At 39.3% G+C, this 121,896-nt stretch overlaps 1 protein-coding gene across 1 annotated transcript; it reads right to left on the bottom strand.

Moving 5' to 3' along the window:
* Positions 1-540: 540 nt before the first annotated feature.
* On the bottom strand, positions 541-62,443 carry cul3b (cullin 3b). Its single transcript, XM_060834858.1, is given in 16 exon segments — positions 541-2,521; positions 3,687-3,832; positions 5,132-5,318; positions 6,438-6,572; positions 8,705-8,801; positions 10,597-10,721; positions 11,816-11,923; positions 13,015-13,185; positions 19,758-19,934; positions 22,683-22,828; positions 27,487-27,715; positions 27,868-27,982; positions 31,095-31,255; positions 39,129-39,242; positions 39,559-39,756; positions 62,357-62,443. Coding segments are annotated over 16 exon segments (2,328 nt in total). The 3' UTR covers positions 541-2,389.
* Between the last annotated feature and the right edge of the window lie 59,453 nt (positions 62,444-121,896).

Genomic DNA, 121,896 nt, shown 5'->3' with positions numbered 1-121,896 from the left:
TCATATTAAATGTTTTGACAATATGTATTAGCAGGCATAGAGTATTTCTAGCCAACTGGGATGATCTTATATGAAAAAGGATTTATAAGCGATCTTTTCTAAAATATGAAGTAAAAACATTAAGTGTCTCAAATCACCATCCCAGGAAACAACAAGCTTATTTTAAAAACCCATTGAAAGCTACTGCAACAGTCCTTCAAAAGCAACAGCCTTCAAAAATGTAGGAAATGAGAATGAACACAGAAAAGTTTGGCTTTTGAACTAAATTCATTTGCATTTTCTCAACACTGAAATTTACTACTTCCAGGTTTGTTTTCAAGTTAATGAGAACAAAATCTATTCGGAACATCTTTTGTAAAGAAGTGAACATGTACTTTAAAGCAGAATGGCTTAATTAAAATATGAACTGCAGAAAATAGAAGGTTGACACATCTAAATAGGTGGAATTTATATAAATATTTACTCCAGTCAGTGATTTTATTGTAAATGGTCTTCATTTCCTTGCAGTATTGTCCTAGAAGGTATATCAAAACATTCAACTTTGTACTTTGTGTAGAACCTTTAATGTGTATTCCATTGGGCGGCACCATAACAAAGACCTTGGCTGAACTGGATTGATCGTAATATGCCCTTTAAAAGCAGTACAGCAAACAATCTGACATTTACCTATAATAACAAACCTCATAACTTAAAAAGAAATCAACCCATTAAGATCAACCTTTTAAACATAAATTATTGTAGGTATACATATATTAAGTGTCCCCAAAATTTTACTAAACTTTTTATTTAAAAAATTAATCCCAGAAGGGATCACTTCCATCCATTCTCGCTCCACTATAGCACTGGATAGGGCTTTAAGAGAACAACTCCAACTTAATTCTGGATACACTGAACAGCCATAATATAAACAGAGAAACTACTGATTATTGAGGTAGCACTTCAGAATATTTCAGTACAGTACCCAGGAAACATATTTCGCTATTTTGTTCGTATACATTAACAGCACACTAAAATTCACTGAGTAAGAACACCTCAAAGAATCTTCTACCAAATAATTATATAAATAATTTTCTGGATATATTTCTGATAAACTAGTTTGTGAAATTGGTTGGAACATTTATAGATATGGATGGATATCCCTCAGATATGTATGGTGTTTAATGCTTTAAAGAGGAAATAAACCATATCAGCCTTGAGAATCCTTCCTAAATGGATATGTAATTTTACAAAACGAAAAACCACCCACTCCCAGCTGAGAAGGTAAACTTGCAATTTTGAGGCAGTCTTGCTTAATTTTATGCAAACGTATCTCAAAAATAAATTACATGCAAGCTTTCAGTTCATCCACAGTTGAAACTAAACAGGAGTTGTTCTTTAAAGGCTCCATCATAAAAACTGATCTATTTCATGCATTTGTCACATCTATCTTCAATTCATTTCAGATGAATACTAAGATAGGCTGATCATCCCAAGAGATATTATGACTGTATACATCTTGTGTACAATGTGGATTTTCTCTAGTTTACTAATTATTTTATTTTGAATTCTTCTGTCTACATGTAATGTGATGAAAACAATGCCCTGTACAAGCTACCATCAGCAGTGAGTACAACAGCAAAAACATATTATACATTTTATACACACTGAAATAAAACTTCAACTTTAGAAGTAACTGGGTATGAACTGCACTTGCCACCAACAAAATCAAAAACAATTTTTAATACAATATGGGCAGTTTACAAGCACCCTATCAATGGATTTTTACTGAAATAACTCCAGTAGTTACTAATATCCAATGATAAAATATAGCAAGATCAAAAAAGCACATTCTTGACATTTGAAAAATGTGCATATCTGGGAGATCCCAGTAAAGGCTTTTATCAGCAGAATATTGCAAAAAGCAGGGCAAAAAAAAAGTAAGGCAGCTGCAGTTCATTTAACCAGCTCTATATACCCAATCCTTACAAGCACAGAGGTGCCAAACACTTTAAATAAAATGCCATTACATCAACATTGAGAATCGGGGAAGAAGAAATTCGAACAGTTACTTTATTTTTATTGATGGTATTTCATGTTTTCTAGATTTTATTCTTTTTTTACAGTACTGAAAACAAAATGAAAACACATTCACGTTTCCCCGAGGAACTGTTAAAGATGATCTCTACATGGGTAAAACGGTGAGCAACCAGACGTTGGGTCCATTTTTGTTCAAAATTATCACAGGGAATGAGGGCTTGATCTGATAATCTAGTACACTTACTGCAATTTATTTGGAGAAGGTCTTCTTAATAATTTTAAAATGAACCTCCCAGTTCATGCGATTATACAGTCCAGAACAGATAAACCTGTTGAATGCATTTTAAAAACAGATAAACCTGTTGAATGCATCTTACGCTACATAAGTGTATACTTTGCGATCCTCAGGTGTTCGTGCCAAATATTCTCTCTCAATAAGTCCCTCGATTCTTTTTTTAATTACCACGGGGCTTGGTAAGAAGCGAGCCTTCAGTTGCTGAGTCACCTTATGATGAAAAGGGATGCAAAAACGTTAACTATTAAGTACAATAAATCTCAAACTGTTGAAAATTCATTGATTTCTGTAACTAAAAGTGAGATTCTGGGTTTTGACAATATTGAGGAGGACAAGGTTCTGGGATTTGACAGGACAACAGTGAGGGCCTTGCAGTATTACAGAACTTGAAAAGCAGTGTGGAGGAAGATTCTGGTTTCAGAAGATACAATAAACTGCAGACTGGGAATGCAGGACTTGATTCACAGGAAAGGGTGGGGAAAGTAAGGGAAGAGGGTGGCACAATGGCTCAGTGGTTAGCACTGCTGCCTCTCAGCATCAGGGACCCAGGTTCGATTCTGGTCTCGAGCAACTGTCTGTGTGGAGTCTGCACATTCTTCCAGTGTCTGCGTGGGTTTTCTCTGGGTGCTCTGTTTCCTCCCACAATCCAAAGATGTGCAGGTCAGGTGAATTGGTCATGCTAAATAGCCCATAGTGATAGGATTATTAGTCAGTGATAAATGTAGGGTCTGGGTGGGTTACTCTTCAGAGGGTTGGTGTGGACTTGTTGGGCCGAAGGGCCTGTTTCCATACTGCAGCTAATCTAATCTAATTAGGGGACGAAGCAGAGTTCTTGGTAACATGGAGTGCCAATTTGCAAGCAGCTGTGGCAGCATTAGGTAGGAGGTCAGTAAAACCCAACATCATTGTGGAGGCACCTGGGGTTTGGCAACATGGGAAGTACAAGCATAACAGCGATCGATTCAACGGGATGGGTCAGAGGGAAAAGTCCAGATAAATAATTTCTCACATCACATGACCGTAAAATATCTTTGTATATTCATTAATACCTATACTGACATGGCAGAAAGAGAGAGACAGGAAAGGGGATACTGAAGAATAATTTATAGGATATATTTATAGGATATATAATTTATAGAATATGAAAGGGCCCATATTATAAATGTGGATTGGTTATTTATAATATAATTCCAAAGGGATGATTTTAAGTTATTAAACAATTGTCAGAAAATTGACTAAATTAATTGTGCTTACTATTTCAATCATTCTTGGACTTTAGCAGTAGAAAAACTTACTAAAATGAACTATATGCAAATGAACCTGTTTTATTATTAGGTATTTCACAAGTATGTTTTGATGAAATAAATTTTTTTACCTCTGCTACCAGAACATTATGCTGCATCTTCTTCCTTGATTTCATGATGCGGACAATTGCAGCTTCAATTTCATGCTTTCGGTCATCATCTACTTTCTGGCGTGTTTCTTTTCGTTCTGGGTCAGACTCTCCTTGTTTGGCAGCAACTGTAAATTCAATCCAATATTTAATTTAAATGGTTACAAATGAAATAATATCAATTTCTAAATTTCTGACATTTCAACTTCTGCTAAATCAGGCTTTCCTTTGATGAAACTGGAAGCAATTAATTAATTTCAAGCAGAGCCACAGCATTTAGTACAACACAGTAAACTAATATGAACTTGGGTCATGGTGTTACAATATTTAAATTTCAGTGAACCAAAAGAACAGCAATGATACATGCTTCTGCAAAATGCCAAAAATCTCCTTCCTGTTCAGTACTTGGAGTATTTCAATCACGTGAGCACTTCACTAAACTACCTGAACAGATGGCTTTAGCAAAAGTGTAATATATTGTAATGGTGTACAATTAAGTAGAAACAGTTAAGACTCAATGTTTTAATTTAGGTCATAGATGTCAGATCTCAGGTCATGAAGACACAAATGTATTTGCTGTTTTCAACAAAGTCTGAGCTTCTACAAACATTATTCCATTTACAGGATAAAAGAAAGAAGAAATATAAGGATAACAAGAAACACCACTTCATTTCTGGTTGGACTTTGGTATTAAAGTTCTTTCATAATAGCAATGATCTCCTTCAACATTTTTACCTTCAGTTTATTAATCAAAAATGCTCTGAAATTACAAATATTTTGATGTTTTCCACAAAAAATAATTTCCTTTCAAAATATACTGACCTCAACACTTCCATGATTGTTTCTTCTAATAAAACTGGGAAGGTATGGGAATTTGATATGGTATGTTGCAACTCCTAGTAACAAAGTATGATTGCCCAGACAATGAAAGATATAAGGCAGCAAGATGCTGAGGGGAAGATAAAGTGGCTGTCATTCTAAGTATGAGCTTGGAGATGGACCTCAGGTTAGCAAGAATCAATACAGAAGATTGAAGAAGAAGAAAAAAAACAATATAAGCGGAGGAGTCATTGTGAATTACAACTATAGAATCCCTACAGTGCAAATAGAGACCATTTGGCCTATCAAGTCTACAATATCTAACCCAATTAGCCTACTTTGTTCTACATTTTTGGATTTCTCTCCACAATGAGAAGTTTCAAGGTTCATCCACTTTGACAAAATATTAGGTGATTTTGCATAGTCTCATCTTTTTATTTTTGCTTAATACTCATTTTCCTTGAGTATATTTGTTAAGGACTTTGAAAAATATTGTTAAGTTATTCACTCTTAATTGAACTAGTCAAACATTTGTATGTGGTTACATCTATCTATAGAAAAGATATTAATCTAAGTCTAATGAGTTTCTTTTACTTTTAAAAACAAACCTGTTTGAATCTTGACTCTGTGCAACTTTGATGTGAACTGATCATTCACTATAAAAACGTGACCAGGCTCAATTTCTTTTGATTTGGGCTCTTTGCTAAGGACTCGTTGCGTTGGTTTTCCACATGCTAATGACTGAAGTGCTCTGATCAATTCTCGTTCGGGAATATCTGTTTCCTGCTGAATTTCCTGTAAAGAAGTTACAGCACTTCAGAAAGAGTATATATACAATCATACCTCATTTTCACATGCATTTTGTTCAGCATTAGGCAAGTGGTTGGGCTTTTAGGAAAAGTGGAAATAATTAAATAGAACAATTCTAATTCTGACTCAGTCTACATTGTTGCAAGGTCAAAACGCTTAATGGAAAAGCCTATTATAGAAGAGAAAACATTGTGATGAAGAGATGTATCACAAACATTCTCAGATAAAACCATCTTTGGTAGTGTTGTTTGCAGTCTATGCACTAACAAATAGGAAAATTGAAACACCAACATCTCTCCTATAAACACATTTTTGCATAACTTGCCAGTATCAGTACAGAAAAACAAAATCAAAATACTGCTGATGCTGAAATGCCAAAGAAAGCATTAAAATTCTAGTTTCCTGGTTTTCACCAGAACAAGCGAAAACTAATGTAACCAAGTTTACACCTCATATAGGCTATCTCTTGTTTCTTCGCTTGTTCTCTACCAGCCCCTTTTGCCTTGCACCGTCCCTTCTGTTATCCAAGCTCTCCTGTTTTGCATCCCATACTGATCTCCCCATTGAATCTCCTCTCATTTCCTTAAAACCTATTACTTTCCAACTCTTTTTCAGTTCTTAGATAAACTATTTTTTCCTCTCCAGAGATGCTGCCTGGATTGAGCACATTATTTATGTATGTCACTACAAGGTGCACTGTTATAAACTTAAATAGCAATGCAACTCTCAAGATCATTTTCCTTAATCTTTTACATTAAAAAAACTGAAGTACAAACTGATCTGAAATCAACCAGCCTGTTTATCGACTCAGGTTTTCACAAAATTTAGCTTCTCACTGATCAGTAATGCAATTTTCTGTTAATAATAATGTATAACTTTATCAGTCCGTACTGAAGCACATTTAATAAAAATTACAAAAATAACCTACTTCACACCAGCGTTTAAACAGTCATTGGCTCTTTACATGCAATTATCTTGTGGTTAAATAGGCATGAAACAATTTAGTAGGAAGCCAAGTTCATGTCCTGTGAAGCTACTTCAGCAAAAATTTATTTTCCCTAATATAACAGACTTTGACATGTATCGGATTGATGTCATTCTCACCTCAAATGTGTATTTTTCTCTATTGTTAAACAGCATTAATATAGTCATTTGGAAAGTAGATACTTGTAATATGTGCTTTCTGGTATTCGAGCCAGTTACTTGAGCTCCACCTACTCCAACCTCAGAACCATCTTCCTATTAAGACAAAATGTATAAGTGACCACATGGAACATATTTCAAAATGATTGCAACATTAGCATGTAAAATATGATTTCACTGTCTTGGAATGATTAATAAACACACGTTCACCAGTTTAAAAATGGCACAAGCTTGACTGCATTTTAGCTTAACTGACTAAAATCCACGGGCCCCAGGTTGTGAAACTTGAAAGGTTTCAGAAAAGATTTACAAGGACGTTACCAGGGTTAGAGGGTTTGAGCTGTAAGGAGAGGCTGAACAGACTGGGGCTATTTTCCCTGGAGAATCAGAGGCTGAGGGGTGACTTACAGGTTTTATAAAATCATGAGAGGCATGAATAGGATAAATAGACAAGGTCTTTTCCCTGGGGTGGGGGAGTCCAGAACTAAAAGGACATAAGTTTAGGGTGAGAGGGTAAAGATATAAAAAGGACCTAAGGGGCAACTATCTCATGCACAGGGTGGTGCATGTATGGAATGAGCTGCCAGAGGAAGCTGTGGAGGCTGGTACAATTACAACATTTAAAAGGGACCTGAGTGGTATATGAATAGGAAGGATTTAGAGGGATATGGGCCAACTGCTGGCAAATGGGTCTAGACTAGGTTAGGATATCTGGTCAGCATGATGAGTTGGACCGAAGGATCTGTTTCCGTGCTATGCGTCTCTATGACTGAGTGCTTTGTTGTAAAAGTAAATTACGTAAAACTAGGTGATTTCTTTTTACATTAACAGACCTGAGAAGAAAATCTGCATATGGTTTTACATCAAGAATAAGGAGTTGACCGTTTTTCAAATTTCCTTTCAAGCACAAGACAAACAGAATGCTACAACTGAATTTTTGATGGTCTCCAAAACAGCAGTTAATTGAGACTAAATTTCAATTTATGATGCAAATATAATTTCTTCCTACCACCCATTCAAAATGATTAGTGAGCAGTCAGTTACTCAACCTATCAGAAAATTATTATACGCTTAACAAATGCTTCATTTATCAGCACACATATAAATGCAAATTTTAAACAAACTCCATAGTAAACTGAAAGCAACTCTAAATTGCTTTACTTTCTAAAATCTTGAGTTTTACTATGCTTTTTAAGAATATAAACACTCAGAAGATATTTAATTCTTGCATAAAGAGAAAAAAGGCATGACTACATTTTTGAAGTACTTTTATCAAGGCTTGGATTGTTTAACCATTTGGAGTTTAAACTCTAACTCTTCTATTCAGAAAAATGCTGCAGATGCTGGAACTCTAAAATAAAAATAAAACAATGCTGGAAGCATCACAAGCAAGTAGGACCTAGGAGAAAACGTTAAAGTTCTCCCAACTGGAACTGGTCACTGGAATCACCAACGCTGAAATGTTCTCTTTACTTTCCTGTCTCCATTGATGCAGCTTGACCTGAATGTCACCAACCTTAACCTCCACATTGATGAATTTAGAATTGCTACTTACAATTTTTCTGTACAGCATTAGCATTAGTTCAAGATTTTGCCCAAAAGCTTTACAATTGACTGCCTTTTTGTACAATGTCATAAAGGCATTTTAGCTCAGGTAGATGCAATTAAATTTGATTACTTTTTCTTAAAAGACATTAATACAATTTCTTGTAATCAGCACACGATGCAAACATCTATTCAACTGACTGGGAAGTTCTCATGCACTTAACCCAAATATTTAATGCTGAATGAATGAAAATAATGCAAATGGTTTCTTCTGTAAAGCTATTTTTTTGGGCTCAATATATGCAAAATGGACCGATGCTGAAATAAACAGTTCCAACGATTAAATTTTAGGTAAATTTTGAATTCTTATTTCCATTCTTTGTAAAACTTAATTTGTAATTAAATTTGTGTAAATTAGTGCTTTTACCCTTTCAAAATATAATGTACTGTACAGACCACAATATCCTCTTTGAAGTGTTTCATAGTTCAATTTAAGGCGAAGAAAAAACCCTAAATGTACACACAACTTTTGCCGAATAGAACCATACTCAATCAAGATTGCCAGCAAGGTGAGAACAGCTCCCTTTATTTCCAGTTTATTTTAACAATTAGTGCATTTTCCTTCTCTTGCGTTTAACCAATTTGTAACAGTTTCTAGGTGTTTATTTCATTAAGGCACTTGCCTTTTTCACAGGTCCATAAAAAGTGGCATTTAAATCTGCTGAACCCATGTGGTGTTGAAGTGTGAGCTGTCGACCACTGTGCTTTGCCAAGTAGAATCTGCAATTAAAACAAAAATTAGCATTTCCAAGCATGTCTATAAAAATCTCTACCCTAAAATGCAAGACAAATACAACATCACTTAATGGTTTGTATCGATCCTTAGTTGTTTTTGAACAGCGTTATAAATGTGGGTCTTTACAAGACTGTGTTAAAAGGTGTCCTTTAATTTAAGCCAAAACAGTGAGCTGCATTTTCCCAAAGTTTGGCCAAGTGTGAACTTTAGGAGAGTTTCTTGAGAATGGTTTCTCAGTTTTACACTGCTCACCTCTAATTATTCACAGCATCGCTGCTGCAGTCACCACAAGTGCTTGCTGCTGCTGGGACTTAAAAGGTTTCCAGTCACTGACACCAAAATTAAAGTTAAAAATCACACAAAATCAGGTTATAGTCCAACAGGTTTAACTGGAAGCACGAGCTTTTGGAGCCCTGCTCCTTCATCAGGTCGTTGTGTCAATGAAGGAGTGGTGCTCCGAAAGCTAGTGCTTCCAATTGAACCTGTTGGACTACAACCTGGTGTTGTGAGATTTTTAACTTTGTTCACCCCAGTCCAATACCGGCATCTCCAAATCATGACCAAAATTAAAGCCCAGCTACACACCAGTTCAAATGCTACAAGCTAGGAAACGTCTTTCACTGTTTCAGCAAGAAAAGGCTTGCACGGGAGATGGTGAACAGAGGTAAGTTGGCACCTGCTTTGCAGACAAGGATCAGGAGGTCCAGGACTGAATGGAGATTCAGATGGCTTAGCATAGTCAGAGGAGATCACAGCACCACACTTTCCCAGACTGGTTTGAAGTTGTCACCCTGAATAGTCTTGATTCCACATCCAGAGGAATGACTAGCAATGCTGTAGAACAGTTAATGAACTTCTAGGCTCCACAAAGGTAACTGCTATCCTCCTCTCTCTGTGATCTCACATTCTCCAACTCTGCCACTGCAGACACCTCCCACCAAGGCTCACTGTCTACTTTCCCATTCTTGTGTGCTGCATCTTCATTCAATTGCTATCACCCGCCTTATTCATTCAAATGATTAGCCACTGCACTTCCTACTCACTCATGGCACCTCACCACCATTCTCTCACCTGCACCAACACTAACAGCTTAGCAATCACTTTCATGCAAATCAATCCCTGCCCCTTTTCTCATTTTGATAGAAACACACAACAGGGCAAAGGGGGTCAAGTTGCATGGACCAGTGATCAAGACTCAACTGTTCACACCCAATGAATACAGAATTCTTGTCTTAGCAGCAGTGGACCGTGTCTACCACCTCTGTTTCGGCAACCAAGTACAGTTCATTGGTAAATGTTGTGCTGCTCTCCCATAACCACCACAGAATATTCTTAACATGTCCAAGTTTCTACTCCTTTTTGGCAACTCATCCCCACTTTTGTATTATGCAGGCATAAGCAACACCCAAACAGACTCTGCCCTAAGGAAACCAGCCTGTCCAGACATCAGTGCCTCCTCTTCAGTGGAAAGCAACATAGATCTCTAGGAAGCAGTGACAAGACTGTGTCCTACACTTTCGACAGCTCAGGTACTGACATCTCAGTGGACTAGATCAGACTTGGGAGCACTGCAGTCAGCACATTACTGGCATGTCTCCACAGCTGGCCAACAAAGAAACACCCCAAGTCACTTGCAATCAGGGTTACCAGAGAACAGCACTTGCTCAGCACCAAGCTCATAGGGTGGAACCAATATGAAATTATAAGCAGTAGAAAAAAGTCAAAATGATTTGATGATCAAATACTCTTAAAATAAAATTGCTTTTTTGGAAGCTTTACCTTCGAAAGACTTCAAAGGCATGTCGCGGTGCCGGGGGGATGTTACATTTTGGTGTAGCAGACTGAGTAGGCCAATACCCTGTAGTCAAAACTCTTACAGTTAGGTCGACACCTCCTAGAGAAACCTGAAGTGAAAAAAGGAACCAAGTTCATTTTATATATTTCTATATTTATAAGAGGCATTGCACTTAGTAAAATATAATGGTTTAGGTTCTACTGTGATTGGCAAATGATGCTATTTCCAGCTAACCTAAAAGAAAGGTGTCCAAATGATCTTGATGACATTGATTTAATCTTTGATGACATTAGTTTGATCAGACAGGATTCATATACCAGCTATTATCATTAAGCAAATTAAGTAGCCAATCACTTGGAAGAATTTTCAGAGGCAGTAAAACCCTAAAGTAAAATTTCCTGCTTATCTTTCACTTCACTACATAGGAAAACATGGTACAGATAGAAACATGGAAAAAACTTTTTTAAAAAAAAAAGAAACCTATTTAATTTAAGGAATGTTAAAATGTGATGTTCCACAAAGATATGTTTATAGAGCGAAGAGAATTGCTCAGGAGTCCTTACAGATTTTTAATAGTGTGCAAGATCCAAATTACTGCTGACTCAACAAGGTGGAATATTACACCACAAAAGGGGAAGCCTCTGCCAAATGAAGTGATTTCTGAAGACTATTATTGCATGGATATCCGACAGTACACCTCACGGAGGAGCAGGGAATGCTCCTCTGAATTTTCTGTTTAACTGCGTTTAGTGCAGGTGGTCATGGTTCCTATTGGTTTCACAGTTATGATCACTATGGATATTAGTGCTTTTGCCATTAATACAGTTGTAAAATCTGGCTGTTGTCCATTGTACACAAAAATTTAGTTTGTTGGTGATATCAAAAAATGGATTCAGTCATTATAAATCTTAAATTATTAAAGAGTACAAAACTTTTGGTGACCCTATGCTTACGTTTTGAGACAAAACCAGTTCCATTGGCGATGATGTTTTGCCAGTGGATGGCTGGATAAAAGAAAAACTTATTGAATAAGGAAAATCTACACTCCTAATAATACAATCCCTATCAATCCTAGTCTACAAACTAAAAACATTTAACAATTAATAGATGATAGTCCAGTGTCAGAAACTTAGATTTTCAAATCACTTAGAATGTTCCATACCCTGTATGATAATAATCATTTTAATGGAAACATCATCTCACCCCAGTAGTTTGTAAGTGTTGTCGAAACTCATCCATCGTTGTATTTGAGATACTCATGTCCCTGAACATTCCTTCCAGTTTAGATGTGAACTGGCAGCCACACTCCGTCTAAAGAAAAAGAAACATTTAACATAATGATTCAAGTCAACAGATGTAATCTTAATGTATGGACAATAATCCAAGTCCCAAAAATATTGCTTCAAAAAGGGAAGCAACTTTGCTGACTGAATGATACTTATATTTTGCCTATAGCCTCTGAATTCAAAGGATTAAATTGAAACTAAAACACTATTTGGGCTACATAAGAGGCCTTGGTGAAAATTAAATTAAATAAGTAACTAGAGGTAAATTAACTTCAGAGCTGAAAATGTGTTGCTGGAAGAGCTCAGCAGGTCAGGTAGCATCCAAAGCGTAGGAGAATCGACGTTTCGGGCATGAGCCCTCCTGAAGAAGGGCTCATGTCCGAAACATCGATACTCCTGCTCCTTGGATGCTGCCTGACCTGCTGCGCTTTTCCAGCAACACATTTTCAGCTCTGATCTCCAGCATCTGCAGTCCTCACTTTCTCCTCGTAAATTAATTTCACCCAATTATACTCCAATTGCCCAAACAACATACATTTGTGGACCACAACAGATTGCCTGCTTCCCTTAAAACTATAGAAATAGATATTTTGCTAGTTCAATATAAAATTATGTGAAACTGAAACAATGATCACACAATTTTCACACAGCTTGAAAGCCAATTTGCATAGCTATTTTTACCAGAAGAAGTCATATTAAAGTTTCAAGCTTCATTCTACTTCTGAATCAGTGCTACCAAGCTTTATAGCAACCTGGAGTGCTAAACGTTTTTGGTAAAAAGGCAAGTATAAACATTTAGGTTAATCAGTGTGAAAACTTAGATAACACATCACATTCCACTTGTGAAGATATCTTATTTTTAAAAATTTATTTTGAACCTCCTTATCCCCCAAAATTAGTATGGCATTTATAATTCACTGCATAATTTTTTCATGCTGTATCTTCTACTTCTCTCATGCCACTTCCTCTAAGCAGTACATAAACAGTTAATTACAATTGCACTTTTGCAGTGCAAGATTAGAGTAATAAGATATTCACCATTATGAATGTAAATGCGATTAGAATGCTTTTTCTTTTAAAATACCGGACTACCACAACTTAAGATTTACATTTTACCTTAAGTTTCGAGATCATATTTTTCTCTGAGTCATCAGATACACTTTTGTTAGTGAGAAGCCTTCTGGCCAGATGCTGCTTGTAGTATCGCTCAAACACATCTTTCTCTTGCATAAATCGGAACAGTACCATGGCCTTGTCCAAGATTGTCTCAACTTCTTGTTCTGTCAACTTAATAGAAAAAGAAAACTCACCTTCTAATAGGACACGTACAGCTTATGTTTAAAGTAGCATTTAATCTAAGTTCAATTTCAACACAGGACATTTATTTCAGAACTGTAAACATGATTAGAGTACAAATCTTAACTACAGTTCACCGTATGTCTTTCCATAGTTAAGAATTCAATCCAAAAGTAATTTAAAATCATTTATTTGACCAAATGAATTATTTTCTCTATCTATTCTTCACAACACATATATATTAAAAAAAGTTACTGAAATTTCTGCAAAATTTTCATCAAATAAAACAATAAATGGTATGGAAGCAAATGTAATATGGTGCTGATAGTATGTGAAACATTAGTTCTGGTGACAGACATTTTGTGGTGGAGAACTTTGAATTTGCATAAAGATCCATCACATGAAGGATCGAGCGCTCGCAAAATTATCCATGCCCATGGACAGAATGCCTAGTTTCAGATGACTGCAATACTTTAGAGTGTTCACTGGCACCCATGGTCATGCGAAAGTAGTGTCATGTCACTTGTACTCATAGTCGCTCATATCTAAAATCTGATCCAGGTTCAATTTTCCTGCAACCACATTCTGCATTCAGCTATCAGCAGTGAAACAACTGACCACAAGTCCATCAGGAAGTGGTCAGCATGTTGCATCCTTGAGACCTTGCAGTAAAAGAGAGGGTGGATCCTGTCGCATGGTCCCTTTAGCAGACTGTCAAAATCATTTGGCAGAATGCCTCATCACCAGAACTCTTTAACAGCACCAAGACCTCGCTTGGCTAGTGGTGAAGAGTATTACCTGCGAGATCCTTCTTGCCTGCCTGTTAAGTCTGCGCCACCACATTCTGCCCTCAAAGCAGCTGCAGGGACGTTGAAACAGTCACACATCTCCTTTTGGATTGTGTCTTTTGAAATGAAATCTGGAGAAAGATACAATATCTTTTGTCGAGGCTCATACTGAGCAGTTCTGTGATGCAGGATTCTGCTCTACAGTCTATTACCCAGGATGCATACCAAGACAAATATCAACTGTGCCTGAAGGACCATCAACTTGGTGAAAGATGCTCTTTGGTCTTCCCAAAACTTGCCAGTCTTCCAGAATAGGGAGTTGACCTCAACCAAGTGTTGCACACTGGCACATTCCAAGATCCAGGACTACATGCTGAAGGACACACTAAAATTTGGGGTAGCTGCTGTCAAGGTGCAGTGGGGAAATACCACTGTCTGGCATCTTCCTGCTGAAGCACAATGGGAGTCCATTCAATTATCAGACACTCTTAGTGCCTCAAAAAAATGTAAAAATAGTTTGGTTCAAGAAAGATAGATGTGTCTTTGGATTGTTTGATAGAGTCAAACTCCAACATTTTGCATGTTTGTTTCCTTCATACGTTACTATACAGAACCAAACTGTGTTTGTGAAACGTATTATGAATAAAATGTGTTTTGAAATTAAAAAAAAACAGGGCTCACTGCTGACTTCAAACTTCTATCAGAAAGGTCTAACAAATCTCTATAGCAGAGGTTTCCCTTTACCAAGATTAATTTGAGTTTGTTGTCAAGTCAAGGGTATATCCAAGAGTCCAGCAACAGCAATGATATTAAGCAAGGTAAGCAGCCATACAAATTTAAAAATTCTCAAACAGCAAAACAGGAAGTAAAATACTCTGAACTTGTTAATTTTCATTCAACATTTTAGAAAGTGAAAGAAATTATTAGGACACATACATGAAATTAAGTTAGGTGAATTATCAAATGTAAATAAAATTTAAATGTAGGAACTTGACATTTGACAAACGTAGAATGAGCTTTTCAGGACAACAGCAATTATTAACTTAGTAATCCACAATCAACAAAATGCAGCCCATAGAGGCAAGGTTTCCCACAGCGATTCTGTGCCAGAAGGGACCTCCCAAAGGGTGGCTGCTGCTGTGGCTGCAGTAGGCCCTGGACCGCTGTCACTCAGGAATTAAATGAGATCAAGGTTCACTGCACTCAGACAGTCCCAGCACAAGGGTTTTTTTTTAAGTGGGTAGCTGCTGCTCAGTGTGGTGTGGGTGGGGCCGCCATGAGTAAGTGTTCCTAATCGAGACACCAATAACCATAATCCCAACCATACTATTCGCAAGAAGGAAGCCAAAGCAGCTTCTGCAGGTAAAGTTCCCACCGATCACTTGTAAAATACTGACAATAAGAAGAGACACATGTAGCCACTAATCAGTCACTAATTGACTTAATTAGTCAAAGGGCAGGCAGGTCATTTACCAGGCCACTAACTGAACACCAGAAAAGGAGACAGGACATTTAACTTATTTTATGTTTCCCTACCTCCCAGCCTGCAAGTTGGGAAATCTAGAAATCTGGCCACAGGATCACTGACAACAACTTCTGTATTTCCATGCTCAACTGCACACCTGCAGACTTCAAAAACTGCAGTCAGTTTCAGGGAAGTGATAAGTGAATGCGACGGTTTCACTATAATTAAGATCTCAAAATCTTGGTCAATTACATTCAATTTAGGTTTGATTAGTTTAAGTTCAATTACATAAAATCAGTACACAATTCCATATGTTTTCAATTGCTGGTCACACTATCTAATCAAAGCCAACAACTGAAGTCAGTTAACCAATTAAAACCGACCAAGAGCATTAAAACAGCCAAATAAAAAATGTCAGTTTTCAGACCATCTGACACAGAAACATTTCTGTGTTTCAATCACAAACTAAAGACTTTTTGATTTTATTGGGTGATTGCATTGTTGAATTTATCCTTAAGTTATTGTGGAAACCTGGTTTTAATGTCACCTCAGCAAATATGCACACTGCGATGATTGATAGATTTTTTTGAGAGGTAGGAGAAGACTTTGATATTTGAAGGATTAAAAATACACAGTTAAGAACATGAATTCAGCAAAGACAAAATTAGCAGCTTAACTGTGGAAAATATCAAAGACTTAATAGAATTGTGAAATCCAACACAAATGTACCAACTTTATGAAGGATTGAAATGTCAGAGTGCAGCAACCTTAGGATACAGTAGAACAGCCAGAAAGTCATTGAGAATCTTGGAAATTATCTAACCAGTTGCATCAGCAGAAAATAAAGATACTATTGCTTAAGTTCAGCAGTTTCATTACAGTTCTTAAGTATGCAAAATGCTGGCATATGTTTAGGAAAGATTGGAGCATACAATATGTAACTTAAACAGCATCAGCAAAACATCTGGTAGAATGGCTGTCAAAATGAAACAACAGACAATTGACAATAGGTGCAGAAGTAGGCCTTCCTACCCTTCAAGCCTGCACCATTCAATATGATCATGGCTGATCATCCTCAATCAGTATCCTGTTCCTGCCTTACCTCCATAACCTTTGATTCCACTATCCTTGAGAGGTCTATCCAACTCTTTCTTAAACGAATCTAGAGACTAGGCCTCCACTGCCTTCTGGGGCAGAGCATTCCACACACCCACCACTCTCTGGGTGAAGAGGTTTCTCCTTATCTCTGTCCTAAATGGCCTACCCCTTATTGTTAAGCTGTGTCCTCTGGTTCGGCATTCGCCCATCAGCGGAAACATGTCTCCTGCCTCCAGAGTGTCCAATCCTTTCATAATCTTATGTCTCAATCAGATTCCCTCTCAATCTTCTAAACTCAAGGGTATACAAGCGCAGTCGCTCCAATCTTTCAACATAAGATAGCCCCGCTATTCCAGGAATTGACCTCGTGAACCTATGTTACACTCCCTCAATAGCCAGAATGTCTTTCCTCAAATTTGGAGACCAGAACTGCACACAATATTCCAGGTGCGGTCTCACCAGGGCACTGTACAGCTGCAGAAGAACCTCTTTGTTTCTATACTCAATCCCTCTTGTTATGAAGGCCAGCATGCTATTAGCCTTCTTCACTATCTGCTGTACCTGCATGCTTGCCTTCATTGACTGGTGTACAAGAACACCCAGATCTCTTTGTACTGCCCCTTTACCTAACTTGACTCCATTTAGGCAGTAATCTGCCTTCCTGTTCTTGCCACCAAAGTGGATAATCATACATTTACCCACATTAAACTGCATCTGCCACGCATCTGTCCACTCACTTAACCTGTCCAGGTCACCCTGTAATCTCCTAACATCCTCCTCACATTTCACCCTGCCACCCAGCTTTGTATCATCAGCAAATTTGCTAATGTTACTATTAACACCATCTTCTATATCAATAATATATATTGTAAAAAGCAGCGGTCCCTGCAGTACCCCACTGGTCACTGCCTGCCATTCCGAAATGGAGCCGTTTATCACTACTCTTTATTTCCTGTCAGCCAACCAACTTTCAATCCAAGTTAGTACTTTGCCCCCAATACCATGCGCCCTAATTTTGCTCACTAACTTCCTATGTGGGACTTTATCAAAAGCTTTCTGAAAGTCCAGGTACACTGCATCCACTGGATCTCCCTCGTCCATCTTCAGAGTTAATTCCCCAAAAAATTCCAAAAGATTAATCAAGCATGATTTCCCCTTCATAAATCTATGTTGACTCTGTCCTATCCTGTTACTGCTATCCAGATGTGTCGTAATTTCATCCTTTATAATTAACTCCAGCATCTTTCCCACCATTGAGGTCTATAATTTCCTGTTTTCTCTCTCCCACCTTTCTTAAAAAGTGGTACATTAGCTACCCTCCAATCCGCAGGAACTGATCCTGAATCTATCTTAACAAAAGTTAAGATTTGGACTGAGAGTTGGAGAAAAGCATCAGCGTGATGTTTGAGAATTCAAAGTTTTCTGTGGTTTACATCTAAGATTCAGGTTGAATAACTCAAATCCCACAATCTGAAAATCAATAGTTTCCTGAATCAGGCATTTTTCTATTCTAATCTTCTAGTCATCAACATGAGTTAAATTAAACAAAAAAAAAACCCTATTTAAACAATTCGGTTAGGTGCTACATTGATAGTGTGGCACTCAACAAGTTATCAACCTTTCTGTTTTGAGTTCCAAATGACCCTTTGACCCCAGCCAACCTGGCATGACCTGAATGTCCATAGTCCAATCTGTTCAACTTCAACTCCAGAAACATCCAATTTCAGGCAAGGGCTCAGTCATAAAGGTGCCAATTTTGAAGTACTTCACTTAGTAAAATGTTACATAAAAAGCCAGTATTTAAAAATACAAAACAAGACATTCATCCATCCAAAGATTCTGCATGTAAACTGCAGATACTTTACTGGGGTTCATACAGTAATGTGTTGTGAAGTTTAAGAGATCATAGAGCAATTACTTTTGGTGAATGTATCAAAACATTTGAAATTATCTCATTTAACAATGTACAAAAATGTGCATTGCTCAAATATTCCTCACCTTCAAGTGACATGAGCAAGTTAAAAATCTAGTATGAAGTACCATGTTCACAAAGTCTGCAATTTAGAGGTCACTCCAAACAAAACAAAAACTGTGTACAACACTTAAACAAACCTCCACAGTTCTTTCCCCAGTTGATGTTGAGTTAGTGAAACAAATCCCAAATCTCCCAATTCCTTTGGTTACTAAAACTTACCTGCAGCACCTTATTTCCCTGCTTGCACAGTTTATATCATTTACAAATCTATTCCATGCTCTCACTGCATCAAACTTAACGAAAAACCTTTTGCTTGCAAATTACTTTTTCTGTCTGGTTCACCCTAACTCTTAAATAATCCCCACGCTATTTTTCACTTCTGTACCCTTTACTATTCCTATATCAGTTTTCCATGTATCCCACCTATTTAACCCAAATGCTGGTGACTGCCTCAGCTTGCCTCTGAGGAATCCACCCCAGATAGCTCAGTTTCTTTAAGAGCCTGGCACTGATGTTTTCATCAAGTCATTTAAACATCTTTTCCTATTGCCTTAACATTCCAATCCTCTTCCTAAAACGGTAGAATGAGAATTAGGAAATTTGTTCTGTTGTGTGTCTGGATCAGCACTCTGACAGAGCTAGTTCCACTCCTGTACCCTTTTCCCACTGTCCTGCAAACTTCCCCCTTCAAATATTTATTCAATCTTTTTTCGAAACCTTTACTGATTATAATATACAGCAATATGAAACTGGGAAATATAATAAAGTGCATGGAACATACAAACTACTGTGACCACGCTATTAATTCCATCAGCATTTCTACTCTAAGGGGCAAGTGACGGTCCGGTCATTACTGCACTTTTACAATAATGGGCCAATCAATTCTTTCTATGCTACAACGGATCTATAATGAAATCAGAGTTATTGACTGCTATGCTATACTTCTAAAGGTCAGCAGGTGGAAACAGTCAACCATTATTATTCAAATAGCATTTGAACATTCTTGAGGCACAGTAGTAGTATCCCTTACTCTGTGCCAGGAGGCCCTGGTTCAAGTTGCACCTGCTCCCTAGGTGTGCAATAACATCTCTGATTAGAACATATCAACATAGCCTCTGAATAAGGGTTAAACGTTAAAAATACTGAGGGAAAATTCAGAAAGATCTTAAATTCCACAGTACTTTATTAGTGTATTCAAAAAAGGAACAAAAGCTGAAAAATTGCAAGAAATACTTACGCCTTTTACTCCTTTTTTAAGTTTGTCATCTATAAATAATGACAAATACTCTGGGGATCTGGAGTTGAGGTTAAGAAAGTATTCAAAATCACCAGCTATGGTCTGTTTAAAAAGACGATCATTGTTGAATGAATCCTGAAGGAAACGATCAAATCTGCCTTTCAGATCAAGGAGACCCTGTTTGAAGAAAAACATGCATGTTTAGTCTCCAATCCCATTCACTGCAGTGGATTCTGGCTTTAAAAACCTGTGATAAATCCTCATATTACACTTCAACTAATTATTTCCAATTTACATCTATTCTAGAATAATTTAAACAATTGTTAGAATATTTTCTTTTTCTGACAGTTTAGTCATTCAAAACTGGGTCACTTATCTCCACAGTAAAATCACATCCAATGCTGAATGGATCAGCAATTGTACTGTTGTGGTAATGGAACCAGCAACCACCAATTACAAACATCATTCTTAAGCAGTCTCTCAGGATTGAAAATGACTTTCTTCTACTCAACAACAGTGACTAAATACTTCAATGTTTGAACTGCATACACTGCCACAGTTAGGGGTAAGTACGATTCAAAGAGACAACTGGGTTTTTGTATAGTCCTTCCAATGTTTGCATCTGACCTACGTCTGGGTCTTTGAAGATGCTCGGAATGGTCTGTGTCTTCACAGATGCTCTTTCTGTAACTTAAAAAAAAATCTTTTGCTTTCAAATCCCTTCGTCTATCTGGTTCACCCTAACTCCGTAATAATCCCCACGCTGTTGTTCATTTCTATACTCTTTAACATTCCTATATTATTCTTCCACATATCCCACCTATTTTACCAGAATACTGGTGGCTCCCTCAGTTTGCCTCTGAGGAACTCGCCCCAGGGTTTCATGGTCCTGAGTTAATGATGCCCAAGAACTGGAGGAGGGGAGAAAAATTTCAGAGAAGCTTTGAGGATATTCTTGAAGTTTTTTCTTGACCTCCTGGTCACCACTTAAAGTTCAAAGTAGAAAGCTTAATTTAAAATTGTGTTAGATGTGCAGATCATGTGGCCTCATGCGATTCTGTATGACCAATCATTATACAACTTAGGAATGTTGACTTGAAATAGGACATGAATACTAGTGCACTTATCCTGCCAGTGGACTTGCAGGATTTTGCAGAAGCATCGCTGATGTTATTACTCAAGGGATGTAAAGGTGCTCGCTATACCTGGTCTAAGTGTCTGAAGCATACAGGTGAATTGTTAATACAGCTGCCGTATAGGCCATAAGCTTAATATCAGGCTTGATGTCTTTGTTATCACTCTGTTCCTCAGATAGCCAAAAGCTGTACTGGCATGCTAAAGGCATTGCTGAATTACAGTTTTGAAGGTATGACAATTGATTCACATGGTCAGGAAACATAGGATAATCAGAGGCAGTGCTGCATGGCAGGAGAAGGTGGTAGAGTCCTTTGTTTTCCAGATGTTTGGTCTAAGGCCTGTTCTTTCATGCGTCTCTGTGAATACATCAAGATAGTTTGCAACACAGATCAAGTTTCCTGTCCTTCCTGTAGGTTAACTCCATACAACGGGAAGTTTCAAACATATGGAGTGGACAGTCATAATAAGGAAGATGGAGTTGAGTATTGGTCCAGAGAGTCTCATTTGATCCCAGTTTGCACATACATTCGGTTTGTGGTGCATCCTTTGCTGAGGATCACTGCTTGTATGCCATTGTGCAACATGCAGAGGATGATGCCAAATTTCTGCAGGCAACTAAATTTGAGGAGAACATTCTATAGTTATTGCTAGTTTACAGGATCAAGGCTTCTGAGTAGTCAAAAAAGCAATGTGGAGAGGTTTTTCTTACTCTATCATATTGACAGATAAAATCTTCAGTGAGACTCTGGTAGGAACACATCAACCACTGTAAGGAGACTATGAAGAATTTTTGCAAGAGCCTCCCTACAACAAAGAGCAAAATAACCCTCCGTAGATACATACTTCTCCTTTTCTGAAGCTGGCCACAATTACAGTCTTACAAATCTGTAGATATGCTCTCCTCGTTCCAAATGAGGGAGAGGAAGTAGTGTACACAAGCCAAGAGTGCTGCATTATTATTTTTATTAATTTGTGAAAACATACACACACACACACACACCCACCCAACTCTCTGTTTCATGCAGATGTGTTTTAGAAGAAATAATTGGGCTGCTTCTTTCTCCCACTAAAATGCATGGCTTCATATCTATGTTTAAAATCTAACACTTAGTAACAAATTTGGAGAATTGATATTTATCATCTTGAATTTTGCAACTTTTCCTTTGCATTAACTATCAATGCAGTAATTAATACACATGTAAATTTACAGAGACCAGTCATAAAATCTCTTTCAACCACACAAATCTAAATTTATACTCAATGTATTTGTCATCTTATTCAAATGTATCAATTATTCTGATCAGATATATTTTAAGATATTTAATTCAATCTAACCTGCGAAGTTGTATATGAGGTCAGTGCAAAATGAAAGCATGTCCAACATGCCACCCACAAGTACAAATAAAACTAATAGTCATTTGGTAACATAGAATTTGAGCACTAAAGATAAGACACATTTTGTCATGCATTCATAGACACAATTTGCAGGAAACACTAAAAGGGAAAGGAACATTTATACTGCATGAAAGGAGAGTGCTAACTGGTGACAAGTGGGCTTGATATTTTTTGCAAATTATTTTGAGGAGTGCAAGATGAAAAGCTTCAATTAGAATATTTTTTTCAGTAATACTAAAGTAGATTTGGTAACAGTACAGATTGATGAACTAGTAAGTGCAAGATTTAAAAAACACACTGCAATCCAATTCACTTGCAAATTTTGATTCCAGTTACAAATTTGTTTCTAGTTAAAACAAATGGAGTCAAAGAACAGAATTAGTCTATGCTGACCTGAATGTAGTCCACTGGATTCTTGCCTTCGCCTTCCTCAGAAACTAGTGCCTTGCCCTGTTCCCTCAGGTAGGAACTCATACATTCGCACATGGTTTTCAGACCATTTGGCACACGACTGAAGAGCTTGTACATGCATGCTAAGTCTGAAATAGGATATGAAGGAAATTTTTGTACTAGCTTGATTGTGCACTACAAAATGGCTCTACAGTGTTAAATTTTCAAAATATGTAGAAACATTAAAAGTTAACAATGTTAAAAGTTGTCTCTCAAGAGCATGTTTTACCCTTGTAGCACAATCAATCTTATAGAAAAGAACAACGCAGCTTTAAAAAAATCAATGAGATTCAGATATTAGCTTCAGTTAATTTTCCATTCAATATTTTCAGATGGCTCTCAAGAATTTGATCACTACTCGATATATAAGTAGATTCATCAAGCAATTATTTGTTTCAATAATCAAGGAGAAACTCAACATACTAAATAATGGGCAAATACTTTATTTAAATACAAATGAGTCCGCAAGGGCTTGATTCTTACCCTATTAATGGATTCTAATAAGAATAAATGTCTGCGCACAGCAGCTTTTCAGAAGAATAACAAAACATCTATGACTGAAATAATCATGCAGAGACTGCCTTATCTTAACAAGAAATGCACTGACACATCTGACCATTTACTCAAAACAGGTTGGCTTGGCAAAAATTTAAAGGAGCGTATTGATAAGAATATACAATAGATTTGAGAACTAAGTATAGCCAATTCTATTCTGATTCATGGATGATTCCAGGTATAAGTGGTAACTGGAACTGTGTAGTGAAACATCTCCATTTACAACATTAGATGAAATCCCACAGCAAACTGTCTGTCATCTTGCAGGTCTTCCAAGTTGTTCTGCTGAATATAAATACAAGATTTTCAGATAGCCATCTGTTAAGCATAGAAAACATGGCTTCCATTCAAATAGTACATAAAACTTGGTCCATCCTAACTCAAGGAGCTACTGTGAATTTCTGTCTTTACTCGTTCTGCTCAACACACCGCAGCACTTGTGCTAGTAAAATAAACCGAACGCGGTTTCTGAACAGTACAGAAGGCATATTCTGCCACATTTAGTCTTTTGCCATCCCTGCAAAATTGGCAGAGTTGTTCAATGCTCTGTTTTTAAATTCACAAGAACACCAGTCTCTTGAGCTTGTTTTACCATTTAATAGAATCAAAGCTGATCATTGGCTTGACAACCATGTTCCCATTTGTTCTCCATATTCCTTCAATCCCTAAATGCCTAAAAGTGAAGAAGCACCCACAGGCCCCAAGAATAGAAATATCCGAAAGTTAACCACCTTGTTTCCACTCAGTCCTATGTGACTGATCCCTTATTCTTAGACCATAACCTGTGACGGGAAGCAATCCTTTCACAGCCCTTCAGTCTTGCATCCTGAATGAGATCGTGTTTTATCTTCTAAACTCCAGAGAGCACAGGTTCAAGTTACTACACTTTTCATCACAGAATGCCCCTCTCAATCCAGTCAACTTTTACGATACTGCCTCCAAAGTATATCCATTTTTTAAGTACGGCAACAAAAAAAAATTGCAGTGTGCAAGTGCAGTCTCAAAGCTCTGCACGATTATAGTAAGATTTCCTTCATTTTGAACTTCAATTCACGCCATTTTGCTAATTGCTGTGTGTACTTGCATGCTAACTTATTATGATTTTGTCACACCCAAGCCGGATAAAGACCGAATGTCTAACACTGGAATTGTAACAATTGCCAAGAAATCAATAACTTTATTAACCGGGAGGTGCCAGCAATCGTTGCTTGGGACCACAGCCTTGAAATTCTCAATGGCTTGCATTCAGAAACATATAGAAACTGGCCAAAAATATGGACAACATCAATTAAAATCATAGAATCATAGAGATGTGCAGCATGGAAACAGACTCTTCGGTCCAACCTGTCCATGCCGACCAGATATCCCAACCCAATCTAGTCCCACCTGCTAGATTAAAAGGCATAACACATCCAATCAATACAGCGTATTAACAATAAAGCCAGCAGAATATTTAATACTACAATTAAGCCAGAGAGCTCAAGTCATATTCAAACACTGCAGTGTTTGTCAGATTATACCAAAGCACTATGTTCATCAATGAGAGAGACATTCAATCCATAAAGACAAAGTTGGAATTAGTGTTAGGAGTTTAAGAATAAACTTTTAAGCTTTTTGTTTCTCCAGATAAATTTTCTGAAGCTTATGAACTGGATGATGATTTTCATTCATGACTATCTTGCAACACAAAAACAGAAGAGTCTGCATGCAAAATATGATCGATGGACTTTTGTACTAAGATTAGAAAAGCATTAAGGCAATGGATGCCTCTTATAAAGTCCTGAACTTCCCAAGACAATAAAATGTGTCTTCCTATTACGAAATAAATTGTGAACAACAATGGAAAAAAAATAGAAAAGAGAAAAATCCTTAAACCCCTATAACTAATCTAAAAATCCTGTCGAATCATGTTAGTTGGAATCCCTGCCTAGAGGTTGGTGGTGCAGTAGATTTCCACTAGCCTTCACCCTTGGTTTAAATCCAGCTTAATAATGGGACAAAAAGGGTATAATGGCCATGAAGATTCCAAGTAAATTTCTTTCAACCTATTTCTAAATGGGCATTAATTATAGACCAGACTCAAAGCCAGAAAATAACTGTTAGAAAGATAGAAGAATATCACAATAATGCAGGTGGGACATCCAAAAAACTGAGGTAAAAGAAACACTGACAGGACAGTTTAGAGCTGGTTCTGTTGCTCTGAGCTATGAGTCGTCATTGTTGGCACTCGGTTCTCAAAATGTCAACCTGATCAACGCAAAACAAACTGTACCCAGTTTATTGCAAGACATAGGAGGCACACACATTAAAAGAAATGTTAATGGAAATATTACAATCGAAAATTAGAAGTTTGTATACATTAAATTGATGTGTTGGAGTGTGTTCAAGGCTGCCAAAGCGCTTGGACAATATTTGTAAATAGCTTTTACCATATCAACTTCCATCGTACCCTCACTGCACAGGGAAAATTCACGTGTTACAATCTTGTGTCAATGCCAAGCCTCTATTACATACAATGTAATTTATTTAAATGATACATAAAACTTCAAAAAGTCACTGGCAGTAAGATAATTACAGCCTTTAACTCACTCTCTAATAATCTACATTAAAAATTAAAAATAACTTCTGTTTCTTACTATTCTTGGGATTGTTCCAGTGTGTCCGTACTGTGACAAAAGGATATTTTGTGGTTTCTACACAAAGGAGGCCAATAATGTATGTGTTGAAGTTTTGGGTAAAATCATGTCTTATATTAAGATGTATGTTTAATTGAAAAGAATATTTGAGATCATGGCAACAAACAATAATTGGGTACTCAAAATATACCATATTCAGCACAATAATTAGCACCTGGAGCTATTTTGCCACATCCTTTAAAAGGTATCTTATTGTCCTAACTAAAGCAATTTGTAAAATACTAATTAGGCCATATTACTGAAAGTGGTTCGGACTACTGTATTGGAGCATGATAGCAATTTACTTGATATTTGTAAAGGAAAATTCTAGTGTACGACAAAATAAATGGTGACTGAAAGATAGTAACACCTGAAAGTTTAAAAGACATGAGACCATGCATTTATTAGAAAATTATATATAATCATCTAAATCCGAAGAGTCTGTTATAAGCATTGAACACAGTCCAAAATAGCAAGAAGTGTCGATCAGATCAACAATTTCCAGTTCACTGCACAATCAATGAGTTTGTCAGATACTTGGGTTATCTCAAGCTGTTAAATCACTCAGATTTTCCAAACTTCAACTAGCTAGGAAAGGCCAGGGCAAACTATAAACCTTAGTCTTCCATTCTTGAAAAGAAATCCCACCAATGTATCAATTTTAAGCAAAATTGTTAAGTGATTTCAAGTTATCAGTCTCTGACTAAGTCCAAAAAGGGAAAATAGAGAAAGCACAGCAAAAGGATCAAGAATATAGTGTCTGCGCATGTTAAACATAAATCATGTGTCTCAGCTTAGATATATGCGAGAAAGATAAAACTAAAACACAAGAAATAGAAATGGTGGAAATAGAAAGATTGAGGAAATGAAAATATGGAAATGGCCTTAGAAAAGCAGCTGAAGTGTTAAAGAAAATTAATCCATCCTGGGAGCACTGAATTTCCTGGAGCTGCTAATATTTGAAAGGTTTACATGACATTCGGTAACATTTACATTTTTCTGGACACTTAGTGTTTGGAGATTCACCAAGAGATTACATTTTCCAATATCAAAAGACATAGGTTGTTTTGATGCAGTTTCACAACATTTGCAAAGTATTGGGATACTTTACAACACACAGCTAACTTTAAAAAAAAATACACCTAATAAAAACTTTGCTGTACTTTCTCCAAGGAAGTGTTCATAGATATACAATTTTACTTAACAGACAAATTTTCACTTGCACCCTCAAATAGAAAATGGTATGTCATTTCACTCAAAAGGTTCATAAAACGTAGCACCCGAATTCACATTAAAGCCTAAACAAAACATAAAATTAATTATCCCTGAACTAGAATAACTTTAAAGATGTTCACTGTACCTTAATAAATGCTTCAAATAATAGCAATTATAAACTCAGCACAAATTAATTTAAACATATATAAATTTGAACTCTGATAATATATATCCCCAAAAATGAAGTGTACAAACTGAGCAGTAGAAGTCACTTGAGAAAAAAAATGCCCTTTTGAATTCACCTTCTGTTTTTCCATTTTTTAACATATGGACTAGGCCAGAGTTTTCCATTTCTACAATAGTCTTCATGTGTTTAGAAATTAGTTCCCTTTCCACCACCTTCACAATTGGTTCTTCTGTGGATTTATCAAGACAGTGCATGACTCGTTCAATTTCTTCATTAATCCGTGCTTCCACTTTCTTAATGTATACAGATGCACTATTCTCTGCTAAGAACTTCTGACTTTCCATCTACGTAAAGAGAAATATTTGACCATTTTAAAGTCAGAAATAGATTTGCTTTACATAACTGTTCTTAATACTTTAAATTTACTAATAACTATTGAAAGTAAATCACAATTAAAAACAATTAGCCTTGAAATAAACTACAAAATTAAAGATACCTGGAAAAATTCAGCAGACATTTCTAAAAACGGAGCCTCAAAATCTTCCTCATATACTGATCGACCTTCTAAGCCGAGAATCATTAGCATCTGACAGGCATTCCGAATTGCACCTCTAGTCAAACAAAGAAAATATAAGAACAGGTTACTTACGAAGATTGTTTTGGAGTGTATCAGAAAAAAAGGCCAATACTGAGCAGATCAGAACATACAACATAACAGTATTAAAATTTAAAACTGTGGCAGAATATTACGTTTAAAAAGTGCATTCTCAGAGCAAGCTTGAATTTGTCAAGGCTCCCTAAGTATAATGTAATCTACAATCTTTTAAGTGGAAAATTCAATCTGATCGACAGTAAAATATCTGGTCCTTCAAAGAGCCTTCTCCTCCACAAGCTAGCAAAAATAGTACTGTTATACTCAATATTAATATTGTATAAGTAAATCTCTACCATTAATGGCTGCTAAAGTATTTGTATCACATTAGGAAACTCTTTGAAGACTAAACACTGAAAACATCGTGCAATGATGAAACAAACACACTGTAGAGATTCTTTTCTAAGATAACCACACCAATTTCTGGATTTGTATTACTTCTTTTCTAAAAAGCCAGATTGCACCAAGTGGAGCAATAATCACACAAATAATCCATGCCACGAGGTATTTACAAATTAACAGTTCATAATGAATATACTTTATACAGCCACCAATTTGAGGATTAAAACTGAAAAACATTTGTACAACTGCACAGCTTTGTGCTCAACAGTTAGCCTACTGATTCGTTTTAATTAGGACTGCAAGAGTTTATTACCATTGGCAAAGGAACTATCAAACTGAATTTGATTGGAAGTATTGATTGAAAGTGTCAGAATTCTAGCATTTTAACAAAACCTAAATTGGCCTCCTCTTAACTCCTCCACAGCAGTTCAATGCAACAGTTCATAAAAAGATGCATAAATGTTCAAAGCTTCGTTATTAAATATGCATTGCAAAATCTAAGCAATGCAGAATTTGTTTAAAACAAAATTTTACCTGTCATCAATATATGTAGCTTTTGTCAACAAATATGTTGGCTGTAGATTCGCAGAACTGATGTCTGAAATACTCAAAAACTGTAAAACGTGGTAATAAATTTCAATAGCTCCAGTTTAACTAATGAATACATGAAAACACCTAACTGAAACTCTTGTGAAGATATTTACGGTTCTGTTCTACTTTATTATTTTTTTTCCAGAGGTTGTGCAGAAAATTTAGACCTCCAGAATAATGCAGATTTGAATGGCAAAAACCACACGTTGAGGTAATAGGCTTCAAGGATTGTGATTTACATAATGCAATGCCTGAGCACCTGAAAGAACAGTTGCTAACTGGAGCAAGAAAAGGGAAAAACATGCAAGTCCTCAGTCAGAGGGACAGACATTTTAAGGGATTGTGCAGATTCATATATCTAAAGTGGCGCTACACAACAAAAAGATTTAAGTGTTGATACTTGGCCATTGTTAATTATAAAACATGCACCATACAAGTAAATTGTATATTGTTACATTATTGTTCAATTCCAAACATATGAACAATCCACAAAAAGTTCCAGGTGAGTGTACATAGTGTGCAGCCCAAATCGTCTACTACAAATGGTACTGTATTCCTTTGCTGCATTTCTAATACCTCTAAAGCCCTAACAGTCAACAAATATCTGGATATTTCCTTCTTGAAGACCATGACCTTTTGATCTAGCACTCTTGCTAGCAATTTCTTTCATATACATTTAAAATTCATTTGAAAGAAAAATGTTTCTCCTGTATTCCCTATTCTTTTATCCATAAACTTAAAATAGAACATAGCAATTACTGTGCTGCTTATAGCAAAAAACACCAAGATACAAAACTGTCCAGGCTTTTCATAAGTTGAAATGAGTTACAAAAGTAATTCTGACATTCTCTTTTGAAGTGAAAGATAAATCTGGGATAATGAGTTTTTTCTCATGTGGTATTCATTTGTCAGTGAACTGCTACTTGAAAGATTTTCCTAAACTCCATAGGAGTCACCTTCTTGGACCTAATCAAATTAATAATTAGCATAACTGTCAAGAAATGAAACTGTGAAGATTATGTCTACAAAAATGTCAACATTTCAAAAATCATTCTGTTCTAATTTAATTTTGAAATGTTACTTAAAGTTTTTGCAATGTTATAAATCTCCTCAAGTTAAGACAAAATGGACCAATGAAGAGAGTCACATGTCTATTATGTTCCACTAGACAACAAGTCTGATGTTTGGTTATTATGGAATCTGGGGCCCATTTGGAAACTTACTGGGAAAAAGGTATAAAATGTTCACAATGGAAGACAAAGGCAAGAGCAGTTAGGCTAATTGCAGACAGACTGTCAGTCCTCACGTTTTTGCAACAGAATGACAGGTTGAGAGAGAGAGATAAAAGGTTACAGTACTGACAAAAGGTGGCTACAAATTCTTTGGATGCTCTTAGAAAAGACTTTTGTCAAAGAGACACTATAAAGATTGGAAAGATTTCCCTTGCAAAAGGTGAGAGGAAAAGTCACCTTTGTGGATCTTCCACCTGACAGCAGATTTAGAAATTCCCCAAAAGCTGAGGAACATCCCTTTTAAAGGTCACTCAGCATTACAACTCACTGACACAGGGTGATGACAATTCATTGTAAACTTGCAGAGGCTGCAGTCAGTTTCCTTGAAAGACTGTCTGAAAGTGGCATGGACGTATCAGAACTGTTAAGGAACTAATAAGACTAACATTTCTGTTACTTACAGCATTCATTGCATGCTAGGAATTATTTGCTAATTTTGCACAGTTGCTTTATTAAAAGTAAGTTTTAAAACTTGATTTCTTGGTGTGCAACTCCTTTAAGTCGATGGTAGGAATTTAGTTTTTAAAATAATTCATTCTGGGGAAGTGGGCACTACTGATTATGCCAACATTTATTGTCCATCCCTAAATACCCTGGAGTTTAAAGGCATCAATGTCTATGGGGCTTATGACAGTTCAGCACAGCTCTGTAATTAACAAATGAATTTGACCATATACCTCAAAAAGGACAATACAAATTCACAAAAATGTAAAAAAACATTTTAGTTTAATAAGTTTAGCCAGTTTAATAAACTTCATAAAACAAGAGGAAATGGATTAATATGTACAGTGATATAACACGCAACTTAGAATTGGAACCAACTAATGAGTGACTGACTAAATTTACCTGTCTACTACCTCTCCTTTCCTCTCTCTTGCAATCATATCCAGAAGAGTCTGGCGTAAGTGGTCTCGAATGCAACCATAGCGCACTACCTGATCTCTGAAAATGATCAACCCCAAGTTGTAAACATTTTCTACGTTATTCTGTTGTACATACACGCGATCCTGCAATGAGAACAAAAATGAAAATGATAGTTGTTTGGCCAAAGTTCCACACAGTATCTTTACAATTTTTAAAATAAACCTCAGAATTTATATTCCTTACATATAATGGAGGCCTCAAGCAAATCCTTCTGTTCAGCTTTTAATAAATGACAGCATAATTTGTGGAACTTTAAAATGTGTACTAAGTGCTATAATACTAAAGATTCAATATATCCTTATCCAATGTGAAATGAAAGGCATATCATCAAGATAAGGCATGGCTGCAAAGCAGAAGCTGGATTTATAAAAACACAGAGGAACCTCGATTATCCAGCATCCAGTTATCCGCATTTCGGATTATCTGGCAAGATCACGAGGTCCCAATACTTGGCTAAACTTTGTTATCCGGCATTCGATTATCGAACATTCAATTATCCGACAAAATATTCCCCGCTTGTGTCGTCTGGATAATCGAAATTCCTCAGTAAATGAAAGACCAGAATCTTTTCTCACAGCAAGATCAACAGTTTAAATTTCTTATTACATGGAAAATAACCAACTCTCAAGGTGGAAGCCCATTTTCAAGCTGTTACTACAAACTTAAATGGGTCATTTTTCTGTTACAAAAAGAAGTCTTTGCAGACTGTATTTCAGCCCGAAAATAAAGGGGGAAGAGAGAAAGAAAAAAAGGGGAAAAAGGTAGGAAGCAAGAGATAGAGTAGTTACAAATTGGACGTACAACTGTGGAGAAAGACATTTTCTATTGTTATAATTTAGAATAGAACACCATGTTTGTTGAGTCTAAGGTGCTCAAATTTTAAAATTGACTGATCTCAACCCTGGCCCTCGCCACTGTTTCAAAAGAGACAAAATAAATAGCTTTTTGATGCTATTAATTTAGGTGTTTCTTGGCCATTTTTCCATCAGCACAAGAGAAGTGTTGGGGATTACGCACCAGGATCTTGTTAATAATATTTCATATTAAAAATTACAACCTGCTTGCTAGTTTGAAAAGAGTCAAATGCTTAATCAACATTATAAAAAAATTCACAAAATTCAACGCGAGACTTAATGGCTTCAACGAATATTTAAATTCATCTTGATGCAATTAAGTCAAAACATATACAACAAAAACTAAATTGAAGTGTTCCAAGTCACCAGTATTTAAAATTCTGAGAACGGAATAGATTAACCATTTAAGTTATTGGATGTAGATTTGCTCGCTGAGCTGGGAGGTTAGTTTTCATCTGAAAATGAGCAAGCAAACCTCCATCCAGAAACTCAACCTGAGCTACAAATCTTCTCAAAACTCACTATTTGAGGTATAAACAATGAAAACAACTATTAATATTTGATAAAAGGGTTGACAAAATTAGATAACAAAAAACATTCCTTTGGTGCAAGGGCCCAGAAGAAAAGCGGTATTGCCTTAAAAGTTGAATGCCACATTGCATGGATCATATTAGAACATAGTTTTTCACATTGAATAACCCCACCAAAATTATGTGAAACCTATACAAACTCAGATTTTGAAACTTTAGAATGGTAAATGTTTGTTAAGCAGTAGTATCAAGGGGACATGGAGCAAAGATGGAGGCTGGGGAAAAGGGTTGTGTGGGAGGGAATGGAGTTAAAATACCAGTCATTAAATATAATTTTGGAAGAAGCCAAATGGTCTACTCATGTTCTTATGCAAGTCATGATACTTTATGGATGGACAGACAAAAAAAATGTGGTATTTTAAACCCAAAACACAACTAAATTTTAATGTGGACATTCATTTTCATTTGAAAATGAGCAAGGAAACCTACATCCAGAAACTCAACCTGATCTACAAATCTTCTCAAAACTTGCTATTTGAGATATAAACAATGAAAAAAAACTATTAAATTTTTTTCAACACCGATTAATCAAAAATGCCGATATTAGACATGTGAATCATCTTAGATGCAGAGAGATGCTTTCATTTGATTGAGAATCCAAAACGAGTAAATAAAAATAAAGGCATAAGAATAAATTCAATATGGAACTTGAGAGATTTCTTTCATCCAGATATAAGAACGTGGAGCTTGCCATCATTTTGAGTGGCTGAGGCAAACAGTCAACTTATATACAAGGGGAAATTAGACAGTCACTTGAGGGAGAAAGAAACAGAAGAAAATGCTGATAAAGGTGACAAACTGCAGATTGGGAACAGACTCATGTGAAGCATAAATTCCAGCACAAATCAACTAGGCCAAATGGTTGGCATCTGTTCTGAAAAGTCTATGGAATATTTAGAGTTTTTAAATACCTATTTGGGCTAGCCACAGCTAAGACTAAATGGATACATGCCGGATTTCTTCCAGCAACCTAACGCAATAACCAACAATTTAAATCTATATACAACTAATGAGCAAAAACAGTAGATGCTAAGGTGGAAAACTCATTGGTATTTATTAATACATAAATGGGAGGAACAAATATGTAAGAGCAATCTGCAGAGTGAAACTAAATGGAAGTGAACTGCACTGGAAAACAGGTGGACAAGTATTGAATGGTCAAGAAACTGGAGAGGAGAAGCACTAGAAATAGAGCGTCATGTTCAGGCAATTATGCTGCCTCCCCAATTTTGACCAAAGTCTGTCCAGTACCATGAGAAAAGATGAACCTATACTTCAGAGCACTGAACAAGGACAGGTGAAAGCGCTAATGCAAGGCAACTTACACTGTTTCATTAATTAGTTCCTAATATGAATAATACCAACTGCGATATTAAAACTAAGATATCCCACACTGATGGCAATTGTTTACTTTAGACATACAGGATAGAGTTAAAGAAAAAAATTCCAGTGCAACCAATTAGCCGTCACTTTCAGGAACATGTATTCCTTGAAAAGGGCCTCAACCTCTGATTATGGTTCTATAGTAGTACGAACATTGCAGCAAAGATTGGAGGTCAACATTAGAGGCACAAACTAATTTTCTGCCAAACTAACTGGCATTAAATTCTGAGCATCTTTACAATGGACAGTATCTTTTGATATCTCTTCAAGGACATCCTTTTTTAATTAACTCATTTGGTAAAACTGTTACAGTTTAATAGCATGACATAACTGAGAGCCTAGAAATGTTCTCAATTTTCTTAAAAGTGTACTCTTCCACGGGATGTGTTGTCCTTGACAAGGACAGCATTTATTGTGCATCATTAATTGCCTTTGAGAAGGAGCTATAATCTTGAACTACTGCAGTCCTTGTGGTGAAGTTACACTCAGTAGTATCAGGAAGAGAATTATAGAACTCTGACCCAGCAACAGCAAAGTAACAGTAATTTAGTTCCAAATCAGAATATTGAGATGCTTGGAGAGGAACTTGCAGCTGGTGGTGTTCTCATGCATCTGCTCCCTTGGCCTTCCACATGGTCAAGGTGGCAGGTTTGGAAAGTACTGTTGAACACGCCTTGAATGAGTTGCTCCAGTGCACCTTGTAGATGGCATATATTAGATGACCATATAATATAGGAGCAGGATTATGCCATTCTGCTAGGTATGACTCCAACCAGATGACTACATAATTGCTAATAACTAATTTGGTTGGGTGCGTTTCTATGGGTAGCCCTTACAGTTTTACAGGACAAACTAAAATAATTTAAGAGCCTAGTCTCAGGAATTTTATTGGTTGGTGAGAGAAACAGATGAAATATTGAGCAAGTTCTGCCAGGCAAAGAACATCAATTGAGACAAAAATAGAATTGTACAAAGTATATGTAAATAAGAGGGACACATGATCAACTGAGTGACCCTCATATCAGAGATGTGTTACTCTTCTGCTACACTTCTCATGGAAGGTTCCTCTGCTGGAACCATCGTTAACACCTCATGTATATCTTTTATTTCTGCATGTTTCTGATTCATTTTGACTGGCACTACTGATTTTGTCATATAAAATCTTCTGCTCTCTAGTCCATTACAAGACCTCTCCCTTTTAGCCTGATCATGTCCTTTTTTACCTTGCTCTTTACTTGTTGAATAGCTGCTTACTGTTCAGAGTGTCACTAATTCGGATGAGGAATCTAGGACAAGCTTCTTTATCCAGATAGTAGTTAGAGTGAAAAAGCTACCAAAAATAGTAGTTGAAGTGAATAGCATTTGTGTAATTTAAAGAGAGACAAATAAACAGTTAGAGTAGATTATGCATTATCACTGACCAGTTGAACATACAGCACCATCCATTCTACAGACTTCCATACGATATCATCCAATTCTGATGAATGATTATCAACCTGAAAGGGTATTAACTGTTTTTCTCTCTCCACAGATGCTGTGCAATGCAAGTGTTTCCAGCAATTACTGAAAACAATCTACAAAAAATCATCACATGGAAGATAGAACCCCCAAAAGGAACAAACTATGAGTAGAGAATAGCACGTTACTGCAAGAAACATAAGAAATTGGCAGAAACATCGTTCAGTGCTTGTAAAAGAGAAATTTGAAAGAAATTGATTAATGAAAGAATGAGATATATTCAAAAACAACAAAGGATAATTTAATTAAGCTGAAAGGAGACAATATATTGGAATACTTTCCAGCATCCCAAGTGAAATCAAGCAAAAATTGTGGAATGGATAGAAACTGCATTGATGTTTTCATTGAGAACGAAAGGCTGTAGAGGTTATAGACGCAGTTGTTGATCAAATATTATTTTCAGAGAAGTAAAGAGATTTAAATTAGGAAATTGCAGTTCAGTTAATAGAATTGGTGTGTTTAGAGAAATATTTGGCATATGTGAAATGTTAAAATATCTTGTCTTACTTAAATACATAATTCATGAAAGATTATATCAATAAATACACACATAAAATGGGTTAGAATTATAAAAGCCTTCAATTTTCAAAGACTAGGCCCACCCATCTGTTCACCTTTCAAGTTTGAATTGATCATGAGAAATGCACCATGGAAGTCGTCATCTCTGTAAACCAATATCAGGAGTGCACCGTAAACAGACAGAAAATGAGTGGGATTCTTTGTTTCATTTACTCAAGAAAAAGGAGAGAATGAATCATGACCAATGTAATTTATGCATCTTTCTAATGAAATTATGATATCTTGTGCTTCAAAATTCTGTTTTGGAAGATTATGAGATTTTTTCCAGGGTTACTTTTGACTTTAAGGAAGTAACTTTCTGATTTTCAGTGGCTCATTTCTCATTCTCACTAATTTATTAGATGATGCAGTCAAGATATAACAGGACCTTCTGTATTTGTACTGATGTGTATGCTATTTGAACTTGCACAGAAGCAGAAAGAGATTCATCAACGTCATCAATAATTACCAAACCTCTTTAAAGCTAAAACCACATTAACAAACATGGAAAACGTTAATTTTTTTGGATAACACAGTATTTAAAATTGGAAACAGGCATTTGTCAGAAGTTCTTTCAAACTAATACCTTTATATACACATACACACAAATTATTCTGAGCACATCTACCTACAACTAACTAACATATTTCCTTCACATTTGCACAAGGCTAGAACATTTTAACCAGGCGGTTACTACACTACATCACATTCTTGCACCACATGGGAACACGATTCAAGCAACCTAAAGCAAGAGATTCTGCATCTATTTGCGAGGAATTAGTAAAAGCAAATTACTGCGGTTGCTGGAATCTGAAACCAAAAGAGAAAATGCTGGAAAATCTCAGCAGGCCTGGCAGCATCTGTAAGGAGAGAAAAGAGCTGACATTTCAAGTCTAACTGACCCTTTGTCAAAGGGGCAGTTAGACACGAAACGTCAGCTCTTTTCTCTCCTTACAGATGCTGGCCGAACTGTTGAGATTTTCCATCATTTTCTCTTTTAGGTGCAAGGAATTAGTTACTTCAGTGATTTCGTGCCTTCCTGGTTGTCAACTGATAATTCCACTTGTCTTCTCATCCGTGGCCACTTTTGTTGTCCACCATCTCCCACTATTCTCCAGCCTCAGCCTCTACCCAACAACCCTGGCAAATCTCTCACCAAAAAGTACTTACTTTGGATGTAGATTTGCTCACTGAGCTGGAAGGTTAGTTTTCAGATGTTTCGTCACCACACTAGGTATCATCATCAGAAAGCCTCTGGATGAAGCACTGGTGGCATGGCCCGCTTTCTATTTGTGTGTTTAGGTATCCTTGGGTTGGTGATGTCATTTCCTATTCTTTTTAGCAGGAGGTGGTAAATGGGATCCAAGTCAATGTATTTGTTGATACAGTTCTGGTTGGAATGCCATGCTTCTAGGAATTTTCATGCATGTCTCTGTTTGGCTTGTCCTGGGATGGATGTATTGTCCCAGTCAAAGTGGTGTCCTTCCTCATCTTTATGTAAGATACTAGTGAGTGGTTCATTTCATTTTGTGGCTAGTTGCTGTTCATGTATCCTGGTGTTTAGTTTTCTGCCGTCTTTCACATTTCTTGCAAGGTATTTTGTAAATGAAATTAGTTTGCTTGTCTGTACAGGGTCTTTCAAGTTCATTAGCTGCTGTTTTAGTGTGTTGGTGGGTTTGTGGGCTACCATGATACCAAGAGGTCTGAGTAGTCTGGCAGTCATTTCTGAGATGTCTTTGATGTAGGGGAGTGTGGCTAGGGTTGCTGGACATGTTTTGTCTGCTAGTGTGGGTTTGTTGCTGAGAAAATCGGCAGACTGTGTTTATTGGATACCCGTTCTTTGCACCTGTACAGCGTATTCAAAAAGAATGGCATCCAAAAAACACACAGTCTGCCGATTTCTCAGGAACAAACCCCAACAAGCAGACAAAACACGTCCAGAAACCCTAGCCACTCTCCCTTAAATCAAAGACATTTCGGAACTGACTGTCAGACTATTCAGACCCCTTGGCATCATGGGAGCCCACAAACCCACCAACACACTAAAACAGCAGCTAATGAACTTGAAAGACCCTATACAGACAACAAGCAAAACTAATGTTATTTATAAGATACCTTAAAAAGAACTGTAGCAAACACTACATTGAACAAACAGGCAGAAAACTAACCACCAGGATACAGGAACATCAACTAGCCACAAAAAGACATGACCCACTCTCACTAGTATCCTTACATACAGATGAGGACTGACACCACTTTGACTGGGACAAAAGAATCCATCCTAGGACAAGCCAAACAGAGATATGCACGAGAATTCCTAGAAGCATGGCATTCCAACCAGAACTCTCTCAACAAACACATTGACTTCAACCCCATTTACCTCTCTTCCCCCCCCCCCAAAAAAAAATGATATCACCAACCCAAGGAAACACAAACACAAACAGAAAGCAGCCACACCACTAGTGCTTCATCCGGAGGCTCACTGATGATGTTACCTCTTATGGTGATGAAACGTCTAAAAATGAACCTTCCAGTTCAGCAAGCAAACCTACATCGAGAATCTCAACCTGAGCTACAAATCTTCTGTAAACTCGCTAGGAGTTACATTGTGAAACTTCTTATTGCTGTCCTATCACAGGTTGTTTTATTTCCATATTCCCCACTGACAAGTTCATTAATGAACCTATGAGCAGCAAGCTTGAGACAGAAACAGTCTTTGAACAGATGAGCGGCTTCTCACTGTCAAGTGCATGTGTAAATTGTAGAGGTAGCATGAATGTGACAGCAATGCCTCACAGACTGTTCAACAAAATATATTATAGATCATAAACAGATTATCAAAATGGCTAATTAAATGGCTAAATCAAACAAGTGTTGTAATTTTAAACAGGAACAATCAAATGAGTTCTACTGTCAAAATAATTTCATTAGATCCTTCATTCACTGATTGCTTCCCAAAAATCACCTTTCCTTACCAACATTAAAGTGAGTTAAATACAGTGGAAGAATGTACAACAGTATTGGTTTAAGTGACATTTATCAAGCCTACCTACCATATACATGAGTATGTCTCTTATCATCACCATTGCAGTCTGATGGTCATTCCATGCTTGATTTAAGGTCTGTAGAAAGTTATTATTTAATGAGTTTAACACATCTTCCCGTACCTGAAAAAGAAATATGCAACTAGTTTTTATGGGTAATGTTTTGATGAGCATCCGTAAGTAAAACTATTGATAACCAACAGTAATACGGCAGACAGACACTGGGCCAAAACCAATCTCCTTTTACCTTCCAGTATTTACCAATAAAGGGAAATGGTTGTAAACACTTATTCCTCCAAACAGAAATATTCAGTGATTAAGCAAAATTTTATTTGTTTACATAATCTATTCACTATGAAGTCATGGCAAACTTAAATTCCACTTCTAAAACATCCCACACATATACTTGAAGAAAATCCTGTTTCTCAAGGGCACATACCTTATTGATCAGATGTTCAGTTACAACTTCTCTCAGTCCAGTATATAGTTTCTCACCATGTTTATGTAATACCATTGTATATGCATTTCTGTAGAGTTCCTCAAAGCTGAGCCCACTATTATTTTTGCGCTGAATCTCTTGGATGGCATTCTTTAGTAAATCCCAGATACTATTTACATACTTCTCATCCATAGTCATCTGCAAGCGAAAATATACAAATTTAACATTTTGTCAAATCAGGTTGTCAGTTTTGAAACTTTGAATAATAATTAGCTACAAGCTATGAAAAACATTTTTAAGATCAGAACTTATTCTGATCTTAGCTATGGTAACAAAGGTTATGTTAACACTTCATTTGCTGCAAAAGTATAATGAGCCAGTGGAAGAAGGGGGTGCTTAGGACAGGCAGGATAATTATTATTAGCCCTTGCAGCTCTTATATACCTGTAGCAGCCAGCTCCTAATTCATCACCCAAGTGATCACTCGTGTTATGCAAAGTTATCCATCTCAAAAACTAAAAGATTGTCATTTTCCAAAGTACTGAATGTGCTATAAGCAAGATGTACAAAGATCCATAAGCCCAAATTGCTGGGGTAACAATGCTCATCCAAACATACTAGTGCCATTAGATCAATTCTTTGCTTACCATAGCTATTCGGTTTCTATTTTCTGAAACGAGATAACTGGTGATAAAAGTTGCATTATATTAAAAGGTTAAGAAATTTCAAAGAAATGTTATCATACAGTAGTGTACGCCACATAAAATGATCGTAAGAAAAGGTAACTAGAAGCTTGGTCAGAGTCAAGTTTTAAAACATATCCTGGAGAGGTAGAAGCAGAGGGGTTTGGGCGGAGAACACAAGAGTTTAAAGCCTAAGCATCTGAAGATACAATTCTATATTGTTTCACAACGAAAATTAAATCCGTACAGGAAGCCAGATTGGATTGCAGAAATCAAGTGCTGAAGGATATTAAGAGTCAGTGAGGTGCTCAGCTATGAAGGGATGAGAAGTTTAAAAATCAAATTGCTGCCAAAAAGGAGATGAGTAAGTGAGACTTAATGCAAGCTTCGGTTATGATTAGATTACTTACAGTGTGGAAACAGGCCCTTCGGCCCAACAAGTCCACACCGACCCGCCGAAGCGCAACCCACCCAAACCCCTACATTTACCCCTTACCTAACACTACGGGCAATTTAGCATGGCCAATTCACCTGACCCGCACATCTTTGGACTGTGGGAGGAAACCGGAGCACCCGGAGGAAACCCACGCAGACACGGGGAGAACGTGTAAACTCCACACAGTCGGGAATTGAACCCAGGTCTCAGGTGCTGTGAGGCAGCAGTGCTAACCACTGTGCCACCGTGCCGCCCATATGTTTGAATGTATAAAAAAAACACAAGGAGGTGGTCAGCCAGGAGGGCATTAGAAAAAGTGATACAACTGATTTTTTTTCAGTTCTTTTGCTGAATATGGGTATCACTATATAGTCCAGCATTTATATCCCATCCCTATTTCTTAATCACCCTCGAGCAGATGATGGTGGTGAGCTGATTTCTTGAACTGCTGCAGTCCATGTGGTATAGATCCACCAACAATGCTGTAGGAAGAAAGGGTGCTCTAATTCTAGAACTTTGGCTCAGCAGCAGTGGAAAAAAATAGCAGTATAGTCGTAAGTCAGTATGGCGCATGACTTGGAAAGATACCTGAAGGTACAGGCATTCTCATGCAACTGCTGCCCTTTTCCTTCTGATCTTTGAGGTCACAGGTTGGAAGGCACTTTTGAAGGAACCCTCTGAAGTGCATCTTGAAGATAGTTTCACACGACTGCATTGAAAATGGTGTGCAATCAAGTAGGTTGCTTTGTAGATGGTATAAAACTAGAGTATCACTGGAGCTGCACTCATCCAGGCAACTGAACTGCTGACTTGTGCCTTGTACTTGATTTTGAGAAGTCAAAACACGAGTTACTTGCTGCAAACTTCCCAGCCTCTAATCTCCTAATTTAGCCATAATATTTATGTGGTTAGTTCATGATAACTAACTCAGGATTTGGATACTGAGTGATTCAGCAATGGTTATGCTGAAATGGAGATGCTGTTATTCTCTTGATTGAGATGTTCATTGTCTGGCACTTGTGGAGTACAAATGTCACTTGGCATTTATCAGCCCAAGCCTAATGTACAGTAGTACATATGGACAAAATTTGCTTAATTATCTGAAAATTCACAACAGATGATGAACATTGTGCAACTTTCAGTGAACATTCCCATTTCGAATTTAGGATTGAGGGAAGATAGGATCTCCTGCAGCAATACTCTGGAAGTGAGATGATTGACCTGCAACAACCAAAAGTATCTCCTTTTGTCGATATAGGACACCAACCATTGAGGAGTTCCCACCCCAAGTGCTTCTTAATGTCAGTCAACCAAAATTGCCTCAATGTCAGGTTTACAGCAATAACTCATGTTTTGGCTTCTCAAAGCATCACTCTCACCTCAACTCTCTTCAGGTCTGCTCATCAGTTCTGATGAAGAGTCATCAGACTCGAAATATTAACTCTGCTTTCTCTCCACAGATGCTGCCTGACCTGCTGAGTTTCTCACTTCAACTCTGTTCAGCTCTTATGTCTGTTTAGATCAAGGTTCTGAGATCAGGAACAGATTGGTCTTAGATGAACACAACTGAGCATCAGTAAGCAGATTACTGCTGAGTAATGGTACTTGATAGAATTGTTGACAATCCTTCCGTCAGTGTTGACAGAGCATACAGGGGGAAGATGTATTAATTTATCCTTGCTGTTGGTGGATGAATACAGTTGGGCAATTTTCTACATTGCTGCAAAGATGTCAATTTCAGAATTGTATTAGAATAGCTTGGTTAGGGTCTAGACTTGTTGCAGAACACATCTCTTTAATATCAAATTAGGGGTGGCTCAGTGGTTAGCACTGCTGCCTCACAGCTCCAGGGACCCAGGTTTGATTCCTGCCTTGGGCGACTGTGTGTTTCCTCCGGGTGGTCCGATTTCCTCCCACAACCCAAAGATGTGCAGGTCAGGTGAATTGGCCATGTTAAATTACCCGTAATGTTAGGTGCATTAGGCATGGATAAATATAGGGTAGGGGAATGGGTTACTCTTTGGAGGGTGTGCACTTGTTGGGCCGAAAGGCCTGTTTTCATACTGTAGGGAATCTAATCTAATCATTGCTAATTCCATAGCCTTTGTAGCATCCAGTGCCTTCGGCTATTTCTTAATATCACATGGAATTAATCAAATAGGCTATCCATTGAAGTGTTAACTGCAAACTTGAACTGTCTATGCCTTCATTCAACTCTCAAAGAATGACACTGAGGGCTCTCTATAGGTCCCTAAGACACCATTTGTCACAGTCTGTCAATCAGAATAGATTTGCTTTACCTCAAAACTACATGTACTCAAAACAGCTTTCAATTCACGTTTATGATTGAATCCAAATCAGTAAACTTAAAAGTTTGCTATTTTTTTTTGAGTTGACCTTACTAAATGTCTTCTGGTAGCTTATAATATACAATTCTTTATCCTTAAATGACCTCAAAATGTTAATTAGATATGACTAAACTTACACCGACTCCACAATCCACAGACTGATCAGTCATCTCACACAGATACAAACCCTTTGATCCTACTTGTCCAGGCTGACCAAGTTTCTTCAACTAAACTTGTCCTATTTGCCAGTGTTTGTCCTCTAAACTTTTCCTATGCATGTACCTGTCTAAATGTATTTTAAATATTGTGATTTTGCCTGCGTCTACAACTTCCTCAGGCCACATACAAACCACCTTCTATGAGAAAAATGATCTCACTGAATCTGCTACTCTTTTGTCCATCTAGTAGAAATCATTTACTTCTGTGCTATCAGCAAATGTTGATATTGGGTTTGTAAAAATTCCAAATAAATAATGAATGTAGGGAACAAAAGCTGATTCAATACTCCTTCTGGAGATGTGACACTTCAATTCTGTTTCCAATTTGTGTTACATCCAGAGTCACCTGCCATTAAAAAGTTAAGGAAACTTCTGCTAAATACTCCTCTTAATACAGATGCTGCTGCACCTGCGTTTTTCCAAGTTTCTGTTTTTAATTTAGATTTGCAGCATCCACAGTATATTTTGTTTTTATTTTATGCATCTAATTCTGTTTCCCCTTACATAGTGGATCTGACTTTTTTTTTAAATGGCAGGCTCATGAGATATCTTACTGATGGTTTCTGATAAATCTTGTACACTTCACCACTACACTACTACTCCCCTTAATGTCATTGGAATACTAATCCAGACCATCAGGGTAATGTTCTGTGGACAGGAATATGAATTCAACTATGACAGATATCAAAATTTGAATTCAACAGAAAGCTGGTCTGATGGCAGCCATGTAAACATTGTTCATTGTCATATAAATGAGGGAAGGAAATCAGTCATCCCTCCCTGATCTGGCCTATATATGACAGGTAATTGAAATGTGGTTGACTCTTAACTGCCCTCTGAAATGCAGTTCAGAAAACAACTCAATTCAAAGGCAATTAGATATGTGCAAAAATGCTGACCCAGTAAGTGATGCCTACGTCACATGAATGAATTTAAATAAAAATATTTTTTGAAGAGGTGGCCAGACACTTAGAGGAGGTCAAGGTGTTTGATGCAGTCTTCATGGATTTCAGCAAGGCTTTGATAAGATTCAGCATGGAAGACATATATCAAAGGTAAAAGCCCAGGGGATCCAAGGAAATTTGACAAATGTGTTGAGTGGCAAAAAGCAGGGGCAGTAGTTGTGAGCATTTCTCTGAACAGATGTGTGTTCCAGTGGGGTGCCACAGGGGTTAGTTTTGGGGCCCTTGCTGTTTGTCCTTCATATAAATGACTTAGACCGGAGGGTTGGTCAGTAAGTTCATAAACTATACAAAACAATCAGTGGGGTGGTAAATAATCAGGAGGATAGCTTGGATTACAGCAGTCAGTCCCAATCATTTTGCCCTCAGCACAGACTGCAGTAACTTACCCACAACTAATTTAGGATTGATAGGTCTGCAGTTAACTGTTTTCTCTCTCTTGCCTGCTTTAAATCAAGGAGTCAATGTGCAATTTTCTGAAGTGTTTCTGAAATCATGCATATTTTAAAAATTTGTTTAAACACTGTGCAAAAATAGGAACTGCATACTACGTGGAAGAATGCTAAACATTAATAATGTACTGAAGTGTAAGCTGGTAGTCCATTAAAGTTTGAATGTTTAACTACTGTTAAATATGCAATGTTGGGTTTTACAGATCAATCACGATGAGGGTATTTTGTCTCCAGTCATGTGCATCTATAATTTGTTTTTGTCTAACTTCACATTGATTTCAATGGTGTAAAAAAAAAAGTGCAAATGTGACAGTTGAAATGTGGGTACCTAAATGGGGAGACAGTAGCATAGTTGTAATGTCACTGAACTCGTATTCCAAAATCTGACACTCTGACGATATGGATTAAAGCCCCACCACAGCAGCTGGTAAAGTCCAAATTCAATTAATAAAATGTGGAATATAGAGCTCATGGCTGTAATCAAAACTATGACAAATATTGTCAACAGGCGTGAAGCTGGAAAAGGAGAGCAGGTCAGACCAGTTGAGAAGGGGTCTCAGCTCCCCTCTGTTTTAACGCGCTACCCCCAAGATTGGAACATTTACATTTTCCTTTTTCTTAAGGCATCTCATTTCAATTAAACTTAGAGCAAATTCCAAGATTTTCTTGACAGTTACAACGAAGTTTTAGTGCCTACTAGCTTGAATTTTATTTTTAAAAACTGTGACAAGAATGTTAAAAATGAGGGACCGGTTAACTCAGCTGCTGCACAACTGGTTTGTGATGCACAGTGACATCAAAAGCTGGTTCAATTCTCATACCGGTTGACATTATCAGGAAGGGCCTGCCTTCTCAACTTTGCCACTCACCTGAGGTGTGGTGACCCTCAGATTAAATTTACCATCAGTTGTCTCTGACTAAAGAGAGAGCAGCCCTATGGTCTTCTGGAACTACGGCAACTTGATTATTCGGCTTCTAATGAATCTTTAGTAGCAATAAAAACTGTTTAGGTAAGGAAAGTAGCGTATATATGTTAAGGAACAGCAAAGAATGTTGGGGTGGAAAGAAAATTACCTTCAGTGCTCAAAATCCAAATGATTTAAATGGAAATTATAAAGAGAGATCATAATCTCATTACTTTGCTGTGTTTTTTTTATTTCCACAAGACGAAAACCAATTCTAGTAGTAATGACAATTGATTTCCAGATTTTATGCAGAATTTTCAAAAACATAATTTAAAATTGAGAACAGGTCACACTAAACTTAATGATGAACAACAAATCAGAATTAATATTCTGACATATTATTGAACTTGGAGCGGGTTTGAGATTCTCCCTTCTTGAAATTGAAGTTGTTAACTTCAAAAAGCAAACAAAAGGAATAAGAAATAAATTGATCACAGTTAACTGAACTAAACTACTAACGATAAATCTACAGACAAAAATGTGTGAAGCATTAATTATTTTTGGTATATTACAAGAACGATACATACGCCTAAACACTAAAGTGCCACTTCAGTAGCTAAGCAACCATAGTCATTACATACAATAAGAGTTCATAACTAATTGAATAGCTTTAGACAACAAAAAGTGGAAATCCAACACTGGTATTTGGTTAAAGATAGCCAAAATTAACAAAAGTATAATATCTTTTGCGAAGTTTTACAAAATGTAAAGTTGTATCAGAAGAACAGTTGAGGGAACAGTTGTAACTTTTCAAAATGGGTGCAGATAATATGATAACAGATTTCAAGAACATGCAAATTCGGGTCTTTATTTTGATTTTACAAAGAAGGAAGACAAAATAATAATGATCTCTTCTCTACAATTTAGAAGGTTAAGGGATGACCTGATCAAAGTCTTCAAAATATCAACAGGAACAGACAATAGATAAAGATAAACCATTTCCACTGACTGGGGACTCTAGAACCACTGGGCATAGTCTAAACATTAGCGCTAGACAGTTCAGGAGAGACACTAGGAAGCACTTCTACACGGAAAGGGTTGTAGGAGTTTCGAACTCTCTTCCACAAATTGCAGTTAATTCTAAATCAGTTGTTACTTTTCAATGTGAGATAGATAAATGTTTGTTCAAAGGTATTAAAGAATATGGGCCATAGACAGGTATATGAAGTTAGGCCACAAATCAGCCATGATCTCAGTTAATGGCAGAACAGGCTTGAGGGGCCAAATAGCCTTTTACTGCTCCCACATACAACAGAATTTAAAACTAAAGAGGGAAAATAGAATTTTTCATAATTTCTCAATGTCTTCTACATTCAGGAATTATGTCATTGAAGTTTAATGTTCAATTTTCCTATCCAATGTTTAAAAAGCACAGCAGGTTTGTAGTTGTTTGGATCCTGGGTAGCGTAGTAGAAAAGAGAGACAAGGGGTTCAGGTGCATAATTCTTTGGTAATAGAAGGCATTTAGCACGCTTGAATTCATTGCTCAGACCTTTGAGTATACAAGTTGGGGTGGTACAGAATGTTGGTGTGGTCTCTTCTGCAGTACTGTGTGCAGATCTGGTCACCCTGTTGTAGGAAAGATATTTTTAAACTGGAGAGGGTTCAGAAAATATTTACCAGGATGTTCCCAGGAACACAGGCTTTGAATTATAAAATTGGCTGAATCGGCTGGGACATTTTTCACTGGTGCATACGAGGTTGAGGGGTGACCTTATAGAGGTTTAAAATAATCATGCATAGATAAGTGAATAGCAAAGGTATTTTCCCTAAGGTGGGGGAATTTAAACTAGGGGCATATTTTTAAAGTGAGAGGAGAAAGACTTAAAAGGACACGAGGGGCAACATTTTATTTTACACAGAGAGTGGTTAGTGTGTGGAATGAACTTCCAGAAGAAGTGGATGCCGGTAAAGTTATGTTTAAAAGATATTTGCATGACTACATAAAGAGGAAAGGTTTGGAGGGATATGGGCCAAATACAGGTAGGTGGGACTAGTTCAGTTTGGGAACAAAGTCACCATGGACTAGTTGGACCAAAAGGTCTGTTTTCAATTTGGTTGGCTCTATGACATTTTAACACCAATTATGGGGATTGGTAAAATGGCTGTCACTAAACATTTGGATAATTATCAGTTAATCAATGAGTCACATAGATGTATGACTGGTATGTCGTGTTTGATTAATCTAGCTGGAAGTTTGCTTTTGTAACATGGTACCATTAGCAATAGGGAGCATCAGTGTAAGTTGTTGACAGATGTTCACAAAGCTTTTAATAAGGTTTTGTGTAAAAGATTATGAATGAAAACAACAATATGTCATTGGAGGTAACCTTAGTTGGGTTGGAAACTGATTGATCAAAAACAGAAGGCTCATTCATACAACAAGAGGTACATCACAGATTTGTACTTTCTCCGCAGTTTTTAACTATATTAGTGATATTGTTGAAAGAATAAACTTGTATTTCAAAGACTGCCGATGATGTCAAGTTAAAACGCACAGATTTCATGGGTCAAGAGAGTGTGGTGCTGGAAAAACATCAGTTATTCCTGATGAAAAGGGCTTATGCCTGAAACGTCGTTTCGCCCTCTCCTCGGATGCTGCCTGACCTGCTGTGCTTTTCCAGCAACACATTCTCGATGCTGATCTCCAGCATCTACAGTCCTCATTTTCTCCTAACAGATTTGCTGGGGACAGGCCCGGGACCTGACAAAGGACAGAGAGAAAGTGCATGGAGAATGCTACATTAGATGGAATTCAATACAGGGAAGCAAAATATTATCAACCTTTAATCCATAAAAGACAAATCAGAACATCTAACACGGGAGTGAAAGCAGTCAAAGAACAGTACAACACTGGAAAAGAACCTTTAGTCCACCAAGCTGTGCTGACACGTGACACATTTTGCCTCTACATAGTCCATATCGTTCTATTCATGTGTCCACAAAGATGCCTCTTAACATTGCTATTGTACTGCTTCTATCACTTCATCTGGCAGTGCATTCCAGGCACTCAATACCATCTGTGTAAAAAAACCTGCCCAATATCTCCTTTAAACATTCCCCTTTCTAGGTGACATCTTCAGTGCTTGGGAGCCTCCTGTGAAGCGCTTCTGTGCTGATTCCTCCGGCATTTATACTGGTTTGAATCTTCTGCTTCCGGTTGTCAGTCGCTGTCCGCTGCAGTGGTCGGTATATAGGGTCTAGTTCTATTCTATCAATTCTATCAACAGACACATCAAACTAGACCCTATATACCGACCACTGCAGCGGGCAGCAACTGACAACCGGAAGCGGCAGATTCAAACCAGTATAAATGCCGGAGGAATCAGCACAGAAGCGCTTCACAGGAGGCTCCCAAGCACTGAAGATGCCACCTAGAAAAGGGACGAAGCGTTTGCAACAAAAACTCCCAGCTCGGCGAACAGAACCACAACAACGAGCACCTGAGCTACAAATCTTCTCACAAACTTTAAACATTCCGCTCTTACCTTAAAAGGTATATCCCTTCGTAATTAGTTTGAGCAGCAAAAGGATTTAGCTGCCCACGTATGAAAATCATTAAAAACATGAGAACAGATAGAGAAAGTAGTCATTAAAAAATGGATTGCTGGCCTGCATCAAAAAGAATTGAGATCAAACACTTGGAGGAAAAGTTAGAGTTTTCATGTTCACCATCTATTATTCTATTTATTTCAGAAAAACTATCCTCTTGAATACCTTAATTGACCCTGCCTCCACATTTCTAAGCAGTGCATCTCAGACTTGAAACACTTGCTGAGAAACTTTCTAATACATTTAGTAATTCAGCAAATCACTTTAAAATCAGTTACCTATGACCCTGACTGTCCCTTCCCTGTTCTCAACTGCTTTGCAATGACAATGACGGACGTCAAGTAAAATATTAGAATACAGCCTGTGCCCACCATTTCACAAACTTTATTTCTTATGATTCTTTTACAATTACGAACAGTTTCTCAGTTTCTTTTTAAATCCAAGCGTTTATGATTTAGGAAACTAACAAATATTTGCTTTCTTTTCACTCCAAAGATAATGGTCCCAACTTCTTTGTACTTGAGATTTTTTTATGCCTGAAACTACTCTCAGATACTACTTCTGCATTCTCTCCAGCGTGTTTACATCCTTCCTAAAGTACGGCAGTCAGAACTTTACACAATACTGTAGCTGACAGCAAACTATTGTCTTACAGAAGTTCAGCACAACCTCTTTATTCTTGTACTCTTATGCAACCAATAATTGAGCTTAGAATGCTGTATGCTTTACCAACTGTTCTCTCCACCAGTCCTGGGCACACATATACAGCCCAGGTCTGTCTTAAACACTTTTTGCAGAAATATCCTTTATTGTGTACCACTTCACCATGTTCTTCCTAACAAAATGTACCACTTTGCACTTCTCCAAATTGAGCTTGATTCGCCAATTATCGACCTGCTCCACAAACTTGTCAATGGCCTTTTGAAGGTCTACAATGTCTTCTGCACAGCTTACCATGCTTCCAAGTTATCTATCATCCACAAACTTCAACATTGACCTTTGCATTTCAAAATCTAGATCATTAATGTAAATCTCACACCAGGAATCTCCACAACAAAAACTTCATCCACTCTAATAAACATCCTTTAAACATTACTGTTTCCCATTACTGAACCAATTCTGTGTCCACTTCGACACTGTCAACTGACTTTATATTCCACAAACTGTGAGTTAAACCCCACCCCCGCCCCTCAAACTTTAGCCTGCAACATTAGTACAATGTCATTTCCACTACATAATCATCTCGTGTATAAAAGTTCTTGAAATATTGCATCTCATTGAGTGAGGTGTGATAGGATTTTCAAATAACATGCTAAAAGCTAATATTTAGTGTTTTCTTTCCCCTCTTGATTTTCTGTCCATTTTTTTCAAAGTGATTGACCACTAATCCTGATGACATCATTGATTCTGTGTGCCTATAGGTTTCTTAGACTTGGCCACAGATTTAAGCAAACATTGAGAAAGGCACCTGTAGCAAAGGGATCACAAAATCTTTGACAGAAGCTTCTTATAGCTGAATTGCAAGCATTATGTTGTCACTTACTGCATAGTCCAGGACACTGAAATAGATGCACTGGATTGAAACATAGTAAGGTAAAGGCTATATTCTATCCTCCAATACAAATTTTAAATTGCTGACTGTTAGTGGTTATACAAGGCAGCAACATGTTTAATTCATTTCCAGCAAACTCAAATATGACAACAGCATATGTTCTCAGATGTCAAGTGTTTGGGCAGTCACCCAGAAACTAAACATTTGGGCTGTTGCTAGCTGCAAACATACAGTATATACATGAATATATAAAATTAAAGTTCCAATATCCATTTATTGACAGTCGAGGCAGTAATTCCAGCACACCTTCTAATTGAAAATGAATATTCAAGACTCTCCCTATGTCCACAATCTGCACCTTATTCTCACCTCACATCTGTCTCCAGTTCAGCTGCATAATTTTCAAGTATTTCACAGTAAACATTTTTAACACATATCTCTGAAAATATCTCCCATAATTGCAAACTCCATCTCTCCACTCATTACAAATTTGGTCAATCTTTCACTAGTTACTAACACAGATCTTTACTGGACATTGCCAAGCCTTTATTTTAATGGAAAAAGCCAAAAATTGGTCAAGGACTTTCTTCAAAATTATAATCTCTAATTTTAATCTTAGACTGTAAAAGCAAATTTACTTTCTCAGTACTCCCTTATTGTTTTTCTAAATGAGGTGCCTACAACTGCACTGAAAACTTCATTCAATGTCTTGAAGAAATTCTATGTATTATATTCCATGCTTCCCATATGATTCAAGAGTTTTCAAGCATTCTAACATGTTAAAACCTACAGTTCTACAGCAATATCTCACTGTTCTAATGTTAAGCATCTTGGCATCTGTGGCATTAGATTAGATTAGTTTCCCTACAGTATGGAAACAGGCCCTTCGGCCCAACAAGTTCGCACTGACCCTCCATATAGTAACATCACAAACCCATTCCCCTACCCTATATTTACCCTGACTAATGATATACCGCCCATTCACCTAACCTGCATATCGTTGGATTGTAGGAGGAAATCGGAGAACCCGGAGGAAACCCAGACAGATGCAAGGAGAATGTGCAAACTCCACAGAGACAGTCGCCCGAAACGGGAATCAAACCCAGGTCCCTGGTACTGCGAGACAGCAGTGCTAACCACTGAGCCATCGTGCCACCCCATATTTTCTTCCACTTTTTTACTCCCACAACATACATATCTTCACCTCAGAGGACATGTACATTTTTTTTCAGGTTGATTAATTGGTGTCCCTCTTTCACCACAAGTGGCAAACTCATTTTCAAAAAACTCTACAGGAAGGTTGATGGGAAAAATATCAGAAGTTAAGATTCAAGTCTTGCTTGCTAACTAATATGGGAAGCATTCCACCACCCAGTAAATTGCTTTGGCTTGATAAGCATTAAATAACAAGAAAAGCACTTTTCCATTGAATGTATACAAATGGTGGTAAACAGCAGTACTGATACAAAAATAATTCCTTGGACATATCCCTTTTAATGGATGGAAGGAGCACGGAAAGACATGATGATCAGAACTGGTAATCATCCAGACAACAGTAGAATGGATGTCTGTGGAGAAAATTGAAATTTCTGATGTGACTACGTAAATTTTTTTTACTGTTGACACTCTCCTAGTAATTGTCAAAATTCTTTGATATCATCATTTAATTTTAACTCCAGTACAACAATTCCTAAGACCCAACTACTCTTCAAAAACAAGTTGATACAACAATAGACTATTGACTTCAAAAATTATCACAGGCATCCACTAAAAATGGAAATGTAAATAATCAAGAAGATTATATGATTCAAATACTGAACGTTTTCAACTTAATAGCAAATTTACGGAATATCCCTGCCTTTGAGGATTAATGGCAACAGTTAACGTTAATTTTCCTCAAAGTTATAAATAGAGGGGTATCTGTACTTTCTACAGATACACAAATATAGCAGAAAATACAAAGAAACTTTCCTTAAGTGTATCTAAGCTATGACAACGGACACCCGGCTCACCTGTTCGTAATTTAAAAATCAGATTGTGGTACAGGATTCAGTATTGACGTGCAAAAATACTTTGCCACCAAGTAGCAAAATATGGGTCGAAAACATGATTTTTCTTTTGACAAATTAATAATCTCTGCCACATTATTCTGCATTCCACTGCAATTAAGTAAAACAAAAGCAAATCTGTCCAAACTATATTTGTGCATAGCAACACTCCAGGGAATAGCATTTACAAACAGGCCCTTGCTCAAGCAACGAAGGACACACAGCAAGGAAAGTCTATTTTAAAACTGAAACATGAATTTAAAAGTAATATTTTGTAGCATTCCCAAACTTACAACATAAATCCAAAGATAAGTTCAACTTGAACTAACCAAGAACTAGTCCACAGGTTAAGGGGCTAAACTGGGGCAGGGCCAATTTTGGACCACTAGGCAGAATTGAGCATCGGTCGATCGGGTGAGTCTATTCAAAGGAAAAGGGACAATTAACAAATGGGAGGTCTTTAAAATTGTGATAGCAAGAGTTCGGGGACAGGGATATTGAGGCTCTGGTCAGGAAAAAGCGGCAGTATACATTGGGTTTAAGCTACAGGATTCAAGTGAATTCCTAGATGACTATAAAAAGTGGAGGAGCACACTTAAGAGGGAAATCAGAAGTGCAAAAATAGGGTAGGAGATGGTTCTGGCAGATAAGGTTAAAGATAATCTCAAGAGGTTATATAGCAATATTAAAAGGGTAGCTAAGGAGAGAATTGGTCCCCTTCAAGGTCAGCATGGCCATCTATGTGTGGAGCCACAGGAGATGGGAGATTTTTAATGATTATTTCTCCTCAGAGTTTACGAAGAGGAGAATCATGGATGCTAAGGAAATAAGGGAAACAAGTAGGGATGTTTTGGACCGCATTCATAAGAGAGGTGATGTTTGCAGCCTTAGAGCGCATTAAGATGGATAAATCTCCTGGTCCTGATGAGGTCCATTCTCGGATGTTTTGAGAGGTTCAGAAAGAAATTGCAGATGCCCTTGCAAAGATTTTTGCTTCATCTTTAGCTATAAAGGCAAGCCAGGGAACTACAGGCCAGTGAGCCTGGTATCAGTGGTGGGCAAGCTGTTGGAGAGGATACAGAGGGACAGGATCAATCAACATTTGAATAATCAAGGTCTGATTAGAGATAGTTAGCATGGACTTGTTTTTGGGAAGTCATGCCTGACAAATCTGAGTTTTTCAAAGAGGAAACCAAGAGAATAGATGAGGATAGGGTAGTGGATGTTGTCTCTATGAACTTTAGTAAGGCCTTTGACAAGGTTCCAGATGGCAGGCTAGTCATGAAGGTTAGGTTGCATGGAATCCAGGGAGAGCTAACTAGATTCAAAATTGGCTCAATGGGAGGACGTAGAGGGTGATGGCTGAAGGTTGTTTCTCAGACTAAAGACCCCATAACTAGTGGTGTGCCACAGGGATTCAGTGCTGGGACCTTAGTTACATAAATGATCTGGATGTGAATGTACAAGGCATGATTACTAAGTTTGTGGATTATACAAAATTAGGAGGTATTGTTGATAGTGAGGAAGGTTATCAAAAATTACAGAGGGATCTTGATCAGGTGGGGGAAGTGGGCTGAGGATTGGCACATGCAATTCAATATATTTAAGTGTGAGGTGTTTCACTTTGTAATGTCAAACCAAGGTAGGATTTATATACTAAATGGTAATGTCCTGAGGAGTGCTGTGGAACAATGAGACCTAGAAGTATGAATACACAGTTCTTTGAAAGCAGCATCACAGGTAGACAGGGTGGTGAAGAAGGCATTTAGCATGCTGGCCTTCATCAGTCAAGGCACTGAGTATAGTAGTTGGGATGTTATATTATATTTGTATAAGTCATTAGTGAGGCCAGAGTGTACTGTGCACAGTTTTGGTCACCCTGTTATAGGAAAGACAGTTAAATTAGCAAAGAAGATTTGAGGATGTTGCCAAGACTAAAGGCCTGAGTTATAGGGAGAGATTGGCTAGCATTGGACTTTCTTCCTTGGAACATAGGAGAATGAGGGGTGACCTTACAGAGGTGTATAAAATCATGAAGGGCAAAGGTAGAATGAATGCATATAGTCTTTTCCCCAGGTATGGGGAACTAAAAACTAGCAGGCATAGGTTTAAAGTGAGGGGGCAACATTGAAGGAGGAGGACCCGAGAGGCAACTTTTTCATGCAGAGAGTGGTGCATATATGGAATGGGCTGCCAGAGAAAGTGGTTGAGGCAGCTACAATAGCAACATTTAAAAAACACTTGGATAGGTAGCTAGATGAGAAGGGTTTAGAGGGATATGGACCAAATACAGGCAATTGGAACTAGCTGAGTGGCACCATGGGGAGTATTGAGCAGTGTGGGCCGAAGGACCTGTTTCCGTGCTGTGACTCTATGTGGCAAGTATCATGAATGAAGCTTATGTTCTTTACTAGGAGCAAATGCCGAGGGAGCATAATTCAGAACGGCATCAAGCAACACCTAAAAAATTGATTATCACAAAACTTATTACTGCCTGTTGATTATTCTTTTCCTGAACACTTAAAACTTTACCTTGAAATTAGTTTGTGCTTATCTGGTGTCGAACAATTGCCTTTACTCCATAAACATTTAGATTAGAAACTGTTTGCAGAGTTCCACTCTAAGCAGGAAAATTGCTGTTCTTATTAGACAGCTTAAAAGTAGATACCTAATCTTTACTGCCTGCCTTGTACACACTAGGCTACCAGTCACTCTCAATGCAGCCAGAAAGGCATCAAAACCTATTTCGCTTCAAGTCTAGGAGACTTATTAAAACAGATCACAAGTGTAACAGTACATGGGGAGTCAGATGATGAGCATACTTCTGGCAAAGACCCAAAAGTATGTCTTACATTGTTTGGAATTCTGTGATGCTATGGGACTGTAAAAGAAGAGACTGATCCCCCTTTCTTGAATTTGGATTTTCTGTATCACCTTAACCTATGGGTGGCTCAGTGGAACATAGAGTTGGTGACCACATTCTAGCACGAGATGGGCATAAGCTTTGAACTAACTAAAGAAAATTCTGAATTTGATTCTCTGCACTTTTCCAGACATAGCTAATTATAGCATTACATACAATCAGCTGACGAATACAAATTCTACATTAAAAGTTGACCATTGAGCTAGAAAAAAAATCAGAATGCAGAATGAACTAACAGTCAAGAGATTACAAACATACTTTGACTACTGATCTAGCAAAGCTGAATTGAAAATATTGATGTAATTGCTTATAATGCTAAATGCTGGCTCAAAGCATTACGAGAAATTATGGCTAAAAGAAATGCCTGTCCTACCCAAGGCTCTTTATATAATTAAACATGTATAAACATTCAGTACCTTGAAGAAAAACAGAAATAGCAACTCAGGTTTGGACATATAAAACTTGATCTAGCTATGAGTGTTTTATTTAGCTAGCTTTACCTCACTTCCTCTCTCAGCTACACAGACTATTTTCCAACACTGGGAACTGCGGTAGAACCAGGCTTCTCTCAATCTTGATGTCATAACTGAAGTCGAGATCAATTTCCAGCTATATATTTAAGGGGTGCTTGTAACGCAGTGGTACTTTCCCTATTCTTGAGCCAGAAGGTCTGGGTTCAAGTCCCACCTGCTCCAAAGGTATGTTTTAGAACACAGATATAAAGATACCAAACCACACACTTGTGCAATTTACAAGACCACCTATTTTCGTTTCTGAAGATCACCTGACTTTGCTCTTGCCTCAGCTCATCTGCGTTATTGTTATCTCTAGATTGGATCATTTCAATGTACCTCCAGCTGACATTTGACCCTCTATCAGATGCTGGAGATTTGTCAGCTAATAGTCCCTCAAGGTTCTCCAATGCCTTTTCCTCCACTAATAAAGAAATTCCTTACTCTTGAGCACCCACTGATTAATCTCATCTCTCCAACCGCCTTTCTGGTAGGTAATGAGACATAAATGGAGTATCCCTTATTTTGAAATTGTCTGTTAGTTCTCAATTTCTTTCATAAATGAAAAACATCCCCTCAGCATGTACCTGTCAAACCCCCTCAGAATTATAAATATTTCAAATAAAAAATCACTTTCATTCTTCTGAATTCCAAAATTACCTGCCCAACCTTCTCAACCTTTCCCAAGGCAGCCCATTCATCTCATGAATCAGTCTAGTGAATTTCTCTGAACAGCTTTCAATGCAAATACGCCTCCTCGGGTAAAGAGACCAAACTGCAGTATTCCAGGTACAATCTCACCAATGCCCTGTAGAGTTGCAGTAAAACTTCACTTTTACACTGTACCTCTTTGCGGTAAAAGGCCAACATTTCATTTGTCTTCCTAATTATTTGCTGCAATTGCATGCTAACCTTTTGTAGTTCATGTACAACACAAGGGCATGCAGCTCTGTACTGCAGTATTTATAGTCTCTCTCTACTTGAATAATATTCTACTTTTCTATTATTCCTAAAGTGATAATCTCATTTTCCCATTATACGTCATCTGCCAGACCTTTTGGCCACTCACTTAACCTTTCCGTATCCTTTTGCAGTTTGTTTATACCCTACTCAATCTTTTTATCAATAATGCTGGTTATAATGCATCAGTCCTTTCAGCTAAGTCATTTTGAATCACAGCGTTGTATAGCACGGAAACAGATCTTTCGGTCCAACTTGTCCATACCAACTAGGTATCTTCAATTATTCTAGTCCCATTTCTAGTATGTGGCTCATATCTCTCTAAACCCTTCATATTCGTGTACCCATCCAGGTGCCTTTTAAATGTTGTAATTGTAACAGCTTCCACCACTTCCTCTGGCAGCCCATTCCACACACACACACACACACACACACACACCACCCTCTTTATGAAAAAGTTGCTCCTTAGATACCTTTTATATCTCCCCACTCTCACGTTAACCTTATGCCCTCTAGTTTTGGACTCTTTTACCCTGGGAAAGAGATCTTGGTAATTCACCCTACCCATGCCCTTCATGATTTTATAAACTTCTATAAAGGTCACTCCTCAGGCCCAAAACTCCAGGGAAAATAGCTCCACCTATCCCAGCAACATCCTTGGAATTCCTTTTTGCACGTTTTCAATGTTAACATCTTTCCTATAGCAGAGAGACCAGAATTGAACACAATATTCCAAAGGTGGCCTAATCTCCAATGTCCTGTACAGCTGCATATGACATCCCAAAGCTACATTTGACATCCTGAACTACATTCAATGCACTGACCAACAAAGGCAAGTATACCAAATGCCTTCTTCACTACTCTGAATGCTTGTGGCTCCACCTTCATTGAACTATGAACCTGCACTTCAAGGTCACTTTGTGCAGCACCATTGTCCAGAATCCTACCATTAAGCGTATAAGTCCTGCCCTGATTTGGCTTGCCAAAATGCACTCTCACATTTACTTAAATTAAACTCCATCTACCAATCCTCAGCCTGCCTGATCAAGGTCCTGTTGTACTCAGAAATAACCTTCTTCACTGTCACCAATTTTGGTGTTATCTGCAAACTTACTAACCACTCCTCCAATATTCACATCCAAATCATTTATATAAATGATAAAAAGCAATGGACCAAACACCGATCTTTGCTGGACACTGGGCTCCAGTCTGAAAAACAACCCTCCACCACAACCATCTTCTGTCTCCTACGTCCAAGCCAATTTTGTATCCAAATGACTAGCTTTCCCTGGTTTCCACGTGATATAATCTTGCTAACCAGACAACCATGTAGAACCTTGTTGAACGCCTTGCTGAAGTTCACATAGACAACGTCCACCACTTTGCCTTAATATTGTTTATAAGTAATTGAGACACCAACATTGTTTATAAATAATTGAGTCACTTTTCCCAACCAAAATAAAACAAAAGAACTGCACATACTGGAGACGCGAAACAAAAAAAATCGTAGAAACCCAGGAGCTTTGGAAGAATGCAAAGAGATAAATAGACTAAGAATTTCAAGTCGTGTCCTTTCACCATTGTTTTTGAACTTTTCCCAACTATTTGTTCTGCTCATTAGCCAGTTCTTGATTCAAAGGTATTATGCCAACACCATGAGCTCTTGATTTGTACAGTAATATTGGATTTTCTTCAAAAATCCAGCTACCAGTTCCCAGTTATATACCCTAATACTGAAGATAAAATACATCATTTAACAATTCAGATTCACTGAAACTCAAACTTTCTACTTTTAGAACATTGAACAATACAGCACAGAACAGGCCCTTCGGTCCATGATGTTGTGCCGAACATTTGTCCTAGCTTAAGCACCTATCCATGTACCTATCCAATTGCAGCTTAAAGGTCACCAATGATTCTGACTCTGCCACTCCCAAAAGCAACGCATTCCATGCCCCCACCACTCTGGGTAAAGAACCTACACGTGACATCCCCCCTATACCTTCCACCCTTCACCTTAAATGTATGTCCCCTTGTAACACTCTCTTGTAGCCAGGGAAAAAGTCTCTCACTGTCTACTCTATTTATTCCCCATATCATCTTATAAACCTCTATCAAGTCACCCCTCATCCTTCACCGTTCCAATGAGAAAAGGCCTAGCACTCTCAACCTATCCTCATACGGCCTACTCTCCATTCCAGGCAACATACTGGTAAATCTCCTCTGCACCCTCTCCAAAGCTTTCACATCTTTCCTAAAATGTGGCGACCAGAACTGCACACAGTACTCCAAATGTGGCCTTACCAAGGTCCTGTACAGCTGTAACATCACCTCACGACTCTTGAATTCAATCCCTCTGCTAGTGAATGCTAATACACCATAGGTTTTCTTACAAGCTCTATCCACCTGAATGGCAACTTTCAAAGAGCTATGAACAGAGACCCCAAGATGCCTCTGCTCCTCCACTTTATTAAGAACCCTACTGTTAACACGGTATTCCCCATTCTTATTTGTCCTTCCCAAATGGACAACCTCACACTTGACAGTTGACAATTTTGATGATAGTTTTTAAACTATGTATTCAGATATTCTGTTCATGCTTACAGGTTTACAGGAATGTAGTCTGTTGCTAAACAGGACTTGATGCATATCAAAATTACATTCCCCTACTTTGAATCTTTTTACCTATCTGCACAGTGTCTATCATGCTGGTCAATGTTGATTAAAAAAAAATGAAGTGTTCTTAGTAATTTTAGGTAACTGCTAATAAGGCTAACCTTGTTTTCAGCTAATCTTTCTGGAACCAATTTAAAAATCAACAAACTCGCGCTCTAACTGAATCATCTTGGTAATGCTGCAAATACAATTTCCTGAATTTCACTTTAAAGTCAATTTTACAAATGGATCTATGCAACCAAACAATATAGATTTTTTCACACATTAAAATACCAATCATGTGCAAATTGGTTAACATATTAACCAACAACTGTTTCATTACAAGAATGTAAATTTTCTGCAGAAGGCCTTTTATTCTGGTATATAGCGGGCATTAAATTCGGTCAATGTGATTTTGCAAATTAGATAGCACAACAGTAGTATATTCAGAAAAAGCAGTTGAATCAGTAAAGCAATAACTATATAATTGCAATAACATTGTTTAGCCATTTCAATATAATCACTAACATAGCATAATTTCCTGTATTTACTTCCATACATTTGTGATATTGAAACTGAATTTTTGTTTTTAAAAAAATATCCTGATAGTACAAAGATGGTAATTCAACACAGAACTCAAAGTGGTAACATTCAAGTTAGCATCACCAATTCACAGAGGATCTTAATCATAGTTGTAAGAAATTGGACAATGTAGACAACACTAAATACCTGCTATTACCCTAAAACACTGGGAGAAGCCATAAGCATGCTAACTAATGATCATCAACTGAAGAGAAAATGAACAATGTGGGAGCAGGCATTTTGTTTATACATATGGAAGTTATCAAAGGCCAAGCAAGAAAAAAAAAGCTTTTGCATTTCTGCTTTTCATATTTTGAAATCCAATCTTTCAGTTGTGCTTTGATTAAACACAGCTGATTAGCTTTTGGACATCTTGAACTACTTTGGAAAGGATGCCTTTGGGAAGCACCTACTGGTAGGTGTACAGAGCTAACAGAGTAGCTTCCCGTCCAATATCTCTACTGTCACAAACACATCAGATAAATATCAATCTTAGCTTTACTGTGCAATGTTGTACTCAGTTACCCTTGAACACATGACAGAGAAGTAACAGAATTTACACTGGCAATACACCACATAATTCTATACTTTTAATTTTCCAAATTATGATCAGTGATCTTTTACACTATTTAAGACAAAGTTTCAGTTAGCTAAGGAGAATTTCTTGAGGAAAATCCAATGTTTGGATAGTATTGTTTAATTCCACTTTGTTTGGTCATTTAAAAAGTTAATGTCTGAGCAAAAATCCCAAAGAATATCCATAAAATAACATACCAACTTCAGAGATTGTATGTTAATTGGTGGTGTCAAAACATTATTGAAGTTGTGCAAAGACTGTATGGCTAAAACTTGGCACAAATTATTTTAAACAAACATGTTCCACTGGTAAACTTGTCTCTAAAACTGTCAGTGAATGAACTTTCATAGTAATGTCTACATAGGGACTGATCCTTGTTCTACTTATATATAGGTTGTTTGCATGTTGAATATGTCATTTTTCCAGGGAGAAGGCAATCGCTGCATGATTTCAAATTCATTTAAGAGGGAATAAAAAGCTTGCTATCTAGTTTGTCCTGCTTTAAATACATGAACACTTAATCTTTGCAAAATATTTTCAGTTTAGTGCTGTTTTGAACAGTTTCAAACTTCCATCAGTAACTATAAAAATGCATTTGAACTGACTAAATATGTATTTCATATGATACAAAACAAAGTTGCTGTAAACGATTTGAGCATATCTTTCGAGGTTTTCAGCTTACTAACGTTAATTCCAAAGGAGACACATTCTTCTCACCTTTCAACTCATGCATATTGCAAAAGATAGAGAACCAAATATTCCAACGGGAGTTGGGGCACGAGCTCTGGTCACAAAGCTCTTAACAATTAAATTTTCAGACCATGAGCCAAGTTCATTAGTATGACAGCAAGTTGCGAACCAGTATAGACTACCTAAACAGCCTAACTACTCGACTGGAAACACAGTAAATACTTAGCACTCCACAATACCATTCCATCACTTTCAAAAGAAAATCGAAAATATTCGAAGTTGTAAAACTGTTTCAGAAAATGAAAGCCGCACCTCACAACTTATTGCCTTGTGTTTCAGTATGTCAGAACCAACAGTATTCTACTGATTTTTTTTTGGGGGGGGGGGGAAGGCGAAAGAAAGATGGAGGAAGTGAATTAAAGAATGACAAAACAAACACAGCGCTTCGTGTTCCTGAATGGGGGAGGGCATCGCAGCAAACAGTCAAGGATTAAAACAGACTCTCTGTTTGGCTTTCACTGAGCACCATGAATATTAATCAAACGATAAAGGGGCCTGCTCCTGTGTTGACATCCGTCGAAGCCCGGGCCCTCGATTTGAAGCATTCGCAGCCTCTCTGTCAGTGTGCGGCGCGTTTCCTTTCGCTTACTCTGTTAAATTGCGGCTACCGTGTCCTTACTTACGGGAAACGCTCGTATCCTCATCTTGGTGTCTTTCTTCGTCCCAGCTTTGCCCAGGTTTGACATGTTGGCGGATGGTTTCTTTCACATAGGAATCACTTACAGGGGAGGAGAGAAAAAGAAAAGGGGGGGGGGGGGAGTGGAAGTTCCGATTAAAGATCGAGCTACAATTAAACCTCTCAATCAGATCGGATCCACGGCCAGTGATTCGGGTCGATCTGACCCCTTCAAGCGAGAGGCGACAGGACCTTCGACCATGAAACTGTTTTTAATATTAAAAAAAATCTGTTGGAAAATACCAGCCCCGGCTCTATGGCCGCCGAAACCCTCAGTGCGCAGGTCACTCTGCAGGCCGATATCGCGAGAGCTCGGCCCAGTCTTCGCAAGGAGAACATGAGATTGACGTCCCCAGCAGCGCCGCGCTCAGACTCGCTCAATCCCCTGCAGCTGTCAATCACTCTGCAGTTGTCAATCAACTTGGGAGCTGTCAATCACTCTGCAGCTGTCAGTTTGGGAGCTGTCAATTACTCTGCAGCTGTAAATCAACTTGAGAGCTGTCAATCATTCTGCAGTTGTCAATCAACTTGGGAGCTGTCAATCATTCTGCATTTGTCAATCAATCTGGGAGCTGTCAATCATCCTGCATTTGTGAATCAATCTGGGAGCTGTCAATCACTCTGCAGCTGTCAATCAAACTGGGAGCTGTCCATCACTCCGTCAATCAACATGGGAGCTGTCAATCAACCTTGATTGCCAATCACTCTGCAGCTGTCTATCAAGCCAGGAGCTGTCGATCAACTTGGGAGCTGTCAATAATTCCGCAGCTGTCTCTCAAACCGGGAGTTGTCAATCATCCCTGGAACTGCCAATCAATCTGGAAGCTGCCAATCAAGCCAGGAGTTGTCAATCAGTCCAAGAGCTGCCAATTACCCCTGGAGCTGTCAATAAACTCCCAAGCTGTCAATAATTCACCGAGCTGTCAATCACTGCACAATCTTTCAATCACACTGGGAGTTGTTAGTCATCTGTGAGCCGTCAATCATCGAAGGAGCTGTCAAACACCAGAAGATGTCAACTACACTGGCAACGGCTGATCACTGTAGGAACTGTCAATTACCCAAGTGCTGCCAATCACTCCGTGAGTTGTTAATCATCCAGGAACTTGCAATTAATCTGGTAGCTGTCAAGTCACCTCATGAGTCGTCACTCATTCAGGAACTGTCAATAACTGTGGAATTGGTCATTTGGCCTGGGAGCTGTCAATCACCTGACAGCTGCCAGATCAATTGACAGATTCGACAGTTATTGACAATGATCAATGACTCCAATACTTCCACTCTCGTGGGGTCCTGTCAACCTAATAGGAAGTGTGAATCACCTAGCCTCCTGTTAAACATGAACTGTTATTCACCCCTACAAACTGTCATTCTTCCCAAAAACTGTCAATCACCTACAGAGGTCCATATCATCTGGGTGCTGTCGATCCTCTATGGAGGCTAGAGCTATTAAACATCCTAGGACCTGTCAATCATTGATAAAGCTCTCAATTGTCTAGGCTGTAGTCAACCATAAGGTGTCATTCACCTGTGAATCAGTGAATCACATCAGGAGCTGTCAATCTCCCTGAAAGCTGCCAATAACCTGAGGAGTTGTCAATCAACTAGAAGGCTTTTATTCAAAAGGGTGCTGTGAATTATTATTACCTCAAGAGCTAGGAGAAAATGAGGACTGTAGATGCTGGAGATCAGAATTGAAAAGTGTGGTGCTGGAAAAGTACAGCAGGTCAGACAGCATCTGAGGAGCAGGAGAGTTGACATTTCAGGCATAAGCCCTTCATCAGGAATGTCTCTATAGTCATGATGAAGGACTTATGCCTGAAACATCGACTTTCCTCCTCCTCGGATGCTGCCTGACCTGCTGTGCTTTTCCAGCGCCACTCTTTTAAACTATTACCTCAAGGTGTGTCAGTTATCCAGGATTCTATATTTAGGGAGCTTGCAATCACTCCGACAGCTGTCAACTATACAGTCGTAGAGTTATAGAGACATACAGCACGACAACAGACCCTTCAGTCCAACTCATCTATGCTAACAAGATATCCTATATAAATTTAGTACCATTTGCCAGCATTTGGCCCATATCACTCTAAACTCTCCCTATTCATGTACCCATCCAGATGCCTTTTAAATGCTGTAATGGTACTAGCCTCCACCACTTCCCCTGGCAGTTCATCCCATACACGCACCATCCTCTGCATGGAAAAATAGCATTTTAGGTCCCTTTTATATCTTTCCCCTCTCACCTTAAATCTATACCCTCTAGCTTTGGACTCTCCCATCTCAGGGAAAATACTTTGTCTATTTGTCCTATCTATGTCCCTATTGATTTTATTAACCTCTATGAGGTCACCTCTCAGCCTCCAATGGTCCATGGAAAATAACCTTAGTCTATTCAACCTCTCCCTATAGCTCAAATCCTCCAACCCTGGCAACATTCTTGTAAATCTTTTCTGAACCCTTTCAAGTTTCACAACAAAGACCAGAATTGCATGTAATACTCCAAAATTGGCCGAACCAATGTCCTGTACAACTGCAACATGATATCTCAACTCTTATACTTAATGCACTGAACAATAAAGGCAAGTATACCAAATGCCTTCTTCACAGTTCTATCTACCTGTGACTCCACTTTCAAGAATCTATGAACCTGTACTCAAAGGTCTTTTTGTTCAGCAACACTTGTCATGCTGTGATTTCTCTTCCAAAAATGCAGCAGCTCACACCTGAGAATCACACTGCGAGCTGAAAGTCTTCATGGCAACTTTCAATTGCCCCATGAGCTGTCAATCACTTCAAAGTCTGTCAATTACTTGGGAAGATTAAATTACTTGGGAGCTAGCAATTGTTCAATGGGGGAGGTCAGTTGTGTTTAGAGTTGTCAATTACCTAGGCAACTGCAATCAACCCAAGAGTTATGAATCATACAGAGAACAGCCAACAACCCAAAACTGTCAATCACTCTGAGACCTGTCAATAACCTGTTCACTGACAGAAAAATGGAAATTACTGGAAAAACTCAGCAGGTATGGCAGAGTCAATGTTTCAGGTCAAGTGACCCTTCTTCAGAACTTATTGTTGCTGGGAGAAAGTTGGTAAATGTGCTGAATTTGGAATGGAGGGAAGGGGAGGGGGGAAAGCTGTCTACAGAAATGACCCTGAGCTCTCATTAGCTCAGATTTCTCTCCACAGGTGCTGTCAAACCTACTGAGATTTTCCAGCAATTTCTGCCTTTGTTTCAGATTTACAGCAGTTCTTTCGGTTTTTATCTCTGCCTAGGGTTTGCTGCAGTACTCCAGTGAAGCTCAAAGCAAGCGGGAAGAACAGCACCTCATTTTCCACTTGGCAACTCTATATTGAGTTCAACAGGGCTTGAGCATCTTCCCCATGACCTTATTCCAACCCCAAATACCAGACCTTGTTGTTACATGGGATGCTGCCACAACAACCCATTGTTAGCCACCAATAGACCCCATTGGCAGATATTGATTGTCCTACCCATTTCTTTGTCTGCTAAACTGTTTTCTCTCTCTCTGGGCTCCATCTCCACTTATCATTTACTCCTTCTCCCACCCACAACCCCATCTTCAGTATATATATATCAACTTTTTCCCGGGTACAAACAGTTCCGAAGATGGGTCATTGGATCCGAAATGTTAATTCTGCTTTTGCTCCACTAATGTTGCCAGACCTCCTGAGTATTTCCAGCAATTTTTGTTTCTGATTTCCAGTATCTGCAGTTCTTTTTTTTTAAACTGACACTCAGTTTTGGTTCGGCCAGAACCACTCAGCTCCTGACCGTATTATAGCCTTAGTTCAAATATGGACAAAAGAGCTGAATTCTGGAGATGAGGTGAGAGTGATTACCCTTGACGTCAAGGTTGCAATTTTACTGAGTTTCACATCAGGGAGCCTGTACAAATGTGGAGTCAGTGAGAATCAGAATTGTAGGGGGAAACTCTCCACTGGTTCAAATCATATCTGTAACAAAGGACAATAGTTGCGATGTTGGAGATCGGTCTCCTCTGTTCCAGGCTGTCTCAGTAGGAATTCTTCAGGGGAATGTCCTGGGGTGAATCAATTTCAGCTGCTTCATCAATTACCTTCTCTCCATCATAAGGTCAAAGTGGAATGTTTACTGATAGATGAACAATCTTCAGCACCATTTACTACTCTTCAAATACTGAAGCAGGTCATGTGTAAATGCAGCAAGTCCTGGACAATATCTAGGCTTGGGTTGAAATGTGGCAAGAAACAGTTGCACCAAATAACTGCCAGTCAATGAACATCTGATATAAGACAGGATCTCACCATTGCATCATGAATTTCAATAGCATTGCTATCACAGAACTCTCCATTATAAAAATTTTGGGGATTAACATTGACGAGAAACTGAATTGGATATACCATATAAATAGTGTGACTGCATGAGCAGGTAAACAGCTAGAAATCCTGCAACAATAGCTCATCTCTTGACTCCACAAAGCCTGTCCACATCTACAAGCCACAATTTGGGAATATGCTAGAATATTCTCGACTTGCCTGCATGAGTGCGGCTCCAACAAAATTCAAGAAGCTTGACACCATCCAGAACTAAGTGGTGGGCTTGATTGACACGACATCTTCAAGCATTAACTTCATCCACACCAATGCACAGTAGCAGCAAACAGTAAGGTCTATCTACAAAATGCACTACAGAAATTCACCAAGGCTCCTTTGACAGCAGCTTCAAACCCATGCCCACCTGCATCTGGAAGGACAAGGTGGCAAGTGCATGGGAACACCAGCTCCTGCAAGCTCCCCCGCCCCCGACCAAGCGATTTGCAATGCTAACTTGGAAGCATACAATTGTGCCTTCAGTGTTACCAGGTTAAAATCCTGCGACTTTCTCCTTTAGGCTATTGAGGCTCCACCAAATAGATTGCAGAAATTTAAGAAGGCAGCTCACCACCACCACCTCAAGGGCAAACAGCGATGGGCAATAAATGATGGTCCAACAAACATTACTGACATCCGATGAATGAATAAAAATGACATTCACACATTCCATCATGGGTATAATCAATCTTGAGCTGTCATTCACCTGGGGAGTTGCAAATATCATATCAATTTCTGTGAATCTCCCTGCAAGCAGTCAATCATCCAAAAGTATCCTGTTTCTGTGGTGTAGTGGGTGTCACATTCACTTTTCATGCAAAAGGATTTTGGTTTGAAACCAGAAAATAGCATTTGTGTAGAGAACTGATTCCAGATTTATCCTGTCTTTCAATCAGACAGAGGAGTGTCAACCTCAAGAGCTGTCAATTACCTAGAAAGCACTCATTAAAAAGTGAGCTGTCAATTTCCTTGTGAGCTATCAGTCATCTGGGGACCTGTCAATCAGCCAGGCTGCCATCAATGACCCCAGCAGCCGTCATTTACTAAGAGATTTGTCAACCTCCTCAGAGCTGTCAACTAATCAAGGACTAATCATTCAAGGAGCTGTCAATCACACCAAGTGCTATCACTACCCAGGAATCTGTCAATCAACACAAGAGTGTCAATCATCCTGAGAGCAATCAGTAACCCAGAAGCTGTCCATCATAAAGAGAGCTGTCAACCTCCGTGAGACCTGACAATCTTCATACAGCTGTCAATCATACAGTATACAGTTAATTATGCCATCAATTCAGGGAGTTGGCAATCCCATTGAGAGCAGTCAATCTTCCTAAGAGTTGTCAATCACCCAACTATTTGTCAGTCATGCATGGAGCTGTTATTGAGGAATCTTAATGAGGAATCATAGTCAGAGAGATTTTAAATACTTCTAGAGCAGTTGACCATAGAGCAGTCAACTATTCTTCCAGCTGTCAATCATTGAGACACTGTTAATCACCTGGTTAGCTGTCAATCACCCCAAACGCTGTGATTTATTTGAGAAGTTGTCAATTTTCTTGAGAGCTGTCAATCACTCATGGAGTTGTGAATCAAACATGAATTATTAATCAACCCAGGTGCTGTTAATGACTGGAGAGTTGTCAATCAAATGGAAATATTATTCGTGTGGGCAGCTTTCAATTGTTTCAAAAGTTATCAGTCACCCTGAGCATTGTCAATCACTTGGGTATCTATCAATCAGCCAGTGGGACACAACTGTCAATCAGGTGGGATGCTGCTGCTGTTGTTTCCATCATTCAATTTGTGGGCGATAAATACTCAGGATTGTATGTTGCTGCCATGGTTTTCCACATGATGGAGCAGGTTATTTCTCAACCCACCAACCTTTGATTGAAGCAGAACTTCTCACAAGGTTGTGGGATTCACAGTGCAGGATTCACCTCCTCTTCTTCTCTGCTTCTGCTCTGCCTCATCACTAAGAAATTGAGACTGACAGCATAATGTTAAATTCACCCAAAGTACACAATTGTGTAAATATTAAATACTATTGTACACAGATGAAGCCTTAATTTGGATGTTGTTAGAAAGTCAGGCAATGATCATCTTCAGCAAGAGAGAATCTAACCGTTTCCCCTTAACAGTCAATTGCATTACCATCAGTGAATTACCCGCTATCTACATTCTGGGGGCTTACCACTGACGAAAATATTAACTAGACTAGCCATAAATAGTATGGGCAAAAGAGCATGTCAGAGCCTTGGAATCCTACAGCAAGTAGCTCACCTCATTCCACAAAGCCTGTCCACCATCTACTAGGCATAAGTCCAGAGTATAATGGAATACTTCCCACTTGCTTGGATGAATGCAACTCCAACAACACTCGAGAAGCTTGACGTCTGCCAGAACAAAGCAGCCCACTTGATTGGCACCACTTCCACAATCATTCACTCCTTTCACCACAGATGTTCAATACCAGCAGTATGCACCATTTAATGGATGCATTACAGATATTCATCAAAACTCCCTAGCATCTACCAAAGCCACAACCATTATCATCCAAAAACACAAGATCAGTAGATACATGGACACATCACCATCTGACATGGAAATATATTGCTACTTCTTCAGTGTTGCTCAGTCAAAATCTTGGAATTCACTCTCTTAATGCATTGTGGGTGTATCTACACCATAATGGACTGCAGCAGTTCAAGAAAGTAGCTCACCTTCTCAAGAACAAGTGGGGATGGTCTGTTATTGCTGGCTCAACCAACGACATCCACATCCCATAAATTAATATGTTTTAAAAGCTTTATATTATCATTTCTTTTGAGGAGAAAAAAAAAACAACGGGAGTGTACTGAAATTGTAGTTAGAATAAGTTTTGCATTTGGGCTTCAATGAGTTTAGCATTAGCAAAAAATATCACAAAAACTGGGATGCAGATGAGGATTAGCTGGATGATGTATGGAACAGAATGGTAAATAAAATGTACAAGGAAGTTAAGTTGTTATAAAGAAGCCATGTGTTGTCTTCCCATTGCTCAAGAATTGGAAATTTTTACATAGATCTTATGAGTTGACTTGAACCAGGTGTTCAGACTTGGGCTCATGGTGGCAAAACCTGCCTGTAAAAAGACAATAAAAGCACAACATTTGCTGAGGATCTTTGCAATTTGCAATGGACAGCATTCTTTTCAGGCCATTTGCTAAGAGGATTCTTACTGGGAGAGAAAGTTAAGAATTAGTAGGAGAGCACCTGCTAGAAAGTTTGCATTTCCCAGGGATATTGTCAGTTGACAGGTAATTTGTGGGATTGTTAGAATAAGGCAAGGATGGGCAGTTTTCCTCTTTTGTGATTATAATAGATTTGTTTATTGTTTGAGAAATGTGCTTGCCAATCCAATGTATATACTTAATTCATTGTTCTCTGGTTGTAAGAATTAGTCAGAGGTTGCTTTGAGTTTTTAACAAAGTACAAAGTTATGTTTGTTGTTTTGAAACCAACCTGCATAAAAACATTGAAGGGTTAATACCAGTCCTGAAACACAATACATGCATTTGAAATCTAAGCACAAAATTATAAGTTAAATGTAGGGATAAGTAAATTTAACAAAGAAACTGTTATCATGAAAAATAAAAGAGTTCATTCACAGTTTATGGTTGGTATCCTGGTTTGGCTGTATCTCACATGCTATTGATTGCCCTCTGAGATGATATTTCAAAGCATAGTTAGATTGTCCCTTATCCTTCTGATGAATAGCTTTAGAGACCCAGAATTTCTCTCTATGCTTGCAGAAATGCAGACACTGGTCAAGAGTTATCGACTCCAATTTAGTTTAGATTAGATTAGATTATTCACAGTGTGGAAACAAGCCCTTCATCCCAACAAGTCCACATCGACCCTCTGAAAAGCAACCCACCCAGACTCATTCCCCTACATTTACCCCTTCATCTAACACTATGGGCAATTTAGCATGGCCAGTTCATCCTAACCTGCACATCTTTGTGTGAGGAAACTGGAGCACCCAGAGGAAACCCACGCAGACACAGGGAGAATGTGCAAACTCCATACACACAGTTACCCGAGACAGGAATTGAACCCGGGTCTCTGGCGCTGTGAGACAGCAGTGCTAACCACTAGGTTGCTCAGTTGGAAGGAGAGAGGAAGGCTGAAGGTTTAGTGGTGGGTGAGTAATTATCTACCACACTAATCCAAGTCTACTACAAATTGTTTGTTGGTCACTTGACCTCTCCATAACTGCCTTCAGAGGTTCAAAATATGTGTGTATTCCCAACAGTAATTTTCATGAATATATCTGCACATTAGGTCATACTAATGGCAATAGACCCTTTGATCCAACTGGTCCACACCAAACATAATCTCAAACTAAACTAGTCCCACTTACCTGCCCTTTGGCCCATATCGCTCCAACCGTTTCCTATTCATGTACTTACCTAAGTGTCTTTTAAACGTTGTAACTGTGCCCACATCCACCACTTCCTCAGGAATCTTCTTAGCCATGATTTCTTGAGTCCAGTCCTCTTGCATAATTTGAATTTGGACTTTTAATAAAGCTAAAATATTAAAGAATGGCAAGAGTGAAGAGACCAGATTTAAGGAACAAAGAAGAGAATACCCAAAAGTCCCAATCCATAGAAAGATGGAACAATGCATGTTAAACCAATGTATCATGCCATGCCACAGTGGAGTGTTAAGTATTAACCTATGCTGTCCACTGAATCTATTAGTTTTTATTTAAATTTATAATACCTTTTTTAACAATGACATTACTCCCAACCAAGAATTTCTCACTCTGTAGTTTAGCACAGAGTCCAAATCCCACTAATAATGTAGCTTGATGGACAGGTTGTTGTCATACTGAACAATTGGTAGCAAGTTCCTCCCAATCATTAATGTCACTGCTACCACCCTTCAAACAAAGCTTCCGATTATTGTGAAGCCCATTCTTTGTCCTTCTCTGTAAAGTTGGCTTTTTGAGAATTGAGAAAACAGGACTTGGCAGAGAAGAATTTCAATGTTCAGGATACAGTGTGCAGTGTATCTTGAGTTTTGCCTGAATGCTAGTAATACTGGCTTCAGGACAGATACAAACATTTGTTCAACAGTTCTCCCATTGAATATAGAATGTAGGAGAAGCAGTACTGATAGCATTTCTCTTGGATACATATGTGTCACTGATGCACAGTAGAGGTCTCACTGCAGGAGTGTGATAACAACAACTATTCTGCATGTTAGGACTTTCATTGATTTCTGGAAACTTTGCTAGCAAACACTTGCTGCTGTAGTTGTAGAAGGCTGAGCTGGTGGAGCCAAACCTGTGTTGGATTGCCTTGCCAAAGATGGGCTTTTGAAAATGTTACCTGCCGCAGTATGAGAAGTGTTCAATATGTTAGAAACTATCTCCTTCAACATACAAGGGATGTGGAATGGGAGGCTGACCAAGGCTGAGTTTCTTGAATGCAGAATTGAGGAGCTTGAGAGTGGCTTACAGCTCTGATGCCGTCATCCCCACGTTGTCAATCATGTATAGATTATGTATAACTATGCTAGTTAATTTGGCAGAGATGAATGAGACTAAAGAGACTTCCAGCTCGATGGTTTTTAATGCTAAGGCTAATTAATCTCTGATGAAATGAATAGCCAATGTCAAGCAAATTTTCAATAATATGGTGGAAAACATGTTGAGATCATTCACTGAAGACAGGTTCAGCCATCAACAGAAACAATTTTGTGATCACAATGAAGTTTCTTAAACTTCCAAATTCATAGAGAGCAATTCACTGAGTCTCACAACTTTGTCTTCACATTGGACCCAAAACTTTAACACTGTTTCTCTGTACACAGATGCTGCCAGACCTGCTGAGTTTCTCAGCATTAACAGTATTTATTTCAGATTCCAGCCTCTGCGGTATTTTATTTTTATTCAAGTTTCACAATTCATTCAGTTCAAGCTTTGATCAGGTTGATGAATGCAATGACAAGTTCCTAGTATTGTTCTCGACATTTTTCTTGAATTTGCATTGCAACCAGGACTATGTCAGAAGTTTATCTGGAATGTCTAAATCCACATTGTGTCTCTGGGAGGAATGTCTCAGGCATAGGAAGTAGACAATTCAGGGGAATGCATGCTAGAATTTTTCCTGTTATGGGCTGGAGGAGCATACATCAATACTTTCCACAGTATGATTTATTTGCCTTCTTGAAGATAGTAATGATTGCAACTGAATTGACCAGTTGAACATCTGAACAATTTCACCTGCAGCTGCCATTCACATGGGGAACCTGCAGCTGTCAGTCACCCAGTAAGCTGCTGCTGTCAATCACCTGGAGAACTTAGTCGTCAAGAGCCAAGGGATCAACAACTATCAATTATCTGGAGAGCCTCAAGCATGGATTTGGGGAAAACACATATAGAACATACCTCATGGTTTTCATTGCACAGTTATCCACATCAGGCTTGGCCTGGAACTAAGCAAGGGCGTCAAGTGGACTTTTTGTTGTCACCTGCAAGGTAATGCAGCTTATCAACAAAATGTTCGAATTTATGAAACAGTATCCATGTATCAAAATTTCTTCATTGTCATGCAAGTGTGACATTGTAACATCTAACTGAACTCCAATGTATAGATCTTTGTGCCATTATGTTAAGCTCATCAAATATGACATCAACAGTTCGGCATGTATAATTTACAAAAATAAATGAAGAGTAAAAGTTTGAAATACCTAGAATATTGCATGCAATTTTAAATTTGAAAATTTGTCAAATGAATATTTTCCATTGCATTATGATGTAGGCATTATTCCATTGCTATTTGATGAGAAGGGTGTGATTTATATATATTTTTAATGTCATTCATGTTTGAGTTTGGAAATTTGCATTTGAACTAGTGGCATATGAATTTTCTAAAAGTCTGAAGGGGTTTAATGGTTAACTTGTGAGTATTTTGGTCGCCATGTGACATCAAAACACAGTCTGAGAGAGATATGTTTAGAGGCTAATGGAAGTTGATTTATTCTAGGACAGTGAACAAAGTAAACAGTGTAATGCTTAATACAGGGGTACTTCCAGATGCAAAATACAGGAATTGTTATTTTGGGCTTTGAGGAAACATGTACCGGTTGGAAATCAACTTTTTCGTTTCAGCTTGGGGGTGTTCTACAGGACATTTGGCTGAAGGTGAATGGGTAAAGCAGATGCTCCTGTGAAAGAAATAACTTACTTTAGAATGGTTTAAAACTGGTTACCTCGGATTGAAAATTCAGACAAACAGTGTTTGGTTAAAACCCTGAAAGGGTTGTTTGAATCAAAGCACATTTAAGCTCAGTTACATGATGAAACAAAGAAAAGGTTATCAGGTTCTCACAATTGGGAATTGAAGTCACAGGAAAGACAAACCCAATGAGTCCATGCAACAAAATTTGGACAATATCCAGGCTTGGGCCAACAAATGGCAAGTAACATTCGCATTGCACAAATGCAAGACAATGACAATTTCCAATAAGAGACAATCTAACCATCATCCCTTGACATTCAGTGGTATTACCTTCACTAAATCCCCCACTATCAACATACTTGGAGTTACCATTGACCAGAAATTAAAATGGACTTAGCACATAAACACAATGGCTACTATGGCAGGTCAAAAGCTAGGAATAGTGAGTGAGTAACTCACCTTCTGACTCCCCTAAGCCTATCCATCATCTGTAAAACACAAGGTAGGATTGTGATGGAATACTCCCCACTTGCCTAGATGGTGCAGCTCCAACAACAGTCAACAAGCTTGATGCTGTCCAGGACAAACCAACCATTTGATTGGTAACACATCCATAAGCATCCATTCCCTCCACCACCAATGCTCAGTAGCAGCAGTGTGCAACATCTAGAAGATGCACTGCAGAATTTCACCAAAGGTCCTTAGAGAATTCTGTCCAACCCGTGAGTACTTCCACCTAAAAGGAGAAGGGTAGCAGATACATGGGAACACCACCATTCACAAGTTTCCCTCCAAGCACCTTACCATCTTGTCTTGAAATTATATTGCCCCTCTTTTACTGTGACTAGGTCAAATCCTGGAATTTCATTCCTAAAGGCATTATGGGTCAACCCCCAGGACATGAACTGCAGTGGTTCAAGAAGGTACCCACCTTCTCAGGGGCAACTAGAGACAGGAAATAAATGTTAGCCAGCTTGTGACATCCATGTCATTCAAATGGATAAATAAAAATGAGCACGAGAAAGCCATTCAGCCCTTTGAACATACTCCACCATTCAATAGGATTGTGGGTGATCACCAATCAGTACCCTTTTCTGCTTTTGGCCAATACCCTTCAATCTCTTTAATTCTAAGCACTTTATCTATTTCCTACTTGAAAACCTCCAACGTTTTGGCCTCAACAACTTTCTGTGGCAGCGAATTCGACAGAAGAAGGGCATTCTCTCTCGTGTTTAGAGTATTGTAATAGGATGCTGATAGCATTACTAGCATTGTACTTTTCCTACGTGTTTCAAAATCTTTAAATGTATCTTTAAAATGTTTAGTTTATTCTACTTTGTCTTCATTTCTTTTGCATAATAAACTTTTGTTTTATTAATAAACATGAGCTTGTAGCATTGTGTGTTGTATTTCAATAAAAGATCACCTTGTTAATACCAAAACAACAAAATATGACCTATCAAGCCAGATTTCAGTCTGGCATCTGACTTGTCCAGTAAAAATAACATCAGCTGGGTTCATAACATTATTTGAAACAATAGCTTGTCATGGCTTATCATATTTACAAAACAAAAAAAAAATCAAAATGCTTCCTCAGCAATTGGTCAGATATGTCGAACCTAAGAAATAGTTCACCTTTCTGGTCTTTCTGCCTTAATTGTCAGAAATGAAACTGAGGCATTCAAAGTGGAAGATCAAGATCTAATCACTGGCCTGTGCTAGGTTAGCTGATCTCAGAAGAATATCATAGGTAATATGATTTGCCTCAGTATGCCTGGAATTTTTAAGAGAAAAATGAGAGTTCCCACTGGTGACCACTGCTGGAAAATGCACACCAAGTGAGGAAGGAATAAAACTTAACTATGAGGTCTCCCAGGATTGCAGCTCACTGGTTCTTGAATGGGCAGTGATTTAGTTAGGTCTGACAGGGTGGTTCAACGATTAGCACTGTTGCCTCAAAGCAACAGAGACCTGGGTTCGATTCTAACCTCGGGCGACTGTCCGTGTGGAGTTTGCACCTTCTCCCCGTGCCAGTGTGGGTTTCGATCCCACAATCAAGATGTGCAGGTCAGTTGAATTAGTCATACTAAATTGCCCATAGTGTTCAGGGATGTGTAGGTAAGGTGCATTTGTCAGGGGTAAATGTAGAATAATGGGGAATGAGTTTGGGTGGGATACTCTTCAGAGGGTTGACGTGGACTTGTTGGGCCGAAAGGCCTGTTTCCACACTGCTGGAGTCCTAACCTAAGCAGCAACAGGTCAGATCAGGGTGGGCAATCTTGAAGCCTTGTCGTGGTGCTGTTAATTTTTAGGGTGCAAGGAGGATCGTTCTTGAACCATTAAAACAAAAACTATTTTTAAAAAACATCTACAAACGGATCTGCATCAAGACATTATTTCAACAAGCTACATCACACTGCAGCACCCAAGAACTACAAAAAAAAGAAGAAAAATATCTATACAAGGTATTCAAGGAAAATGGATACCCAATAACACAATCCGCCGATTCCTCAGAAAGAAACACAAAGAAACAGACACAACGCAATTAGAATTGAAGCATGTTGTTTTATTATATCATTTTTTAGGTTCTAGCCTTTCTCCTTAAGCATTTTGAACCTTTCTGTTAGATTCCTAAAACCAATGCCCCTTTTTTCCTCAGACTTTCTATCCATCCAATTTTCTTGCAGATTCTACATGATCATTTCCGACATGTATCATAGGTATCTGCCAGAAATGTTGCTTCTTGGACCTTGACATTTGATACTCATCTAAATAATTTGAATGTTTACTGGATTGCTATTTTACAGACTCAAAGTTTTGTCTAACTTCAGGGATCCAAATCACTGACTGTATAGCACTCTTTTCTTGCAAATTCTACAAATGTCTGATTAGGTTCCTTTCTTATAGTCATAAATTTTAATAGATAGGCTTCAGGAACAAACGCATCAGTAAAATATTGCAGATGCTGGACATCTGACATAAGCACAGAATGCTGGAGAAATTCAGCAAGTATGACAGCATCTGCAGAGGCAAATAAGAGTTAATTTTCCAGTCGAGTACAATTCTTCTTCAAAACAGTAACTCAGATGAGTTATACCAGACTCAGAACATTAACTCTTCACAGATGCTGCCAAACTTGCTGCATTTCTGCATTCTTGATGGTTGGTTCAAGCTCAAAAGCATAACGTTTTTTTCAAAGTTTCACATTGTTCTTCTGATATAGGCATGAAGTGGCATACAGTTTCATTGCTATAACTGCCAAAACATTAAGACTGAACACTTTTGGGACACTCCATTTTCCCAGCTACCTTTTCTAATAAGTTGAAATAGCTTTCAACTCCATCCTCTTTATATTTGGGCACTGAAGAGAGATTATTAGTTCATCCAAATCCTTTATTGGAATCAGACTCATCCTCTGACATAATACCTCTTCTTTCATTGCTCATCCTTGAACTAACTCCATAGAGGCAGGTATCCTGTCATCAAGTCTCCCTTTATTTACATGTGAACAGTCCTTGAGTTTAGTACTACCTCATTCAGAATCAGGTACCAGTGTGTCAGTACATCTAACACTCTCTATTTTTATATGTCAACCAGGGCTCCTTGAATGGATTAACAAGCCAATCAGGGATGAGATCCAGCTGGCTGACCTCTTTACAATCACTACAATCCTAAGCTTTTCTGTCTCCAAGGTAAGTTGTCTGAGTTCTTAAGACTCTTTGAAAATGATGCTTTCTTTACTCTATTTCCCTTTCCATTGCTCGTTTTGCTTTTTTTTTATTTCTCCTCTCTTTTCATTTCTTTATCTTTCTCTTTTTTATTTTAAGCATGTAATTTCATCTATGTTTGAATCAGAGCCAATTCTGGTGGGACATCTTAATTTTACATTTCCCCTATTCTGAATCTAAATGCTCGGTAATCATATTCAGTATTTCATCCCTACAAGATCTGACTTGCATTTTCCACTTGCTAACTCTCTTAGTTTAATTTTTTGTCAGATTTTGTATATCTATTGTGTAAAGACAGTATCTTTTTATTTTCCTCTATTTTTGATTGTGAACTGAAATTGGAAAGGGACTATTTTGCAACCAAAGGCTATGGAAGCAATTGGTGCACTTTCAAAGGAGAAGGTTACTGAAATGTGAGGGAAGTAATATCACTAGGCCCTCAAGCTAATTTTCTGGGAGGCATAGCCTCAAATAGACAGATGGTGAAATTTGAATTCAATATTTTTAAAAATTCTGGTCTTTTAAAATATTTGAACAGGTAGTCTAATAGTGACCATGTGTCAACTGTTGTAAAAATCTACCTGATTCATTAATGCCCTTTAGGAAAGGAAGTCTGAAATCCTTTCCCATTCTGGGCTACATGTGATGCCAGACATACAGCAATATGGTTTGCTCTTATCTGCCTTCTGGGCAATTAAGGACAGGCAATAAGTACTGTCCTAGCCAGCAATGCCCACGTCCCATGAACAAATGCAAGAAAAGTCGTACTTGCACCTCAGCTTTGTTTGAACAAAGGGAAATTCTTCTAGCAACAAATGGTTGATTGGGTTTGTGCAGTAGAAACCAGTTGTAAATGGCAAAGGCCAACAGCCTGACAACTGCTATCAGATTGATTCTTAGGTAGCTGAACAGCTTGTGACTGTGCATAATACTAGCAGCAGTCTTTCTCTTCAGTAATATGCCTGAAGGAATTGCTTCCACAATCTTTGGTAGTAAAACAGTCACTTTTCTATTTCAGTCCACAATCAAAAATAGAGGAAAATAAAAAGATATTGTCTTTACACAATGGATATGCAAAATCTGACTAAAAATTAAACTGAGAGAGTTAGCAAGTGGAAAATGAAAGCCAGATCTTGCAGGGATGAGATGCTGAATAAAATTACCAAGCACTTAGATTCAGAACAGGGGAAATGTAAAATTGAGATGTCCCACCAGAATTGGCTATTTATTTTCCCTTATCACTTGGTGTAAGTGGTGAGCTTTAAGCAGTAAAGTATGATTTTGCAGTTAGTTTATAATTGTCCATGCCTCCTTCAGAAAAGTGACAAGAACCTGAAGCTGAAATTGAAGAACAGAAAATCCTGACAAGAGAAAAAATCATCTCAGTGAACCCTATGGAGTAGGGCCATTGAACTGCTTCCCCAGTTCTATTTCCTTCATCAATTATGCAATTTTCTTTTGTTTGTCTATATGTGTATGTCGGGGGATTTTATAGTGGGGTTAGAGTTACGTCTTGACAGATCATAGTTGGTTACCTGTGGGTAGAATCTATTTATTTGTAACAAGTAATAGTTCATGTTAAGTACAGAAACTCGTTCTGTGTTTTCTGTTGGCCTGGGTTTATTTGACAGGTAACTTGGGGGCTTCGCTTATTTTAATACATTTTTTTTAACTGATGTGCCGACTCTGGGAGTAGCAGGACTTGATTTCCAGTGCTCTACCTGAGTTAGCTGTGACAACTGTTACATCTTTTGGTCTCAGAAAAGTCTTAATATTCAAAGCCATTTTAAGAGTCTAATCTATGTAATAAGCTTCACCTTTACAATCCTGTTCTATGTCCACTATGCACATTCTCATTTCTTTAAAATCCATAAATTCACAAAATTCCTTTCCCTGATGAGGTCACAAATCTGGCTCGCTAGATCATAGCTTTAATTTAGTTATTATGATGGTTAGTCACCAAACATACCTATGCAAGCCTGCAGTTTCTATTTAATAAAAGGGCACAATTTTATCACACAAAAGAAGTAGAAAACAATCAAAGCTACATACATATATAAAAGATATTTGAAAGATTATAGCATAACAAGCAAAACAAAGCTTCTATCTGTTTCTCAATAATATATTTTCTGGGTCATCAGTCTTAGAGAAATATCACTTTTATGTCAACTCTTTATTTTCTTACTTAACTCATTCTTCTTAGTTCTCCCCTTGGACAGCTGAGGCAGTTTCATGGTTCTTTTTTCCAGGACTGCTAGCATTAATCTTTTATTCAACTTTGCTGGCCTAAACCTCTTTTCAGTTCCGACAACATGAAAACTTCTCCACATGAAAACCTCCTGGCCTTTCAATTTAGTGTTATCTTCAAACAGCCTTTCTTTCTCACCAGAATAAATCTTTGCTGAAACTTATTAAATATCCCCTCATATGTCTATCACTGCAGCCCTACTGACCTACTGCTCAACCTATTTTCTCAGTTAACCTTATGCAGCTCTGCCCTTATACCTCTCATAGCTACTTTTATTTAAATTTAAAATACTAGTCAGGCACTCACACAGCTCCCATTCAAACTGAACATGATCAAGGTAGGAGCAAACTACAGAGGAACCTCGATTATCTGAAGTACACAGGCAGGGAGTATTTCGTTCAGTTAACTGAATTCTGGATAATCGAATACTGGATTACGTAGTTGAACCAAGCACCAGGACCATGTGATCTTGACGGATAAGCCGACATTTGGATAATCGAATGCTGGACAATCAAAATTCCTCTGCAGACATTGGAATCTGTATGAAAACAAAAATGTTGGAGGTCATCACAGGTCAGGCAGCATCCAGGAAGAGATAGCAATCTAATATTTTGAGTCTAGATGACTCTTCATCAAAGCTGAATTCTCTCAAGCTGTGATCACTGTCATCTTTTCTGGTCAGCTACCACAGTAGTGGTCTAAAATTGTTGCCTACAATTCTCTGACTATCCTGGACACTCATGTTGACAGTTAAGTCCCTGTGAAAATGGATATACTGGATAATCCTGACAGGCTGGATGACCTGCGGTTGTGTGCTGCAGACTGGAAGGTCATGTTCTCTGAAAGTTGCTACTAGAAAGTTAGTTAAGGATTGTGATTACTTTGACAACTACCAGAGGTATGATAGCTTGGCCATGTTGGCAGCAAGAGTTCTTGTAGGAGGCTACAGAGGTCCATGCCCAATTGTTCTTAGTGCTTAAATGCTTAATTCTGAGTGAAGGACAAGTGGTCATTCTATGGTGTGAAACTAAACATTAGTTTCCACAAAATCTGACAAACAAAGTAGTATAGGAATTGAGCATGAATTTGTTTTCATTGAACAATACATACCTTCCAGTGTGTGTCATGGGTAGTATACGGGAGCAGAAACTTTGCTTGGTATTTCTCATCCTTCAGTTTTAATGTTGAGGCCAGTTGTACTGCCCCTTTAATATCTGCCTGGTCAGCCCACAGCAAAGATCAAACCTGAAACTTACTGCATTGGGTTTGGCCAGATACCATATCACTCAGTCTATCTAACTGATGAACTAATGAGATAATTTTATCAGCATTCTTAGAAAGGATTTCAATAAAAGAACATGGATGACCAGTCTGTTTTAAATTTGATCTGATCATGATAAATGCAGTTTACAAAGTGTTGTAATTCCCACAGTGAAGGAATTGGAAGTCTGCAGTGGAGAATTGCTTGATGGCTGGTCAATGTATAAATCAGTAAAGTAATCATAAAATGCTTCAGAAGGCATCATCAATCCTTCCTGTGCAACAGAGTTCTCTCAGAACTACATTTCATTTTGATGATTAGCTGCAGATAAGAAATTGAGCAGTAGGCGTAGTCTAAATATGTACTCTTTATTAAACAAGTAATTTGTAGCCTGTATCAAAAAATGCAAATAAATCTGAATAATTAATGCTGTTCAATGTACTTTAGATTGCTTGTCCTAATTCATGGAATGCTTGCAATCACTAAAAACAAGTCAATCAGTAAAGGAAAGAAGTCGCTTGAAGGCAAATTTGTTAATACTTTACTACCTGTAGCATTCAGCCAGGCTACAGGAGAGTTTTATAATCTCAAAACATTCCAAGGACATCACTAAACTGTGTAAATCTCATAACTTGTATTAACATGGTGCAAATAATGTGCAATGTAAGCAACAAGTTCATTTTGGTGAGTAAATTAAATAATATTTTGCTGCCCTTGTACAGCAATGTCTTTTGGATAAGATGAAAATCAAAACTTTCAGTACCCGTTGTTGAACTGTTGTAAGAAAAATATCTATTCATCGTATTTCAGGAAATGAAACTTGACATCTTTGCCTGATCTGGCCTACAAGCAACTCCATCCTGCACCAATGCAATTGACTCAGAAGTGCCCTCGGAAATACCTGGAGAGCAGCTATGTTCGAGGGAGTGGGTTGTAATTGTCAGCTTAATTGGAACACTCACATTCAGAAATTAGAAGCTACTTAAATATAAGTGGAGTGGTAACCATTTCTATTTATGAATGCTGCTAGCAGAGGTGTCTTGTGCTTTGATTATAACATGTATAAAGTCAATGGCATCCTGGATGTCTGGGAAGTCCGCAACCATTGCACTTCCCTGGATACTCATGTTGACAGGTGAGTCCCTGAGAAATGAATATGCTGGTTAGTTCTGGCAAGCTGGGTGACCTGCTGTTTAATACAGTTGTGTGCTGCAGACTGGAAGATTATGTTCTCTGAAAGTTGTGATTAGAAACTAAGTTAAGGATTGTGATTACTTTGACAACCATCAGAGGCATGATAGCTTGGTCATGTTGGCAACAATAGTTCTTGTAGGAGCCTACAGAGGTCCCTACCCAATTGTTCTCAGTGCTTGAATGCATTCAAAATGTACACAGTTGAAATGCAACAGGCATGTAGACAGGTATCATTGTACATATTTGGCCATTCTGTTCCAGCTGAGCAGGTAGAACCACACAACTATTACAGCACAAAAAGATGCTTTGTGGCCCATCATGCCTGCACTAGCTCTCCAGCAGGCATTATGACCTCATGCCATTCTCCTGCCTTTTCCCTTTACCCTTACGTTATTGTTTTCATTCAAATAGTCATCCAATGCTGTCTCGAATGCCTCAATTGACTCTGCTTTCCCCTCACTTCCAGGCAGGGCATTCCAAATCCAAACTACTCATCTGTGAAAAGATGTTTCCTCACATCACAATTTCCTACATTTGCAAATCATTTGAGCTCTGTGTCCTCTCATTCTCCATCATTTCATGAGCAGGAACAATTTCTCCCTACCTACTCTATCTAGATCGCACATGATTTTGAAAACTTCTATCTAATCTTCTCTTGTCCTCCTTCTCTCCAAGGAGAATAGTTCCAACATCCCCAAGCTGCCCTCATAACTGACGTTTCTCATCCCTGGAATTATTTTTGCAAATCTCCTGCATGCTTTCAAAAGCATTCACATCCTTTCTGTAGTGTGACATCCAGAACTGTGCTAATATTCTAAATAAGGTCTAACATGTATCATATAAATTGAACATAATTCCTTGCTGTTGTAATTTATGCCCCTATTAATAAAACCCAGGATATTGTATACTTTATTAACTTATCACTCCACTTGTCCTGCCTCCTTCTCTAATCCTTTAAGTATTGTTTTCTTTATTTAATATTGTCTTTCCATATTTATCCTACCAAAATGCATTACCTCATGCTTCTCTGTATTAAGCTTCATCTGCTACCTATCTTCTCACTCCAGCAGCTTGGCAATCTCATTTTAGAGTTCTCAGCAGTGCTTCTCACAGTTTGCAATGGTTCCAAGTTTTGTAGCATCACAATATTTGAAATTATTGCACACCAAGATCTAAATCATTAATGTAAATCAGGAAAAGAAAAGATTCCAATATTGATTCTCGGGAAGCTCCACTACAAACCTACCTCCAACCCAAAAAAACAATCTATTCACCAGTACTCTATATTTCCTATCACTTGGCCAATTCTGTATCCATGTCTCTTTTATTCCATGAGTTATAACTGTTCTCACAAGTCTGTTGTGCTCCGTGACACTATATTGAATGGATGTCTTATGAAAATTAATGTACACCTTATAACATAGCAAAAGTGAGGACTGCAGATGCTGGAAATCAGAGTCTAGATTAGACTGGTGCTGGTAAAGCACAGCAGGTCAGGCAGCATTCGAGGAGCAGGAAAATCGACGTTTCGGGCAAAAGCCCTTCATCAGGAATGAATCATCATTACTCTCATCGATCCTTTCCATTACCTCTTCAGAAAACTCCAGCATGATTTCTGCTTTAGAAACCCATGTTTATCTTCCTAAACAATTCACTAACTGTCCTCTGTGCAATTAGGAGTGGGCAATAAATGCTAATGTAAACAACAACACCCTTATCTTGTAAATGAATAATAAAAAAAACATTTTGGGGACAGATGGTGACTCGGTGGTTAGCAGTGCTGCCTCACAGTGCCAGGGACCCAGCTTCAATTCCAGCCTCAGGCGAATGTCTGTGTGGAGTTTGCACATTCTCCCATGTCTGCGTGGGTTTCCTTCGGGTGCTCCAGTTTCCTCCCACAATCCACAGATGTGCAGGTTAGGTGAATTGGCCATGCTAACCTATACATGCTAAAAGGAATGTGTAGGTTATGGACAGTAGTCCGAGGAAATATAGAGCAATAGGGTAGGGGAATGTGTCAGAGTGGGTTACTGTTCGGAGGGCTGGTGTGGACTTATTGGTCCAAATGGTCCGTGGGGATTCTATGATGATAATTCTATGATGATGATTTTTCCACATGACTCCTAATTCCATGTCAAATAATTGTTTTTAGAAGTTTCTCCACTACTGCATTTAAACTTACTGGTCTGTAATTCCTGAGCTTATTCTTACAACCTTTAATGAACACGGGCATACTGTTTGCAATTCTCAAGTCTTCCAGCACTTCCCCTGAATCTGGGAAGAATGGAAGATTATGGTCAGTGCTCCTGTAACTTCTACTTCAATTTCTTTAATATCCTTGGAAATACAATTCATCTAGTCCAGGTGTCTTGTCTTCTAGTGACAAAGTTTCATCCTTGTCGCCATAGCTTCAGCAGCATCCACATTTAATTTCTATCATCTAAGAATCCCTAAATTTGTCTGAGATTCTTTTCCCTTTCCAGGCAATATACTGTAGCACTACAATTTTTTCTTTAAATATTGCCCATTTATCAGTTACAAGTTCTCCTGTCAATCTTTTGTTGCAGTCCACCTGGCCCAGTTCTGTTCTTGTCCTTTGCAGTCATTTCTATGCCTAGTTATATCATTCTTATTCTATGGTCTATTGTCCGTTTCTATCATTATCTTAAAGCCTACAATACAATGATCATTATCTCCTCAATGATCTCCTGTGAAATTTGATCTAGTTGGCCCACCCCATTTCGAAGAACCCAAAAAAATGCATCCTTAGCAAAAACAAACAATGCTGATACTAGAAATCTGAAGCAAAACAAAAATAACTGGAGAAATGCAGCAATTCTGGTAGCATCTGTGGATAGAGAAAGCAGAGTTAATGTTTCAGGTCCAATGCTCCTTTTTGTTATGATGCATACTTTCTAGTTTTACTGGACATATTCTTTTATAGGAAATTTTCCACAATCTAGGAATATTTCCCCCTCCTCCCTTAAATCTACCACAGTCCCAATCTCCAATAGGGTAGCTGAAGCCCCAACTTATAACCATTCTATAATGTTGCATATCTCTGTAATTTTCCTACAGATTTGGTTCTCTACATGTTTCCCGTTAACTGGTGATCTATGGACCATACTAAGCAATGTAATTTCATTCTTTTTATTTCTTAGCTTTAGCCAGATTGATTCTGTCCATGAAGACTTTGGGATGTCTACTTACTCCAGCACTGTATGATCTCCTTAACCAATACTGCCACACTCCTCCTTTCCTCCTTTTCTTATCTTTTCTGAATACCTTGTACCAAAAAATATTTAACACCAGTTCCTGCCCCTCCTTGAACCAGATCTCTCTTATCATCACAAGATCATATTTCCAAATGGCAATCTGTGCAAATAACTCCCAAATCTTAATTATTATTCTCAGTACATTCACAGATGTTAACAGTAACTCTGATTTAGGCTTCACTACATTCTCCCTTACTCTGACTTCAACTATTTATTTTCTATTCCCTATACAAGTATTATCTGCTTCTCCAAGTATTCTCCTTTAGAACTCAGCCACTTCTGAGCAGGTGAATGGTTTGACTCTCTAGCCCCCAGGAAAGGGTTGTCCTCGAGTTAGAGTCTCAAGTTCCAAGGCGTTGCCTTACTGGTTCAATGTCTCTATGAATCCCTGTTAAATTCATGGCTGATATATAATAATATATGCCACAATATATCTGTGTGTATCCCAAAGTTCCATGAAATAATCAATAAAATGTAATTCTTAGTTATTCATATATAGACAGATAGATAGTTTGATAGATAGACAGATAGATTGATATAAACTCAGCAGGTCTAACAGCATCTATGAGAAGAAGGCAGAGTTAACTTTTCATATCTGGTGACTTGGTGTAGTTATGATGAAGAGTCATTAAACTTGAAACATTAACTCTGCCTTCTTTCCTCTTTTGAGTATGTACAGCTTACACATGCCATTGAGCATTTGGGAGAAAGCAGCAGTAAGCAAGACAGAGCACTCACATCACATGGCAATAAAGTTAAATAGCTCCTAAGGCTTCAGTCAGGATGTGATATCTGAGTGTTATGTTGTGAAGTTTCTCATAATAGGCAGCAGGTTGAGAAGTTGTTATCAGATAGCCTTCAGTATTTCAGAGTTCATGCAGACTGCTGAATTGCTCAGAAGTGCTTAAGGATCCTGCAGAGCACAGTCTAACCTGAGAGTGGCAGTAATTTGTGATGCCTTTCTTGGCAAGCAATTGACATTGGATATGTGAACTTTTCTTATACAATTACCTTGTTCACCCTTCTTGGCTTGGTCTTCTGCAGGCTTTGGCATTACAGACTGGGAAGGGTGGAAGTGCTGGATACCACTGGAATGTGCTGAGAGGCAGCTTCTGGAGATCCCATGTGTGGCTTTTCCTCCCTCTGGGTGCAAGTTGGCACAGTGGTTAGGACTCTGCCTCACAGTACCATGGGCCCGGGTTCGATTCCAACCTTGGGTGACTGTGTGGAGTATGCACATTCTCCCTCTGTCATGTGGATTTCCACCTGGTGTTCTGGTTTCCTCCCACAAGGTGTACAAGCTAGATGGATTGGCCATGCTAAATTGTCTGCAGTGTCCAAAGATGTGCAGAATAGGTGAATTAGCCATGTGAAATGCAGGGTTACAGAGATAGAGTGAGGGGTTTGGTTTGAGTGGGATGTTCTTTGGAGGGTCAGTGCAGACACAATGGACTTAATGGTCTCTTTCTGCACTGTAGTGGTTCTATAATGCTATGATCTGTGGCGAGAATGATGGAATGCAGATTCTTGCACATATTGACTATGCTGGACCTCGATTTCTGTGGTCGTTGCCAACCTTTCCATGGAGACGGCCAGACTCACACATGCCAAAGCCAGCAGTGTACTGATGACATTGGTAAATGTTAATCCAGTTTAGCAACTGCCTTTGACAAAACTGGCTGTGCACCCATCGCTGTCCATGCATTTTAATGAAATTATTAATGGTGACACCAAGGGATCATTTCATGCCTTGGGTTGAGCAGGTACCTGGTCTCTAACAGTCCTCCATTTGTTATTCCCTCCTTAGTAGGTGTCAGAACCTTTGATTCCCTGGTATACATTAACAAACTAGACTTCACAAAGCCCTAATTTTAATGTTTGAATGATGCAAAGCTCAAAAATGCAGTAAACAATGGGGAGGATAATAACAGGAGACAGAGAGAAGCTGGTAAAATGAACAGACACATGGCAGTTGAAATTTAACATAGAGAAGTGTGAAGTGATTCAGTTTGGTAAAAAGAGGAGAGGAAATAGAAAATAAATTGTGGCATAACTTCAAAACTTGAATTGACACAAAACTTAGAAGAACTATGACCTATGAGTAAATTAACTTAAAAGGACAGAAACAGACTGTGCCAGATGAAATTTAAAGCAGGGGCCTGTGAAGTGATACATTTTATTTAGAATGCTGAGGAGAAGAAATATAAAATAAAATGATGCATTTCTAAAAGTGATGAAAGAATAGAGATTTCAAGTGTAAGTATGTAATTTCGCTCGCTGAGCTTGAAGGTTTGTTTTCAGAGGTTTTGTTACCATGACTAGGTAACATCGTCAGTGAGAATCTCTGGTGAGGCGCTGGTGGTATGCCCCACCTCTCTATTTATAGGTCATGGTTTCTTAAGGTGGGCGATGTCATTTCTGTTTCTTTCTTTCAATGGAACGTAGATGGGATCTAAATCAACGTGTTTATCGACGGAGTTCTGGTTAGAATGCCATGCCTCTAAGAATTCTCATGTTTGTCTTTGTATCGCCTGTCCTAAGATTGTGTGTTGTCCCAGTCAAAGTGGTGTCCTTCTTTGTCTCTATGTATAGAAATTAGTGAAAGTGGGTTGTGTCTTTTAATGGCCAGTTGTTGTTCACATATCCTGGTGGCAAGTTTCCTGCTAGGTTGTCCAATGTAATTGTTTTTATATAGTCCTTGCATGGTATCTTATAAATGACATTAGCTTTTGCTGATAGTCTCTAATGGATCCTTTAGGTTCATTAGTTGCTGTTTAAGTGTATGGTAGGTTTGTGTGCTACCATGTTGCCAAGGGGTCTGAGTAGTCTGGAAGTCATTTCTGATATGTCTTTGATGTAAGGTAATGTAGCTATAGTTTTTGGTTGCGTTGTGTCTGCTTGCTTGAGTTTGTTTCTAAGGAATCTGTGAATTGTGTTTATTGGGTACCCGTTTTCCTTGCAAGCATTCTATAGATATTTTTCTTCTGGTTTTTGTAGTTCTGGGTGCTGCAGTAGCACGTTGAAATGTCTGGATGCAGTTCCATTTGTGAGTGTTGAGATGATTGCTTCTGAAGTTAAGTATTTGGTCCGCATGTGTCGTTTTTCTGCAGACACTGGTTTGAATCTCTCCGTTGACTGTACATTCAACTGTCACGTCTAGGAATGGGAATCTGTTGTCGTTCTCCTTTGCTTTTGTGAATTTTATGCCTGCCAGGATATTGTTGATGGTGTTCTATGTTTCCTCTAATTTGTTCCATTTTGTGATGACAAAGGTATCATCTATGTAGCAAACCCAAAGTTTGGGTTGGATAGATGGGAGGGCAGCTTGTTCAAGTCTGCATTACTGCTACCACTATGAGTCCTGATGTTGGTGATCTCATAGATGTCCCATTGACTTGACTCTTTTATTATTGAATGTGAAGTGGGTGATGAGGCATAGGTCCTATAGCTTGAGGATGTTGTCTTTGCTGATGAAATTGGTTCTGTCTGGTGTTTGTGCTCCTGGTTTTCCTAGTAGTGATGCCAGTGTTTCTTTGGCCAGGTCAATGTTAATTGATGTGAAAAGGGCGCTAACATCAAAGGAGACCATCATTTCATCCTCTTCTATCTTGGTGTCTTTGAGGATGGAGTGAATGAAGTGGCATGAATCTTCAATTAGGTGTTTCAGTTTTTGGTGGAGTTCTTTGGCTAGTCTGCGTGTTGGTGTACCGGGTAGATAGACTATGGGTCTGGGGGGCGGGGTGTCCAAGTTTGTGTATTTTTGGTAATCCATAGAAGCATGGTGTGTTGGATCCATCTGGTTTCATATTTCGGGAGTCAGTCCTGTTTAATTCTTCTGAACTTTTAAGTGCTCAGGTATGTTTTCACAAAACTTTGAAGGTGGCAGTATAAGGTTAGAAGGCTTTAGATTAGATTACTTACAGTGTGGAAACAGGCCCTTCGGCCCAACAAGACCACACCGACCCGCTGAAGCGCAACCCACCCATACCCCTAACCTAACCCTTACTACGGACAATTTAGCATGGCCAATTCACCTGACCCGCACATCTTTGGACTGTGGGAGGAAACCGGAGCACCCGGAGGAAACCCACACAGACACGGGGAGAACGTGCAAACTCCACACAGTCAGTCGCCTGAGGCGGGAATTGAACCCAGGTCCCTGGTGCTGTGAGGCAGCAGTGCTAACCACTGTGTCACCGTGCCGCCTTTTAAGAAGGTAAATCAGGTCCCTGGTTTAAGCAAAGAGGCACAGTGTACAACTACAAAAGAAAGCTATGCCAATCCTTTATGATGCATTGGCTAGGTGCCAACTGGAGTTAGGTGTCAAATTCTGGACACCACGCTTCAGCCAAGATGAGGTCAGGGATGAAACATGAGAATGATGTGGAGAAACTGGAATAGCTGGAGTTGTCCTCTTTAAAGCATAGAATGTTAAGGGAAGATTTAATGGCCGTGATCAATATCATAATGTGTTTTGACAGAGTAAATCAGGTGACAGTATGTCCAGCAGCAGAAGGCTCAGTAGCCAGAGGACACAAATTTAAAGGTCATTAACAAAAGAATTGAGGCAATGAAAGGGAAAATTTATGCAGGGTGTTAGGGTGAATTTATTGCCTGAAACGTCGAACATAGAACATAATAGCACGGTAGAGGCCCTTTGGCCCTCAATGTTGTGACGACCTTTTACCCTACTCTAAGATTAAATTTACCTACATACCCTTCATCTTACCATCCTTCATGTGTCTATCCAAGAGTCGCTTAAATGTCCTTAAATGTATCTGATACTGTTACCACTGCTGGCAGTACATTCCATGCACCTACCACGACCTCTGACACTCCCTTAAACCTTCCTTCAATCACCTTTAAATTATGCACCCCTATGGTAGCCATTTCTGCCCTTAGAAACTGTCTCTGTCTATTCACTCTATCTATGCCTCTCATCATCTTGTCCACCTCTATCAAGTTGCCTCTCACCCTTCTATGCTTCAATGAGAAAAGCCTTAGCTCCCTCAACCTTTCTTCATAAGATATTCCCTCCAATCCAGGCAGCATCCTGGTAGATTTCCTCCGAAACCTCTTGAAAGCTTCTACATCCTATGATGAGGCAACCAGAACTGAACATAATATTCCAAATGTGGTCTAACCAGGATGCTATAGAGCTTCAGCATAACCTCGAGACTCTTAAACTCAATCTCCCTGCTAATAAAAGCCAACACACTATGTGCCTTCTTAACAACGCTAACAACCTTGGTGGCAACTTTGAGGGATCAATGAACAAGGGCCCAAGATCCCTTTGTTCCTTCACACTGCTAAGAATACTGCCTTTAACCCTGTATTCTGCATTCAAAATCAACCTTCCAAAATGAATCACTTCACATTTTTCCAGCCTGAACTCCAACTGTCACTCATCAGCCCAGTTCTGCATCCTGTTAATGTCCTGTTGCAACCTACAACAGCCCTCTATACTGTCCACCACTCCACCAACCTTCATGTCATTGGCAAACTTACTAACCCCCTTTCCACTTCCTCATTCAAGTCATTTATAAAAATCACAAACAGCAGATTCCTTGTTGAGCTGGGTGCAGGGATTTTTCTTGCAAGTGAGCAAATTTCCAGTGAGCAAATTGGGCACCAAATAGGTTGTCAATAAAACCTAAAATCCTGATTAGCTCTGGGGGCCAAACAACAATTAACATGGAATCTCAAAATTGTACACTTAAATTTAACCAAAGCAGAAATTGTTGGAGAAACTCAGCAGATCTGGCAGCATCTGTGGAGAGAAAGAAGGGTCTCTGGATTCAAACATTAACTCTGCTTTCTCTCTACAAATGCTGTCAGATCTGCTGAGTTTCTCCTTCTGCTTTAACTGTACAATTAAATTTAACTGTACAACTGCACAATCGTTAGAGAGGAGAAGGATGAGAGGTGACTTAATTGAGACATATAAGATAATCAGAGGGTTAGATAGGGTGGACAGTGAGACCCTTTTTCCTTGGATGTTGATAGCTAGCATGAAGGGACATAGCTTTAAATTGAGGGGTAAAGGATATAGGACCGAGGTAATTTCTTTACTCAGAGTAGTAGGGGCGTGGAACGCACAGCCTGCAACAGCAGTAGACTCACCAAATTTAAGGACGTTTAAATGGTCATTGGATAGGTATATAGACAAAAATGGAATTGTGTAGGTTAGATGGGCTTCAGATTGATTTCACAGGTCAGCGCAACATCGAGGGCTGAATGGCCTGTACTGCGCTGTAATATTCTATGTTCTATGTTCTATACTGCCAGACCTGTTGAGTTTTTTTTTCTATCAAGCTCTGTTTTTGTTTCCAATTTCCATCTGTGGAGAGAAAGCAGAGTTAATTGCTCAAAAAGACTCAACAGGTCTGGCAGTATCTGTGGAGAGAAAACAGAATTAGCATTTTGAATCTGACAAACCTTCTTCTTTCTCTCCACAGATGTTGCCAGACCTGCTAAGTTTCTCTAACAACTTCTGTTTTTGTTTCGGATTTCCAGCATCCACAGTTCTTTGTTTCATTTTAGAAATTTAACCAATTTGTGTATACAGTCAAGTGACACGGGCAATCGTTTGAGGTGCTGATGGCCCATCTCGGTGAATAAATTGGAGCGCTGTTAAGCTAACACTGTAGTTTTACCTCCCTCATAAGATCTTCCATTGTGAGATAACAGGATAACTGCAAACATATTTGTGCCCATTTTAGCATAGATCTAGAAGCCTACCTTTTTCCAAAACTGGCTGGAAGCAGATAAACTGTCACTAAGATTTTTGTGTCAGTTTTAGCTGGAACATCTATGCATAGCAAGGGGTTTAATTGAATCTGGCAATATGGTCATATATTAGCCTTTGCCATTTCTTGAATCCAGCAACATTGTCCAGCCTTAAAACAAGAAAAAATTAAACCTGAAAATAAAGAACAGAATACAGTTTTATTTTGGATTTCTGTTCATGGCCTCCAAACACAGGAGGTGTCATGTAAAAATGCTCAACATTTTATGATAAAAAGAGGAAGCATACTTTACTTTCCATATATTTTAGAAATCACATCTGTTTCAAAGTAACTTGAAGCTTTCACTATTATTATTACATACTTGCAACTCAACTGACCTACATGATATTTTGATAAGTAGGAAATTTCTTTTAATTAAATAGTTTTGGTTTGATTAGATTAGATTCCCTACAGTGTAGAAACATGCCCTTCGACTCAACAAGTTCACACCAACCCTCTGGAGAGCAACCCACCCAGACCCATTTCCCTACCTCACATTTACCCCTGACTAATGCACTGACACTATGGGCAATTTAGCATGGCCAATTCACCTGACCTGCACATCTTTGAATTGTGGGAGGAAACCAGAGCACCCGGAGAAAACCCACACAGACACGGGGAGAATGTGAAAACTCCACACAGACAGTTACCCGAGGCAGGAATCAAACCCAGGTCCCTGGTGCTGTGAGACAGCAGTGCTAACCACTGGGCCATCATGCTGCCAATGGTTGTTTTAGGTGATATATTAATTTTCCAGAAGGGCTCTACAGTTAGGCCAAACCTTAACTATCCAGCAAATGAGATACTTTTTAAAAGTCACTCAATAATTAAGAAGTCTGCTTCTGCCAAAATCCCACAGAACCTGTTTATGAAACATTGTTTGCAGGTGAATGACAATGATTTAATGTGTGATTTTGTCTTGTCCTGGCTTGCCTTTCTTCATCTGTGGAAAATGGACCAAACAATTTAATTATGACAAGTTCATACTGGTACATGTTATGATTTCATAATTGTACAACTCCAATGCAATTTCTGTTTTTGTTTCAGATTTACAGTATGCAAATTTTTTTAGTTTTACATCTTTAAAATGCAACCACAGGACGTGGACCTTGTAGCTATGTGTAGTATGTACTGCACACCTCTAACTGCCATTGAGGAGGTGATGCTTAGCTCCAGACTTGAGTGGATCTGAGATGCTTATGAGGCCATTTCAGAGGGCATTTAATGGTCAGCCCCATTTTTATGGATTTTGAATTATATATAGGCTGGATAGAGTAAAAAGAGCATTTGACTATTAGTGAATCAAATGGATTTTTATTTGTAATCGAGCAGTTTCATTGTCACCATTACTAATGCAAGATTTCTTTAATTTCAAGCTTATTTATTCACTGAATTTAAATTTCCAACTGCTATACTGAGATTTGAATGTTTATCTTCAAATCATTGGGTCAGACCTGAGATTATCACAAAATCATGCAAAATACTGCAGATGCTGAAAATCTGAAATCAACATGGAAATGCTGGGAATACTCAGCAACTCAGGGAAACTCTACAGAATGGCAAAGAAGTGTTTCAGATCAATGATTTTTCATCCAATAACTAGTGCAGTAATATACCTACTGTGCTACCAACACCATCACCTCCAATAAGGACAAGCGAGAGAACTATAGACCAGTGAGCCTGATGTTGGTGGTGGGCAAGTTGTTGGAGGGAATCCTGAGGGACAGAATGTACATGTATTTGAAAAGTCAAGGACTGATTAGGGATAGTCAACATGGCTTTGTGCTTGGGAAATCATGTCTCACAAACTTGATTGAGTTTTTTTGAAGAAGTAACAAAGAGGATTGATGAGGGCAGAGCAGTAGATGTGATCTATATGGACTTTAGTAAGGCTTTCGACAAGGTTCCCCATGGGAGGCTGATTCGCAAGGTTAGATCTCATGGAATGCAAGGAGAGCTAGCCATTTGGATACTGAACTGGGTCAAAGATAGAAGACAGAGGGTGGTGGTGGAGGGTTGTTTCTCAAACTGGAGGCCTGTGACCAGAGGAGTGCCACAAGAATCGATGCTGGGTCCTCTACTTTTTGTCATTTACATAAATGTTTTGGATGCGAAGATAAGAAGTACAGTTAGTAAGTTTGCAGATGATACCAAAATTGGAGGTGTAGTGGACAGATATGAAGGTTACCTTAGATTACAACAGGATGTTGACCAGATAGGCCAATGTGCTGAGAAGTGGCAGATGGAGTTTAATTTAGATAAATGGGAGGTGCTGATTTTGGGAAAGCTAATCTTAGCAGGACTTATACACTTAATGGTAGGGTACTAGGGAGTGTTGCTGAACAAAGAGACCTTGGAGTGCAGGTTCATAGCTCCTTGAAAGTGAAGTCGCAGGCAGATAGGATAGTTAAGAAGGCATTTGGTATGCTTTTTTTTATTGGTCAGACTATCTTGATGTACAGGAGTTGGAAGGTCATGTTGCAGCTGTACAGGACATTGGTTTGGGCACTTTTGGAATATTGCGTGCAATTCTGGTCTCCTTCCTATCAGAAAGATGTTGTAAAACTTGAAAGGGTTCAGAAAAGATTGACAAGGATGTTGCCAGTGTTGGAGGATTTGAGCTACCGGGAGAGGACGAACAGGCTGGGGCTGTTTTCCCCAGAGCGTTGGAGGCTGAGGGGTGACCTTAAAGAGGTTTACAAAATTATGAGGGGCATGGATAGGATAAATAGACAAAGTCTTTTCCCTGGGGTCGGGGAGTCCAGAACTAGAGGGCATGGTTTAGGGTGAGAGGGGAAAGATATAAAAGAGAACTAAGGGGCAACTGTTTCACACAGAGGGTGGTACTTGTATGGAATAAGCTGCCAAAGGAAGTGGTGAAAGCTGATACAATTGCAACATTTAAAAGGCATTTGGATGGATTTATGAATAGGAAGAGTTTGGAAGGATATGGGCTGGGTGCTGGCAGGTGAGACTAGATTGAGTTGGGATATCTGGACGGGTTGGACTGAAGGGCCTGTTTCCATGCTGTACATCTCTATGACTCTATGACTCTATAACTGCCCACTACTAACTGACATGCTTTGACATAGCAGCTCATTGGTTGGTTGACAAGACCTATTAGTTATAGAATCATGCATGGTGGAATATTCAGCCCAATGTGTCTGTGCTAGCTCTCTTCAAGAGCAACCCAGTTAATCCCACCTCATTTTTGCTCTTCAGGAGATTATTCAATTCTTATTTTAAATGTCCTGAGCGTGTTTGACTCTGTAATACTATAAGGTGTGTATTCCAGATTCTAACCATTTGCTGCATTAAAAAAAAATCATATCTTTGATACTTTGCTAATTAAGTTAATTGTTTAATCTTCTGGTTCTTTACACTAGTCATAGGACATTAGTACAGTCCCTTCAACCTGCTCCACCACACAATTAGTCAAAGCTGACCTGCTCCTTAATTTCATTTTCTTGCCTTTGCTTCGTATCCCTTGGTGCTCAATAAGAAGCAGTTTTTGGGCTTGTTCTAACTTGTTGACTGTTTGTACTGTACTCATAGAAAGAGAGGTATGATACTTTATTTGATATGTAACGTAATGGGAGGTACCTCAGAGCTAGAACGCCATGCCACCAGGATTTATGAAAATTGCCAGTCACCTGATGCTCAGGAAGAGGGAGCCACTGGAAAATTTGGAGGCGGTACAACAAGACTAACCACTTTTCCAACATCAGGATTTTATTTTGTGAGATAAATGGAATAATTGCTCTTATTCCCTCTGCAGGAAATTCCAATTTATAGGTTGAATTGTACCAAAATGCAGCTAATGTCAATTTTGGAGATTATGAAGGGTTTTTCGCCATAGGCTTGAGAAAGTTGTCTGATGTAATTCTCTGCTGTTCATCTTGAGCCATGCTCTACGTCAGTGTATGGTACTCATCAGTGTCAGGAGTACTCTCCACTCCCAGGACCTTCTGGGATTCATGCTGCAGGTGCCATATTTACATCTGAGCTGTGCACTGGATCAATCCCTGCAAGCCTGAAGTAGCCATTCACAGTGTGTTGCTGCGCAATTCTAAAGGATATGGCTGAGAAAGAGAAGTTGGCACCCTGCTTCACCATAAGGAACCTGAAGGTCCTGTGGATGGGCTGGTGGAAAGGAGTACAATAGGAGACACAACACTATACTCTGCCACCCTGGTCTGAAATTGCTACCAAGGTTAGTGTGAGCAAATAGAAGGTTAGTGACCTCCTGCACTCTGCAAATGTAAGTGCCAATATCTTCTCTGTATTGCTCCACACTCACTGTAATTCAGTTACAGTACCGACTTCCCACCAAGGCTCATAATATACCACTCCCACTATTCCCTCAATCAGCCTGACCAAACCCCAGCCCCACCACCTCTCCAAGACTACTAATCCTGCATGCCATCTGCACTTGCTTGAGACAAAACACAACCGATCCTCCTCTTGCACCAGCACTATGAGCTGGAACAGCTATTTTCATCTCGTTCAATCTCTCTCTTTACGTTATCCCAGGAGAAAGGCATCCCACAATAGGGAAGAGAGGCAAAATGGCTTTGGGGTGCCCATCATTTGTCTCCTCACCCACTACAAGAAGAGAAACTTAGCCTTAATGGGAGAGAATTGTGACTGGCTTCCTCCAGCGTCTACCAATACCACATATTGGTTTACCTCCTTGATTCTGAGCTAATGAAATAGCTCCCTCTTTGAGATACAGTACTCAGAAACTCTAACAATCTGATTTTCTTTGTCAATCCCCGAAAGGAAATTTCATGACTGTCCTATTCCATCTTCCCCTTCTTAATATATTCCAAAGAAATATGACCGCTTTGTACATCTTTCCTTTCCTGATGCCTCCCTAACAAAGAATCCTTAGACTTTCCCATTACTGTGATCAGCCTCCCATTTCGTTTCCTGCAAGTGGCTTTGCCTATGTCCAACCTTATTTCTTGGCATCAAATTTTGATTCTAATCTTTGTTATATTGAAATTCTTCTGAGCAGATTTTGCATTAATAGAACCAAGGTTTATTATAAAGTAATTGAAGGAATAATCTCGGCTACCTACTTATAAGACAAATTCATTTTTAACACAGAGTAAAATGTATAATTCCATTAATCTGAAAACTCCTTAATAAATCGAAAGAAAAGACATAACAGCTATTTAAAACAGACCATTGGTACATTACTCAACACTATTTGTACAATACTCACATCAGAGTCCCTGTATCTAACATATGAGTGTCTTTAAGTTGCTTGTAACTTCAACTTTTGAACTGAAAATGCAGATAGCTTTTCCTGGCGCTATCATACATTCAATGCACTTAGCTTCAAGTAACCTCTTCACAGCCTTATCTCAACATTGTGGTCTGTGACTAACATGAAAATCTCATTCTAACAAACCTAGTTTACTATGTATCTTTCAGTGCTCAGGAGCATTTTTGTGCACTGTCATCCTATTCCAAGGACTTGACAGGGTGGCCACATTCAAAGTCAAAAATGAAAATAAAAGTCTCTCTCTCTCAGCTATGCATGTTTCTCTTAATTTTATAAAGCCACAAATTCCTGAACTCTAAGGAATCCTAAGGGCCCATTATTTATCTTACTGGGTTATAAACAATTGAAAATAAACAATAAGTCCATTAATAGTGCACAAAATCCATTTATTCTAAAGCCAGGCTTCAAAATTGTTTGAAAATTAAACTATCATGTCAACAGAAATATTTACAAGTTAACTATTAACTTCAGATCTACAGAAAACACACCAGTTGATAGAATAGCCATAATGTGGAAGTGCAGTACCGAGTTCACACTAACTCTCCGATGTGCGTCCCACCCAGATGCACCCCCCTACTATATCCCTCCACCTCCCATGGCTAATCCACCTAGACACTATGGGCAATTTAGCATGGCCAATCCACCTAATTTGCACATCTTTGGACTATGGGAGGAAACTGAAGCATCTGTAGGAAACCCACACAAACATAGGGAGAATGTGCAAACTCCACACAGACAATGGCCCACTTGTGGAATTTAACATGGGTCCCAGGCACTGTGAGGCAGCATTGCTATGTGTTGAGCCACCATGCCAGCCAGTTATGAAGTCAAAATCCAGAAACCCAAATTTCTAATGAATAATATTAAAAATCCCAATTAAATCTAGTACTGAAGCACAATAAACCCCCAGAAATGACTGCATGGGAATCTAAAGTGGAGGAGACATTTAATGGCCATCATTAGCCCCAAAGGAAGAAGATGTTGCATTGCAGACGCTCTGAACTGGATGTTCTGGCCATCACTCTAAGCAGAGTACAGCACCACTCTCATCTCTGCCTCTCTCATCTGCACAGTATCCTTTGGGTCGACAGTATTTTTGCTGCATTATGAGAGCATCTTTATTTGGGAACTCTGCATTTGGAGCACATCCGCCGGAGGAAGACACATGCTCCTCATTCATTCCTATGGGTGCTCTTAGTGCAGTGGTCACAATGATGACAGCAGCTTCTCTGCCTGGAGGCACTGGAGAAAGCTTGAATGAGGCTGTGCAGACGATATCATTCACTTCGGGTGTGGTATCAGCTATTTCTCATTTCAATTTCATACTTAGAAACTGGATGAGGATGGACAGCAACACAGAGTTTTCACAGAGTGAGTCACAGGCTTGCCTCTCAATATAGGAGACTTCCCAAGCCTTCATGTTCCTGTGTTGCTTGTGCATTGATCCCCTACTGAAGTCAGATTGGTGGTGAATCATAAATTACCTTCTCCTCCAGTAATATACGTTGATCTACCATCTTCTAAACTTTTATGTTGAATTACCTCCGTTCAAAATTATTACCCCCTCTGCATCCTAATATGCTGCCTCCAATCCCTGTAATTGACTTTCCCATTTGCCCAACACAGCAGTGGTCCTGATAACTGCAGTTGACTTTTAGTGAACAAACTTCCTGAACATATCAAGGCTCACCCAGCTAACTGACTTGGAAAGGCAGCCCCAACTAATGAATGACTGGGCCCTTGCCTGATCACCCTGCAGCTCACTGACTGACTTCCTGTGTCTCCCAGTCTGGTAACCCTGGACCTCCTGGAATGACTGTGATTAACTGCTCAAACTACAATGAAACAGATTCTGATTGGCCCAAGCACCCAACAGAGCATGTTGAAGACCCTGGGCTGAGATCAGACAATGCCCTTGACTTACTATGCTGCTATCCCTTGACTAACTATCATCTCATTTGAATTGGCTGAGGATTACTCCCTTTGACTTTGGGATATGGCTATTAGTTGAAGCACAGGTTGTGTGTTTGCTGCCTAGACTGCAGGCGTAAGCTGCAGGTGTGATATCGATGTTGGACAGTGCAATCTGGCAAAATGTCCATTCCCTCAGGACTCGGGTGGCACTTTGGCTCAGTGGTTAACACAGCACCAAGGACCCGGGTTCAATTCCAGCCTCAGGCGACTGTCTGTGTGGAGTTTGCACATTGTCCCTGTGTCTGTGTGGGTTTTCTCCCGGTGCTCCAGCTTCCTCCCACAGGTTAGGTGAATTAGCCATGCTAAATTTCCCATAGTGTTCAGGGATGTGTAGGTTGGGTGCATTAGTCTGGGGTAAATGTAGGATAGGGGAATGGGTCTGGGTGGATTACTCTTCGGAGGGTCGGTGTGGACTTGTTGGGCCAAAAGGCCTATTTCCACACTGTAGGGATCTATAATTCTGTGGTCATTCCTGCAAACATGGTAGATTGCCTGTTTCTGTGTCTGTACCAACAGGTAAGATGAATTGTAAGTATTGTGTCTGTACCAAGTTAAAAATCACACAACACCAGGTTATAGTCCAATAGGTTTATTTGGAAGCTTTCGGAGTGCTGCTCCTTCATCAGGTGGTTGTACATGTGGAAACTCAACATTTCTGAATCTGCACTCTCCTTTAGCCATTTTACACAGGAAACCTGCATCAGAAGCAAAGGACATTCAGGTTCATACACCAATTTGCAATGGAAGATGTAGTGGGACATAAGGATCTGTAACCCCACCTGTTTTCCTATCAATTTGTGGTCAGCCAATGTTCTGTGTTACGATTCAGACAAAACATACAAGTCATTCGCTGAACTTTAAAATTCCTAATGGTGATCACATTGCAGTTTTGAGTTTGCCATACATGGGAGCGCAGCACTAAAGGACATTGTGGTTGTACTGTGCCAAGAGGCCCAGAAGTAAAATTCTTGGTGCTCCCCAATCTTTAAACCTTAGCTCCACTCCTGTCACTTTAACAGCACAATCAAGCAAAATTGAAGGGAATATTTAAAGGCCTTAATTGCTGGTGAGTTGAGTAAATCCCCTAAGCAGTCTCACCCATCAATCTAATGGCTGAGGTGGCAATAATTGTGTGAGAGCCTCTCCAATGTCAACTTGCCCCGTTATGTTCTGTTTTTACCATCCCCTCCCTCCATCTCCAGGGAAGACAATATTTCACTCTGTTACTGAAGCTTATGTAGTTAATTAATGTCACCATGCTGTTGAAATGTGTAACCTGAGGATCACTGCTGTGTTACTCCTGAGACCATTGACAAAATGAATTTGAGAGAATTTGACTTATTTCATGAACAACCAGAAGGGGGCACCAGATCCAGTGCAATTTATTCGTAAAACTCATTTAACCAGTCTAAACTTTACATACACTTTCAAACTTCTAGCAAGGAGTTTTCCATAAATAGTGGGTAAATCATTGGTTTCTCCTTGTTATCATGATACCAATATTAAAGAGTGCTGTACGTGACAGAGTTTGTCAAAATAAAATCACTGTGTAAATGAAAATGCCTTTCTGATCCCTAAATATCAAGAGAAAAATATTAAACTTGGAAAAACTCAATGTTGATAATACGAATTGATCTGACACAAAGTTGTTAAATACTGTTCAAGGAAATATGCAGAAATTGATTAATATCATCCATGTGTGAAATGCAACCTTATTATTTCAAATAACAAAAAAATGATATTTAACTTGATAAAAATAGGCTTTAGGCAGGTGAATAAATAAATATGTTTGTCAGAGCATAAATATTCTTTTATTTTATTAATATTGAATGCATGATAATGAATAAAGACATACAGACAATCTTTAAGGATAGAAACCAAATCCTGTGGGGTTTCAGAGATGTGTGATCAAACAAAGATGCATGATAAACCAAAGATGGAGATATTGTGAAGGGTGTGCAAAAGCTTGGTCAAAAGATTTTGAGAAGTGTTTTATCAGAGAAGCAAGGTGGAGAGTCATAGAGTCATAGAGATGTACAGCATGGAAACAGATCCTTCGGTCCAACCCGTCCATGCCGACCAGATATCCCAACCCAATCTAGTCCCACCTGACAGCACCTGCCCAATATCCCTCCAAACCCGTCCTAATCATATACCCATCCAAATGCCTTTTAAATGTTGCAATTGTACCAGCCTCCACCACTTCCTCTGGCAGCTCATTCCATACATGTACCACTCGCTGGTACATGTGAAAAAGTTGCCTGTTAGGTCTCTTTTATATCTTTCCCCTCTCACCCTAAACCTATGCCCTCTAGTTTTGAACTCCCCCACCCTAGGGAAAAAAAAACTTTGCCTATTTATCCTATCCATGCTCCTCATAATTTTGTAAACCTCTATAAGGTCACCCCTCAGTCTCCGACACTCCAGGGAAATCAGCCCCAGCCTGTTCAGCCTCTCCCTATAGCTCAAATCCTCCAACCCTGGCAACATCCTTGTAAATCTTTTCTGAACCCTTTCAAGCTCACATCAAGTCGTATGGGTTAAGCAATGAATGCCATTGGTGTGACAATAGAAGGGGAATTGCACAATAGGCCTGAAACAGAATGCAGGACTTCAAAGTGGAATTTACTGAAACAACTTACTGAGTGATGAAGGCTTAAAGGCATCTTGGGTTCAGAAGCTCAAAACAAAACTCAACTGTGATGGAAGAGTGTCATTTGGCATTGGATTAGATAACAGACAGCAATACTTTGGAAGAGTTTGGTGGATAGAGAGGGCTGGATTTCCTGATTTTTGGTCAGACTTTCCATGAAAAGTCAAAACAGGTGATCCTCCATGGCCTATTTTGATCATTCTCATGCAACTGTCCACTCTTCAGCTCTTTAACTATGTAACTGGCCTTGACAGTGCTTGGCTCCCACAATCATGTGGCAGAAGTGCCACTGACTCCATATTTAAACTCCAACTCCACAGGACATCCAATGCTGTGATCCATAGAATACCCTTCACCCTCTGGTGCTCCACAGTTATTATAATCAGCATGGCCCAGAAAGGCAAGTTAGCTCATTGGTGTTCTGACAGGGATCTGGAGTTGCTGATAAATGGGGTGGGCAAGAAAAGGACTAGGCTGTTTGCTCCAGACTACCAAATGTGGTCACATCACCAGATGCAGCTTGTCTGTGCAGACATAGCAGTCTGGGTCAATGCAGTCTCCTGCATTAATCTTAATGCACAGAATGCAGGAAGAATGTGAATGACCATCTATGCTCCGCAAGGGTAAGTGCCATCATTTTGTATCTGTGGCCTCACACTCTCAGGTCCACCACTCACTCTAATCCTGCCACTGACTGTACTCAGACACCTGTAACCAAGGGTTGCAATGGAAATTCTCTCTACTTAGCGTCCACTCAATGGCAACCATTGTCCCAAATTACTAACCCGACCTCCCCTCTGTACTTCCTAGTCACTGACTAGGGACACCTTGTCACTTCACAGAGGCTGACAGCCTGTAAGTTCGGACTGAGAAGCCTCTCTGGTAAAAGGAATGCAAGCAACAGAGACTGACAACCTCCAAATGAGTTTTAAATCAGTGAACTCGAAGAAAGCAAGCTAAGATCCACAAGATGCAACTGACATGGATGAATGAGATGCGTCTATGACCCAGCACATAAAGTAACCTGGCAGAAACATGCACGTAAAAATCCATGCCCTCCAAAGTGAATTCCTGAAGGGCTGAATAGTATGTGAGGTGGTTCAATTGCAGTCATGATGATATGGTGAGACAAATGGCTTGGCAATGACCACTTGCAAGGGGGAAGGGTTGAAGAGGAAATGGTGTTGACAGTGAAACAGGATGAAGGCCCAGAGAAATCGTGCTGCTACTGCCAGGTTACTGCTCTGTTTTCGTATCAGGAAAGAGTGCTAAATATGGGAACGAGGTAATAATGTGGAGATGCGTAGAAATCAAGCAAGCTTAGCTACTGATGAGTTGCAAAGATATGGAAATAAGACAGTCGCCACTCATCAGCAAGATTCAGAATTTGTAGTTTAAACCTTTAGTGGAAAATCGAATTATTTTTCTTACTGTCATGCACCTGATATTTTTCAATCTTTCCATATTCTCCTAACTAAGTGGAAGATGTTTCCACTAATGTGGAAACCATGAACTAGAGGGCTTAGTTACAGAACAAGGAGACACTCATTTATGACTGAGTTGTAAAGGAATTCCTTTACCCAGCATGTAGTGGCTGTCTGGAATTCTCTGCCCCAGGGAGTTGTGGAGGTCAGATCACTCAAAATATTTGAAGTAGAGATCAGTCAACTTTTAAAATATTGGTGGGTTGAGGGCTATGATGAACCTGGCACTGAAGAAATCTGCCTGGGGCAGATTAGCTTTGATCGTGTTAAATGGCAAGATGGCTTTGAGAGGCCAAAAGGTCTAATTCTGCTTCTATTTCTTCTTTTTAAATAATGGTCTCACAATTGACTACACCATTGAAAACAGTAGAAAAGCCTGCCCAGAGATATAGCTAAGGTTTAAGCAGTAATTGTGCTTAGCCTGGGGTGTTAGTGGGCTAGGTTATGAGCATGAACAATATAGATTACTTTCCAACTGATTGCAAAACAGGTGTAAATTGCAAGATAGCAATTTAAGTGTTTTTGTGGTTCCATGAAGAGTGATAAGCTTGTATATTGGTATAATCCCAGACAGGACCATCACATTTATGTTACAATCCTGTTAGAGATCTGATTTGTTTTGCTTAAAATGGACAATGTTTACTAAGCAACAAAAGTCCACAGTATTGAACAAGCACATGTAACAGAGTTTTAAATTGATAAACAATTTATAAACAGATGTACTTTACATCAATTCAGTGTGTTCATTTAGAGGAGGCTGTGGCATAGTTTTAATATCATTAGATTAGTAATTCCATACTAATATTCTGGGATTTTGTTAAAATCTCACCATGGCAGATGGTGAAATTTAAATTCAATAACAAGCTAAACTTGAAAGCTAGTTTAATGATGACCACTGTCAAGATTGGAGTGGTGCTGGAAAAGCACAGCAGTTCAGGCAGCATCCGAGGAGCAAGAAAATCGACATTTTGGACAGGAGCCCTTCATCAGGAATGAGGCTAGAAGCCTCCGGTGTGGAGAGATATATGGGAGGGGGTGGGGCTGGGGGAAGGTAGCTGAGAGTGCAATAGGTGGTTGGAGGAAGGAGTAAAGGTGATAGGTCGGAGAGGAGGGTGGAGTGGATATGTGGGAAGGAAGATGGACAGGTCATGAGGACAGTGCTGAGCTGGAAGTTTGGAACTAGGGTAAGGTGGGGTGGGGAAGGGAAATGAGGAAACTGGTGAAGTCCACATTGATGCCCTGGGGTTGAAGAGTTCCGAGGCGGAAGATGAGACATTCTTTTTAACCTTACTGCGAATCCTCCAGCATCTGCAGTCCTCACTTTCACCTAATGATTGATTGTTGTACATAGCCATATACAGTACCTGTAGTCCACTGGAGCCCTTTAGGGAAGGAAATCTGCCAGTCTTACTTGGTATGGCCGACTAGCGATCGCAGACCTACATCAATGTGTTTGATTCTTAACTGTCTTACAAAATGGCTTCGAGAACCACTCTGTCCAAGGGCATAAAGAATTGGAAATAAATGCTGGCCTAGCCAGTGATGTCCACATCCCATGAATTATATATATTTTTAAAAATGCACCAGAATAATGAAGAAAGACCAGGAAAACCTCTTGAGGGATTTAAAATTAAGGAATTGGCTTTATTTTGTGAATCCAGCATTGGTGATAACTCTCCAGGGATTTGAGGTGCCTGCTGTACGTGGTCCATGTTTCTGGTGGGGGCCACAGCTATTCTGTAGACTATGAGCTTGGTGCTGGCTTTGAGGTCTCAGTTTTCAACACTCTACTCCTCAGGTGCCTGAAAGCTGCACTGTCACATTGGAGTCAATGTTGGATTTCATCCTTAATGTCTGCCCACACTGAGAGGAAGCTCCCGAGGTAGAGATATTGATCCATGTTGTCCAGGAATGCACTGTGGATTTTGATGGTCAGGGACAGTGTTGTGTGATAGAGAATCTTTATCTTCTGGATGTTTATTCATCATAGTATCATAGTAATAGAAACAAGAGTAGACCATTTGGCCCGTCGAGCCTGCTCCACTATTCATTAAGATCATGGTTGACCTATCCATCGTCTTAGCTCCTCCTACCTGCATTATCCCCATAACCTTTAATTCCCCAACCTTGCAAAAACCCATCCAACTGTGTCTTGGAAATATTTAATGAAGTTGCCTCTACTGCTTCCTTGGGCAGAGAATTCCATAGATTCACTACTGTCTGGGAAAAGCAGTTTCTCCTCACCTCTGTCCGAAGTCTGTTCCCCCAATCTTGATGCCATGTCCCCTAGTTCTAGTCTCACCCACCAGTGGAAACAACTTGCCTGCTCCCATCTTATCCAGCCCTTTCATAATTTTATATGTTTCTATAAGAGCCCATCTCATTCTCCTAAATTTTAACAAATACCGTCTCAGGCAGCTCACCTTCTCCTAATAAGGTAAACCCCTCATCTCCAGAATCAACCTGGTGAACCTCCTCTGTATTGCATCCAAAGCCAGTATATCTTTCCTCAAGTAAAGAGACCAGAACTTCACACAATATTCCAGGTGCAGCCTCAAGAACACCTTATACAATTGCAGCAGAACCTCCCTTCTCTTAAATTCAATCTGTCTAACAATGAAAGCCAATATTCTATTTGCTTTCCTGATTATCTGTTGCATCTGCAAATCAACTTTCAGTGATTCATGTACGAGCACTCCTAAGTCCCTCTGCATAACATATATTGCATAATCCCACATTTACCAACATGTACTCCATCTTCCAGTCCCTTGTCCACTCATTTAACCTATCTAAGATTCTCTGCAGACCCTCAAAATCCTCTGCACAGTTTTGCTTTCCACTCAATTTAGTGTCATCAGCAAACATGGATACATTACACTCAGTCTCCTCTTCCAAATCATTTGCGGGCCCAGCACTGACCCCTGTGGTACCCCGCTCATCACTGACCTCCAACCAGAGAAAAACTCATTTATCCTGACTGTTTTCTATTGGTTAACCAGTCACCTATCTATGCTAGTGCATTCTCCTCACTTCCATGCATTCTTATTGATGGATGAATCTTTTATGTGTCACCTTATCGAATGCCTTCTGGAAATCCAAGTATACAGCATCATTTATGTTCCCTTCCATCCACTGTGCTTGTTACATCCTCAAAGAACTCCAGTAGGTTTGTCAAACATGACCTTCCCTTCCTGATCCATGTTGTGTTTGCTTGATGGAACACTTTACGTCCAGCTGTCTTGCAATTTTGAGGCCCATTCTCTCATATGCCTCTGTGGATACGCCAATGATGCTATGTAGCTCAGCTTCTGAGTGTGCACACATACAGGCATTGTCGGTATACTGCAGCTCAATGACAAATCAGAATAGTCTATATTCTGGTCTAGAGGTGCTGAAAGTTGAACAGTTTACTCTTCATCCTGTAGATTGGCCCAACTCTGGCAGGTAGTTTCATGGAGATGGGGTGGAGTGTTGCAGCAAGAAAGATGGAGAGGAGCATTGGTGTGATGACATAGCCCAGCTTGATCCTAGTTTGGGTCTGTGGTCAATACATCGGTGAAGCTGACCAATTACATGTCTTCGTGAAGCAGGAGGAGAATGGTGACAAATTTCTGCGGGCAGCCGAAGATAAGGAGGGTATTGCACAATCGCTCATGCTTGTGAGAAAAAAGAAAACCATGTAAAGAGGTTAATGCTGTTCCTAGCACTTTTCTTCGATTAGTCACGCACTGAAATCATACCCATTGTGCCACACTGAGACAACGGGAGGAGCTCTTGAGTGTCTGGGAGGAGGCAATTGAGGATGATTCTCATGATGATCTTTCCTGTGATGGACAGTCGTCACACCCCTCTGTAATTTTCACATTTGCACCTAACTCCTTTTTTGAAGATGGTCACTCAGCAAAAAAGTTTAAGCCTTAATGAAAAGATAAAACCTTGCTGGAATTTCATGGGCACATGTACACTAGCATGCAGGTGATCTGCACGATGTATATGGTGAGGGTGGGTGAGCTTGAAACAAATAACAGTTGTTAGGTGAGAGAATTATACTTTCTGATATTAAATTTGAAATCCTGCTGTGGGGATTGCAGCTGAGCTGATTAATGTGTTCTCCTGACTGTAAGTGTACGCTTTACCAACACCTTCCACCCCGACCTCAAATTTACCTGGACCGTCTCAGACTCCTCCATTTCTATCTCGGGCGACCGAATCAACATGGACATTTACTATAAACCGACTGACTCCCACAGCTACCTAGACTACACCTCTTCCCACCCTGCCCCCTGTAAAAATGCCATCCCATATTCCCAATTCCTTCGTCTCCGCCGCATCTGCTCCCAGGAGGACCAGTTCCAATAACAAACAACCCAGATAGCCTCCTTCTTCAAAGACCACAATTTCCCCCCAGACATAGTCGACGATGCTCTCCACCGCATCTTCTCCACTTCCTGCTCCTCCACCCTTGAGCCTCTCCCCTCCAATCGCCACCAGGACAGAACCCCACTGGTCCTCACCTACCACCCCACCAACCTCCATATACATCGTATCATCCGTCGTCATTTCCGCCACCTCCAAAAGGACCCCACCACCAGGGATATATTTCCCTCCCCTCCCCTATCAGCGTTCCAAAAAGACCACTCCCTCCGTGACTCCCTCGTCAGGTCCACACCCCCCACCAACCCAACCTCCACTCCCGGCACCTTCCCCTGCAACCACAAGAAATGCAAAACGTGCGCCCACACCTCTCCCCTTACTTCCCTCCAAGGCCTCAAGGGATCCTTCCATATCTGCCACAAATTCACCTGCACATCCACACACATCATTTACTGCATTCGCTGCACCCGATGTGGCCTCCACTATATTGGGGAGACAGGCCGCCTACTTGCGGAACGTTTCAGAGAACACCTCTGGGACACCCAGACCAATCAACCCAACCACCCCGTGGCTCAACACTTCAACTCCCCCTCCCACTCCACCAAGGACATGCAGGTCCTTGGACTCCTCCATCGCCAGGCCATAGCAACACGACGGCTGGAGGAAGAGTGCCTCATCTTCCGCCTAGGAACCCTCCAACCACAAGGGATGAACTCAGATTTCTCCAGTTTCCTCATTTCCCCTCCCCCCACCTTGTTTCAGTCCCAACCCTCGAACTCAGCACCACCTTCCTAACCAGCAATCTTCTTACTGACCTCTCCACCCCCACCCTTACTCTGGCCTATCACCCTCACCTTATCACCCTCGCCTTAACCTCCTTCCACCTATTGCATTTTCAATGCCCCTCCCCCAAGTCCCTCCTCTCTACCTTTTATCTTAGCCTGCTTGGCACACTTTCCTCATTCCTGAAGAAGGGCTCATGCCCGAAACATCGATTCTCCTGCTCCGTGGATGCTGCCTGACCTGTTGTGCTTTTCCAGCAACACATTTTCAGCTCTGATCTCCAGCATCTGCAGTCCTCACTTTCTCCTGTAAGTGTACACAGTAAATATCCAAATTTTTAAAGATTTTAGTTTGCACTTAGCCTTCTCTTGGGGTTGTTCACTTTTGCAGAACTGAACACACCACTTCTAAAGAGAAAAAGATGTTCAATTTTGTGAGGAATTCTGTTCCTTAATTTGGCTGAATGTTTTTGGATGCTATTCCTTTCTGTGCCATAAAACACAAGTTTATAATCACAACTTCTCACATTCTCAAAATGTGAATGCAGGCTGTTGGCTCACAATGGAGCAATCTATTTTTTAACAAATGGGTCTATGTCAGAAACAAAAACAGAAATGCCTGGCATACTTAGCAGGTCTGGCAGCATCTGTGGAGAGAATCCAGAGTCAGAGTTTCCTCTGCTATCATTTGACATATACATGAGGATGGGGGTGAACCGCCTTTGCATAGTAAGTTTTGGATTTCAGTTTTTGTTCAAGCAATTTCTGTAGTCAGAGGTCTCATTTCTCAGATACATATTGCTGAGTTAAAATCCTGGAACTCCCTCCCTCATAGCACTGTGTTTGTATCTGCAACAGATGAACTGTAGCTGTTCAAGAACGCAGATCACCACCACCATTATGGTCAGCTGGGAGTAGGCTGTAAACATTGGCTCAGCCAGCTCAACCCAACTCTCATTAATAAAAACAAAAACTTCTTCACTCTCAAAGAGTTAGCCTTGGAACATCAGCTCACACCTTGATAGTTCAATTTCTTCTTCAACACAGAGCTCTCCAGGACATCTGAGCTCACTCCAGAGCATTTTATTAACTGACATAGTTTCAGTTTTAATCAAGCAACTAACTTCGCCACTGCTACTGAATTTACCTAGTTCCAGAAAGTACATAGAGCTCTCCAATTCATTTGGGTGACCTGTTATTTATTTCTGTTCTCTCTAAACATAATATAAACATACTTCTCTCATGTAAAGGTTTTGGACATTGAGATGGCGATACATCAGTGATTGATTGCTTTCACTTTAAGAATGACTGACATAGCATTTACCAACATCAGTGCTTCACATAACAAAGTCCTGAATGATTGTGGGATGATTGGAACACTGAAGTAGACAGAGAACTAGCTTGTAGTATAGAGATCAGGTTGCAATTGATCACAAGTATTGCCAAATTATTTCTTATAACAATTTTTCATTTCATGACATTTCTTTAAACATGCCATTTTGTCAAATATCTGTCTCAGGCCAGCTGGTTAGCACCCTTCCATCTTCAGTTTCTCTTGTTCTCTTATACACACACACACACACACACACACACCTACACATGTACCAGGATTTTGAAAATGCAGGTAGAACAACTTTAAAGTATAATTCCCATTCGCTTACATTTTTTTAACTAACAATACTATGGCTTTAACAGATGCATTTTATCCTGTATTTTTTGGAAGGCAGTGAGGGGTTAAGTCTATTTGAATCCAATAAAGAAACAGTTTATGAGGCCTTGGGTTTTTTAAATAAGTTGGAACAATTTAGATAAATGCGAGGTGCTGCATTTTGGGAAAGCAAATCTTAGCAGGACTTAGACACTTAATGGTAAGGTTCTAGGGAGTGTTGCTGAACAAAGAGATCTTGGAGTGCAGGTTCATAACTCCTTGAAAGTGGAGTTGCAGGTAGATAAGATAGTGAAGAAGGCAATTGGTTTGCTTTCCTTTATTGGTCAGAGTATTGAGTCATGTTGCAGCTGTGCAGGATATTGGTTAGGCCACTGTTGGAATATTGTGTGCAATTCTGGTCTCCTTCCTATTGGAAAGATGTTGTAAAACTTGAAAGGGTTCAAAAAAGAGTTACAAGGATGTTGCCAGTGTTGGAGGATTTGAGCTACAGGGAGAGGTTGAATAGGCTAGGGCTGTTGTCCCTGGAGGCTGAGGGGTGACCTTATAGAGGTTGATAAGATCATGAGGGATATGGATAGGAAAAATAGACAAAGCCTTTTCCCTGGGGTGGGGGAGTCCAGAACTAGAGGGCATAGGTTTAGGGTGAGAGGGAAAAGACATAAAAGAGACCTAAGGGGCTACGTTTTCACGCAGAGGATGGTACATGTATGGAATGAGCTGCCAGAGGAAGTGGTGGAGGCTGGGTCAATTACAATATTTAAAAGGCATCTGGAGGAATATATGAATAGGAAGGATTTGGAGGTATATGGGGCAGTGCTGGCAGATGGGACTAGATTGGATTGGGATATCTGGTCGGCATGGGGGAGTTGGACTGAAGGGTCTGTTTCTGTGCTGTACATCTCTATGACTCTATGACTAATAGAAGCAGTCTGAATGAGGGTGTTATGCTTTGCTAGAGCCAGGAATTTTAGTTTTAATTTTTCAGGAGCAGTTGCTAGGGTCTTGAAGCTGGGTTTGGAATCTGTAGTACATCTCTCCTTGCTACTCTCTGTGTCAGAGTTTTTCTTGATGTTTTTCCTCTTGGACTTGGGAATTGCCTAGGAGGCAATCTCTTTTACTGAATTTGCCTTGGTCAAGAGTGTGTTTGTGGGGTGTAACTGTTTGAGAATAGTTGTTATTTAGTACTTAAATAATCCATTATTCTGTTAAGATTTCCAATAGAGTTAAATTATTCCAATTTCTTCTTTCTATTATTATATTTTAACTACAGTATATGAAAGTGTGTTTTGCTTAACATCAAGTAGTTTAACCAATCAAATTGCATCTAGAACACAACGCCTTAAACTTACCTTTAAAATAAGAAAAAGTTTGGGTCTAGACTATTTTCTGAGCATATTCTGAGGCATCTTGTCCATAACTGTTTAGTGCAATGTTAAAGAAAGAATTCTGAATTCAAAATGTGATGGTCAAACATCATGAAGAGAAATGCTAAAGAAAACTGCATTCTCTTTGTTTTCAGAAATATTCTGTATTTTCAGAAGCATTTTCAGTCCTTGCTGTTTGGGGTATACATTAATAATTTGGACTTCAATGTCGGGGGAGGATCAAGAAGTTTGCAGATGACATGAAAATTGTTATGGTGTTAAATAGTAAAACCTATTACAACAAACTCCAGGAGTATATTAATATCAAGTACATTGATAGGAAAGGTAGGCTAATGCGGAGAGTTGACACGAGCGTGGATTCCAGTACGAATGGTAGGAATCTGGAAAATACCGAAGATCAGAGCGATCTTGGTATTCATGTCCACACATCCTGGAAGGTAGCAGGACAGATTGATAAGGTGAAAATGCTCTTTAGGCCACAATTGGAGTACGGTATTCAGTTTCACTCACCTCATTATAGGAAGGATGTGATTCCAATGGAGAGCGTGCAGAGGAGATTTATTAGGATGTTGCCTGGACTGGAGGGTTTGACCAATGAGGAAAGATTGGTTAGGCTGAAGTTGTTTTCCTTAGAGCAAGGAGGTCTGAGAGGCGGTGCCAAGATTGTCCAATAGCACCAGAAATGGCTGCTCTTGCCACATGCCTGAAAAGTGAACTAGTCAAATTGTTTAAACATACAATTCTGTGATTCTAAGACAGTTCCTGTTTGATCTTCAGAGGGAGAGCAGGGCTCCAGTCTGAGTTGGCAACCTGTCCTGACTGTCAATCTCTGTCTCCAAGTTGCTGGCTGGAAAGAAGCCTACACTTTGATTGCAGGAAGGGAATCTATTGGACACAGCTCACTGAGGAAACTATTATTGGACTTAACCTTTGGAAAGTTGTAACTCATGTAAAGTGAGTTTTGTTATCCTTCATTTCTCAAAACTTCTAATGTCTCCTGTTTTGTCTACCTTAACTTCCTGAATATGTGTGTATGAGAAGTAGTGAAGCAATTCCCCTGCAATTTGACTGTTCTGTTAATAAACCCTACCTTTAATTTGATTGGTACAGATTTTACTACAGGTTTATTTCAAAACTTGGAACCTGAAAACAGAGGTTTGGGAAAGTCCCTTAAGGCTGCCTCGGAAATGATGGATATATAAAAGGAAAGGAGTAAATCAAACAATACCTTGCTGTCTCAGGCTTAAGAGGGGGAAAGGAATCATAATTTAAATTTATCCTATTCCCCTTTGTCCATGACAGAAAGTAACATAAACCAACAAACAACTGCAAGTTGGCAATGGCACCAATGTTTTCATTGTGTATATCATACAGACATATCTTATGAAGTTAAAAAGAATTTTTATAAACAATTTGGTGAAAGATCTCAAACAAAATGAATTATTAATAGTAAAGCAAACCGTTTTACCATCAAGAATTGTGGTTTGAGTGTCAGTGACACAAAACAGAAGAATAGGAAAGACAAAGGAAGTAAAGTCAACAGCAATTTGAAACAAGTTCCTCCTAAGCTTGTTCTCAAAGCACCACTAGCCAACAAGTGTTAACTTGAAATATTTCTACACTTTTTCCAAATTCTGCGTCTTTCCCAGGTTCGGGAGCAATGTTGCGCCTGCTGCATCTGCTTCCTACTTCCTGATAGTTCATGTCTGCCTATCCTTGTTGCTGCTTGCTCAACAACAACTTCGAGCAGAATTGTATATGAACCAGAACAATGTGAGCTATGGTAAGAGTCTTGTGAAAAGTTGAGTGAGGCCTTTCTTGATGTCGAGACATCAGTTCATCACATTTTCCAATGAAATTCCAGATGTTAAGATGAGGTACTCACTAAGGTGCAGTGAGATGCCTATTTACAGGGATACTTGCTTGTTAATAATGAATCTCAGCTCATTAATATGCAACGTTCTATTTTGTCACCTGCCACAAGGAAGGTAGATATCATCAATTCCTGACAAGAAATTTGGAGTTGGTGACCTCAGCTCACTGCTTGTTCCTCCAAAATGCCAAACCTGGATAGCCGGTAATGACATCTTACAGCACACACCAGGGCACCAACTGAACATAACCCACATCCACAAACAATGGCATCCAATTCCTTCCAGTTTGTGTGTACCCTCATGGTACCTCTGCAATCCACTTGAAGTACCCTTCTACTGTGTAAAGTTGTACTCAGTGTGTAGGGACAGGCATCCACTCACAGCTTGGACCAGGCAGCACTCATTCCTTTTGTGCTCACTTAAGTTGAACATCACAGCATTCCTGCCTTGCTAAGTATTTTCTTGCCATTTTGCACCTTATCGCTGCAGCCAGCGATGCCTGGTTTACATTATTTCTGTCTTCCCTTGCCGTTTAGTGCAAACACAAAGACAGGATACTTGTCATGGTTGTCAGCAATCCTCAGTCAAGTCAAGGGAGACAATGTCTGTCAGGGAGTCCTCATACAGTAAATTAGCTCCAGCATCAGTCAAGTGGCTTGGGCATGGTCAGTCAGCTATTCTGAGCAATCAGGGTCAGGATCCAGAGTCATGTTCGTTGATGACCGCACAATGTCTAGCAACATTTGCAACTCCTCTGATGCTGAAGCAGTTCATGTCCAAATGCAAGATAATATCCAGACTTAGGTTGACAAATGGCAAGTAACATTCTCGCAATACAAATACCAGGCAATAACCACCTTCAACAAGAGAGAATCTAACCATTGTCTCTTGACATTCGATAGCATTGCCATCACTGAATCACCTGCTTTCAACATCCTCGGGGTTACCATTGATAGAAACAGAATTAGACTGCCATATTAATACTGTGGCTATAAGACCAGGTCAGAGATTAGGATACTGCAGCAAGTAACTTACCTCCTGTCTTCTCAAAGCTTGACCACCATCTGTAAGACTCAAGTCAGGAATGTGATGGAATACTCCCATTTCCCTAGCTAAGTGCAGCTTCAGTAACACTCAAAAAGCATTACCATGTAGGACAAGGTGATTGGCTTGATTTGGCATGACATCCACAAGCATCCACTCTTTCCATTGCCATACTCAGGAGTAGCAGTGTCTTCTATCTATAGGTTGCAGAAACACTTCAAGGCAGTACCTCCAAAACCCATGACCATTTCCATCTTGAAGGATAAGGGCAGCAGAGATATACATGTTTCCCTTTAAGCCGCTCACTATCCTGACTTAGAAATATAGCACCATTCCTTCAGTGTCATTGAGAAAAAAGTCTGGAATTTCACCAAAGCAGCATTGTGGGTCAAATACATATGGTTCAAGAAGGCAGCTCAGCACCACGTTCTGAAGAGTAGGAATGGGTAACACATGTTGGTCCAGCCAGCAATGCCCACATCCCACGAGGGGGCAAGGAATCGAAAGTCGTACAGCCCATCACCCCATCATCTTGGCTCTTTCTGACCTATTGTGTGAAGTTTTCTTTTGGAATCAGAGAAATTAAGGGATTGAATGAGATGAAAGTGGGCAGCACACGTGTTAATGCCTGTGTTCTTGAGAGTGTCCTGAGTGAGTAAACAGATGAAGGCCATGCATGGTTTTGGGCTGAGTGAGAGCAAGCATTGGAAAATTTTGCATATTATTATGAGAGACATAGTGCGTGAGCCTTGATGGGAGGTGGGTGTAGTAACCGAGATAGAACATAAAAATATAAGAACTAGGAGCAGGAGTAGGCCATCTGCCCTTTGAGCCTGCTCCGCCATTCAATAATATCATGGCTGATCTTTTTGTGGCCCCAGCTCCACTTACTCGCCCTCCCACCATAACCCTTAATTCCTTTGCTGTTCAAAAAAATGATCTTAGCTTTAAGAACATTCAATAAGGAAACCTCAACCACTTCACTGGGCAGGGAATTTCACAGATTCACAATCCTCTGGATGAAGAAGTTCCTTCTCAATTCAGTCCTAAATCTGCTCACCCTAATTTTGAGGCTATGTCTTCTTGTCCTAGTTTCATCTGCCAGTGGAAATATCCTCTCTCCTTTTATCTTATCTATTCCCTTCATAATTTTATATGTTTCTATAAGATTCCCCCCTCATTCTTCAAAATTCCAATGAGTATAATCTAAGTTTGCTCAGTCTCTTCTCATAAGCCAACCGCCTCAACTCCAGAATCAACCTAATGGACCTCCTCTGCACCCGTTCTTGTGCCACTACATCCTTTCTCAGGTATTGAGGCCAAAACTGCATGCAGTATTTCAGGTATGGCCTCACCAGCACCCTGTACAGCTGCAACACAACCTCGCTGCTTTTAAATTCAATCCCTTTGAATCAAGATCAAAATTCCATTTGCCTTCCTAATTACTGGTTGTACCTGCCAACCAACCTTCTGCAAATCATGCTGATCCCTGAGGCACACCACTAGTTACTGATAGCCAACCAGAAAAGCACTTATTTATCCCCACTCTTGGCTTCCTGTTAGTTAACCAATCCTCTATCCATGCTAATATATTACACATAGTGCCATGTGTCTTTATCTTATGCAGCAGCCTTTTGTGCATGAGTAAGTGAGTGAGTGAGATGCAGCAGAGAGATGGTAGCATGTACCCCAGCCATATGAAGAAGTGCATTGACCTTCTTCCTTCACTGCTCCTCATTCCTTGTGATGGCTGAGATTATAATGACCAAGGTGGCACTCTCAGACTAGGTTAGCACTGTCTGGTGGCATGTTATGGCATAATGTTCTCTGCTGGTGTTTGGGAAAGAGTTCAAGCATCAGCAAAGATCTGAGTCTTTATAGTGTCAGGCATAACAAGGAATGGCCAGCAGTGAAAAAGGCATCCATGTTCTATACCACAATGTTTCCCAGGATCTCTGAGTGCCTGTCCACAATGTAGGGCACCAACTTTTCCTTATTTGTCACATCAGTGTGTATACCAGGAACCATGCAGGACAGCTCTAAACTGATCAGAAATTCAATCGTCTTTTAAAAATGATGGGAGCATCAGGGATGCCAATCCATTTCACAATATCTGATGAGTGGCAAGTTCCTCTGGCTATGACAAGATAGGAGAATTGGGATAGCATTGGGTGACTGTGGTGGGTCTTTAATGAGCTGAGTTTGGGATAATGCAGTGAAAAATTACATCAGGCCTCATGGAGAGAAACCCTTTGTGAAATTCGATGAAATCGACATTTGGCCCAAATTTTGTAAGGCAGAACATGTTCAACGTGTTTGGAGAGGAGTGGAATATTGTAAATGGGGTAATAATTTGCAGTGACAAAGGAGAAGCAGAGCTGCATATTAAGGATGAAGGTGGCAGTTTGGAAAGAGAGGGAGACAGGGTTGATTTGGTACTGTCTAAGATTTCCAGTTCACTTGTAAGAAAATTCCATATTCGAGGGATAACTTCCAGATTTATTGAACCGAAACAATTATAAACAAATTAATACACCTATTTACAAGCAGGACACATATAGTTAAAAATAAATCACAAATCCAAGGAAATTTTTGATCAAAACTACCCTTTGAAGAGACAATGCTTTCTATATTTTTTTAAATGTTGCTGTATCACACTTTCATGCGGTCAGAGGATATGATGTCACCCGAGTTTCCTGTGGTTATTCCTTTATCTAAAACTGATCACATAACTATTTTCAGCATAAAATGCAACTTAACATTCTCTCTTTCCAGGTGGAATCTTATTGGGGGTTTGCACAGTGTGAGCTACGATGAGAAATGTGGCAGAATTGTGCAAGAGATCCAATGAAGCCTATCTTAACATTGGGAGCAACACACTGTACATTTTACCAAAGTTCTGGCCTTCAAAGTGACATTCTCACCTATTAACGGAATCATTGCTTGTTAACGACTTTATGAACTGCACGTCTCACCTCCTTGAAATGCAGCTTTCTATCATACCATCCACCACAATCAAACTAGACGCCAAGATATATTAACATGAATGTCAGAATGTTTTTTTTGTAACTGCAGATTGCCACTTGCTCCAAAGGGTCTCCTTGTTAGATACAAGTCACAACCATCTCAAGGCATAGTCCATGGGCACTGGCCATGTGCTACCCATGTCCAAGGATATTGGCATCTAACATATGCCTGTTTCAAAGAATCTTCATGACGGATCTCTGGTCCACTTACAGGATGTTCCTGGGCAGTTCAATGATGCACCTTGTGCTGTACTAGCACCTATCATTGTAATGCTACAATGTCTATTCGGTCAGGGGCACACACCCCAGCCAATGAACTGGACAACAGTGTGTGTCCAGTCTGTTTGCTTGCTTTTTTAGTGCTCATTCACTTTCATGTTCTCTGGATGCACACAGTATCTTTGCTTTGCCTTTTTGCATCTTGCCTGTCAGCTGGAGATATCGGGCTGACTGTACTTCTGTGTTGAAGTGCCATTTAGTACAGATGTAAGCACAGAATGTTTGTCATACATCTCCACTAAGGCATTGGAGAAAGCCTTCAATCAGGGGTCCCAGCACCATAAGTCAAGTGCAGCCTCTAATAACACCTATTGTTCACCCGCACCAACCAACCCAACGCCCTGTGGCTGAACACTTTAACTCCCCCTCCCACTCTGCCAAAGACATGCAGGTCCTTGGCCTCCTCCATCGCCAGACCATGGCAACACGACACCTGGAGGAAGACCGCCTCATCTTCCGCTTTGGAACTCTCCAACTACAAGGGATGAATGCAGATTTCTCCAGTTTCCTTATTTCCCCTCCCACCACCTTATCTCAGTCCCAACCCTCAGACTCAGCACCGCCTTCTTGACCTGCAATCTTCTTCCCAACCTCTCTGTCCCCACTCCCTTTTCGGCCTATCACCCTCACCTTAACCTCCTTCCAACTATTGCATTCCCAATGCCCCTCCCCCAAGTCCCTCCCCAAGTCCCTGCTTGGCATACCTTCCTCATTCCTGAAAAAGGGCTTAAGCCCGAAAAGTCGATTCTTCTGCTCCTTGGATGCTGCTTGACCTGATGCGCTTTTCCAGCAACACATTTTTCAGCTCAGTCTCTGATAACAGTCCAGGGTCTTGCGCACATTTAGTCAGCAGTTAGAAGTGTCCAGATTAAGGTTCTCCTCAAAAGGTGTGAGGAGCCGAATATTGGAAAGCCCACCACCCACGTTGACTCTTTCCATCCCATTATGTGCTGCTTTCTCTTGGAATGAGATAGGCAGGCATTAAGGAGGGGTGAAGTGGATGGCACAGCTGTTACTTTGGTACAGCTGGGGAAATGTTCTGAGCAAGTGAATGGGGAGCATAGAGGGCATGCAGGGTTAGTAGTATCTGGTGTTTGAGTAGGTGACAGTGAGTGAGGGAAGGTGATGCAGCCAATAGAAACTGGTTGTGCATAACCCATAGTGGGAGGTGAGTTCAATAGCAGAGGTACATGAAGAGTATATGGTGTCACTTATGCCATCAGAATAAAGAAAGTCAATGATTCTCTTTCTACAGTGCAGTGTATTCCTTCAGATGGCTGAGACTGGAGTGACCTGAATGGTAACCTCAGATGATGAAGGTGATAGGTCAGGGAGGAGGGTGGAGTGAATAGGTGGAAAAGAAGATAGGCAGGTAGGACAAGTCATGGGGACAGTGCTGAGCTGGAAGTTTGGAACTAGGGTGAGGTGGGGGAAGGGGAAAGAGGAAACTGGTGAAGTCCATGTTGATGCCCTGGGGTTGAAGCGTTCCGAGGCGAAAGATGAGGCGTTTTTCCCCCAGGCGTCTGATGGTGAGGGAGCGGCGGTGAAGGAGGCCCAGGACCTCCATGTCCTCAGCAGAGTGGGAGGGGGAGTTGAAATGTTGGGCCACAGGGTGGTGTGGTTGATTGGTGTGGGTGTCCCAGAGATGTTCACTAAAGCGCTTTGCTAGGAGGCGACCAGCCTCCCCAATGTAGAGGAGACCGCATCGGGAGCAACGGATACAATAAATGATATTGGTGGATGTGCAGGTAAAACTCTGATGGATGCGGAAGGCTCTTTTAGGGCCTTGGATGGAGGTGAGAGAGGAGGTGTGGGCGCAGGTTTTGCAATTCCTGCGGTGGCAGGGGAGGGTGCCAGGATGGGAGAGTGGGTTGTAGGGGGACGTGGACCTGACCAGGTAGTCACGGAGGGAACGGTCTTTGCGGAAGGCGGAAAGTGGTGCCCGAAACGTCGATTTTACTGCTCCTTGGATGCTGCCTGAACTGCTGTGCTCTTCCAGCACCACTAATCCATCATCCAGAATCTGGTAAATAATTCTGTCTGCACTTAACTTCCTGTCATTAATTTATCTTTTAATTTGCTCACTCACTTCCCCATCTGCCCCACCCTGTCTCTTGCACATAAAGAGTTTTTAAAAGATTGGATCTAAGCATTTAAATGCACATAAAATAAATGTAGTGGGGCTTCTGAAAAGTACAAATTCTTACAGTGCCTTCTGCATCTATTTCCATTTCAGTATTCTGACATTCCATGTTCATAGCAAACCAATAACTTCAGCGAGGTGCAACACAAAATGTAGTACTAGTGTCAAAATATGAAAAAGTAGCAGGAAGTACGTTTCCTAATTGCTTTGAGTCAAATGAACAAGATAAGCATGGCAAGTTGGCTTATCTCTTATCTACCAATCTAATATTTATGATCTTTTAATGTAGTCAGCTCAATGTTCACAAGTTGCTTTTCAGCATCAAATGAAGAAGAGTTCTCATTTACATCCTGAGGTATACTGCACTACCTTTCCCCACTTGAATAGAAATACATGGCTAAAATTGACATAAACTCATGGTAATGGGGGCAGTTCTAGAATAAAGAATCTAACAAGGGATTACAGCAAGAAAGGGGTTGATAATAGCAGTGACCAAATGGTCAATGATTCTCGTTTAATGGAGTGTTTGAAAATGTTAACAGATCTGGTGTAACTGCAGTTGTGTAAGGTAAGCTGCCTGAAAGTTTTTATGGACTGGATCTTGGATGGGTAATTGCATATATGACTAAAGATAACAATTCCTTCACTGTGGCTGGGTCAAAATCCTGGCATTTCCTCCATAAGGATCTATCTACAGCACATGGACAGCAGTAGTTCAAGAACGCCACTCACCACCACAACTAGGAATGGGCAACCATTGTTAGTCAAATCAGAGACACTTTTTATGCAATGAATTAATTAAACAAAGAACATTTGGATTAATCACTGCTTCAATGTTGTTTCTCATTCCTTTAGTAACGAGCTGCAAGGAGACCTAAATGTTTAATGACCAAAATCGTGACCCTATATGACTTCTCTACCTTCATATTGATCACCAAATCAGTTCCTGATGTGTCAAATAGGCAATGTTTGGCTCTACCAGTAAAATAGTAAATACATACAAATGTACAAGTCTGATGGAATTTGTTGGAGAGTAAGAGAATAAAGGCTTAAAGTTTAATCAGAACTGGGAGCAGTTAGAAATGTAATTGATTTTGAGCAACTGGTGAGGTGACTGTAGTGTGAAAATTAAAAGGGAAGATTTATATTTATGTGGAGGACAAGAGAGATTAAGTGACATATGGCATATATGGTACACGTCCAGAAGGAGTAGTTATGGGACAAGTAAACAAGCAAGATATGCAGCTACAGCAAATGTAAATGGCAAGAACACTGTAATTTGAACAAGTAATATGAACAAAAGGAAATAAGGAAAAGATGAATAAACATGTATCAAGCTGGGGTAGAATATTATGATATTTTTTACTCAGTGTTAAGTCTAGAAACATGTAAAGTGTCTAG

Source organism: Hemiscyllium ocellatum, chromosome 13 (genome assembly GCF_020745735.1).
Source record: "Hemiscyllium ocellatum isolate sHemOce1 chromosome 13, sHemOce1.pat.X.cur, whole genome shotgun sequence".
NCBI classification, from domain to species: domain Eukaryota; kingdom Metazoa; phylum Chordata; class Chondrichthyes; order Orectolobiformes; family Hemiscylliidae; genus Hemiscyllium; species Hemiscyllium ocellatum.
This window is presented reverse-complemented; position numbering and strand designations above follow the sequence as displayed.